The sequence below is a fragment of the Symphodus melops genome, assembly GCF_947650265.1.
Source record: "Symphodus melops genome assembly, chromosome: 9".
Taxonomy (NCBI): Eukaryota; Metazoa; Chordata; class Actinopteri; order Labriformes; family Labridae; genus Symphodus; species Symphodus melops.
In genome coordinates, this window is record NC_136699.1 from 7,004,677 (window position 1) to 7,129,157 (window position 124,481).

The window sequence follows — 124,481 nt, forward strand, 5'->3', positions numbered from 1 at the left end:
TATAGCCATGACATCAGTCGTCTCGGAAAATAAAAATAACCCACAGTTTGCAGGAAAGCGGCTTGATTCTCTCCTGGCTGACATCACACTCAGAAGTTTGTAAATGAAGGAATCCTTGAGTTATCGGAGCAGCTGTGAGGGAGATTAAGTTTTATTCTTTAACAGCTGGAAATGTTTGTTTTAACAGACAATTCATTCAACCGCCCAATATCTCCAACAGCTCTCATAAAAGTCAGCAGGGATAACACTCTTCTTATGAACTCAGACAGTCAGAACAAATATCCATCACTTTTGAGATTTTCGGCCTGTTTTACTTTGACGCTTTGGATTAATCCAGATCTACATTGTGCTAACAGAGACTGACTGATTGTCTGTGGATTTTTTTTTTTTTAAAGAAAGGAAGTGATGAAAGTTAAAAAAAAAAAAAGAAAAAGCAAACACAATTATGAAATTAAAGTAGATTGAAGGATATTTGCCAACAGGCTAACAGTTACAGATGTATCAGCAGGAAATGATGTGCAATGAAGCTGCCTCCTCATAAATGGAGTTCTTCTGCACATGAATGCGGCATTACAGCAAATTATCTATCTGTCATGATCAAGAGGTAGAGATGAAGCGTACGTGCTCTACAATCAATAATAAGCTACGTCATAACATAACTAAAGTAGACCAAAAGAAAAAGAAAGAAAGCTCTATTATTGAGTCAAACGTCCAGGAATTTAAAAAAAAGCTTTCAGGCAATATCATTAATCCAATCCAATAAGTAACAGGAAGCCATTGAAGAGAGGCAGACTCTGAATCAGTTTGCAGCCTTAATGAGTTTCTGGTCAGGTGTTTGTCAGATTGAAATATCTGTATATGAGTCACACAGCAGATGATAATCAGATCAATAGATGATTATCAGCAGAACCAACGTAATATTTTCTCCATGAATCGGAGACAAGAGGATCGAAGGCAGGAAACGTTTTACACATTAACGGAACAATTAAGTCCATAAAGAGAACGGGGTTATTTGTTCTATATGAAGCACTCCACCCCACAGGTGTGCACTCTGTTTCAAATCAAACACTTCCCTTACAGGACTGCTGAGTCTACAAATCTGCAAACTCTTATGAAAGCTAAAACTTTTCCATACTGCAACAAAACATGTAGAACGCCTCATCTGTTTTCAGTGTGAGATGTGCCACAAATGAAGCACCCCCTTTACACTGGGGAAGGGCTGCATTCAACTGAAGCATAAGAAATCATTTATTCAAAAGAAAAACAACGCAAAGGGCAATAACAATCCATATGGCATTTGTTGTGCTGGAAGGGAGTTTAGCTAAAGACAGCTTGAAAGGTCACAGTCTTTGATAAGGTTGAGAAAACATGTCCATCAAACTAAACATTTTTTCCCACTGGTGTGCACTACTTTTTACATTAAGCACCTCCCGTCTCAAGAAACTGATCATCTAAACCTTCAGATTCCGATTTCTCAGCTGAACTTTATGCAAACATTTTCACACTGCAACAAAACCTGAACACCACCCCTCGCACCTAGTATGTAATGTCTCACAAAACAAGCACCCCCTTCACTATGGATGTGCTAAATTCACAAAATCACTGCTTATTGGTTTACATCTGGCATGCCCCCCAATGATGGAAACATATCTTGAGGCCAGATTTTCTCAGTTCCACAAGTTCAGAAAATGAAGATAAAAAAACTAAAAACTGTTCTCAGATTGACTGCACCTGAACTCCTACCCACTGGTGTGTACTGCTGTTTATACTAAGCGCTCCCCTTTAAAAGATGCTGAGCCTCTTAACTTCAGAATCGGACGCTTTTAGCAAACACTTTCTTTAAACTAAACTTAAAAAAAAAAGCTCAGCAGAATGTCACTTAAGGTCTGTCTTTTTCATAATACACTAACAAGCAAAAGCATGTAGTGTTGATAAACGGAGATTTAACACTGACCATGTCAAAGTATTGAGCACCACCCACCCAGGAAAAGTCATGTCACAAACCAAACACTCCCCTTCCTCAGGAGCCGCCTTGTCACCACCTGCCCGCCAAAACACACCAAACACAGCAGACTGAAGCTCCATAACATCTGCTGCACAACAGCTGCACCCCGCTCCCCTACTGTGTGACAAATCACAGTGTGACGTCTTCAAATAGCTGCATAGCTCTGCTCAACAAGGACCTAACAAAAGTTAGAAAACACGACTTCTCCATTCTGTTATAACGTCTCTGCCCGGCTGTAAAGCTTTCTCAAGCCAAGAGCTCTCCTTTTATCTGGAGCTAACAGATAAGCCTGCAGTGCTGCTTTGTGCAAACACACTTGATTTTATTGCATCCAAACGTCACAAGCACACAACAAAACAACAACAATCAAACACACACAAAACAAACCGCTTCCACATCAGGCCTGTAGTGCCCCATAAATCAAGAGCTCCCTTATTCTCCTGAGGCCGCTGAAAGTGAAGCCTGCAGATAACATCTGAGTTAAGGTCTTAAAATGAGCAGTTTATGTTGTAGAGGTTAACACGCCTCAACGAAACATAAACTCAAAACCATCAACTTTTTTCCTCCCTCTTCAGGCCTGACATGGATCGTGAATGAAGCACACCCTTTTGCTCAAGAGCTGCTCCACCTCATTCGGAGTCCAAACACACACACAAGACTTTCCGAGAAATAAAAACAAATCTAAACAAAACTATTTCCTCTCCATCCTTCCTCCCACTGGCTCTGAATTAAATAAATCAAGCACTTCCATTCTCTCCTCTTTAATATCGGAGGACTGGAACCCTTAATACCCATAAAACCCATTCTTCCCCTTTCATCCTTCCACCCCTCTTTTATCAACAGCCCTCTCCTCTGGCATGTTATGCATCACAAATCAAACGCTCCCTTTACTTTCACAGCGATTTACAACTCGGTTTCAATCCAAACATCTTTGTGTTCTTCTTCAACAAACTGCAACAGCAAAACAATCCAAGATGCCCCTTCTGTTATCTTCTGTTATAATAATAATCAAGCGCTCTCTCTATCCCGCCTGGAGCTGCTGTCCCCGCTATCCCCACAATAGTCGATCTGACATTCATGCAAAAACATAATTACTTGATGCAAAAAGATTTCATGCTTCATGCACAAACCAAGCCCTCCTGTATTTCCTCATGACCTGGAGCTTCCTTCTTCATGCAAAAAAAGCCCCAGGTGAGTCTGCAACAAAAACCATGCACCCTGCTGCCTCTCCCTTACTCCCTTTAATATAACAAGCTGGCAAGCAGATCGTCACAAACCAACCACCAGAAGTGCTCCCTTTATCATGTCAGCACGTTCCCTGCACAGTTTTTTATGCAACAAAATCAAACTAGCCTAAAGTCTCCTTCTTTGGCATGTGGAGCCTCTGCTTATATGAAAAAATGCACCTGAACATTTTTTTTTTTTTAAATGACCAAATCTCATCCCCTTCCCCATTTTATCCATAGAGCCCCTCAGTATGATGCATCACACATAAAAACACCTCTTACTTCTTCTTTTTTCTCGAGATGACTAACACTTTCTCAACAGAATGAGACTGCAATAAAATCACTTCTCCAATTATCTATCTGTGGTGGTGCATCACAAATCAAGCACTCCCATAATTCCCTTAGGAGTTAAAGCTTCTCATGCACAAGCACCTCGTTCTTTTCTGTAATATGTGAATTGAATGAAAATCAAAACAACCGCCTCTTCGATGGCACATAGAGCAGCACAAATTGAGCGCTCCTATTGTTAGCTCACAGCTACAGATCTCTTCATGTGCCCAAGCTGCTACTGTCTTTTTCGTCAACAAAAAACACTTCTTCCATGTCCTTTCCAATATCACCCCTCTGTACAGGGGAGGTGAACCACAAAACTCATGATGCAAGATTTCCTTGGCAATTACAACACTCAGTTTCCCAGAAAAGGGAAAAAAAAAAAAAAAGTGAAAGAGCCCCTTCCTTAAGCTGTGCTGCATCACAAACCAAACCATACCTAAGGGGTTAAACTTTCAATGCACCTGAACCACAGTGACTGAATCAATCGATCAAACCAACCCTTTTCTCTTAGCCCATGTGTTGCATCACAAATCAAGCGCTTCCTTTATAACGTTAGAGCATACTGAATACTTCACCCGCACAGCCAGGTTTTTTTCTGCAACTCGATCAAAAAGAACGCACATTCTGCCACTTCAACTTGAACCCTCTCTCCTCAGCTTGCATTATAAGCGCTCATGAAGGGGAGCCTCTATTCAAATGAATACCATCCTTTTCTTTTTTTCTGCAGCATTTTCATCGAAGGACAATGATGAGGCAGCGACTAAGCCAAATTATCCCTCCTCTCTGACCAGGTCTATAAGGTCTCTCAAATCCACCGCAAATCACGCTTGCCCCCCTCATGCACGTGAATCTTGTGTTTTCTCTGCAACAAAATCCTCCTCCTATGAATAGCTCATGAAGTTAGGTTCCCAGCAATTACTATTTCTTTTACAAGTCATTGCTGGAACAAAATCAAAATCCCCCTCCATTCCCTTCAGCAATTATTTATGTCCTGTGTTGCTTAAGAAATCGAGTGCTCCATTTTTGGCCTCAGGTGTCGAAGCTTATCTTGCATCTTTTGTTTGACAATACAGCTTTGCTTTATTTTCCAACTCCAATCATCTCTGCCTCCATCTCCACCACTCCTTCAAACTAGCATGGGATGACAAATGTGATCACCAACCAAGCGCTCCCTTGATTCACCTCTCTACAATCAAAGCAAACATAGCCATCCTCTCTTGCCCCGCTCCATCTGCCATTTCAGCCTGGACACTGAAGGGATGTGAGGCATCTCATTTCAAGCGCTGCCTTCATTGCCACGCCGTTGGAGCTTCCCTCCTCATCACCTTGTGTTTTCTTTAACAAGCCTACCTCAAGAATTGAACTTTCCCTCAAATCAAACATGTTTTCCAGCAAAGCATTGATGCAACAAAATCAAAGTAACCCCAGTGTTCCTTCCAGGCAGCAACTACTTATCTCCTATATGGGGCATCACAAATCAAGCGCTCCCTTCTTGGTCTCAGGAGTTGAACCTCATAATGCATTATTTTGTTTCACATTCTAGTTTTGCTTTTATTACACCTTCTCTCTCCTCAGTCTATAACTCTCTTTTCAGCTGGCATGTGATGAATCACAAACCAAGCATCCCCTTTATTAACCTCAGAACCTTCTTACCTGCACAGGTTAAGCTACAATCAAAACAAACATCCCCCCCCACCACCCACTTATCTACCCCTTCAAACTGGACACTGGGATGGGATGTGATGCATCACAAATCAAGCGCTCCCTTCATTACCTCACTGCTGGAGCTCCCTTCCTCATGCTCAAGCACCTGTGTTGTCTCTGCAACAAAATCAACCGAACCCCCCTTCTCCCTTCCCCAATCCCTTCACTCCCTCTCCTTTCAGCTGAACTGTATGACAAAACAATCGCACCCATCTCTAGCCTCCAGCCGGAGGTCTCCTCTCATCATCAGCATCATGTGCTTTTTTTTTTCTTGGAAGACAAAGTCGAGCTGCAACAAAATCACCAAGGCCCTCCTCTTTTTACCCCTTCACTCTCCTGCATGTGGACCCTCTCATCTGGCATGTAACCAACCCCAAATCGAGCCGCCCCTCTTTACCTCCAGACCCTTTAATCTGCAGTCTTTCTTCACATCAACACCATCAGGTTCTTTTCTCTGCAACATCCAAAAACACAAAAGCCGAGCTGCAACCAAACAGACACTCCTCTGCAGCCCGCGGCGTGCGGAGCCGTGACACAAACACACACACTCACACCGGGTCCGGGTCTTACCTCTGGAGCTGCTGAAGGCTGTGTACCAGGACAGGGAGACCAGCCCGCACAGTCCGAACAACAAGACCGTCAGGAAGGAGACATTTCGGAGCCTCATCTCCGGAGCCCCGGGAGCATGTCCGTACCGAGAGGGGGAGGAGAGGGACAGACGGAGGGAGGGATGGAGGGAGGGAAGGGGGAGGCAGGTAGAGTGATAAGAGAGAGATAAAGAGAGAGACAGGTAGACGGAGACAGAGAGATAGTGAGATACGGTAAGGCGGGCGGAGCTGTTGCCGTCTGAGCAGCAGCAGCGAGACTGAGGAATGAGAGAGGGAGTGAGAGGGAAAGGGAGAGTAAGAGGGGGAGAGAGAGGGAGGGGGAGGAGACAAACACAGGTAGAGAGACCCAGGGAGAGTGGAAGAGGAGGCAGATAAATACATACTTATTTAATTACTGAATATACCGAGGGTTTTTTTTTTTTTTTTTTGTAGATGCAGGCTATGCATGAGATGTCTGGTTAAGAAAGATTTCCCCGTTTGTGTCACCAGCTGTTCCTTCCCCTGTCAAATAGCAACCTTGACAGCTGGATTAGAAACAAGTGGCAACCTTCAGTGTTGAAAAATGAAGCCAAAAAAACTGCAGCTCCTTGAGCGTCCACTCGAGGCTGGCTGCAGAAGCCCCAGAAATCCCACACTCAAACACTCACTTTCTTTTTACTGTTATCCTTTCTCTGAATGCTGAGAAGCAGTATTTGTAGCTACAGAGCGTATTTCAGTGTCATAATTTCAGACAGGTACAAGTAGTTGTAGATTTCCCTAGCCTGCAGTGAAGCAGGCTGAAATGTCTTCAACCTAGCCCTTAATGGCTCAAAGTGTGTTCTTCAAAAGTTTATTTTGATTTTATTTTTATCACTGGCAGTTTCAGATTGTTATCATAAGTGTCAATTGTTGTGTTTAAAGCTTGAGGGTTTTTTTTCTTTTTAATTCAGACAGAACTAAACCAGCTGAGACCTTTTCAAAGCAAAGGTCAAAGTTTTATTCATGTTTGGCTGTTTTACAGAGAACCCAGTCCTTTATTACACAGTCAGCAGCGCCATCTGTTGGTCAGGATGCCAATTTAGCAACAACTGAGAGATTGTGAGATTGTGACCTATTAAAGAATGGTTAAAACTGAAAGCTGAATTAAAAAAAACCTTGAAATCAGGATCAGAATATACTTCAGCACAGGCAGAGTTTCATTTGAAAGAATTCAAAACTTTAAACTGAGTGACAGGACGCTTTATGAAAATCAATGTTAATGTTTTTGATTTGAGATGAGAGAGAAAAAAATAAGAATCTGGTTGTTACCATCCTCCAGTCTTTATTGCACCTTTTTGTAACATTAATATAACTCAGTGATTAACATATTGTTTTCCAAAATGTGGGTCAGGACCCCAAAGAAGGTCCCACAACTGTCAAAAACACAGGCAAAAAAAAGACTCATTACTTCAACATATTTTTACTTTGTACAAAATCTCAGCATGAAATATTCATATTTTTCCAATCGTATTTTAAAACTTTCATCACAGTTAATTCAGTTTATCAAACATATATTACAGTGACCCAATGTGAGTTGACCCTAAATCAATATTATGTTTGCCCAATCAAAAATATCCATATTAAATTGAACCAATGCCATTTGTCTCTAATCTATGATCTCTAAAAAAAATGGATCAAATATGATTTGAAACTTGTTTCTTGAATGCATTTCTTTAAGGTTTGTTGCGTTCATTAATGTTTTCACCATAGCATATAACCTAAACCACTGTTGACTTAAACATTATTTGATAAAATGCCAACCCAAATGTCCTTTTGAGATATTTATTACAACTGTTTGAAGTGCAATTTTGACAACAGAAAAGATGTCTAAGAGCTAAAAATCCAGACAACGTCTTTGATGCAAGCAGTTGAAAGTTCTCTGCAGCCTGCCAGTTGCTGAACAGTAACATTTAAACGTGGATAAAAATGCTTTAAAAATGGAGAAAGGGACATTTTATATGAACAGGAAAACTGCATTGTAGTAATATCTGTTAAATTTGTGTTTGTTTTTAAAATCTCTTTTCCAACTCTAATCTGAGGATATACCACATTCTTGGAAAATATCTCTGTTTTGGAGTTCCCTCTGTTGTTGTGGAGAGCGCTTCACTGTCCCACACTGACATCTAGTGTTCATGAACAATAGGTACAACTCTGTGCTGTGACAAACAAAAACAATATTTGTTCATGTAGGATATATGTTGTACATGCTCATTTTACATAAGAACAGTACATATTAATGAACATAAACATGTCAATATGGCCACAGGCGATCTTCCGTCATAATCGGCTGGCATTTTATTGGTACACACACACACACACACACACATACACACATACACACAAGATGTACATAGACTCTCATAAACACATCGCTCAACAACAAACAAAACCAAACAACAAACTGTACAGCACTTCACAAAGACACACACTGTCTATGTGATTTTGTTCAAAACAAACCAGGGATAAAGTAATTATCAGAGTTAAAGTGCGTAAAGAGACAGGAGGCAAAGTGCTAAAGTGCTGGTGTTATTGCACATCGTCCTATTGCACAGACTTTGCAAAGATGTGTATGCACATAACCTATTGCACAGGGCCAGCTTACATACATTTGCTGGTGCATGCAATAATGAACTGGAGTTACACATATGCACACACAATGATGATAAAACATGGTCACAATTTTATTTTTATTTTTTTCTGAGCCAAACAACTTTCGATAACCCTTGAACGTTGCAAAAATGGAGAAAATATGAATTAGATTATTTACCAAACAGGATGTAAGGAATCTTTGGGTCCTTGAGATTTCAATGGCTACAATAAGCAAATTAAGAATAAAGAAAAAAAACAACAATGCACAGTTGGCAATAAAATGTGAATAGTATTTAGAAAATGCTGACAAAAATGTGCAGACTATTACACAAATAATACTGCAGACTTTTATATAAAAAAAATAGTGTAAAACCTTTGCAGTTGTGAGTGTCCATAAAAGGCAAAGTTTGTTTCATTCCTCTTGACATGAATGTTCAAATGAATTAAATCTGCTATATCAGAGGTTTACTCTTAATTTGAATAGGCTCATGTTGCAACCATTGAGGTCCTGAAGGACAGATCAAAAATCAACTAAACTTGAGCACTGGCATCCACAATCTATAGGCTATCATTATGCGATACTATTACAGTATATTGTATATAATCATTGTTCAAAATAAATTTAAATGATTGTATAATTGAATAGGGTCTGTGTGTTGATTTAATTGTGAGGGTTATAGTTTATTTTTAAGGTTATAGTTTGTGTGTAGGCTATCTGTTTTTGTGTGTCTGAGTTTCATATGAAACCACAATAATGACATGGTGACAAATGTGACAAATGTTTCATCAAAACACTGACTTTTTCATAAAAATGCTTGTCAGCTCTTGGTGTGAGAAAGAGATAAAACTAAAAATAACAACAATAGGTCTAAATAAGGAAGGAGAGAAGTACACAAAGAGGAAGGAAAGAACTACAAAGGAGAAACAAAGTGAGGAAGGAAAGGTGACAGAAAAAAAACCATATTGGCTGGGATTCATTCACTTATTTACAAGGCTACAGGGTAATTCAGGGATGGGGAATAAAGGGAGGAAGGAAAGGAAAGGAGGAGAGATGGGAGGGAGGGAGGAGGAGTAAATCACTGTTTGAGACTGACGCGGAAGAAGAATCAGCCTCGGAGGAGGAAGAAGAAACCTCAAAATGAAGCGGACCCCCTCCGTCTGATTTCACACTTGTTGAATAAGGTTTACAGCCAAACCTGAAAGCGGGTTCTGGACGATTTCACAGCCGGATTGTGCCGTGTTTCTCCCGGGCGTGGAGCTGCTGGATCATGCTGCACGGCTGACTAACAGACCGGCTGTTATTGTGACTGAAAATAAACCATTCATCCATTTTATAAAGCTGTGGACTGTCTCGGCATCCATCTCTAGCCTACTGGATCAATATTTCATTATTTATTCATCTGGACTTCGAAGCTTGAAGCTCCGGGAATCACGCCGAGCGTGGCGCACTCTCGTCCGCGCAGCGCCGCTGGGTGGCACCGCTGTCTCCGGGCGGAGGGACTCTGATCTCGGCGTGAACGGTCTCCTCACCGTGAGAAGACGAAGCTCGAAAGAAAACAAAGCCTCACTGCCTTCAAGGACCATCAACTATATTTTAAAGACGGCTGGATACACGATTAATATCTAACGACTTGGATATTAAGCAAACCTGTGAGGCGGTAAGCTCCGGGAGACACGCCGACCTCAGCGCCTCTCTGCCGGGCAGAACCGCTGGGTGGCACCGCTGGGTCTTGCCGGTGGGATGACTCTCCGCTGGTGGTTAGCGACGTCACCTTAGAAAACTAATCTTGTTTGGAGTACAAAGTCGTGACCTGGTTGCCTACTCTGTATTCTTGGACTGGATAATTCGCTTCTGAGGCGGGGACAGCTCCATTAAACACACCGAGCACGGCGCTCTGTCCCCGGGCTGTTGGAGCTGTGCTCGACCCGGTGGGATGTCTCTGGGCTTTTCTGCAGTGGAAGTTAATCCACACGTACTCTGTAGTGTCGCCCTTGTGTTTCTGTGTAGGCTTGTGTAGGAGGACATGGCGGAATCAGGTAGGGCCAGACCGGCGGACCCTGACGCCGCGGACAGCTGGACCGAAAGCCCTGTGGCTGGGAAGAAGAGGGCTCAGCACTCCCCAGGTCCCCGAACCAAGTACCAGAACTCCGCACATGGTCACTGCTTCAGGAAAGTCACCCTGACCAAACCCACCTTCTGCCACAGCTGCAGCGACTTCATTTGGGGGCTCATCGGCTTCCTGTGTGAAGGTAATCACCCACCTAAAGGTAGAAATCTGCACTGTAACTCCTGTATTATTTACAACAGCCTATAGATGCCCATATTTAATATTTATGAAAGGCTGAACTCATACCCATCACAAGTGCATCTTCTGGTTCTCCCAATCCCTGCTCTGCCTGTGCAGCTGCAGATGACCCTGAACCAAGTGTGTTTGTGTCTCTACTCTGTCAGAGGACAATCAGGACATTTGAACAAACCTCAAACCAAACTGTCATTTTGCCATTTTATTCAAAGAAGTCGTAGGCTATAGTATGTGAATGACACTGGATCTCTCCAGATATGGATGTGGATTTATTAAACTTGCAAAGGTAATGAAAGATGCAAGAGAGTTTCCCTGAGTGAGTGCACTGAAAGATGCATCGACTGCAGTAGAAATTAGCAACCAGGAAGGCATCCTGTCTTTTCCTGTCCTCCTTTTTCTGTCCATTCCCTTTCCGTCCCATCTTATCCTTTGCTTTGCTCTTTAGCTTTCCTTTTTTGACCTCTGTTTCTTTTTCTCGTTTATCTTTTCTACTCCGAACATTGTCCTATCATGTTATATTCTTTCATTTATTTACTCCTCTACCATCCTTCCATCCATATTGAGTGATTCCCTTCTTCATATTATCCTTTCCCCTTTTTTCTCTCCTAATTTAATCATTTGATTTGCTTTTATGCCCTCTCTCATCCTTTCCTTCCATCTTCTGCCTTTTCCTGCCCTCTCACATTATTTTCCTCTTTCCTTTGCTGGCCTCTTTTTCTTTTTTTAAACACCCTGTCATTTGTTTTTTCTTTATTGTCAATCCCTCCTTTAATTCTTTCCGTGTCATGTTGTTTTCTTTCCTCTCCTCCCTCTCACAAAGCCACAACTTCATCATGAATTCAACAGGCACTCTGTAGAAGCAGATCCAAGCCAACACTCACACAATAACAAACGCGCTCCTCTCTGCACAGTTACTCCGACTGGTTGTCCATGCCCTCCAATGTGTGTGTGTGTGTGTGTGCGTGCGTGTGTTTCTCGGGAGGTGTTAAGAGTCTGTTGCGCAATCACAGTTGTCAAGTCCTGATTTTTCTTTCCTCCGGTTGTCATGGAAACAGGCGGTGTGTGTATGTGCGTGAGTGGGAGCAGGCAGAGAAGTGACCATCATCATTATCCTCTTCATACACACAAACACTCATACAAAGGCGCGCGCACGCACAAACACACGCAGCTGCAGATGCATTAAAAGCTGCAACAACAACAACAACATCATTAACAAGGCTGCATGCATGCTGTCACAGCTGGGATGGATTATGTAACAACATCATTTGTCATCTTTAATCTGTCAGATGGATTAACGCAAACTGTGAGGCCATCAAAGTGCTTCATCTGCCTGTTCATATTTCCTGTGATCACACACCAAACCTCTTTTAACAAAACATCTACACATCATATGTTTGCTAAACAAACTGCAGTGCTTGCAGGATCCTTCAGGTTAGTGCAACTTGAGTCCATTTCAGTCCATTAGATCTTGGGAAGGTTGTGACAAACGAAAGGTCATAACCCTGGTATTTTTAAACCTGATCCTTTAAAACATGATTTTTGGATCTAAATGACTCAAAGTTACTATTCAGTGTGTGCAGTAAATTATTTCAGCCTGAAGAAGTGAAACAGGCTGTAATGTGCGTAAATATCTTCTGTGAGGTATATATATATATATATATGTGTGTGTGTGTGTGTGTGTGTGTGTATATAGTTTTTTTTTAGCGCCTTTGTTGTAGAGATAGGAAATTCGATTTGAGCTACAGATTTCAAACCTGGGACCGTTAGCTTGGAGGACAAAAGCCTCGACACATGTGTAGCGTGCACCAAACCATTACGCTACCAGCACCCCAAGATGTAGAAATCTATGCTGCAAAACACAAACTTTTAGCTTCTTCCGGTTTTGTCGACCCAAAATGTGTCAAAATAGGTGGACAGTAAGAAAGAAAAATCCAGAACAACCCTTTAAAGATGCCTTGTCTCTTTTTTCTTTAGACTGTTAAAGCCGGTAGCTCTAACTAAGAAGACTTTTTCATTCACACTAAGCATCATGTGTTCACACTTGCAAGGGACAGTTAGAACATCTCTTTTTATGAAACCTAGTTCAACCTTATAAACAAGCATTTTGTAAAAGAGGTTCTGACTGTAAGCAATCTGTACTGTAATCTCAAGAGGCAGCTGATTCTCTGCTGACTCTCTCTGGTATTGAATTAAAGTTATTATCAGATGAATGAGAGTTGTGTTGGAGCCTCGGGCAGGAACAACCTGGCTGATCTGTTTTTTTTACAGAACATGTTTGAAAGAGACAGGAGGGGTTGACCGTTGTTGAAGAGATCAGTGTGTGAAAGTTGGCCTGAGCGAACATGTGAGGTTCACCACACGTGACAGAATAGGCAGAGAAACACCACAAACTATTGTCAGTTCAGTTACACACACACAGGCAGAGCAGGCGAGGTGGAGACACAAAAACACACAGTTTAATTTGGCTCCTAAAAGCAACAGGTTTTTTTTGTTTTCATGAAAGTGTCTAAATTTAAGCATCACCCTGTTTCATGATATCACAGCACATTTTTGTTTGATAGAAAACTGTTCAAGTAGGATCCCTGACCTCGGAGATTCATCTGAAATCTGCAGTTTCTTCTTTTGTTGCTTTATGTGTAAAGATTCTCTTTTGTTAACAGCAGTGGGAAAAGAGTAAAAAGGGTCCTTTATGACTTAACAGTCTGAGTTTAAATGCACAATAAGACAGGCTCAACCTCTTGTTATTGTGTTTGACTATGCTGTCTCCTCCTCAGTGTGTAACTTCATGTGTCACGAGAAATGTCTGAAGACGCTGCGATCAGTTTGTACCTGCATGACTCCGTCTCTTGTGCGGGTGAGTATCAAACACACAAATGTGATGTTTATTGATTGGCTCAGCACCGATCAATGAGCCTCATTAACTGCTGCACTGTTTTATAAAGATGCAATAAACATCAGCGAGTAGTGACAGAGTGTTTGTTAAAGACAAAAAACTCAACCAGGTAGTTTGATTTCAGGTGATTCTCAGAGATGCAATTTCTGCATCATGTCTTTCATCTAAAAATAATCCCGCTTTCTTACTATTCGTCACTGATAGACGATCAGGCCTAATTCAGGATTTTTCTTAACCTACTTGGTAAAAATATCTAAAAGCAGCTTAACAAACTGTCTGGATTCATGCAAATGCTCCTCAATTGTCAGTAACATAGAAAACAAAATCCTTGTTAATTAGCCTTATTGAGTCAAATCTGTCATATTTCATAGACACATTTTTAAGATCTCTGCATTCTCAGAAAAACCTGATCTGCACTCTCTGTACAGGAGGGAATATCTTAGTGACTCATCCATTTCTATTTTATGAAGGATTAGCGTTCTTCACAATAAGGTGCATATCTGATCTGACTGACAGGCGGGTGCAGTGTAATGGACTCCGGAGGCGTAAAAAACCTGTCTCAGCTCCAGTTTTAGCTTGACGTTAGGTTGGCTAGATATTTGTTTGAAAGAGCATTTCGGTTATGCGGATCGCCATAAATATATTCAGTGTTTCAAAGAGGGATTTTGTCAGCAGAAAGACCAAATCAACATATATATATATATTTTTTTTTTGTAATGTAAAAATGTTGTTGCTGCCCCTTGCAGGTGCCGGTGGCTCACTGCTTCGGTCCGGCGGGTCATAAAAAACGTTTCTGCTGCGTCTGCAGAAAACAAACAGAAGTAAACACGGCCCTACGCTGTGAAGGTAGGAATAGTTCAACATCATCAGTTAAACCCGTTGAACCAGCAGCACCTGTGAAACACCCTGTCTGTATTTGAACATGTTTCAAACCTGATTTAAGTGTGACTGACTGTGAATCAGCACATATGCTCAGTGAGGCTCTGCTGTGTTTTCTGCTCAGACTGTTCAGTGTAGAGAGGTGCAGCTCACCTTTGACCTCTCACATTCCTGACATCAAATAACATGTGTGGTGTGTGTTTCAGTCTGTGAGCTGCATGTCCACGCTGACTGTGCCGTATTCAGCTGTGCAGACTGTCGCAGCAGTCACCTGGACGCCACTCTGCAGCAGGTAAGTTAGAATGCAGAGACAATACTGCACAGCCGGTCTGTGTACTGTTTGATACAATGACTAAGACTTTGGATGAAGAAGACCATTATGTATGAAGAGTTAGAAAGAGTGGCAGAGCAAGGAGCTGGACTAGAGTTAATGTTGGGCTTTTAACCATTGGTGAAAACTTCATGAAACGGGAGGCTGCAAGCTCGACATCAAGCTAGATCTGTTAATGTTGGATAGTTACAAACTGGTCGCACTATTGCCCAGCAAGTACGTATTCTGATCTGTCAGCTAATGAGAAAGCATCAATACAACAGCAGAGTGTGCATTACTGCAGATATTATTCATACCAGATTGTGATGTTAGGCCCCTTTTTTTGGAAAGACTTCAGGACTTCTGTTTTAGTTGGTGTGGTATCAAAACAGGCTGCAATATCATTTGATTTAATCGTGTCATATCTATGTTTAATTTTGGCACACACGCACACACTGTGCTGTTTAAACCATAAACAAATGCTACCGGCATGTTGGACAGCTAATTCTCTTTATGAACTCACACCTCTCATAGTCCTCTAAAATCTTACATGTACTATTATGATCTGGACAGTTACAAAAAAAAAAAAAAGACACTCAAGCAGAGCAGACTTTTTTTCTTCAGGAGTAAAAGTCTTTACTTGAAATGTTGTTAACCTTTATAGCAAGTGAGATGGAAACAAGATGTCATATTTTTACAGAATTTCCTTTATGACAAGGTTGGGAAAAATATCTAATAATATGTTTACAATTAATACAAATATAACAATACATATCAATTCCATTTTTAAATTTGAAGCAGTAAGATCAGGATAACTTGCAAAAGCACGTAAAAAAAAAAGGGAACTTGGAAATGACAGTGCTTATATGTTAAAGTGTTGACACATACACAAGTGTCTTCAGGGGTGTGTGTGTGGTTTCAGATGAATGGCAAACGTGAGTGTGTGTGTTATTGATCAGTCCACCACGAGTCTTCCTGTGAGACAGACGGAGCAGTAGATGAAGACTTCAGTACAGTGTGATTGATCGCTCACAGTCGCTGATTATCATCAATAAGATGAAGCTGAGAGACTCCTGCCGAGATACTCAGAGTGAAGAGCAGTTTACCACAAAAGAAACAAATGTAGTCAACCGTTTCTGTAAAACTGTAGACCTTTTCTCTTTGTTCACTGTGGATCTACTTTTTCACTCTGCAGGATACGTTCCACCACCACTGGAGGGAGGGGAACATGCCATCAGCATCCAGGTGTGAGGTGTGTCGGCGTTCCTGCGGGTCGTCTGATGTCATGGCGGGGATGAGGTGCGAGTGGTGCGGCATCACGGTGAGATAACCTTTAAACGCATCCCACCTGAAAATGTTCACTTACTCTACCACAGACGGCCACACGCGTCTGGAATTCACCCTGTGCCAACTGATAAAAGTCGTTATTGAGATTATTTTTTGTTGGAATTAACATCAATATCTTTTCAGCACAAATAAGCTCTGAAGTGAAATATAATCCTTTAGCAAAGAAAGTCAGCATGAGAGAAGAGAGGAGGTGATACAAATGTGCAGCCCATTGACGCATTTTGCTCTTTTTTTTTTTTTTAACCTTGTTTTCAAAGTAATAAATTCCACCAGCAGGAGTGAGAGGTGCAGAGAGTGCTCTTCAGTCCTGTTTGTCTCCGAGTTTTGCCTCGAAGGTTACGATAAACACAGAGTTGATTGTATTTTATTTTGCAGGAATGAAACACCTGAGGCTAAGACTGGGGAAAACAAAGTTGAATATCCCAGTTTATAAATGCTCATTTTGGATATTTTCAATCGTAATACTTGTGTTTAGTCATTTTTTCAGAAACCAACTGACTGTCTGAAATACTGGAAAGGTTGAGTCTAAAAATATGCGCTATATGCAGATCAACTGAAGGTTGTAAAAATCTCTGATAGTAATAGCTTGGACTCATATTGCGCTTTTCAAGAAACCCACGGACGCTCAACTGTAGTGAAAAGGGAGTCTACCATAGGAGAAAACAAAAAATAAATAAAACACAAACAAACATAAAATAAAAGGACACAAAACAAATGAAGGAAAGAAGAAGGGGGACTGTTAACTGAGACTAATAGCTTTGGTGAACAAGTGTGTTTGAGAGACGCAGCATTGCGGATTTTGTCAGGGAGAGAGCTCCAGAGAGGGGGAGGGGCCTGAGGCACTGAAGAGTCACAGTTTGGGGTTGGGGGGTGGAGAGCCGCAGTTTAACTTCCTTTATCAGGTCAACACTACAGAACACTAATAATTGCATGTTTTCATAACACTCAATTACTGTGAGTAGGCCGTTATACTGAGAGAAGTTTACTTTTCTGGATTTCCTGGACTGGTATCATTTCACAAGGATGCATGAACCATCAAAACATGGGTATTTATCTTCTTTCCCCCTTTTTATCAATCCCTCTCAGTTTCTGAAAGCTGTCTATCTAAAGCCGTTTTCACACATGCAATCCTAAAAGTTGCCAAAACATTTCAGGACAGGTTGCTCCTGAAATCCTCCTGAGCTGTTCTTTCACACATGACTCTCAAAGTCCTTTGGCCATGTTCTTTAAACATGAAAGAATGAAACATGTAAAGATCTTTTCTCTTGGTTTCACGAAATGCTTGGTATCCGTCTAAACTACTGGTTACTGCTTGCATAAAAAAACAAAACAATAACAAAGGAATTGTACCACCCTGAAGCCCCGTAGCTCAGTGAATAGATGTAAATCATGAAGACATCGTTGTGATGAAGATGAATGTCTCTATAAGACTTTAAGGAGCAAGAAGTGGAAGAAACGGACTGACTATGTTACAATGGAGGATGCTACCTTTTTTGACTCTTCATAAAGTGTAAGGATGAGGTAGCTAAGTTGTCCTCACAAAGTGCTCCTCTTGTCTGTGTTTATTGGTGGCGTTTGTGTCTTTACATGTTTAGAATGTTTGTTTAGATGGACTTACCCGTATTTAAAATCAAAAGAAATCATTTGCTGAAGAGAAAAGCATATTTCTACAGAGAACAGTAAGAATCCACCCTGAACACCCAGGATGCATGTGTAAGATGAAAGACAGTCACATAGAACGTATTAGTGGCCTGTTGCTCCAGCTTTGTGTAAGTTGTTTCTCAAGTTATGGTGTAAAGTCCACTCAAAACCCTGAGCTGAAACTACGTAAGTTCTAACTCTCTGCGTGTTTGTGCCGTTTCTCCGTCTGCAGAGTCATGCGGCTTGTTACCTCAGCGTTCCAGCAGAGTGCGCTCTGGGACGTCTGCGCTCCATGCTGCTGCACCCGGCCTGCGTCCGCCTCGACTCCAGAAACTTCAGCAAGATGCACTGCTACAGAATCACAGAGAGCTGCAACCAAGAACTGGGTACACGCACACGCACACGCACATGCACATGCACATGCACACACACACACACACACACATAGATAAACACCACATCCTCTGTGATGCTGCTCTGTGTGAACCACGAACACTTGACTCATTTCCTGACTGCACACCTCTGCTGCCTCTTTGAGCTGTAAACTAAAATCTTGATGTGAAAATAAGAAGTGTTTAAAATGTTGTTACAAATTAAAGGGTCAGTGCAAAAAAAACCATTGATCTATCGAAAACTAAACTTCATGGGCAGAAACTTGCAAAGAAAGTGAGGAAAGTTTTGATGTGATTTGTTGAGCTGACCTGTTATAGAGAGATTTTTCTGTTTAGTTCATGTACTTATGACCAGCCATAACTGTGCATGTTTGACTGTTCTGTTTAGGGTTTTGTAGTGAATTATTCTTGGACTAGTATTACTATTTTAGTGTTACTGATGTTCTCAAATTTTGTCAAGTGTAGCATTTGTTTCTGCAAATTTTAGTATGCAGGAGTTTACAATCGCTGATGAGTTATGAAAATTGTCAAATGAAAGCATTGTTAACAAAACTAAGATGAAGGAGGCAGTGGATTTATGTCGTTGGAGTCGCTGATCAGGGAGTTATTGTTTTGATATCTCTGTGTTTTTTTGAGCAGATAACTCCGATGAGGTTGATTCGCCTGCTGCTGCTGCGTCTAAAGACGCTCAGTCGGCCGCTCCAGAGTCGGGTTAGTTCACATCTTTATCCAACACCCAGATTTTGGGCATTCAAGAAGTTAAGAGAACAGCTTTTTGTTTTGACCCTCAGGTAAACAGTCCGTGAAGGTTTTTGATGGCGACGATGCCATTAAGCGCAGCTGCTTCCGATTGGTCTCCATCCCCCGAACCACAAGGAACGAGGAAGTGGTGGTGAGAGCTCCGCCCCTTCCTACGACAACCTTTATTTCGATCACTAAAACTACTATCAATACTTAAAGAGCCTATATACTGCAGGGGTTTAATTAATTGAAGGCTTTGTTGGCAACAATCCTGTACAGTGGCGTTTACAAAATCTTTTTCTCTTTATAATAATAATTAAATATTTACTGGTAGCTTACAAGAAAAGTGTTTGTGCAAGAAGAACTTATTTCAGTTTACACAGAATTATCTATTTTTCATTAACAATACAAAGCCTTCTTTTGTTGACTAAAACTACATTTTAGTTTGTATCAAGTTACTTTTGTATCTAATATAAAAAAATTATGAAAAACTGAAACATTGTCCCAATGGTTTTCATTAAAACCTTTTTTTTGTTACCTGTGTTGCCCCACAGGAGGCAGCACTGAGGGCTTTCTACCTCCCTGATGAACCTCAGGACTTTGAGCTGCATGAGTTTGGAGGGATGCAGCATCTCCATAGCAACGACATCCTCAACCGTAACGGCAGTGCAGACAACAGGAGCTCCCTGAAGGACGGAGGAGACACCTGGCTGCTGAGAGCCAAACCCCGAGACGCCGAGGTCATCCAGGTGCACGCAGGATGGCCCAGGTGAGGCGAGCTGTTTCAACAGGAAAGAATCCCTTAATATGGTGGAAACATAACGTTTATTCCAGTCTTGTTGTGCTTGTTCTTGTTTTGTGTTTCAGGTCAGGTGCGGCTTTTGTCTCTGTCTCCGTATCGAAGAGCAGCACGGCAGCTTCAGTCCTCTCTGAGGTCCTCAATCAGCTTGACAGAAAGGTAACTTCAAATCACAGTGAAAAACTATTTCATCAGAGGTTCCCTCGTCCACATTTAAAACAACCAACAAGTTGCTGTCTCAATTTATTTGGCAAAATAAAAGACCCCGGATAAAACTGAAAAGGCTTCTTTACTATTAGAGACATGTAGAGTTCTGTGGGGGCTTACCTTATGACTAAAAGATTTGCTGAATGTTTTTCCTGGAATTTAATCTCTGTAAGATAAAACAGCTGTCAGTGCGGATGAATGAATCTTTGTTTGTTAGATGTCAGAGCCTCTGTTGACGACTGTGTGTCGTTTCAGGGAGAAGATCTGTCCAATTTCAGCCTGATGGAGGTTTACATGAGCAGCAAACAAGGTGAGCAGTTTGTGAAATATTTAGGACACAAAAGAAGGAAAATGGAAAAAAAAAAAATCATAAAAGATATATCATATTGTATTGTAAAGTCATGTAAAAAAAAAAAAAAAAGCGTATTGTATCTTTACATAAAGTATCCCATTGTATCATATCATATACTTTGGTATCCTGTCTTATGTACCTGTATTGGGCCATATTGTATCTTATCGTACAGTATGATATCAAACTACTGTATATCATATCAGACCCTTGTGTATCAAATCATAAAGTAGTAAATTATAGTATTTTATGGTACCGTATTGTATCACATCACATCGTATTGTATCGTACTAAAAAGTATTGTATCCCAAACTATTGTATCATTATGATCATATCAGAAGGTTTTGTATCTTATCATATTGTGTCGGTATGTACTGTAGACCTTATTCCGTCCAACTCCTCATACTCAAATTAGCACATATTAGCAATTTAGAGTAGCTTTAACTAGTTGTTGGTGGCCGTTATTATTTGTGTTCCACCTCAGTTTCATTCCCCGGTCCTCTCATAACCATATGCACTGTATGTTCTGTTGTCCCCCATGTATGTTTGTCTGTCACTCCCTGTCGGTGCGCAGCCCTTAAACTGTACTGTTTTTCTCGTGAAAAAGAATTTCCCCTCGAGGACAATAAAGTATAAAGTCTAAAGTCTTTAACTCATAGTTTGTGCGCTAGAAACCGTTTCAGTTCCCGAGGATGATATTGATGACAAAAATGCAGTTTTGAAATGCTGACATAAGCAAGACGTCAAATCAGAACTGTCCTCTATTTCTGTCCTCCAGTGCAGAGACAGACTCTGAGCCCTCAGGAGAACATTCTGGAGAAGCTGCAGGAGATCAGAAAGGTAAGAGGGTAGCAGAAAGATAAGTGCTGCAACAACACATTTTATTTTTATTTCAACGTTTACAAAGATGTTTGAATGAGTTTTAATCTGCCCAGACAGGTAACATATCAGACCAACTGTGTTCCAAGTTTTAGATAAAATGTTTTATAACCCGGTTAAAAATCTCTCGCCTGAAGCACCTGCGCCAGCTCTTTTTAAAGCCAGTTGACTGTTTGAATTTCAGGGCTTAAAAGTCTGCTGTTGTGAGTGTGACAACATCTCCCCCTGTTTCGTATTGTGTTTTTCACTGTAGTTGTTATAGTTATTGTGTATTTATTTTCGTACATTTTTAAAAATCTATTTTCTTTTATATCCATCAAGTTTTCTATCTGATAAAATATCTGGAATCACAGCTTTATAGTTTTCCCTTCAGTGCTTCCATTCAATCACATTTTTCCATCTTGTGTGTGATTGTGTCTTTTGTTCTTGTCTTACTTTGATCAGATTTTTACAGGTGAAATAAAGCTGCTTTTGTTTCCCCTAGATGTCTGTTCGTCAGATGAATCAGACTCGTTTCTACGTTGTGGAGAACGTCAACCGAATGGTGCAGGTCAGCATTCTGATTGGAGGACTGCCCCCCCTGTTGGTCAAAGAGGAGTACGCCCAGCTGATCGAGGAACACCTGACCATCAAGAGTGAGTCTGAGCCTTTATATTTTCCAAAGAAGCGCTTCTGATGAACCTCCAGTCTTATTAAAAACAGCTCTCAGCAGCACGGATCATCTAACAGCTCCCCCTCCCTCTATGCGCTCTCTCTCTCTCTCTCTCTCTCTGTCTCTCTCTCTCTCTCTCTCTGTCTCTCTCTCTCTCTCTCTGAAGGTCACTTGGTCACCATCAGCCACATCTATGGCAGTCAGGGTGAGTAGGTTGATATGGAGACAACCTTGAAGTCCTTGGCACACTATTGGTGAATTATTTTTTTTCAAACGCTAAAATAAATGCAAACTCCTGCACACTCTCGTTTGTGTGTGTGTGTGTGTGTGTGTGTTTGTTTGTGTGTGTGTGTAGGTGCAGTGGCGTTGCAGATCTCATGTTTTTCTGAAGCGGAGAGGATCTACATGCTTGCTAAAGACACAACTGTCAACAACAAGACGCTAACATCACTCGTCATTCCAGAGATCCTGGTAACAATCAATTCATCACACAGCAAACAATTAAATGTGTTTGCATAATAACTTTGTTCTCAGAACTGTGTATGTTTAGATTTCATCTGGTGTAAATATTTTTTTAGGACACTGATGTAGGGGAATGGACCCTAATGCAAACAGACAGAAACATATCTTTTTAATGTTAAAAATGCAGGTGGGTTGAGGTTCTTGTGGTGGAGTACGAGGGTATGAGGGGCAGAGGACATGACTCCAGATATTACAGTAAAACACTTCATTGATAGAGGGGCAACAAAATTTAAAGTCAGCAGGTAAAAAAGAAGTCACCAAAAATCCAGGTTTATAGGAAGGGTGACGTAAAACGTGCAAAAAGGGAACGATAAAGGGAAATGAGCCAAATACAAATATTCAAGGCAGGAACAGTCACATAATAACACAACTGCAGTTAATCAAAACAGAAGAAGTGTAGAATCCATGGCTTTAATAATCGAACAATGAAAGATTCATGAGGCTCAAAGGCAAAACATCACGATGTTTATATTTTGGCAGTAGTAATGGAAATGTTGGCGGTAAAACAAACAACTTGAAACCTCACCGCACGAGCTCTGATCGTGAAGTTGTGATCTCTGTTGTTGTTGTTTTAGCACAACAAGCTGGGACACGGCGTCTGTCCTCTGCTGGTGTTTGTTAATCCAAAGAGCGGCGGTCTGAAGGGCAGAGAGCTTCTCTACGGCTTCCGGAAACTTCTCAACCCTCACCAGGTCTTTGATATCACCAATGGAGGGCCACTGGCTGGGTGAGGGACACCAACACAGCATGAAGAACCTGATTTATTTAAGAAAATACATCAATCCTAGAATACTGTCTGTTTTATTATATATTTCAGTTTTTAGAATATTTGTTATTAAAACATATATCATGTATTTTTATTGATAGTTATACAATATATTCCATAGTTGCTTGTCAGGCTGTGGCCGGTTGCTAAATCATCACGATGTTGAACTGAAATATTCCTTCTGTTCTCTGTTTGTCTTTTCCACAGCCTGCATACGTTCCGGGAGGTTCCCAGGTTCCGGGTGCTGGTCTGTGGAGGGGATGGGACGGTGGGCTGGGTGCTTGGAGTACTTGAGGCAGTCCGTCACAAACTGGTGTGTCGAGAGCCGCCCATCGGCATCGTCCCTCTGGGAACAGGTGAGAGGAGCACTTCCCTGTGTTCATTCAAAGTTTGATTCTAAAAACAGGTGAACAGGTGCTGATGCATGTCCGATGTCTTCAGGTAATGACTTGGCTCGTGTGCTGCGTTGGGGAACGGGTTACAGCGGCGAAGACACCCACCACATCCTGGTCTCTGTCGATGAGGCGGACGAGGTCCTGATGGACCGATGGACCATCCTGCTGGACGCTCGAGACATCTCTGAGGACGGGAAGGACAACGGCTTCCTGGAGCCTCCAAAGGTCCAGACTGACTATCTGAAACATTTTTACACTTGGTTAGACTTTAACACAGCTGTTCCTCCAGTCTCGTTTGTAATCTGAGCTGAAGAGATGAATGTGGCTGATATCAGAGAAATGTTTTATATATATATATATATATATATATATATATATAAAAACTCCTGGTTAAAAGATTATGAAAAGAAGCTTCTATTTCTTTATTCATAAATCCATCTGTATCTGTTTTTTTATATTAGTAGTTTATTTGTACTTTAGTATGTCTTCTAGTTTATTTGTACTTTATTATATATTAAAGTTTATTTGCAAATATGTTTATTGTGTACACCTTTCTTGCGTTGTGTGTATACTTTTACGTTAATAATTCATCTTTATAAAGTGTGTTGCATGAACTCTAGTAGTTTTTATGTACTTACAAATGAATCAGAGGATCTATGTAATCTATCTATGATGTATACCTGTAGTTAATCACCAATTTGGTATACAGCTTTGTGTTCATACCAGCAGTTTATTTGTACTTGATTATAACGTGCATTAATTTAAGTATATTTATAGTATATGGTGTTCACCTGTATTATGTACTTAAAAAAAAAAATCCTTAGTTTCCATTCTTAAATATTCTCTCTGGTGAAATGAGAAAAGTATCTTGTTTGTTATTGATTATATTGCCTCTTTCTCTTAGATTGTGCAAATGAACAACTACTTTGGTCTTGGCATCGACGCAGAACTCAGCCTGGACTTTCACCAGGCCCGAGAAGACGAACCTGATAAATTCACCAGCAGGTAACCCTTCTGTTGTCTTCAGGTTGTGCACACGTTTGAGATGCGTTTCCCTTAGAGTGTGACTCCTATTACCGCCAACGATGTCTCCTCCTCAACCTCCACAGGTTCCATAACAAAAGTGTGTACGTGAAGGTCGGCCTGCAAAAGATCAGCTACACCAGGAGTCTCCACAAAGAGCTGCAGCTGCAGGTGGACGCTCAGAACGTTCCACTGCCCAACATAGAGGGGCTGATCTTCTTAAATATACCCAGGTAAAAAAAAAGAAAGAAAAACACAGCCATGTTTCAATATAACCTGCTACCTAATTATGAAATGTTTTCTTGTGTTTGTAGTTGGGGTTCAGGTGCAGATCTCTGGGGGTCTGAGGCAGACGGTCACCATGGGAAACCAAGGATAGATGATGGCCTGCTGGAGGTGGTCGGTGTCACCGGGGTGGTCCACATGGTGAAAAGAAAAAAGCATTCACAGTATCACAGACTCAACTCAAGGTTCACCTACCAGGTTTTTCAGAACTCTCAACTTTGTGTGTGTGTGTGTGTGTGTGTGTGTGTTTGTGTGTGTGTGTGTGCAGGGCCAAGTACAGAGCGGCATGCGCTCAGGGATTCGTATTGCTCAAGGGAACTACATCAGGTTGACTGTGAGCAAACCCATACCTGTGCAGGTGGACGGAGAACCGTGGATCCAACCACCAGGACACATTATCATCTCTGCTGCTGGACCCAAGGTATACTTCTTTCTTTTTTTTTTTTAGATAAAAACAACAAAGTAACAAAACATGTATAAAACTAACAATTCAAAGACACATTTACAGGAAATCATTGTGGAGAAGATTCATGAGACCGGATAGATAATGATCAGACTGACTAGGCCTATTTAAAAAGAGATGAGATCTAAAACTGCAGGGAGAGTCAGTATTATGGGCGTGTGGTGGGAGGGAGTTCCAGAACGACTGGAGGCCCTGCTGCACCCCATGGTGGACAGTCGGGACAGTGGTGCAGTGAGATGAGTGGAAGAAGAAGACCTGGGAGTGTGGGTGGGTGTGTTGTGTTGTGCAGGAGTTCAGAGAAGTACAGAGGAGCGAGGTTATAGATGGCTTTAAAGGTGAGGAGCAGAATTATGAAATATATAACTGGGAGTCAACAAAGTTGCTGAATGACAGGAATTAACTGTGTCTCGTGTATAGCAGCAATGTATCTGTTTCACTGTACTTGGTGTGCATTATTTTATAACTGTAGTTCTATTTATTCATGTTGAGTTAAACTATGCTGTAATAGGTTGTTTGTTTACCCATAGTTCAACTGTTCTTTTACCCATAGTCCAAAGGTCCTTCACTGTATTGTGTTGGCTTACCCGTAGTTGTTTCTGTTCTTTACTGTATTTTATGTGTACCTGTGCTCCGTCTGCAGGTTCGGATGCTGAGAAAGTCCAAGCATAAGCAGAAGAAGTCGTCAGCCGGCGTGAAAGACGGACGTTCTGAGAGTCCTTCCTCCAGAGACGGAGGACACTGAACGCTGAAAACCCGAGTCCTGCCTTTTACCTGCTTCCCGTTGAACCTGGGAGGCCAATTTGGTGCCATCAGCCAGCTGTGATTTTACTCATGTAGCTTTGTTGCAACGCTGACGAGCCGCAGATCAACAATGAGACTGAAGGAGGTTTAATGTTTACTGCCTGAACACGAAGACAGAGGAAGTCCTGGATCAAACTAAGTCCACCTGCTGCTGACAAAACACTTACAGAATCACAATAACCACGGTAAATATTCAGTAATTTTTGAATGTTAACTTTAAAAAAAGAAACAAAAAAAGAAACACGTATAACAATAAATGAATAGACTGCTTATATGAAAATAGAGTTTATATTGAATTTTGACAATTTCTCAGTATGGATAAGCTTCAGAGTTGAACAAACAAAGTATTTAACAGAAGTTTAAAAATGTCTTAATGTATACAGTATGTGTAGCAGTAGTCTCAGTGTCAGCTGAAATAACTTTGTTAGTGCAGCTATAGAGGGATTTTGACCTCTTGTATAGTCTTGTATGTTTAACAGAGGGTATGAAGAAATATCAAAGCACTCCTAAGGAGAAGTTGTTTATAAATCGATAAATCTCATGGGAGGCTGAACTGGCTTTATTCTTCTTCTCTTGTAAAGTTGTTTGGTGATGTTGGTTTTAGAGGACATTTATGTTGTGGTGAAGCTTGCCAAAGCTAATGAGCGCACAAAATCCAACAAGAAAATCCCTGATTATCTGAAACCACAGTGCCCACTGGAACTGAAAGTTTAAGAGCCAAGAAAGTGATGAGAAAATTAAAGTTAGATCAATGCTGTAAAGAGATAAACTGCCTGAAGCACAGCAGCTGTGAATAACACGCCCTACTGACAAAGTTTGTTTTGCTACACATGATCTTGTTCAATAATAACTTCTGGAAAGATTTGTTTGAGCAGATCTTAATAGATTTTGTGCACAATATTGAAGAGAAAATAACTTTAGCTTCTTTGGAAGCTTTTTAGAAAACCATTAAAAAACCTTCTTAGGATCCGTTCAGACTGACAAAAGAAACAAAAGCTACATGAACAATGTCTGCTCTTAAATGGGGTTAACTGCTAGCATACAAGAAACGCATATTTGTAGTTTCTACAGTATACATCTTCCTTAAAAAAAATTATAAGAATATAGAATCAAAAAGAAGTGAATCTGTGTTTTTTAAAATTGTGCTAACAGTTTAAAATAGTGAATACATGGCTTACTCAGCTAATTTAATGACGAAGTTAGCATCATTAATAGACTTAAAATAGCTTTTAAAAACACACACAATGTGCTCAAAGGATATTTAGTTTATATGATTAGAGGATGTACCCGAAAATCCTATCAAAGTTTCTCATTGGAAATAACATTTTGGTGAGCTTAAAAAAACTAGACAACTTTACTAATGAAAAAAATGCTTTTCCACATCAAGTAATTTATAAAAAAAATGTGGTGCAAAATGTAGCATCGTTGTTTTGCTACTATTACATAGACAAGCTGGAAAACTAGCTAAATGAAGTTTTAAAAAAATCACTTTATTTTATTCTCAAGAGCTCAATTTACAGTATTTATTTCATTATCTTCTCATGGGGAAAGCAGCTACTGGTAGTTATCTTGAGATTACAAGATAAACAAATTGAGATCTCTAGAAAACAAATTAAATGTAGTCATTATCACAAGGGGAAAAAAAGTAGTTAAAAACTTTCCGTATAATCTGATGAGGAATTTTTTGTTTCCTGTTACCCACCTCATGCTCCAAATAAGTGAGATAAAGAAAAGGATTTCCTTACATAAAATTATTACCTAGACTATTTTTTAACATTAATCCCCTTGTACAGAGACCATTGTGTAATAATCCAACAATTTCAATGGTAGTTATAACATTTCAGTTATTTATCTCATCACTGATGCTGTTACTGTGTTCCAGGATCAAGTCAGTCGATGCCTGCATTAGCTCACTTTGCTGCCTCTTCATATCCAACAATCGCAATGAGATTAATCAAATATGGTGCAAGCTACTTTTTCAGACACAATTAAACATTACAAAAGAGACAAATCCAAAACTCATCTTCATAATGTCTCCTTTTTGTCGCTCTTCATGCATTAAGGAACAGGTTAGCTTCAGCTGCCAGCCGATTGTAAACAGCCTCTGACAGAGAGATGAAGGAGGATTTTATGAGCTTCGTCCACATTCCCAGAGATGAGAATACAAAGTAATATGTACAGACAAACTGGAATAGATAAGGGATTAAAATGCTGAAGGTCCCAGCTCTTAATGTAGCCCCAGCAGTATTGGATGACTGTACTTTGGTTGTGATATATTCATGATTTATTTTGTGATTTAAGTGTTTGGTGCTCGAAGTTAACAAAATGTTAAACTTCTTTGTTTGATGTGAAATTCAACAATCTCCGTTTCATTAATGGCCTGAAGCCAGACTGTAGACCTATTCTGGGAGTAACCCAGGTAGCTGCATTTAATCATTAAACTGATGATTTGAAGAATAGTTAAGGGTTTCTGGCCTTGAATGAAAAAAGCGGAGACTGATGTTAATACATCAGTTGGCATTCACTGTTAATCTTTGTTCACAATGGAGTAAACTAAGTTTCTTCAGTATGTAGTCAGAGTTGCTGACTCTGTGTGCTGACTGTAAATGTAGCTGTGAGTAGTTGCATACACATAAGAGATACTGTCACAGTGTTTTATTACATGCATGAAGTACTGTAGCTCTGAGGGTCATGTATTTATGGCAGTGTTTTGTTGCCTTTTCGCTCTGTCAGACTGTCATCGTCGCTCGTACAGATCAATAACTGTGAGGTTTTTCTTTTTTTTTTTATCTCAGACTGTATCTCATATGAAATTGTTCAAAGAAAAAAAAACAATTTCTTTGCATTAGAAAAGTCATCTTGCATCAGGCAGCAGTAAAATCGGCGTAAATGCACCAATAGTTTTTGTAGAAGTCTGTCTTCAACATTGCAAATCAACCTGTAACCCCATAACTTTAGTGCCATTTTAAACCAGACCATTTGTGTAATGGCTTTCATAATACCAGAATTTTACATTTCTATAAGAACTTGCAACCAATATTGAGGTCAGATACTGGGTGATTTCTTGTTAGCAATTTCATATGTTCTCGTTTTTTTTTTATTTTAGTTTTTTTTTAAATTTTTAAAACAAAACATTATAAAAAAAATATTTCCTTCTTCATCCCATAACTTTAAAACCCAAAAGACTAAATGTATTTTTCTTCCTTTGTTTGATGCCATAATCTTGTATTTTTGTCGCTGAATGTAAAAAAAAAATTGCTTTAAAGTGTTATTTCTGCTTCTCTGCGCCCGTCGTGCCTCATAGCGTCTGACTCACATGTCGTTGTTAAGCCCGCCTTCCTGACACCAGGGTGGTGATTGGTGTGCAGGTGGAGGTCTGCGTAGTGCCTCGTAGAAACGCTTTGATTCCCTCAGTGCGCTGATGTTTAACATGTGTGTTCAGTGGTGTTCTGAGCTAACGTGCCTCCAGATGTTATCTAGAATTTTTTTTTTCTTTTGCTGTACCTTTCGTTTGGTTTTTACCTGAAGTTTTATTAAATAGATATGTATATTTTTGCAGAAAGAAGCTGTTTTTTTATTTTATCTGTAAAGTTGTAACTGTAAATTGCACTAATTGTTTTACAGATGCTCTTAGATGTGACGTTCAGGTTATAATGAATGTTGAAAAGTTAAATATATAAACCCTATATATGTTTAAATGACTGAGTCTTACATGTGTTTCATCACAATAAACTAAAGACCATCTAAGAACTAAACACATTACTGTGTCAGTCATATTTTTCTTTGTGCAATAAAATCTTAGAGAGCTGAGACTTAGGGATCATAACAGTCCTCGCTCCGAGGACATGAAATGATGTGTCAGTTGACCTTCAGAGCCACCGTATTGTTCTCTTAAAGCTTCCATAGAGCAAAGCAGTCTTTGAACATACAGTATCTGAAGTCTGGTTTTATTTTAAATATTCTACTGCTGGCTAGCAACTACAATGTTCTACTAAACTACTGGCATCTGTAGCTTAGTTTAGTTTAATGTTTTCGTTAGCAAGGCAGTTAGCATGTTACAGTGCTGAAAGAAACGGCTTTAATGTTCGTTGTAAGATTTGACAACTGATGGTGCTTTTTGATTTTATTTATTGAGGAGAAACAAGAAACTTACTATTTGCCAGCTTGGGAAGCAATTTATTTAATTTTTCAAAAATTAGATCAATTTTAGGTGAGCAATAAAGTAATTCATGGGAATTTCATTTGTTACCGGGGAACAGAAAAATATAAAGCACATCATCCTTGTATTTTTTAAGGAATAGCACCAAATGCACAGAAATAGTCAATCTAATGATCCATTAAATCAAATATTGTGACACTGGTTATGTTGCGCCCATGCCCATTGGTTCCTGCTGGGGTCTGTGTTGAGAAAATTCAAAGTAACCAAACAGACTCCACTCATTTCAACACGATAAATTATATTTATACTAAAAAACGATCTTTGCCATTTGGAATAATTCTCATCAGATAAGCCTAATCTATGTCAATCATTCATACTGTACATTTATAGTGACATTCAGTGAGAACATCTGAGCTGTGTTTAGACTGTAAATATTAAAGTTTTGGCCAGCAGAGGGCAGAAAGTCAATGATTTACACCGCATCAAAGATTGTCTATGAGGAGGATTCACTCTGCTATTGTATTATGATATTTTTAATAACTGGCGTTCCTCGTGAACGTCTGCTTGTCATACCACTCTTTTTCAAGAATTGAAATATAAATAAGAACATTTAATAAAAAATATACAACAATACAACGTTTAGGACTAACTAATAAAAACTAATTCCACCCCAGGATTAGTATTTTTGAATGGAATTCGTAGAAGAGTATACTCTGCATTTTGCTTAAACTAAAACAAGGTGACAAAGTAGGTTATATCTTCCACCTCTGTTCCTACTGAAAATCCAAAGCAATTTAACTTCGGTAGACTGTGCTCTCTATGTACAATGTAAACATTAAATAATAACAACTAGCTAAAAATATAAACAAGTAATTAAAGACTAATATGTACAAGAAAAAAACAACAAACAATAATCCCATCCATACAGCCCTTTTCTGGTGTTCACTGTGTTTGTCAATTGTACGTCTTACTTTATTTTCATGGATTTAATTTTATTTATTTATTTATTACATTCATGGAATTAATTTCTTATAATTTCACATCATTGTTTTTTTTTTTTGATAAACGTGTCTGTTTATGTTGCTGGACATCAACGGTAGCCCCCCCCCCCCCCCCCCCCCCCCCCCCCCCCCCCAAATGAACACCTATTCAACATTTGGCCAAAATAGGGTAAGTATATGGAACCCATAACGATAATGACATGAATTTATAATATAATTTGAAATCATGTTAGAGTAGGACATCTTCATATTTCACCCCATCTCTTCATCACTATACGTCACAGGGAATTTCCAGAGGGGAAGGAAATCGAACTTCATGAACAACTGAGAGAAACTCGGACTCACCTGCCAGACTTAAACATCTGATTATTATATCGGTTTAAAATAAATATACATGCGTTAACTGTAATGACGCGGTCACATGGCGTCATGACGCACTGAATAAATCTGGTTGGTAAATGGATCCGCTGGTCCAGCATGAGAATGAAGAAGAGATAATGTGTAGAAGTGAAGTGGACTGAGGACTGTCACTCATAGTTCATACTTCAGACTTTTGAACTGACCTAGACAACCAGGTAAGATCATGTTCACTATCTGCTCCATTTATAGTTAACTAGATAACTGTGGATTTTGTATAAATTGCTTCATAACGGTGTTATGGCCTGTTACAACAGTTGGCAGCTTGCTTTGTTGTGCTTCTCACTTCCTGATTAGCCAGGTAACTTTGAGGACCACACACCAAACCCCATCCTTTAAATGCAGGATTAAACGTTTTATTTGTTAAGTAATAAATGTTGATGTTTTACATAAGCACGAAAGTTGTGGTGTGTAGTCTGACATCCACTGGTAAATCGGCTTACATAATCAAACATGATGTTCTTTTATTAAACTTGGAGGACTACATTTTCTCCCACTATCAACGCTGTCATGGCGACAGAAGTTTGCGCGTTAGATGGGGGGAAAAGTCAGGGGAAAAGCTTAAACTATTCAACTTTTTCGGACATGTATGTGGATTCAACATTTGCCGAAAGCATCACTTCATTCGTGTAACTCTCACATTAGTCAAAACATTTATTGTAAAGTGAGTTTTTGTGGGTTAAATGCAGTCGAATCGTTGAACTGACACATTTGTTAGCGGAGTTTTGTGCTGCGTTATCCGCATACGGAACCAGCCGACAGGGGCTAGTCCCGTGTTAGCAAGGACAGGTCGCGGTGGTCAGGTCATTCTAAAATTAATGAAACAGTCCTCCTCTGAATTACTATACTTGTTGGGGCAGTGTGAGCCTTTCATACTGGTTATTTGTTAAACGGTCTTTAAAACAAAATCACACGCTTAAACAAAATTGCTATTTGTTAGCCAGAGCGCTAGCACAAGCGCGTTCATGTGCAAACGGTGCGGGAACGCGCGATGCCAAAGAGCAACAAGTGCTAACAGAGATTCTTGTTATTGTTATTATGATCATACAAATACATTACAGGGATCGTAGTGAACGTTTTTATTCATATTAATTATCCAAGATTACCCCTGTACGATGTAGAATTAAATGCTGGGTTGAAACCTGAATGTCTAAATGACTTAAAGAAATAGAACTATACATGAGTAGTCTATTAAACAGTGTAAAGATCATCAGACACACGTTATTTACCTTATCACATTGTGATCATAACCAAATGTGGTTTTTAATATTGTGTTTGACCATTGCAGACACCATGGCTGGAGACGACCACTACCTTCATCCTTCAAACCAGGTAAACTCACCTGGAGATGTTCTTCTCTTTCTGCAGCAAACGAACAATGAAAGTAGCACATTATGACAGTGTTCTCATTTTATTTATTAAGTAAGGGATGTCTGATCCAGAAGGATGAAATGTGCTTTGGTCGTTGAAAATTAAACTCTGTGACAGAATCACTTCCTGTGCAGCTCAGAGGATCATTTTCTGTGGTCAGGAAGTAACAAGTCACGCGCAAAAAGCCACCCAACCTCTGAAGTGTTTCTTATTCAACTTTGTTAAACAAATATTAAAACAAGTGAATTGACTGTTGGAAATAAACTAATTCAAGCTCTTTAAGATTTCAGCAAAATCTTTGTCTTCAATTCATTTTTTCAAAACAGAAGAAGCACTGAGCATCAGAAGTCCTTATTTGGGCCTTTTTCTGTCACTGTGTTGTGTCTTCAATATACTGGAACACTTAACAGCTGTAGTAAAACATGAGAATACATCAATACTTACAGCTGTGTTCATATTGGATGTAATGTTTCTCCTGACTTTGTGTTTTATTTTCTCACCCAGATTTTTGAAAATTTAATGATCGATTCACCGTGGGAGTTTCCAAATTACCCAGTGATGTCTCAGAACACGTCACTGCGCACAGGTGAGTCTTACACCTTCAAACCATCATGAAGGTAGAGTCAGTAGCATTGTTTGTTGCAGCTTATAAACACAAGATTCAAACTGGGCCCCTCCTCTTGGCCTTACTGCCACTAGAAGTGCACACTCACTGCCAAATGTAGTGTGTACCTGAACTGCAAGCTGCCACATGCTAGCACAAGCTAACCACCGGTGTTCGATTCTAGCCAGTCTAAGGGTAATCCTTGTTTTTAAACAAACTATACATGTGGCGTTCACCTCACGAGGATTATATTTTCTCTTCTTTGCTGCTACATTCATGTCCATCCACTGTCCAAACAGAGGTTCTGCATTTCTGAGGATTTATTTTGGCTGTAGACTCAGAAAATGTACCATTCTTTATCAACGTTTGACTCCTTATGGTATCCACATCATTTATGAATAGTTATTACAATGACTTACGATATCTTTTGGTTTGGTAATAAATCATTACATCCAGTGACTTTATTTTATTACTAGAGATTGGGGGACTCATTCCAGCATGCTAGTGTGGTGATATTATATCGATTCATGGCTGCCAAGTTTTGAAACATATATTTTTTTTGGTAAGAATAGCAAATATGCTTGTTAATTTTTAATTGATTGTCAGAAAGTATTGCACATGTTCAGTCATTCGTACATGGACACAAACAGAGTGCCTTTGCTCCCAGTAATTTCTAAGATGCCAATTCTTGAAGACATATCAGTAGGAATCGGTTAAGGAAACGACATAGACTTTAAATAAAACACTGTAGCTTCAGTAGACGTGTCCTGCGGTGCTGAGCTTTCTGGGAGTTGTTGTCTTTCATCCACATGAGTTTTGCCTTTTCTCGGTCAAGAAGGCGCAAACATCAGGGGCGCTGGTGGTGCAGTGGCAGTGTGCGTGTCCTCGTGTATTGAGGCTATAGTCCTTGCGCGGGCGGCCCGAGTTCATGTCTGACCTGTGGATCCTTTCCCGCACGTCTATCCCCACTCTCTCTCTGTCCCTAGTTTCCGACCCTGTCCACAGTTAGGCTAAAAATGCCTAAATCTTTGGGGAAAAAAAGAAGGCACAAACATCAACAATGATTTCACATTTCTACTACATACACTATATGACCCAATGTCGATTCATGTTTCAGCAGGTGAATTATTCTCTAAACTCCAGCTGCCTTTAGTTAGCCCTCTCTATCATAGAACATCTTAACGCCACATCAAGCTACGGGCCTTTGATCAACCACACAGTCAGTTCTCTGACAGGAGCACGTTTGTCATAAAGACAATTTCAAAAATAATTGTAAGGCAGCTTCTGTATTAGTTTACTCACATCATCTCACTGATAAGTGTCGGTCTTCAATGAATGCACTATCACAAAGAACATACGTCACCTCGGGTCCAGCTTTAGGCGTCTTTCTTTACTCCGCCAGAGCGATGAAATTGTGATCACTGAAGCCTACAGATAACAGATACTACCTTTGAACATGTGGAAAAAAAGATGTATGCAAATTGACGAGGACATGCTTGAGCTCCTGATGTTATCTCTGGCTGGTACATTTGACAATCTGAGCTACAGTATAATACACACTCAGTACTAGATTTAGTTTTCAGTGTGAATGTTATTGAAAACGAGGCATTATTCAGGTCTCCTGCAAAATACATTTCTCCATCAGTTTGTGTCTTGTTGTAGCAATGTGCATATTTCCTAAAGGTACTGTGTATTTATGAGATCTAGCAGCAGCCTAGCTAGATGCTAGATGCACCTGGAACCACAGTACTTCCACACCAGCTGCAGATTCATCTGTTCTTCTTTTTGCAGGTACATGTTCCTGAATGTAAAAGGCTATATCACCTTCATGTTTGTTTCTGTTATGTCTGGATATGTGTTAGCCCGTATAGTCACCTCTGAGTCCTCTATAGATGCTTCTACATCTCTGTTATAGCATAACATGCACAGGTCGAGCTCCCCGAGCTTGTTTTTCTGGATACAGATATTCAGATGTGTGATTTTGTAGTTTGATAGACATGAGGTTTAAAGCATGTTTCAATGACTGTCTTGTGATTACTGGTCTCTTTCCATGTTCTTTAATGTTCTGAAGACGAACCGTCAGTGTAACATCCATGACATGTCTCTTTGTCACTTCGTCCCCCTGTTCCGCCTCCTCAACGTTCAGACTGAAGGTGAAACATCACATGATGTAAAGATAGCGGCTTGATACGGCACTCTGACTAGCGCTTGAGACTGTTCATATTGAGACTTCTGCAAATATAGAAAATCTAGTTTATTTTTGTATGCATCAATAATTACCCCCCACCAAATAACACATAAAAGTCCCACATGCATTATATCGACACATTTTACAGAACAAAAAGAGAGTTTAATTCATCATTTTCACGGTTTTTGTCTGATGATGTCACTAGTTGTTGATTCCTAAAAATAACCTGACCACGTTTTAGATGTTATCTCATGTTGAACCATGTTCTTGCACAATCAAAGAAGAAATTCTGTCAAAAAAAAAAAAAACACGCACAAATATTCAATTCAATGAAAACAGGAACAAATTCTAAACAGCATTGAGGTGTTTTATGAACACAGTGAGGTATTGTGGGTATGAAACAGCTGCAGTGGACAGAATAAATTCACAACAACTGAAACTGAACTTTCTCTTTAGAAATCGAATGTGTATGAAATGAAATCCCAACTGATGCACAGTGAAAGCTGACTTTCATGACACTCTGGTTTCTGAGCTTTGTGGTGAATGTGGGCGGAGTCTCTGTGTCTCGCTCACTTCCCTGTTTGTGTCCACAGAATGATCGTCTGAATAAAGATAGAACAGGAGGACGTTGTTTAGTGGAACGCCGTCCTGTGTTTTTCAGCGAGCTTGCTCCTTCATCCTGCTATCTAAGATGCACTTTATTACTCCCGCGAGGTGAAATTCAATTTTCCACTCGGTTTCTGAAGATGAAACACACACAGGCTGGAATGCACACAAATGCACAAACAGGATCCTGTGGACATGCACTAATGGAGAGATGTCAGAGGGAGGGGGCTGCCCACAGTCAGCCCTCTGAGCTGGTGGGAGTTCAGTGCCTTGCTCATCGGCTCCTCTGTTCAGGAAGTGAACTGACACCCCTATCAGATTACTTTCCGGACTTTTTTTAAAACAAACAAAACATCTGGATTATTTAAAAAAAAGTTTTTTAGAGCTTTCCTGTAATAATAAATAATAAATAAAAAAAAACAGGAAGAAACAGGCGAATCATTAATGCATACGTGTTTATTGTTGAACCTCCGCCAAAATGGTTTCCCCTAACCTTTACCATGTTGTCGTTTTATGCAGACTCTTTGATGCTAACCACATTTATGACATGAAGAAAACAGACACCACCCACTGCTGCTGTACGACACCCACAGGGTGCCAGTAATGGTTGCAAAGAGTTGTGCTAAAATGTTTGTCTTTTACAGCGTTTTTTGTTTTGGATCAAAACGTCATTTTTGAAAACAAATAAGTAAGTTTAGATAATGACCAGTTGGACTTATGAAGTATGCATGTCACAGTTGGAGCTTTAAGATAACAGAAAAATAACAGAAGGACAGAAGGGAAAAAAAGACAAAAGGTGAGAAGTGAAATAATCCATTGAAATAATCAACTGCTCACTCTCCTCCATTCATTCCAGTGCACTGCCCCCAAAAAGAATCAACCTCGAAGGTGTTGGTTGTGTTCAGAGAGTAGAAAATAAAATCTATCCAACAACTCCTGTTCTGTCTGCTTTCATGTTTGGTCTCCTTTCTAACACGAAACATCTTCCTGCTCCCCCGAGGAGAACACTGTGACGATAATAATGATCCTTTCATCAGCTGCTTCTCTGTTCAGCTCAGTGACTCTGTTCTGTATTTCCATAGTCTTGCTGATTAAACTCTGAAAATGTGACATCTGAATCTGTTTCTCTGGTTTCAGTGGATGGGCCGTCCCTGCAGATCGTGGAGCAGCCCAAACAGGTAAAACCAAATCAGACATTACTACACGATTAAGCTCGATGTGAAATACTTATAGATAGCTTGTACAACACATCAGAATACAGTTATTACGATAGATAACAGGCGGCTCACCTGATGTGTTGAAAGTTCAAATGTCCTGAAATATCTGACATGAGGTCCTTTTTATTAAGGCACGTCTGTGAAAGCTAAAACATGTTAACATTAGCTGTGGCACACACAGTTTATAGGACTCTTTTAAATACTTCAAAAAGAGTCCTCAGTCTACGCCTGTATGAAATGTTTGGGATATTTTTCAGAGCAAAAAAAAAAAAGCCAACATATTATTGATTGAGTATCTCAAGTAACACAGTAAAACAACCAGCTGATGATGGAGCTCCTTTAGAAGACACACTTGCTCATTAATGTGTCTTTGTGTTCCAGCGGGGCTTCAGGTTCAGGTACGGCTGTGAGGGTCCGTCTCACGGCGGTCTGCCCGGAGCCTCCAGTGAGAAGAACAGGAAGACCTACCCCACCGTCAAGGTAACACTCTCTCACCTGTCAGTATGCTCACACTTCCTGTCTGAACAGTCAAGTTCATCTCCATGAGGTTTTTTAAATTGCTCGACATTTAAATTGCTTGACATTCACAGCTAGTCGATTAGCCACTTCTGCTAGACGCACATTAATGCTGTTCGACTTCCGGTTCAATGCCTGGCACATACTTGGAACGCCGATAGGCCACAGCTTCTGTACAGGTGTGACGACTTTCAGATAAGCCTGTCGTCTCTGAAGAGAACCAACACATTCGATTCTCCAGCTGCAGAGCTGCAGGGTGTGTTGACCTGTTTGAGAAGCAGGGCTGATCGTAGCTGACATGTTAACTTAAGCATAGAAACAAGAGGCTTAAAAGGATGTCCAGGAAGTGACGACTATTTGATGTTGCAAAGAAAGAGAGAGAAAGCTGTGAACACAGAGTGCGGTCGACTTGCGGGAAACAGTGAGTGTTTCTGCAGAGTGAGAGCACTGACAGGACTTGTGTTATATCAACATTATCAATAATCAATATTAAAAGTTACCCATGGGTAAAACGTCCTCATTATTTGAGTTTATTTCATTGTTGTGGTTTGTCAATATGCTTGTAACCAGGGTGTAAAATACGGGGGGTCTTGGGGGGTCTGAGTCCCCTTGATTGACACTGAAACCCCCTAAAAACCTCAAAATCTCTTAACATATTTATTTTTTGATGAAGAGCAATGTCCGCTGTTTAGTCTTTGAACACAAAGCACACAACTACAAACGAGGTATTTTCACATTGTGTGCAGCTGCTTGCTGCAGATGTGATTCGGCACTCTTTTGGGTTTGCTGCATCTTGATAAGAAATCTCCCCACACACGGGTCTGGGATCGGAGCATTTTAAAACAGGAGTTCTGTTGTCTTGCACGAAGCCACCGGGGACACTCGGTGCGTTCACTGCAGTCGTCTAAACCACTAACAATGAATTCTTTACAGCGTGCTATCAGCGCTCAGTGTGTCTGCTGAAATGATCCCGACCTGAAACATTACAACTCTCCAGTCCACATGTTTATAGAAGTATTCAAATGAATGCATTGTTGTGTGAATAAATTGATGTATGGAAACTGATCAGAATGCAGGAAAATGAATGTTAGTTGTTCAAGATTTTGTGGGGGAGATCCAAAGAACCTCCATGACCTGTTTGTGAAAAACAGTAAACTGCTGCTGCCCCACCCCCTTCATGATTTTTTTTTTTTATGAAAAAAAAAATGTTTTTCTTTGCTTGAAAGTTTTCTTCATGTGATGCAAAAAGCGTCATATTTCATCACATGAAGAAAACTTCCAGGCAAAGAAAAACATATTTTTCTCGTCTCAGGGCAAAATGATGGCTGGACTCACAACCATTCAACACTGCTACCATGTTTCTAATGATACAAAGCTTCATGCAAATGGCTGAAGTATCCCTTTAAGCCCCATGTTGGAGGGGAGGCCCCGTGAAGACCACTGTTCAGACGAACATCAGCCCAATCTGGGTTAACGACTTCTCATTCTGACCGAAGGCCGAAGGGAGCTGCTGACTTTAAGACCTGAGATTGTAAAAGTTCAACTTGCACATTTAGAAACACTGTCAATTTATTAAAGTCTTTGCAAAGCCAACCAGATAACTATAGCCAATAGCAGTGAGCATCCATTCAAAAACACAACTTGACATGACAATGTAACCTCACGCTAATGTGGTCAAAAACCTTTTGACAACGCTATATGGCTCTCAAAGATATACTCATTGATTTGTTATACGCATGAAAGAACACATCACTTCCAGCCTGACTGCCTCTTCATCACTTAGCAGACCTTGACGGTGACTTTTTAGAATCTACATGTGAGCGAGACTCACAGTCAATACAAAAATTTAAATTTTCCTAATAAGAAACCTTATTGGGCTGTATACTGTATATATCATGATGAAATAACTCAACAGAAATCAGAATCTGCACTTCAAACAGGAGCTCAGCTTTAAGGTCTGTTCTGTTTTGCGGTTTATAGAGAAGAGAGGAAGCCGTCAGTATATTTTGAAACTATTTGACTTGGAGTCTGTATTGACCAACATACCATACTCATGTCTGTGACAGTCGTCCTCTTTTTTAGACTGTCACAGACAGGAGCTTTATTTCACGTTGTGTTGTTCCTGTTGATTGTACGTTTGGAGTCTTGAGCTCCCGCATGTTCCAACCAAACCAGAGGAGATGGGAAATCCCCAGATTCCTTCAGCAGTCTGAAGCTCTCTGACTGAAAAAACTATCAAATATGATTGAAGAGAATCCAGGCTTCAGACACGTCCTGACAGATGTAACATTTGATTCCCCTTAAAGCTAATTTTGAAATGTTGTTGGAAAAAAAAGTGTCTTTAAAGCAACAATATGGAAGTTTTACACTTTAAAATAGTAGTTTCCGATCTAATAGAACAATAATTTTAACAGAGAATGGCGTCCACAGAGTTCACCTCCTATTGCACGATGTAGCTTCGGCAGCAGGTGGCGGATCTCTCGTGGCTTTATAGCACTTGTTCACACGGCAGTCTTGAGCTCCAAAGCTGCCAGGTAGCTCGTCTCTGCACCGTTTAATTCAATGACTGTGGCTTAGAGACGGAGGAGAATGGTAACTGATGAGCTCAAGAAGAGATGAAGAAAGAGTGACCAAGCAAGAAGCCTGAAAATAATTGTCTATATTGTCTAAAAGCTTGGACACGTTGGTGTGAGCTTTGTGAAACAGTACGCTGCCAGCCTGACGGCGAGCTGGCTTTGTTACTGTCAGATGGTTGCAAACTGATTGCACTATAGTGAGGTATTCTGACCTCTCTCAAGGTTCATGGGGAAGCAACATTCGCATGCCGGAGTGTTCTTCCCTACTCATATTATTCATGAAAACTTGTGACGTCATGTTAGTCTGTATCGTCATCGATGTCGTTGTCTCACATTTAGTAGCTTTACTGGGTGCAGAAAGTCTCTAACCCCAGTTATGTATCAGCATTAAATACGAATAAATACCACATTTATAATTATTAAATAGCAAGCAAACAACTGTCGGACGCTTGCTGAGAGGTATTTACTCAAAAAGCGGTAATATGCTGAGCCAGTTGATACGGTTCTTTGGCTTCAAATTGTTGCTGTTAGTGTTTCAATATTTGCAGATATTTTCTGAATAGAGGAAGTTATTTTTCACACGCTGGACTTAATTTACACAATAAACCTTTGCACTCCTCTTGATTATGATAAAGCAGTTGGACTCTCCGTTTCATGTCAAACCTGATAAAGAATAATAACAAAGAAAGCAGAATTAAAATGATGCTTTTGGGCGAGATAGTAGCCGAGCAAGATGAGGTGTAATTGTCTAAAGCATCTGTTGGTATTTCGTTTCATGAAGTCATCGAGAAGTGTTCCTCTTGTGTCGCCGTTGCGTGACACGTGTGTGTTGTGTTGTTCTTGATATATCGTTGTGTTTGCATGTGGAGGCGGCAGGGCGGGAAAACCCCTCCTGTTGTTCTGCTGTGACCAGTGAGGAGGAGGATGAGGATTGTTCTTTCTTTCTGACTCACTGAGTCTCTCATGAGGTTCAGACTTGTTTGAAATATGTAATTTTTCTGAATCATTGAGAAAATAAACCTTAAACTCCAGATATTTGTATGCCTTGTGGTTTGTGTTCTTGTATTATCTCCTGTTTTAGTGTGTAACGTATTATTTACTAATGCATGTTTTTTCTCAATTTTTTTTTTTTTAAATTCTGGAACGTGGAACGAAATGTCAAAGAAAGTGTGTCTGCTATAAGTGTAGTTAAGTTAACACAGTAGTGATTAGGGTTGAATTGAAAGGGGACTTATAATGAAAAATCCACTTTGACAATGTTTTTCAACGTTTATTTGGGTCACCTGAGTGTCTGCCAACCCACACTGTTGTTAAAAAAAACCTATCCAGTCCTTTGTTTGTGGTCTGCATAAGTCTGACAGCAAAGAGAAACGTGCTCTGTTTGAAATGTTCTCAACTTGTGACATCACAGTGGGATTCTCCACCCATGGACTCCCCCACCGGCGTAAAGATGAACTTTTGTGCAGGTCCACTATTTTTATTCTCGCTACAAAGGAGGGATGTCTACTGGTAAAACTCGGGGGGGGGGGGGTCTTATTGTATTTAAAGAGACACACACACCAAAACGGAGCGTTCTGAGAGAGCTGGTGTCAACAGGATCACAAACCTCCTCTGGTGCTTGATTCATGTTATATTTGGACAAAAGCATAGGTGTTTCATTTAGACCACAGGGACTGTTTGAAAAGGTGGAAAAGGGGATATGATACTAGTAAAAATCAAACTATATTGTTTGATACCCCCAGCAACAAAGACTAGAGGCTCTATGCACCTTGTATTGGGTAAATAAACAAATATGTTTGTGCTGGAGTTCTTCTGAATTGATTCCTCTCCTATTCTTTCCTGCTAATTTAATCCTTTTTTTTGAAGCATCTTTACTTTTTTGAAACTATTGATCATTAAAATAACAGGTTGTTACATTTAAAGGCAGACTGGCGATATTTTACACATAAATACAGCAGAAATCAAGTTTATCCTTTGTCAGTATCTCTCTGAGTCATGACTGTCTAGAATGAGTAAGAAGTTTACGTCTCTCTTGTTCTGTTGTCGGGCCGTGTTTACGTCATGTTTACATGGACAGAAAGAACCTCCTTTTTTTTATTAAAGGACTAGAGAAAATGACTGCTTATTGGATGCCACGTAAGTGTCTTTATATCTGTCATTCTGTGTCAATTTATGTGCAATGGGAAGCTATGAGTCAAAGGGCAACATGATTATTGATCAGAAAAGATATTACAAACTGTATTCTCTATATGTTGAATTTGTATTTTTTCTGTAAACTATATACTCACTGAAAGACTTCTTAGGTTAAATTTAGAAGTTAAAGTTTTAGAGTCTGATATAAAAACACTGATTGGACATCAAGCAGAACGTGACAGTATCGGTTCATGATCAAGTCAGACTGGATTATATTCATACAGACAATCATATGGGACATTAAAGTTACACTGATAGAGAATTAAATACTTTATGTACTTCAAATTTGGCCAACGAAAAAACCCAGGATGACGAGAAATGTTTTTGGCAGACAGGCGCGCTCTAAAACAAGTCGATTTTCTGGAGTGAAATATCTCTTCTGTAGAAAAAGAGTCTCCTGCTGGCCTGGACCTGTCCAAGTTTATACTGTCACACACACACACGCACACGCGCGCACACACACACACACACCTTGGCTGTGTTTCATGTCTCTTGGGAATTTCCTCCATTGACACCCACATGTAATTATGAGGAAGTGGAGTTGCGTCACGTCCCTGGAGGTACAGTTTCGGCTCAGAGATTAAAAAAAAAAAAAAAAAAAAAGTTTTAAACATTCAGAGGTGTAAAATCTGTCCGAGCTCTGACAGTAGCTGCAAACGTTCACATGCTTTTATTAACCCTCTCATTGACCCACAGATTACTTCATGTAACACAGACTGTTGAGTGCTGCAGAGCTTAGAGGAAACAAGCGTTTACATTAGACGGCACACACAGCCGATTCAACAATAAATGCTTTTAAGGGCAGTTGTGGCTGCAGGGATCACGCTCACTGCACCTCTGGACTTTTACCCAGAACATATAAGAGGAGGACTCTTTGTGGGGCCTCATAAACTCCTTTAAGTTTGCAGAACACTGACAGACTTCTGTGGCTGTGATGTTTCATTTTGGTTTCTGGATTCATGATGACAACTATTTGTAGTTCTGTTTATTTACTACATTACCCAAAGTGCCCTTCAACAACAGGTGTAGAAATCAACCAGCTATGTTTGCAGAGAAAGTTCAACGGAACTTTTTACATCAGATTGAAGCTAATTCTATCATGGAGATGTTATGCTGATTAGATCCGTGAAGGCATTAGACTCCACAGTTGATATGAAGCATGTCATCATCAACAGACCTCTCTCTCAGTCTGTTTAGTCCTGGCTTTACAGATCCTGTAGCCGGCTGTGATTTAAAATGAAGTTGTCTGTATGGATGGAGTGGCTCCTCAGCGTTGGTGTGCTGAGCTAACATGAGCTGCTCTTGCGTCAACCAGGACACAAGACTCTTTGGCAACTAGTGAACTAAGTTCCCAGATTTAACCTCTAAAACATTTCATGTCTGCATCTGCAAACTCGATCCTGCCGACCTGTGGTATGTTGGACCCCCTTGAAAATGAGATGATGCATCTGAAGGATTTATCCTGTTAAATAAATTCAATGCACCTGCAGAAACTTGAAAGTTGACGTTTGGGTTTTTCTGAATCGATCACAGACTGACATCCTCTCTGCCGACTCCACCCGTTTGTTTCCACCTGCCTCAAGCACCAAACGCAGCAGAAATGTGATGTGAACACGTTCGAGTCAGGAAACCATTAAACAACGACTCTCGGTGTGTTTCTAGGAACTCAGCTTCTGTGCCAGAGCGCGCAGAAGCTGAGTAGCCGGCTGAACAAGGAAGAGGAAGTGGGCTCAAGTTCATTTACATCTGCAGTTGCACCGACAGTGCGAGCACACAGAGCAGGAACAGGAGGACAGTATTTCTTCAATCTGATTTCCTCCATGTTAAACAGTTTACACCAATGCAATATAATGAGGAGATAATATGAAAACCACTGTGGGAGACATTTCAGAGACAACAGGAGAAAAGGAATGAAAGAAGCACATCAGATAGATGCAACCAAGAACAGTTGACGTTTACATAAGATTAATAGTATCTCTGTGGAAGGATGTCAACATGTTTAATACTTCAAGACTTTTTAGATACGACGATGTTAAAATGATACAAACTCCGTTAGTTTAATAGTTTTGAAGATTACAAACTCCTTTTCATTTCTTAAAACAGGTGCCGAGGAGTGTCTGCAGCCAGTCATACTGAATCAGTTTTATTATTTCAGCTGCTACAATGAGGGGGATGATAGCTCACGCTAACACTTTCCCCTGAAGCTCTCTGATGTTTGGTGATGGCGTGATGGAGGGAAGCTGTGAGTCACCTGAGTCAGGACGGAGAAAGTTTTTCTAAAACCAGAACCTAGAAAAAAACAACAAAAAACGCTTTGAATCCCTTTTCTTTATTAGTCATCTTTGCAGCAATTTAACATTTGTGATTGAGACCGGATTTGAGTTCAGGCGTGGACATTACTTTGGACATTAGGTGTTTTCCCTCTCTAGAGTTGATAATAGTCAGACGACTGATGGAGGAATTGCTTATATTCTCATCATGGATCAATTTATTGATGGTTGTATATTTCGACCAATCAAACCAGTTAGATTATCACAACTTGAAAAAAATTCCAAAGAGACCTTTCCAGACGAATGGTTTTGTCCAAAGCTTTTTGTTTTTCTTAACCCACTGAGGATAATTAATGAGTGTGAATTCTTAATTCTACTGCTGTGGGAACTGATTAATTTCAACATTTTGTTTTTAGGTGAATTTTAGTTTTAGTTCGACTTTGCCTGTCTTTATTTCGGTTATACAGAACTGCTGCTGGAAGATATTATCTGTCATCCTAAACACTGCTGCCAAAGATAGTTTGCCTGTTTGAAACCTTACGCTCTCCTTAAAGACACATCTCGTGATATTATGGGAAGATTAGAATCATTTGAATGAAATCACATTTTGATGAGGGTTTACAGATTTTTTTGGGGGGGGACAGTGGGGATATTTTTAGGAGAGAGGGAGAACCATGTGGGGACGTCGTTGATGTTTTAGGAAAATGGGGACATCTTAAGAAAGTGTTTGTAATTTGTCAAAGCAGGAACATTCTTAGTCAAGTAAGGATGATTTGAGGAAGCGAATGTAGTGACATCCTGGAAAAGACAGATCATTTTGGCTCAGTGTAAACATTTTAGTGAGCATGTTTAGATTTTTAAAAACGTTGGGATGTTTCAGTAAAGCAGAGATATTTGAGTCATACTTGTGGAGAGCAAAGGGAAGACTTTGTAAAGTCTGACATGTTCAATGTTTTGTGTGTTTCAGATAAGCAACTACCAGGGTCCGGCCCGGGTGGTGGTACAGCTGGTGACGGCGTTGACCTCCCTCCCCCAGCTACACGCTCACAGTCTGGTGGGGAAACAGTGTGATAAAGGGATCTGCGTCGCCGATTTACAGCCCAAAGACTCAAACATCAGGTCTGCAGGACACACTCACACTTCAGGAAATCCAGCACAATTCAGCTGCCAGGGTGGAGATTTACAGCTGTTTATTGTTTTTGTTAGTTTTCCAAATCTAGGTATACTTCACGTGACGAAGAAGAACGTCGCAAAAACTCTGGAGGAGAGGATGATCGAGGCCTACAGGTTGGGACACAACTGTGGAGTCTCCATCCACCCTGAGATTGATGCCCTGCAGGGGGAAGTCCGAGTCCCCCGAGAGCTCAACGGTCCGTCCTGTGTGTGTGTGTGTGTGTGTGTGTGTGTGTGTGTGTGTGTGTTCCTGTTCTGGTATCTTTGTGAGGACCTTGGGAAGATTCAGACTGCAAGAGGACACGCTGCAAAGAGGGGAACATTGTTTAAAAATGAGCGCCATTTATGACACTGAGGATCATTTTGGACATTTCTTACTCTCGTATAAAGTCAGGGAGATTTTTCAATGGGAGGAATTTTCAAAAATGAAAAACATTTTGGAGTAATAAGAACTATTTGGATCATTTTTGAAAGTGAAGAGAGTTTCAGAAATGTAGGATGCCTTTTAAAATAGTTCATGTTTTTGCTAACTGTTAATCATTTTTGGATTTTTAAAAAAAAATGTAACATTATCTAGAAAGTAGAAGATATTTTAAAGCATGGGACATTTTTGGAGCGTAATGCTTTCTTTTAAATTACAATTTTGGGAAAGTTGGGACAATTTAAAAGGAAAAAAACGATTTGAAAAGTAAAAACTTCTGAGTAAATTGGGGACAGTTTAAGAAAGGTTTTATCTTACAGTTTATTTATAGTGAGATAACAATCTGTGTCAGTCTTCCTACCCAACAAACATGAACCTTTACTCATTTGTATGTCCTTTTCATACAACTCGTGTGTTATTGTTTGGCCTTAAGTTGTTTTATAAATGTGTTGTTCTCACATCCCTCTGCCTTCTCTGCAGATCACCAGCGCAGCATGATCAGCTCTGCTGCAGCTCTTCAGGCGAAGGAAATGGACCTGAGCGTCGTCCGGCTCATGTTCACGGCGTTCCTCCTCGACAGTGACGGAGGTTTCTCCAGACGACTGGAGCCCGTCGTATCTGAGCCGATCTACGACAGCAGTGAGTCCAAACACAGTGACACGTCCACACACTCTGCTCTCTGCAGTCATACCATTCCTAACAGTCCAGGCAGTTTGCATTGCAAAAGTGGGGAAAAAGTATGAAGATTCTTGAATTGAACTGTTGCCTCTCAGATCATCGTCTAAACAGTCTCAGGCCATCTCAGTGCTTCTTTACTGTATTTGTTCTGAGTTATACTGAGCAATGAGCACGTCCCTCTAAAGTGTTGAATCTAAATCTTGGGCTGATTTTCATCGTGAATTCGTGTCGGGTTGCCTGGTTTCATTTCCCTCTTCCTGCTCTGTTGATTTCCGTTCGCTGCAGCTTCCTCTCAGAGGACTGAAACCTGCTCGACGTTCGAGATCCTGCAGCACGTTCGTTTTAAACTCAGGCTGCACAGTTTCGTCTTGGTCGAAGTGATGGAGTGATGGTGTTTTTTTCTGTCCACTTGTCACCTGGAAGCTGCTCTAAGTCATTCCAGCAAAGTGTTGAACAGAATGTGTTATTTATCTATTCTTGACGTAAAAGCATTTCGTCCTGAGTGTAGCATTAGAAGAATCTTTTTTTTTTTTTTTAATTCACAAAGGCGAGTCTAGATAGTAGGATTTATATCACCAATTATTTTTTGATCATCAGATTAGAATTATTTAATTACAAGTTTCCCTCCTCACTTCCAGGAACATTTTTTTTTTTTTAAAACGTTCTAATTTTATGATTATTTGGGTTATTCCTGTCAATTATAACTCGTGAAACTTTGACCGATCTATAAGAAAGGTTCAAGAAGTCTTTATGGTCACTAACTCCATATTTAGTTAATCTCTTCTTTATGATTGATTGCTCACGTTACATTTTTCCTCGAAAAGAGACAAGAAATCTACATCTGTCAAGCGTTAAAAAAAACAAATACAAACAACAGGTCATATGTCTCATTCTCCTTTCTGCTGCAAAGCTACGCTAACAGAAATATTTAAACAGTGTGAAGCAGCATGGACTGTCTCGAGCAGTGCTCAGACTGCTCACTGTGTTTCTGTTTGCTCCCACAGAGGCTCCTAACGCCTCCAACCTGAAGATTGTGAGGATGGATCGAACTGCCGGCTGTGTGAGCGGAGGAGAGGAAGTCTACCTGCTTTGTGACAAAGTCCAGAAAGGTGAGACTCCATGGTCACTCATTTTAGAGAAACAATGACTGTACATAGCAAAAAGAAACTGACCTTTAACCTCTAGGTTTAGCTATTTGTTGAGACACTGATCTGATGATTTGAATGTTCAAAAAGCTTGACAGTTTGATGACATCATGAATGTTTGTTATTCATAAAAAACACTTTCAGTTTGTATCAGTTCACTTGTTAACAGTTCACCGCTTTCAAAATGTCCTGCTGATGTCATAAGAAAGTAAAGGAAGTCCAAATGTTTTTATTTCTCAACTGATATCTCCCCCTGCTGGACACTTTTTGAACCCATCTTCATGCAGATCTTTAAAGCAACACTTAGTGATGTTCTCTGCCGGTGTGATTGTACTCTTTGTAAACATTTTAAATTCCACCACCGCCTGAATGAGAAACCAAAGGGGCTTTTTCAGATCTCTTTTTTTGTTCCACTGGGACAAACTGGATCTGAAATAAAGTTAATAGAAAGGTTTTGATTCGGTTTGTCTGTGTTTCTTTAAAAGTCCAAATATTTGAACCAAGTCCACCTCGTAGGGAGTTTCATTCTCTAAAACACATTGGAAATGACATCAAAAAAAATGTACCGGTAGGTCTTTTTAATGATCAGTTGATCAAAAAGTTTGATAACTTTTTCGATGCCAAGTGTTTTAAAATGTATCGTCTCACGAGGAATGAATCAATCATTCTCCTACATTCTGTTTATAACACACTAATACGTTGGCAACTTTTCTGTATTGACCGTGGGCAGGAGAGGACTTGCATACATGTTTCCATGGTATCAAACAGGTATCCATACAGTTTGACTTTTACTAGAAACATGTTGACGTTAAAAATTGTAGCATCATGACAACCCTTAAATACTCGAAGCAGTTGTAAAGAAAACTGATTAAAAAAAAAAAAAAAAAAATTCTATCTCTTGTAATGTTTTCACTGACTGTTGATCATTACTGGACCCTAAGCTGCTTTTGAAGGTCTTATTTGAATGCAGTGAAGTGAATGCAGCAAGAGATTTGACTGAACGTTTTTTCCTGGTCAAAGTAGTTGTGGAGCTTTGTTCTGCTGGAGGAAGTCCAGCTTCAGGGGAATTCCCCTCTGATATGCAAATCCTGAAAGAAGACTAGATGATTAGTTTAAGGCTTCTGTAGGCTTATTTTTCTTCTTCTTTGTTTGTTTGTTTTTGGTTAGTTTGTTGTTGTTTTTGGAAAGGTTAATACTTAGGTCAGCTCAACAACAAACACCATCATCAGTTCACAGATCCCTGACAAATAAACAACAACAAAAATCCTCGAGAGCAAATGGGGAAAAAAGACCCCGATATCATATTCATGATAATGACTGTTAAATATTTATACTCTTTGTTGTTGTTTGTAGATGACATACAGGTACGGTTTTATGAAGAAGACGACTCTGGGATGACCTGGGAGGCTCTTGGAGATTTCTCCCCCACAGATGTTCACAGACAGGTCGGTATGATGAGTTAGCAGCCCGACTGTTTATACCAGTGTACATAAGGTCATTCAGTGTAGTAAGGAGAAATAAAACATGCTTAACAGAGAGCAAAAAGTCCAATCTAAGAAAGTGACAAAAGACAAAGGACAAAATACAATCTTCACAGAGGAACAACCAGTCATGATTATTAACTAAAGCTTACAGCAGCTCGCATCAAAATATAAGTGCAGAATCCACTCAATACAAGCAGCACACTGTTAGGTGTAATAATATTCAAAAGTGCACCTTATACCACAATCAAATACATATGAAGATCGGCCAAAATCAGAAAGTGACTGCAGACAATGTTGACAATGTTCCCAGCAGATACTGACCAAAGAGACACAGCAGAGGTCAGACTCACTCTGAAACACAGCATCAGTCAGTGTCACTGAGCAACACAAATCAAATGCCCTTTAAGGCATTGTCGCCTGCAAAATGTGAGGTGGACTATATTGCCTTATTGTATAAAATGGAAAAAGAAGACAATCACAGCCTCGCAATTCTTTCGATATGTCAGTCGCTGTAAAGTTGCTGATGTGTTCTTTGTTGTCAGTTTGCCATCGTCTTCAAGACTCCAAAGTATCGGGATCAGAATCTTCAGAAGCCAACGTCTGTGTTCGTCCAGCTGAAGAGAAAGTCTGACAACGAGACCAGCGAACCCAAACCCTTTACCTACCACCCACAGATCATAGGTGAGTCAGAAAGCCCCGCCCACATATTGAAGACGAGTCACAAAGCTCCACCCACAGATCATAGATGAGTTATTTACCTGGCCCGTAGTTCAGAGAAGCTGCACTAAGAGGTCAACATTGCCCCAAATTGAATCTTCTTGTCAGAAACCTGCTGAAAGGTCAGAGAGCAAACACTGGTGTGGTGACATGAGACTTTGCAAACGTGCATGTTTGTGCTTTTTTGGTGTGTATTTGTGTGTGCAGATAAGGAGGAGGTGCAGAGGAAGAGGCAGAAGACGTTACCAAACTTCCATGACTTCAGTGGTCATGGAGGGGGAGGAGGAGGAGGAGGAGGAGGAGGAAGTCTGTACAGAGGAGGAGGAGGAGGAGGTCCGGCAGCAGGAGGAGGACCAGGCTCTGCAGGAGGAGGTAAAATCAGCAGGGATTATTTTAGATCTGTAAAACAGAGAAAAATATTGACATCTTGGAAATTTGAGAAAAAAGGGTGACTATTAAAAACTTTCTGCCATGAGTCCATAAAAGCTAATGTTGTTTTGATTTGCCTCCAGGTTACTTTCATGGCTTCACCACCTACAACTATGGTGGAGGAGGAGGTGGAGGAGGAGGAGGAGGAGGAGGAGGAGGGGGAGGGGGAGGAGGTGGTTTCTCCACAGGATACTCAGCTGGGCTGGGAGGTGGAGGCGGAGGCATCAAACATGGTGAGATTGACAACTTTCATTTATTCACTCATTTAGTACCCAATTTTTTTTTTAGTTTTTTTTTTTAGTTCACATTTTGACATGTGACCTGTTTCAGACTCTTTTGAGATTCCAAATAACTCAAATTTGATTTGAAAATATCTGATTCCATGTGACTTGTGCTGTCAGGGAAAAGTCAGACCTGAGTCACATAGGAGCCAAAACGACCTAATTCAGTTACATTACAGTGTGAACGCAGCCTTAGAAAAGAGGACAGAGAAGGCAGGGCGAGAAGCCTGCTCAGGCTAGAGCTCATCCTGAGTCAGCCTATGAGGTTATGGATATGGTGTTGATTGTTAGTTTTTCACCAAAAAAAAGGAGAGAAATGTTAATCATGATTGAATTATGTGTTAATATTTATAATAAGGACAGGTATATGTAAGTCTTAATGAAGTGTTAATGTTGTGTTTAAGGCTCTCGGGGTGACTCAGCAGATGACAACAGTGACGACAGCGATCCAGACAATGACTCGAGGTCAGGGGCCGCTCCGAGACTTTCAGCCCAGACAGGAGGCCTGGAGGTGGGGGAGAGGACTGAGGAGGGAGGGGTCAGTGTGGAGCCAGACAGAGGTAGACAACAACTCCTTCAATCATAAAACCCAGAAGATCATCCAATACACATTTGTGATCGTAACTTTGAATTTTTGATTCGATGTAGTTTGTATTGTTTAAACCTCCCAAAAAAAGACATGCGTCGGTATTTTATCATTCCTCTGTTTCCAAGTGATAATGAGTATATTTCATTTGTGTCTCTTAACCTTGATTTATTGAGGTCATTATCTCAGGATGTGACTCGAGGAAAATAACATTTATGGAAGCATGTCCTTTATGGGCTTCTGTAGAAATCGTCTTCCACTCATAAATAGAAATTTAAAGGGCAACAGGTTGAAATTTGAGCAGTATTTTCACTTCAGTTTTCATGAACATTTTTAACCCCAGCAACACATACAGGCTGTTGTGTAACCTCTACCAATATTATCATTATATGGCACAGCTTCACTGAACTTTTAAGCATTTATGAACTATATTTTTATGCAGGATACATTTCTTTCAGTTAAAAATGTTTTTCATGAGTGTTTTTGTTGCAGAGGAGCGGCTGTTGCAGGAGACCAGCAGACAGCTGGAGGCTCTCTTTCAGTACTCAGTTACAGGAGATTCAGCGTACCTGCTGGCTCCACAGCGCCCCCTGATGGACACTCAGGACGAGGAGGGAGACACGTCAGTAAACAACTGAGATCTGAATAAACACGAATCTAAAGTCGTATTCCTTTGAGTATTACATTGAGCCTTTCTTTCATTTCACCTCTCAGTGGGCTCCATCTGGCAGTTCTCCACAGCCAGCAGGAGGCGCTCAAGAGTCTGACTCAGGTCGTCTCTGCGCTGCCTGGAGAGGAGGTGCTCAACATGAGGAACCACCTTTACCAGGTACCAAACATTCGAAATTCAAGTTTCAGGTGAAGAAGTAAACTCATCTAGGAAGGTTTTTAGTAGACTTATTTAAATATGGTAAATTTAGGGATCAAAACGTTGACGTTAAGAAAGAGGTGAGGAAGCGCCTGTCTTTCAGGCAGTAGGAGCGAGGAAATGACCTACTGAGGAAGCAAAAAGCAAATTATTTTGAGTAACAGTAAAAGACCATTTTTGACAAAATTGTCGATTTTAATGTGAGATGTGATGCAAAAACTGCATCGCTTTTTAAATCTAAAGGACAGAATTGTTGCTGGTGGGGTGGCATGGACAAGTACTTTAACTAGTTGGGGATCAAAGTGCTCTAGATAAATTATGGGAACAAAAAAAGAGTTGAGGCTGAAATCATTTCCCAAAAACCAAAGTAGATGAGTTCAAGCTGTGTGTCTGTAAGCCTGTAACCTCTATCTGCATGTATCCCAGACTCCTTTGCACCTGGCTGTGATCACTCAGCAGAGGGAGGCAGTAGAAGCACTGCTATTGGCCGGCGCTGACCCAACTCTGACAGATCGTCATGGCAACACGGTTCTCCACCTGGCATCCCAGCTGGAGGACGGAGGGATGGTCCGTTTTTTACTCCAGCACAGAGAGCTGAGAGGACTGCTGGAGCTCACCAACACAGCAGGTACACACACACACACACACACACACACACACACACACACACACACACACACACACACACACACACACACACACAGAGGTTGCTGAGTGTTTAACCTGTCTCTGTCTGTTTCTGTGGTTACAGGTCTGTGTGCAATCCACCTGGCCGTTCTGTCCAATCAGCTCTCTTCTCTTAGGGAGCTGCTAGAGGGCAGGGCTAACACAGAAGCTCAGGAGCATAGTTGTGGACGGACCGCCCTCCATCTTGCCACAGAGGCTGAGAATGTGTCTCTGGCTGGCTGCCTTCTGCTGGAGGTCAGACTAGGACCAATCAGAGCTCAGACTTACCTGTGACTGTTTAATTTAGGTTTTATACTTGTCAGGTTCAGGTTGTACCCAAAAATATCTGATGGTGTGTTTGTTGTCCTCAGGGTAACGCCAAGGTGGACTGCTGCACCTTTAATGGCTCCACCCCTCTCCACATTGCTGCCGGGCGGAGCTCCGTCAAGCTTACAGCTCTCCTAATGGCTGCAGGTAGAATGAGCTTCTAATTATCTTTATTCTTTTAGAGCTGGAGTTGGGATGTAGCCAGCTTAGCTTAGCTCAGCTTAGCTTAGCGTAAGCGCTGAAGGCAAACATGAGATATCGTGGAATTTCTTGTTTTTAATTTACTGAAGATAATACTGAGCTTTCAGGTAATGCTCATTAATGTTGAATTTATTTCTAATAGCAATTTCTGTGAAATTTGTATTTGTGTTTCAGGAGCAGACCCACTCAGGGAGAACTTTGAGCCGCTGTTTTTCAGGGAGGAGGACTGCTGTGAGGGGGAAATGGAGGAAGAGGGGGAAGATGAAGACGAAGGCTACATCCCAGGAACTACTCCGCTCAACATGACTGCCGACACACAGGTACAGCAGCCAACACGAGCTAAAGCTGCAGAGTTTCTGGTTTCAGCTGTTCAACATTTTGCCTGATAACTTCATGAGAAGTTTAGTCTCAATATTACATTTCCTTTTAGACCACTAGGTGTCACACAACTGGGATAAGATGAGATAAAACTTTATTGATCCCCAATGGGGAAATTTGGGCGTTGCAGAAGCAGCAGTATAGAATCAAAAAAAGTCAAAACCGAATAAAATAGTAACATAAGTACAATTCCAAAAATAGTAGAACAGGATATATACAGAGGACATAACAAGGGGTGAGCTCAGCAGGACAATGAAGAAGTGATTTGCATGAAGTGGCAGGTTAAAGTGACCAGTGAAGATTTAAAGTGACGTGTGTTTAGAAGCAGTGAGTTCTGTAAACTGCAGGTTGACAGTTATAAAGTATAATATAGTGCAATAGATATAATATTCTGTATTCTAACCCCAGACATGTTGTGTTTTTGTGTTTATTTTTGTGTGTGTTTTTGTGTGTTTACAGGTGTTGGAGCTTCTGAACGGTAAAGAGTACAAACCGAAAACTCATCAGAGAGAATTCGATCCTCCTCAAGGTGAGTTAACGGGAGCATATTCATTTACAAACCGAGGTTTGACGAGGCAGGGTGCATATGAAGCTGAGATACACATGAATCCATTTGATGCGCTTTTAAACGTAGTTCTGTTTTTACACATTTGATGTTCTATGCCTTTTTCACCCATGACACGCCGACACATTTCGAGAAAACAAGACATGACATTTTTAAGGAAAACAAGGAAATATACAAAAACAAACTACATGTAAGCAAATATGAGGCTTCATTGTGTCAGTTGTTTACTGGTCACTCTCTTTGTGTGTGAAGGGGACATGTCGAGCCTGGACGTGGAAGTGAAACTGGAAGTGTGTCGCTCCCTAGAGAGTGAAGGATGTTGGGAGAATGTGGCTCACAGTCTAGGTCTCGGGATTCTGAACACAGCCTTCAGACTGAGTCCCTCCCCCGCCAAAACACTGCTGGACAGCTACGAGGTACACACACACACACACACACACACACACACACACACACACACATGTTTTCTGAGCTGTCTGCTGTGATTGGAGAAGCTGATGACAGAATTTCACGTGTTTTTTTTTTTTCCGACAGGTGTCAGGGGGGACGGTACAGGACCTGCTGGCTGGTCTGAGGACAGTCGGGGAGAGCCGAGCTCTAAGCATCCTGGAGGAGGCGCTGGGTCACCATGATGACCAGGAGACAGCTGGGGCTGTGAGCGCTCAGGTTCAGGAACTGAAGGTGGACGTTCGGATCGACAGCGGGGTTTGTGACAGTGGGGTGGAGCTCTCTACAGCGTGATGACATCATCTATCTATATGACCGCTCTGCTCTCTGTAGGTTTTTTCAGGGCTAAGTTTCTCTTTCCAAACTTTTTAGCCTGTTTTAAATTAAACATGTCAAAGTTTGTCTTGTTTTTAAACCCAACGTGATTTTGTGTGAAAACTAAATGGGAGAATTGAAGGAGGACCTCTCCTGAAATCCTTCCAATCAGGTTGTTACACATCCACCTCACAGCGGGATACTATCCCTGTTGGACAGAAGGAGTGGGGCAGGGGGGGCACCTGAAGCAAGACATGACACAATATCAACAAAAGAGCGGCCTAAATCAAACTTGGGAACAGAAAACATTATGCAGCAGTTTCATTGTCTTACTGGTGAGTTCCCGTGATTATATCCTGCTGTGTTCTCACATCAACTCTCTCGGATTTCTTTGTAAAAAATACTAGAGGGCTGGCAGGAGAAGCTACGGATGAAGCCCAATCAACAAATGTGGCTGTTTCTGTTCACATAATAGCTCATCCTGAAAACTTTGAGGGGTTTTCAGAAATTCTGGGCAAGTGTAAAAAACCATTCGAAGAAAAAAATTAATTGGTTTAGTGTTTTTTATCCCACACTACACTCCAACAGTTCAATGAAAGATAATCAAATGATTTTAGAGCAACATTATGTAACGACAGCTGTTTCTAACTCATGACAATATGCCAGATCTTTAGATTTGAATATGGTTCAACTGAAATTCAAATGATATTGCTAACTTCTTGGATGGAGGGGGCGACCGTGGCTCAGTGGTAGTCAGTCGTTTCTTAAACGGAAGGTCAAGAGTTCCAGCTCCTGCAGTCAACACATGTCAAAGTGTCCTTTGGCAAGACATTCAAACTTAAATTGCAGCAGTGTGAATATGTATAAATGGACAAGTTAATGCTGATGGACACTTAACATAGCAGTCAGTGTGTGAATGTGGTGTGAATGGGTAAGTGTGATATAGGTGTGATGTAAAATGCACTTTGAGGAGTCAGAAGAAAGTGCTATCCAAGCTCAAATCCATTTACCATTTAGAAAAACAATCTCTGATGGTAAATTCCAGGAACTTCAAAGCATTTCTGCTGAAGAAAAAACAATCTGACCCACGTTGATGAAGTGGTACATAATGTCATCAATTTTGTATAGTTGCATTCAAAAATGTTGCATTTCTATTCATTTGCCTGTTTAACCGAATCTTGTCGAGGTGTTTCTAGATAACAAGCTGATGTTTCATTTCCTTCAAAAAGTTCCAGGAACTTTAACATCTTTGTTCATTAGGCTGCAATGCTGGAACCCTTCTGTAATCGTCTAACCACTGTCTGATATACTATATGTGCTTCTGGGAACCTATGTTGATTTGGCCGTAAATCTGTTGAAACTAGCGGTTAGGGTTGAATTACTTCCAGGCAAGACTTTACCTTGCAGCCTTCACATCTGTGACGTAAAGGCCATCAATTCTGTGCATCATCCCAGGGTAGTGCTCGATCATCTGTTGAGTCTCAGATCAGTTCACCAACAGAATTTAATCTAGATGTTGTTTAATGTTTAATCCAGAACAGATAAATCACAAGAATACCACCGATGAGAGCTGGTATGTTAATAGCACAGATAATGTTCCACCTGTCCACACAGACTGTTTCTCCTGTATACACCAAAGCCTGCTAATACCTAATGGGTCAATACAGCTCTGACTACAAATGTACTACAGACAGAAACCAGAGCAGTTCACATGCTGACAATCCAGACCCATATGTACAGATTCTAACTTTGTATGTAGAATCTGTAAATACAGATACATTAGGCTGAAATGCGCCTCAAAACCTTGAACTCTCTAGCTTGGAAGAATTGTGGAACGATTAAGGACATGGCTTTCTTTCTTCTCTCTTAAAGAAAGAAGAAAGTAAAGACTAAGTTGCATGACAAAGTTTATATCTAACTTGATTTTACGTTTTTGATTGTAAATTTGTCTCCGAAGCTATAATCACAAAACATATCCATTTTACGTAATGTTGCTTTAAACTAATTAAACCAACTGAACATAACACTTCAGTTAGGCACCACCTCTGAGAACAAATCACAAGGTAGAAAAAAGGGGTTTGGATGTTATTTCATTGATCGGTGGATCAGTTTGAATGTTTTTTTCTGTCGCAGATGTTTGATGTTTGGAGGGGGAAAGGTGCTATTAATAAGGAATGATTGTAATAGAGGCAGATACGGCATTGAGGATCATTTCCCATCCATCTATATGCAACTCTCAAATGTCTGTTAAAACCTATAATCATATGGAAATGCTATTATTGTGTTATGACTAAAAAGAATGTGAAACTGTCATTTTAAATCATGCATGTTTATTTTTTATTTGTTTAGTGTTTTCTAATTTTAAGGGCCATTATTTTCTGTTTCACTCCTCTGAAAACGTTTTAAACTTTGTCAGATAATCTTCATGAACTTCATTTAAAAATGTTTCTCTCTTCTTTTAAGTCGGGTAACATGAAGCCTAGGATCATATAAAAATAATTACATGAGGCATTGTGGGAAAAAAGTCCAGTGTAAAACAAAATTATCTGTGTGTCCAAAAGATGATATTTATATCTTTGCCCTGCACTGTACAGTTCAACACCAGCTTTTTAATGGTTGCATTGGTTTTTTTTAAATAAAGTGTTTTTTATATTTAACATCTTGTTTGTGTTCTCCTTTTTTTCTGTTTAAGCCAAATGAAGTAAATAATTTATTAGTCAAAGTTGCTAGTGCAGAAATATGTACAAGTAATAACAGATTTTCAAGATTGCAACTAAACAAAATGTCTTACATGGAGTTTTAACCACCTTAGAGGTTAATTGAGATTTTCCTATACAGTTCTAGGATTGTAACTTTTTCAAGGTGTTTGCTGTTTAAGCCATAATCTTTTAAAATGTTCACAAGTTACATTTGAAAAATTACACATTTATACTTAAAATTGTAAAATTGTATTTTCGTAAAAAATTGACATTTTCTTTTAGAATTATTTTATTATGCTCTGTAAAGTGCGTATTTAAATACAGAGACAAGTCATATTATAAGATGCAAAACATTCAAGTTAATATAGGAAATATATATATTTCAAATGCATTTTATGAGCCAAATTTGCGGTTTTATTCGTAGAAAAACATGTATAGATTTCAACTCTTTTTTTTAATAGTTGCAATATTTCAAAAGAAAAACGCTTTATATAGGCAACGTTTTTGTTGCATCAGTACTTTGTTTAAATAACGTTTTTTTTAACAATAATAATTTTCTTTATGTTTAAAATATATTCGGCAAAACAAACTTTCCCCTCGTTTTCATATTTAACTTTTCTTTTATTATCCCTGCACAGTGGAACTACAAGTCGGTCGTGTTTCCTGCCACCATGTTGTTTTGGGGTGTTACTTTTTTTTTGTGCTTTGAAATCGAAGAGGAGTGAGACCTCCTGCTGCCGGTCCTCTGACAGCTGCTCTCTGTGTAACGGAAGACATTTTAGAGCCGTTGCGGTCGGTCCCGTCCGTTATTCGAGTGTCAGCCTGAAGTCCGGGCTGACCTACCGAGAAGTCAGCCACCACACGGAGCTATAATCTACGAAAAGACTTGATTTAAGAAAAAAACGGTTGAAGTTTAACCGGCGTATGTGTTGCACAGCTAACTAGTTGAACGCCTCGAGCTCATCACAAAAGCTAGCAAAGTCCTAGATGCTAGTTAGTTAGCGTCACCTAGCTGGCCTGCCCTCCTCCTCCTCTTCCTCCTCCTCCTCCTTCTCCTCCTCCTCGACAGCCGGTCCCGTTACGCCGACACAATGGCTTTAAAACGAATCAGCAAGGTAACGAATCTCTATAATTTTTAAACATGTAATGACAACCGAAGTTTAAGGTTTTGTCGGTTATTATAACTAATGTTAGCCACAGCCTGACGACTAGCAGCGTTAGCTTCACAGTGAAGCAGCTGCTTCGGCTGACACAACGTTTGACACAAAATAACCTTTAAATATCCGTTGAGGTTTGATTTACAGGTTTAGTTTGGTTTGAAGGTAATAGCTGTGTTGCCTGTAAATGTTCAATTTCTGTCTTTCTGTCATGCTCCCCGTCCTCTCCCGTGTAGAGTCTGCACAATAAAACAATGGCTGAGTTTACTGACGTTAGCTTTAGCCTGTTTGTCAGGCCTTTAACCCAACTGTTGTGTAGTTTATTTATGACCTAGGCATCTTTAAATAACTCTGAGACCTGCAGTTTGTTTACCAACACATGTTCACTCCATGTTTTCACTCTCGGGTGTTTTCATCTCGAACTGTCTACTAGTTCACATTGATTTCCTTTTATTTCCATTAAATACTTAAGGTTCATTCAGTGTGATTTTACATTAGGGTCAAATACACAGGGTTTTTTGTTCCATTAAAATCAAACTGTTGTGATTCTGTCTGTAGTTTTATTCACTTAGATTTGTACATAAAAAACCCCAAAACATTTCTGCACATAACCTTTGTTGAGTTTGCTATAATTTTCCAGAGAACGTGTGTTTTAATAACATCTCATAGCAGAGGAGGTAAACACTCATTTCATTCAAGGAGAGATTTGATGGAAAAAGTAAATGTTCACATCTTTCTTTACATTTCACAATGAACACATTGATTTATCTGAAATATACCAAATATCTAAATACGTAACTTTAGTGTTTTGCACTTTTTTATAGGTTTAAAAAGGGGTTTTCATCGTCCAGATGACATTTTGAAAAAGTACGTTTGAAGAATAGTACTTATTAAGAATAATTAGTCACAATTATTTTTCTTGCCCATAATTTTAATAATACAATTATTTGTTTTGACATATATATATATATATATATATATATATATATATATATATATATATATTAATTTAATTAACAGGTAAGAGTTCAAAACAAGTAGCTGTCAGGTTTTTTTTTTTTTTTTAGATTGCCCTCCTATTTAAAAAAAACATATTATACAATCATTTTGATAAAAGAGCTGTACAGGTTGTGCAAAATTTTATCTAGAGAAATTGCAAAATAAGTAGTTCCCTTATTGATGTTTTGCCATCTTTCCAGTTTACAGAACCATTATCGAAGCATAAGAGTCTTTGTCAGATTTTGTTCACAAAGTTCATTGAAGTTTTGTGTTGCTAAAGTTATCTCTAGAATTCCATTTTATTTTATTTTTTATTTTTATAAATATTACAATGTAGCCTAGTGCAATGTCCAGAAACTACAATCCAGATGTACAAAAACTTGTTTGTTTTCTGACCACTTCAGAAGTTACATCATCATGGTTTTGATCAGATTATCAGCCGTAGCAACTATTGTGTTGGGGAAATAAAACTGTCCCCACTGATCGTGGTATAAATCATATTTTTATGAATAAGTTGAAAATAATTGTCTGTCCTCACCATGCAGCCTTTTAGTGAGTAATGTTCAAGGCTAATGACAACTACATTTAAAAAATTTAGTGATTTAACAAAAACATTGTGTTTTATTCAATGTATCCAGACAGCTGTTTGATATCCAGAGTAGTAGTAGGTTTTAAATTGACAAGCCAAAACTACATTACAAAACCCATTTTTACTAAGTTTCATTTACACTGTGGTTAATAGTTATGATGGGTAAAAAAAGAGGAAGCTGTAGATTTGAGTTTTCCAGGTTGTGTGTTAATTGTAACTGAAAATGATATTTAGTTAAATGTCACCAATAACAGCTGGGAGGTTAGTGTCTACCCCCCCCCCCCAGCTGCTTCTGTCACAGTCTCTCTCTGAATTCCTGCCTGTTTTCTCGCCTCCTAAACTCAGCCAAACCTGAAAGATGAGCCGTGCAGAGCCTGTATGTCACATGCCAACACACACACATACACGCACGCACACACTCGGCCCAGTTTGGCTGCAGGGAGACCTGCAACACAAACCTGTGGTTCTATAAGCAGCACTGCTATATCTTGATCTCTCTAACTCTGCTGTCCAGACTCAAAATAGATCTTTTGCTTACACATCAGTGCTGACTGTGTGTCTCATTCTGTTTCTGATGCTGCGTACAAGTCTCACCTACACAAAGGCTGGCCTCCAAAATGAAAGTCTGCTGACCATTTATTTTGAAGGCCAGCTTTTGTGTAGCTGAGATGTCTGTCTTTGGACTAATGTAGAAATTTGGTTTTATTAATAAAAATTATTTTTATTCTTAATCTCATAAATGTTAAAAAAAAAAAGGTGAGGCCTGAAATGTACAACATGCAGAATAAACACAATTCTTGATTCATAAGTGACTTGTGTAGTGACTTCCTCATTTTTCATCAACAGAGGTTGCCAATTGGTGACACCCCAAGGACACTGTACTGTTCTTTGAACAAATGTAGTGTTATCTCAGCAAAGACAGAAAACAATCTTGTTGTTGATCCTTGCTTGCTTGTCACATAGGAGGCTTCAGAGAGCAGGAAGCTGTCCATATAGAGCTTGAATCTAGCCTTAAACAAATTCAGTTTGACAGTCCTATTTCTGGTCACAGGTCAAAACAATGACTAGATTTAGAGTTAGCAGCCACTCAATTGTGAAATCTTTAACATAAACAGGATTACAAGATTACAACATTTCCCAGCAGCAGGACAAACCTACAAGTAAACAAGGTCAGGTTTACACATACTGTGTATTACTGATAAAAAACAGTACTCTAAGTCACCATCCGAACTTGGGCATGTCTCTTCGCGGCTAGATGAAAAAATGTACCCGCCAAACATATTTTTTACCAACCGAAAATTGTTTTTGTCGCACACAGATCTGTTAAAGGCCATTTAACTGAGAAGGCATTATGTCCTGTTCAGATTTAAGTCACAGCTGGAATAATTGTATCAGATCAGGACATTGAGAAATTTAAAAAACACATTTGCTTGTCTTTATCTTTTGAATAGGTAGTTCTCAAAGAGGACGTTGCTATCGTTATGTTAGCTGCAGACACGGTGAGACTGAGCAGAAAAAAAGTCGAATCCAGCGTTTGACCCAATGTGGCGCATAACCTTCTGAAATGTACTCACCAAATGGAAAATCTACCCGCATTTGGCGCTTGTTGGGTGTTAATTTTGGTCCCTGCTCTAAGGATTGTGTCTGAGCTGATCTGATGGGGACAAAGCCTTATTCAAAGTTTTGATTCAGTGCCTGCTAACGTGAAACCTGACCACATTGACCTCCTCAGTTAGTCGGTCGACTATTTTCAAGCTCGGACATGTTGGATAAAAACTGCATCATACATTCAGACTGCACAAAGGTCAGAGAGAGACATGGCTTTTTTTTTTTTTTTTTAAATAATAAAAGTACACAACCGCAATGAGATTAGTAAGATCTCTGTTTATTATTCTGAAGCTCTCTCAGAAATGAACACGTCTGGACTTCTCGGCCTGCAGTATTCAGCTCTTGTTGCGCGACTTTTATGTTGTTGCACAAACTACTTCTGTAAAATCCTCTCACTTCCACTTCTTTGTTTTGTCCCACATTCAGCAGCTCAAAAAGAACTTCATCATTCACATTTTTCACTATCATTTTTTGATGATATTTACTTCTAAACTCAAAACGTGAATGAGATGCACCTTTATTCATCACACAGTAGATTGTGCAAAGAGCACCCAGTGCACACTTAAATAAAACAAAGAAGTCAAAGAAGGAGAGGAGCCAAAAACCGAGCTGAAACATGTAGTGTGTAAATTCAGTTAGAAGAAAAGCTCATTCATGCACACAATGAACATGTTAGTGCTCTAAATAGGTTCCATACATGAATGCACCTAACATCAGTGGTAAATACCATAGTATGATTATTGCATGAGATTTGTTTAATGTTGACTGGACTTTCTGTGTAATAAGAAATCTGAGCAGCAGAATAAATGAAGAAATCCATGTAAAGAGCTTTAAAACAAACTACAGAGTTATTAGTCACTCTTTCCCATTGGACCTCGTTCTCTAGTTTTGTCTATATATTTTGGGCTGTTTATGTTCTATTCATGGTTTGTTAAGTTGTTCTGAGATCCAATTTGTTCATTGAGGAAATCTCTTGTTGAATGGTGTATACGCCTGTCTTCACACACCCCTCCCGACAAAAAAAAGTTTCAGGTATTTACAGCTGGAAAGAAATGTTGAGAGGAAATAGTGCACAGATTAAAAGTTCTATTTCAGAACTCCTTCATCCGATCCTAAACTCAGTGAAGTCTATCAGAGTCGACTGATGGTTAAAGATTAGCTCTGCATTTTGGGTAGTCTCGTCAGCTCTACCCATACAGATTCATCACGACTGACAACTGATCTTATTGTAAGCTTCACATCTTGAATACTTTCAGCAGGTGTTTGTGATCGTTAGAAGATCAACTATGTGGCTGTTTCAGTCGGTGGGGAAGTTTTCTTCAGATAGTTCACTTTGTTCAGAGCTGCTGAAGGAAGTAGCATAGTGTGTCACAAACAGGAAACAGACCAACGGAACAAAATGCAAAACACAACCACAGCTGACACACCTGATGCACATCACAAAGGATTTGTTAAGAGAAAAAAAACAAAGAAAAAATGTCGAGACAGGAAAAGACTCAAAATGATCTAAAAGTTGTGACGTAACTTCTTATTTTGCTGACTACTTGGAATTCAACTTTTTGAATGGGATGCTTATCACAACACATTTCCTTTTATTGATTGTCCTCATTTTTCTAATTGTGAGCCCCCTCTGTCTTCTTCGTGTGCTTTCAGGAATTAACCGACCTGTCCAGAGATCCTCCGGCTCAGTGCTCTGCCGGGCCTGTCGGTGAAGACAGTAAGAGGATTTATTTCATCCAGCAACATAAACAAAGACACAAACAGACTGTCACCCTGTTTGTCTGTTTATTTATTTAGAACTGACACAAATGAAGGAGGATTTATTAACAATCTGTGTTTTTTTTTAATTTTTTTTATAGTGTTTCATTGGCAAGCTACTATTATGGGGCCGGTAAGTATCAAACTGCTCTCACATTGATGTCATTAAAACACTCGCACATTCAGAAGATGAATCCAGCCTGAATAGAAACAACAACCACAGTGATTATGGTCACCTGTAATCACACTGTAAGAAAGTCAGGCAAAAGACATCTGCACGACTTTTATTGTTATTTTAAAAATCGCACCAAATTCCTATTGCCGTGATCCTCCCAACACAGATCCCTTTTCACACTGGGCGAGAGTGAACCTTGAATCACAGAGATCAGTGTTTCCACAGGATCGACATCTTATTGACATTCACAGGATTGAAACAGATTTACTGATGTGCGATATGTTGTGAACACACGTCAATATGTTTGATACTTTAAAATACCAGGTTTACGTTAGATAGTCTCAATGTCCTCCCTCGCTCGCCCTCTCTCTCGTTTGAAAATACAACTCATTACATACTAAGTCATAACAACCTAATTAATAAAGGAGAACTAGAATTTATTTATTTATTTTATTTTATTTGTTTATTTGAGCAGTTGTAATTCTGCTCAAAAGGAGTGGGCCGAAGCAGAAGCTTATAAGTGCCCACCCCCAAAATCATTACAAAAAGAGTTTACATCAAAACAAAACAAAAGAATGATCACCCTTCCAGCGTGTCTCAACAACTCTTACAAAGAGTCCAGAAAGAATAATTTCGAGCAGAGCTGTCGGACTGCACAGTCAGTGAGCATGAATGATGCAGACGACACCATGTGGCCACAAGCAGGAAAGCAGCTTTCTCAGGAAAAGCTCAAAGAAGTTTATTCAAACCATCATTCAAATGTCCCGTAGTGTCTTGTTCAGTTAAGACTAAAGCAGTTTGTGTGTTGTCAGGAGTGATAACTGTTTCTAACCCGGCTCCTCTCTGTGTGTTACTGCTGCAGCCTGACAGTCCCTATCAGGGCGGAGTTTTTTTCCTGACTATTCATTTCCCTACAGATTATCCCTTCAAACCACCCAAGGTCAGTACTGATGAATTAACCTGAATGTTGTTTGTATTTCTTTTAGGTTAAAATAATCTGTCTTGTGTTTCACTGTGCTCATTTCAGCTCTTAAATAAAGATCTCTATTTAATTCTAGCTCACAGAGATCTTTTTTGCTTCATAGATGCTTTTCTTCTTGCTTTAGTTCTTCGTAGATCTTTCCTCTTCTTCTATTCTTTGTTGCTGTTTAGTGATTTTGGTTTGCCTCCTCTCTGTTTCTCATGTTATTGTCCTCTGAGTTCTCTTCCTGTCTAGTGTTCCCCACATGTTGTCCCAGACTTCAGTCAGCCGTGTTCGAGTTCTGTTCTCTTACACATTCAGGATTTTTTGTTTTGTTAGTCAAACTTTAAATGCTGGCGTTTGAAGTGCTGTATAAATAAGCTCATTAATTTACTGTACTCTGTCTCCCATGACCTGATGGTCTGATAAACGTCATTCAAATGTTGTCTCCTATCCTCGGGTTCCAGATAGATTTAGTCTTTAAACTGTTGCACTGTTTTTGGAAGTAAAGTAAGAAGCTCTAACATGTTGCGTGAACTTTGCCATAAACCAGTCATACGTCAGTAAAGTAGAGTTGATTTTGTGTTTGTCTTCCATCAGGTCGCCTTTACAACAAGAATTTATCACCCAAATATTAACAGTAATGGCAGCATCTGCTTGGATATATTGAGATCACAGTGGTCTCCAGCATTAACTATCTCTAAAGGTAAGACATAAACTGTGTGGTGGAAAAGAGAATTCAGAACGTTTGTGAAAATAAAGCTTGATGTATGTTGGAGTTCTTTAACAGTGGACCTTTTGTTCTCTCCACAGTCCTTTTGTCCATTTGTTCTCTGTTATGTGACCCGAACCCTGACGACCCGCTAGTGCCAGAGATCGCCCGCATCTACAAAACAGATCCCTCCAAGTGAGTTTGTTTGTATAATATAAAAACTACAAAACCCATAAAAAACATCTACAAAACAGACTCCACCAAGTGAGTTTGTTTGTATAATATAAAAACTACAAAACCCATAAAAAACATTATCTACAAAACAGAATCCACCAAGTTCATTACTTTAAAATGATAACTATCATATATTACAGAGAGGGAAATCTCAAAATAATAACACACTTAAAGTTGAAATTGACTAAAACCAACAGCTTTGTACAGAAGACGATTAGGGCCACTGACATTTTATTTCTAAATTTACTTTCTCAGAATTCAGTAAGTGAAAAGTCCATATGGGGGAAAAAAAAAAAAAATAATTCAGTGGCCCTAGTCGTTTTCCGTAATTAAGCGATTTTATGTCTTAAAAATAAAAACAGAAATTGGATCTATAGAGAGATCCTGAAATAACCGGGCTTTTTTTCTCTGATCCAAACGGGGCCCAATCTTTCCTTCGCCAGTGTTGGATTTTACACAAAATGTTTCTCAGATTAAAAGAGGATGAAATACTGGACCATCTTAGTTTACAGGACGATGTATGACCTTATTCTTTCTCATTATTTTATTCTTCGGGCTCTTTTTTTTTTTTTTTTGCTTCACTCTTAAAATCGCCTATTCTATATTTTTCACACCTTCATCTTCCGTCTTCTTCTTGAATTATTTTCTTTTTATCTGCTCCCGTTTCCTTCTTATTCTCCCTCCTTATCCTTTTTGTCTCTTTAACTTTAAACCATAAATAGTTTCCCATCACGCCTGTGCGTGAGCTGTAATCAAGGTTTCTAACCTCTGTGAACTTGTCCTGCCGGTTGGTCTCAGGTATAGCAGACTAGCCAGGGAGTGGACAGAGAAATATGCCATGCTGTGAGGGTAAGAGCTCAGCTGCCTGCCGGATGTTTCTGTCAGCAACATGTGGAAATCAAACTGAAGCACGTTGATGCAAAGCATGGCTCCAAATATGAAGTCACAGTCTGAGCTCCTGTGAAGAACTGCTGCTAGTTGATGTTGTAGTGTTTGACTAAAATTTACTTTGACAATCCTGACTGCTGTTCTGCAAAAAAAAAGGCACCAAATAGAGACTGTCTTTTACTGTGACTCGTGGGTAAACGCGTTTCTGAAGAGTTAAAAAAGAACCTTCACTGGGTTGCAGCTGCTCTGTAATGTAAGTCGGTAAAAAAAGGTGATCAAGTTTGAACATGCTTTATTATTTAGGGCAGAGTTTGCACTCTACTAACGTTCAAGGTGTTGAACCAGATGAGATGGCTCCAAAGTAAACCTTAGGCCTAGCTCCCAGAGGATGCAATGTCCTCTGGAAATACAGTTGTCATGGTGCTGGTTTTGAAGATTGGGATAACTTGGAGGAAGAGGAGGAGCTGAGGGGTTTACCAGCTTCAGCAGTGTGTTCACCATGATAGATTACTTTCCTCAGAAATGTATGATGATTTTGATTTTACCCGTGCTTCAGTTTTCCATGAGTGGAGATCATTTCACCTGTCCCATAATGAAAACTGTTACATTTCCTTCGGTTGTAGTTGAACATTTCACCTTTAGATGTCTCTATTGTTATGTCTTTTTGGAAACTAGAAGACACACGAGTCAACACTATAACCAACACTGTATTGACACATGTTTTGTTTAATTTGGACGTAATGCTCTGCTACTAAAGATGAGCCTTTCGTTTCGAAGGTAACCAAACAATGACACAACTCATGTTACAAGTTAACTAGTTTACATGGAGAGTTTCGTGTTGGCTTCACAACACAACTTAGACACAGGACAGTGGAATTTTACCCATGGACTCTACTCAAGTTCAAATAGAATATACCGTTAGTTGACATTATTTTCATTTGATTTAATGTTGTAGTCCAGTTCAAGTCTGTGACGCGTATTCAAATCTGGCACACATTAATGTGATTGTATTCATGGAGAACCCGTCCAACTACAAAGTGAAAAATCAAACAAGCTGACCACAAACATTGTCTTAAGAAAATGCACATCAATCCATTCAAAGCAGCAGTGAACATTATAAATATGTTGAGGGTTTAATGAATAAAAATAATTTAGTCAGGCCAGAGGAGATCAGGGTTTGGTTTGGAGTTGGAGCTGGCAGCAGTGGTGAGATAACATATTTAAACATGTCTGAAATAATCAAATCAGTAAATAACTTTGAATTCAGAGGCAGAGAACAGGTTTAGTGTGATTCAATAAAGGACCAGCAGATGAACTGAAATGAACTACAAACAATCACAAGGCGATAATTAAGTTTAGATTTTATAACCTTGATTTATAAAGGGCGAGTTGACGGAACGCTTCATCGTAAGTTAAACAGCAAACTAAACTCACCACAGTGACGTCTGATTCCTGATTGTTAAATGAGTGTTTTCAGCACTCAGCGTGTGTGCGTGTGTTTTCAGGCATGGCATGGTCCTGCTCTCTGTTCACCTGCTGACCCAGCTGACTCACCCGTGTGTTTGTCTGTGCAGGTACAGCAGGACAGCTCAGGAATGGACTCAGAAATACGCCATGTGATGGTCCTCACTGCTGGAACAAACTCTTTGATTTTCTCCTCCTCCTCATCAGCCAATAACAGCAATTTGTTCATGTTTGTTTGTCCTCCTCCTCACCTTGAAATGCTTTTAAATTCTTTATTTGCCCTTTTCCTGCTTTCTCAAAAGATGATAAATTAAACAAAATGAGGACAGAGGACTCTGAGCTGTGAATGTGCCAACTGCAAAAACACAAAAGAAAAAAAAAAACAGAGTGGACTCAGTCAGACTGAGCGGACGGAGAACTGTTACAATAAATAATGAGAATAATTTAATGCATGTCAGTGATTGGTTCATGTGCTGCTGAGATCTGTCCACTTTTTAAAGAAATTAAAAGACGACAGCTTTTTGGTTTTATTCAGTTTTTGTTGTTGTTTTTTGTTTTTAGACGAGAGAGCCGTTAGTTCATCCATCATCCACACACTGTTCTCCTCTTTTTGCACTGAAGATGAAACTCAAAGCTCTCAATGGCTGATTGATCAACTAATAGCTCTGTGATGTTTTCTTTTCTCAATAAAGTTGAACAAATTGCAGTTTCCCCTGTTCTGTTTGGTTCTCTCTTTTTTTTAATTTATTATTGTTGCTTCTTTGTATTTTGGTTTTAAGACTAAAGATCTTTTAATGCAGTGGTTCTTTAAGTGGGGGTCAGGAGATTCTTGCCAAAAAAAGAATTTAAATGATTTAAAACGTTGCATTTTACTAACAAAAGTAGTTAAAATAGTGAATTCAAATAAAACCACATCAAGTGAAATGAACTTTGTATAAGTACTTGAGGTCGAAGTTGGCACATGAAAATGAAGGGGTTTGTTTAATTATGTCCACTTAGTACTAAGAACATGGACAGTACTTATCAGTGTATTATTACTTTTATCTTGATACTGTTTGTTACATTGGCTCAGACTGAAGAGGACAGATTTAAGAAGAGTAACTGAGAATGAAGCACAGTACACAGAACATCCTGAGTTTATCACCGGAAAGCTGACGCAGTGAGTGGATTTCATAGTTCTCACCTTCCTGGTTTTTTAGAGCGAATGAAGTAAACAAAACCTCACAGCAGTTAAGACTAAGACTAACTGTTTCATTGGGGAAAAAAGAGTTAGCCTTGGGTACTTAAAATGATTATCACATGAGGAAGCATCCATGTACTTTGTTTATCTTTTAAGTTGGATTACCGAAACCAACACTGTTTCAATAAATGCACAGGGAAATAAATTATATTGCAATTAGCAATTAACCTTTCTGTAGCCAAACATTAGCCAATGTTTGCCAAACTTGCTTTAAAACATATATTAGCTAATAGGTAGCAGAATGCGAGCAGAGCTAAACTGTAGCCATAAGCTACTTAACACTGTAGCACTGTAACACTTCACGCTTTCTTTGCAAATTTGCTCAGCTTAGAAAAAGTATATTTATGCTACCAAACAGTCCATGGTACAACATAACTCTTTAATTCTAACCCAGTCATATGTAGCTGTGTCATGGTCTATTATTGGTGCACATTACTTTTGTAGGCTACTGTACTAATGTACTGATGTTTTGTGCACGATTGATACATTTTTATTTTACGTTTGACTGTTTTCTAAACGTTTATTGTGTTCTCTACAAAGATGACCGGAGCAGCTGTTTTTAACAAGACTCAAAAGATCACTGACAGATCTCACCTGTACTCAAGTGTTCAGGTATTCACCATTCACAGACATAAACATGATTTTAACAAACTAAACCTAGTTTACATTCAGATTGTGTCGTAGACTGGATTAGTCATTAATTGTTTTCATTAAATGATTTGTAATTAATTAAAGGTCAGACAAAGAGGCTGTTTTACGTTGTGATACTGATGTGGACAGGTGTAAAGTGCAGCTTTGGCCAGTAGGTGGCGCGATTTACCTTTAGTTAAACATCATGATAAATATGTAGGGATAATTCTGTGAACTCTTATTTTATCCATGTTGGTACATACAGGTAGCATGTTACTTTTACTTATTACCAGCTGAGTGCCAATTCAATACAGTAGACTCTTAAGTGACTTCAATGTTTATGGTTAAAATGTTTTTTATTCTTAACGTTTAACATCATGTGCAAAGAAGATCACATTAAAATGGCCTCATCTTCTTTAGAATAGCTGCCTATTTCTATAAAATAGGAGCAGCTGTGGGTGACTTTGGGGCTGTTTAAAATAAATTCCTGTGGCAGCTTAAAGTATTCAGTCATGCATGATCATTGTGTAGTCTGTGTTTTGGTTCCACTATTTATTGCACAGTGTTGCATGAAACTGTTGCATGAAAGAGGATTTTGTTTTAGCTTTTGACATCCAGAGATGATTGCTGCTTTTATTTAGTTGCCTTTTTAGTGAAATACTTACAAACAAACAAACAAAAAATGCTGTGTGTAAATCCTGATAATTTCCTCCTGTAACTATCCTTTATACACATCCATGATTATACATTCTTTTAAGAAATAGATGTTATTAAAGTTTGATCTGATTTAACCTTCTATGGAAATATATTTGATGAACAGATTTGTGGATAATTTCCAGTTATTTCATATAAATGTAATATACTTATTCTTATGATAATGAAGAACTCAACCATTAAAATCCTTGTGTGGTGGCTGCTGTGTTTGGAAAGACTGAGACTGATTAGCGTTGAGTGTTTCGGCATGTTTGTGAAGGGGGTTAAATGACCCTCAAGGTGGAGTTGTGACACCCAGCAGGAGATCTGCGCTGAGCTTTCATTCAACATGAGAGGATAAGAAGACCCATCTGTTTGGATTTTCACTTTTCTAAAAAGTAGAACTGGCAGTGTTTGTTGAAGCTGATGTCGCTCCTGTTCTTTGAGACAGTTTGGAGGAGAGAGGATTTTGTTTCCAACCAAACCTTTCAAAGGCACAGAACGTTAAGTGTCTGCTTTTTTCTAACCACTTTGTCAGTGTTCATCAGCAGATATCTTTATTTACAGAAAACTCCTCTGTAATATGCAGAACATTTTCTGTCTCCATCTGCTTTGAATGAAACGTACTGCTCGAATTTATCAAGTCAATCACTTCGAGATTTGGTCTTTTGCTGTAGAAAATTGAGATTTTGAGATTTTAAGATTTCCCTTTGGTTTCTAGGAAGATTGGAACAATGTGGTTTTATCGTTTTTGCACATTTTTAAAGAAAATACATTTTTCTTTGAGATTTTTTCAAACTTGATATATTTGCTGCAGTCTTTAACTTCATGGTTTCACATAAAAAAAATTAAAATATAACCATCATGTACTATAACTTAATTTCATAGTTTACTTTCTTTTTTTAATTGATTTTATATCCCTCCTCTTTCTGAATCTTAATAACATTCAATAACTCACAGGGAGTTTTTTTTTTACATTTTTTAACTAAGAAACAATCAATTCTACATTCAACCTAAAACAATTTCGATTTTTAGACAAATAAAACGTGGTTTCTAAATGTCTTATTGTATTTAATCTTCGTAAATCTTAGTATTATTTATCTTACTAAACAATTACATAATACATGTTCCTTCGTGTTAGAATAAACTTAACTGTAGGGAAGCTGTATCATTTATCTCTCTCTATTTGATTTCTTAAAGTCACCTGCATCTGAGTCTGTGACACTCCACCCGTGGCACGGTGTACGAGCTGTGCAGTAGCGCTTGTTCTCCACTGTGTGGCGCCCTGCTCCTGTACACTGAGCGTGCTGTCTGCAGCTGTTAGCTGGTGGATTTATCCGCAGCAGCAGTGAAACAGAACAAAGTGCCATCTGTGTTTTTACACTCCACAGAGCCTGCTCTTCATCACCGAGCGCAAAATTAATAAAGTCATCGAGAAAAAAAAACACATTAAAAAGCAGGTTAATCCGGATTAAGAGCCTCCTTCAGGTGTTTCTGTCGAGCCCTGAATGTTCTCAGCACACCGATTAAAGAAAACTTCTTCTAAGCATTTGAGAACCACGATCATTTAAAAGCCAACATTTTGGATTTACAATTGTTGTGTTTTTGTTAAAGTGATTCCTGCTGAATTAAATCAAATGTGTTCCTTGAGGTTCCAGGATGTTTGAGGGTGTCTTAGGTTTACGTTCCAGGTTTATTTAAAGCACTTCCAGGTGTTTCTAGCAAGTTCCAATGCCAAATAAAATGCTCTGTTGATATTCAATACATTTCAACGGGATCTATATCTCATTCATGAATTACTCTTTTCACGTTAGTTTATGTTCCATAGGCATTGGAGAGTTTTCCAGGGTTTTTAAGGGATTTCAAGGCTTGTATTCAAGGTCCTGAAGGAGGCTCCCTTTTGGATTCTGGGGCTTTAGGGCGTCTTGTGGAGATTTAAGATGTATACATTTACAGTTTATAGATCTTTTTTAAGGCCTCAGGAGATTTTAAAAGGAAGTTCTAAAAAAGCTTCCAGAGGAAGTTTAAGAAGCTCTCTGGGTTCTGGAGCAGATTTTGTCAATCTTAAAGGATTTCGGGGTGTTTTCTTAAAGGGTGCTCAGTGTAGTTCCAGGACTTTTCGGCTGGTATTAAAGAGAACAATCGGATCTAGAAAAGGCGAACAGGGTTCTGAGGCTTATTTAAGGATCTGTAAGTGAATTCCATGAGCTTCCTGGAGGTCTTGAAGTCATTTCAAGGTGGCGTTATGTGATGCACATGGTGGTCCGGGTTGGTTTGCGGCTTTTATGGAAGGTTCCGCTAGTTTCAAAAAGGTATACGGACCTCTGAGGCTTCTTCAATGGTCTTAAGGAGTTTCCTTAAGCACTGGAGAGATTTCGAGAGTGACATTAAGGTGCTACAAGTGTTCCAGGATTACCTGGGATTGCTCCAGGTGTTTAAGGGACCTTTTGTTTCACTCTCAAGGTTCTCCAGGGGATCCAGGGGAGGTTAAATGTGCTCATAGATGCATATGTTAATCCAAAGGAAGAGACATAAAGTGCCAAATCTTTAATGGCTTAAAGGTTCCAGGTGCTGTTACAGATTTGTTCTAAACCTAAAGCCAAAAGTGAGAATCATGATATTTAAAAGGAATCAGCTAAATCAGATAAACGATGCGGAATTGTCTGTCGTTAAATGAATTGCTGAAATGTATTTGTTCTAATATTTGGTGTCACACCGTCGTAGTCTCCATGTATTTGTCGTAGTCATCCCTTATAAATGTAAATACACTTCAGTATTTACATTTATAAGGGAAGTCGTTACTTACTTTTATATTATTAGTATAATTAAAGACATAAGAAATAATATTAATAAAATCATAAAGTGTCATTAGCAGAGCGGGGAGCCTGTTGCCGTCTGGTTTCTAATCCGGACCTTCGTCATCCTCCTCCTCGTCCTCTTCATCTCCAACATGTTTGCAGCGTCTCATTGACTTTTTCTCTCCTCGCGCGCACATATTTTTCCAGGCTTTCCAGACGTTTCTATGTCCCCTGAGGAAGGCGGCGGGCTAAAGGAGGATAAATATTTAATCAGCACTGCTCGCGAGTTTGGGCTTAATTAGAGGAATTCTGCTCGTGCCACGGAACCTAAGCCCCCCCCCCACCCCCCAACATCAAATATTATTTTTATTATTATTATAATTGATTATTTTGAGGCCTTTCCTTTTTAATCCTAATCCAAACATTTAAAAAAAGTGTAATTAACATCAGTGTGAAATAAAACACTTGCACTAACTAAAACGCATCTTATTTGCAGCTTTCCCTCCTGATGTGAGTATGAATGTGAGTGTGAGAGCGCCATATGTCCGTGCGTAAAAAAGCGCAAATTGGTGCCAAATTTACGCGCCTCCCGTGTCAGTCAGCCTGAACGCGGGATGACAGAGGAGATTATTCCACATGAAACCAGTTAATCCCCCGAAATCTGCCGAAGTCTGTGAGGTTGGAGGGAGTGAATACAGATCGGTGTAACTGATGAGTTCAGTATTACAGTCTCGTATCCGGAGCAGGCCTGAGCGCAGAGGAAGGAGATTCTGTATCTGCTGCAGAATGTCAGCCTCCATGAAAGCGTTTAAATCTTTATAAAAACAGAAGTGACAGAATGTGCTCGGGGTGTGTTTGAGGGATGTCTGCAAAAACAAGACTCGGTGTTGTGCGTTCTGCGTGCAGAGAGGTAGTTTTAACCTCACCACATAAACAAATTCCTGCACACTGTGGGTTCAAAACTATCTGCACATTTAACAGAGCATCCTTCACCACCCTGCTGTTTAATATCACTTCAGTCTGTTTTGTTAAAATATTTAAAAAAACGTCCATCACGTGTTCACACCTCCAGCATCAGATCTGTTCATCTCGTTAACTCCTCCTGTTTTATCCACTTTACAACTTAAATTGACGCTTCATTTTTTACAGTGCACACAGCCGAACACGCGGAAACCCTTATTTGGAGTAGGTTTTGAAAAAACAATGACGAAACGTGTCGTTTTGCCCAATCAGGCGCCAGAGGTGTGACAAATATTCAAATGAGCTGTCCAAATTTGGTGCTGTCTCCGCCCCCTCCAGGTCCACGCCGGTCCCTGGGGAGCTCCAGAGCCTCGGACCCCGGGAGAAGGAGCTCTCCGCCGGGACAGAGGAGCCATAAAGAGCCGGGGAGGGAGGGGGATGAGATTTCTCGCTGCCCAATCCCCCTGTTCCCCCGGGAGCAGCAGCCTTCTTCGGTCCGTCCCTCCCTCTTGTTTGCTAATCATTTCATTTTACTCCTTTTGAAGCGCTCGCGTGTTTTTTTATCCCACTTTTCATTTCTCCACAATCCGCGGCTGCTCGCCTCCCTCTGATCCCCGGCTCTCCGCTCCGTTCTCCCGGCGTCAGGCTCTCCGGATCCCGGCTGATTGTCCCCTCTCTCTCCCGGCTCCTCAGAGATTGTCTCCCCGCTCCGCGCTGCTCTCTCCGCCCTCTTTTTAACTTCACACAGACGCAGACTGAAGCCCGGGCAGCTGAGCCGGTGCTGGGATCTAAAACAACCCCGGAGAAACCCAGAGGGATCCCGGGCTCTTCTCTGGATCAGGACCCGGTACTTTGGGGAAGCTCGCTCTGTGTCCCTCCTCCCCTCCTCCTCTCTCCTCCTCTTCATCGCTCCTCTTTTCTCCACCTTAATCCAGGTGGTCCTTTGGCTTTTTGAGTGGCTGCTACAGGGAGGATTACTCTTCTTCTTTCGTGTTTCTGGTGAAGACGAAGCTCCCAGAAGGACACTTTGATGTTCTCCATCCAGGACAGCCTCCCCAGGGGGGCCCTGACCATGAAGGAGGAGCCGCTCCCCACCGGCATGACCCCGGTCCGCTCCTGGATGCAGGGCGCAGGGATTTTGGACGCGAACACAGCGGCCCAGAGGTAAAAATATCACCGAAACATTTTAACTGTTCCTCTGTGAGCTTCGCTGTGCCAAGTGGCTGATTAATGCCACAGCAAGAAAACTCCAGCTTGAAGGTGAAAGTCCTGATCAGGTTCGAGTCCTGCAGGTCCGTTTTTACTCTGGACCTGCACGGAGATCCGAGTCAGTCTGCAGGAGAGCGATTAGTAACCATTTCAGTTAGAACCATAAAATCCACAGAGCTGCTGCAGCTGAGAAACAGTGAGGAAAAACCCAATCGATCCAGGTTGTACGCATTTTAAATAGTTAATACAAAGTTAAAAAACACAGAGGATGCGCAGCGCGCATGTGATCCACTTACAATCTTCAAAATAATATAAGAACTACACAGGGAAAACTATAAAAACTTTTACTTTTCGCCACAACAAAATCATCCTTTTGGGAAGGTTTTCACTCCCGATTTAAAACTTCAAAACTGATACGAAACTAAAAAAATTAGAACTCAGGAAAAGTCATATTTAATTTGTGAATAATCTCCAAATGAAGTCAGATGAGCCGTTCACGGTCTACAGTATATATATCGATCTCTTAAACCAGCTGTGATAATGGTTTCAGCCTGGATCCCTCCTCCTCTCCGGCGGGTTCAGGTTCACCAGCTGTCCGCTCGAGCTGCAGACACACGCCGAGTCACTCTCATACTTCCACTCTTGTTGAGTAACTACGACTCTAAACAAAATCTCCCCCGCGTTTCACACACTTACGCGTTTATCGTTAATTTAAACAAATTTGACACGCGGTTTGGTTTGTGCACACACGCTGCGCGCAGTGAGCGCGTGCAGCAGCCCGCGTGCAGTGAGCGCGTGTTCTCCCAGATTCTTTTACACATCCTTTTTAAGAAGAAAATTTAAAGAATAAATGTTACGTTGTTGAATTAAACGTAACAGATTTGATCTCATCCACAAATATTTACAAAGTTCACAGACTCTGGGGCGCTGAGTAGAATTTATGAAAGTGTTCTAAAGTTTATGTTTAATTCATCAAGCAGCTCGGGATGGAAATAAAGTTAAATTAAAGTGGGTCACAGGTTAAATTAAAGCATTCTGCAGAGTTTCGCATGCAGGGTAAAATAACTTTAACCTTAAAGATACAAACCCACGTATAGGTGCTGCTGAGAGGGTCAGTTTGAAATTAATTTATCCGTGATTTAATTATTTTTTAAAGCCCTACAATAATGACAAAAACCTTGTTCAATCATTTAAGCGCATTCAAATATCTGGAAATCTGAAACAGGCTACAGGAAATAAATGAAGTGTTCAGCGTCACTATTTCGAAGAAAATGTGAAATTTACGAATTTTTGAAAGGTAATGAAACTATTCTTCTAAAAACTCCGACGTTGATTTCTGGTGAATTGTGACATTATGAAGCAGAGTTTTGAAGGTTTAATCTGCTGTAGTGATATCTGAGGCTGGATTTAAATAAATCAATGCAGGTTGAAGCGCTGCTCCCGTTTGGAAATTACCTGCGCATATCAGCAGCTGAAGCTCTGAAGAAACTCCTCCAACACCATTAGATTTACGATTTATTGATTTATTTTATCATTCATTTTGATTTCACTTCAGTTTTTAGAAGGAATTAAAACAGAATTTTGCAAATGTACACCGTTTTAAACTTCAATTTCTGCAACAAGATTCAGGCAAAACTAAAATGAATTCAGTCAGTTTGAAGTGATTTATAGTTTTCTTTTACACATCCATCATTTTTTGTGTTTAGTTGAACTTCAACATATTGTTACATTCTGCAGTTCGAGCTAAAACCAGTTAGTGACTTGAAACACCTGTTTCACATCAGGGGACTTTTAAAACTGGAGTCAGGGAACATTAAAATCTGAACGACTTCAGTAAACTCTTATTTTTTTTCCTAAAATATGTTCATAGCAGATCTAAGGTTTGAAATGTTTTTAAAAACAACTTGGCAAACACTGAATTAAGAAGAGTTAACAGTGATTATCATTGGTGATTATTTCTTCAATAAACTGATTTAAAAAAAAGAGTCTACAAATAGTGAAAAAAAGTAATCAGATTTTCTGAATATTCAGATGTTCTGAATTTTTGTCTATTGACAATGCAATTATCCTTTCAATACTTTTATCCTTTAAATACTTTTGCTTAAAAAGAACAGTTCAGTTTATTTCCCTCTGATAGATGAGAGCATTCAGTCTGAACATGATTCATAGTGTGATTGGTCTGCTCATTGTGCAGCAGGGTGTAGATATGTAAAGCGCTTTATGGGGAACCACATTTACATATACACGTGCTGCTGTTGACATGCACTGACTTAAACCTTAATATAATAAAGCCTTTGATGAAGAGAATTAAAACCTAAGTCTCAGAGGAACAAACATAAAGCGTCAGGACTTTGAAAGACTGAGGAAACTGCTGAAACTGATCCATTATAAAGAAGACAGAACAAGGAAAAAAGCCAAAAATCAAACACTGCGTTAAAACATGAAGGGAGCCATATATTCAGGAGCAAATTCCTTCTACAAATCCTTAAATGTTTGAGAGTCGATAAGTTTGAATCTAATTGAAGAACTTTGCGTGTGAGCAGCGTCTCAGTTTCTCCTGCGTTACATTCATTAATGTGGAAGTGTCTTAAAGGCTTCACGACAGACATTTGAAAGTGTGAAGAGTTGCGCGGAGAGGAAGAGGTTGTTTCGGATATTTTCTGTCCCTCCTGTTTGTTGGAGTCGTCGTCTTTTTAATCATTTTTTTTCTGTTTGGAGGTGAACAAACAGAAGCTGCATATTTGTTGTGTTTGTGTGTTTCTAAAGCTTCGTTCAGAGGAAGCAGACTGAGAAACGCTGAGCGTCTCGGGTTACAGTGTGTGTGTGTGTGTGTGTGTGTGGTGCTTTGTGCTGGGATGCCTGCGTGTCTTCACAGTTAATTCAACGTTAGACATCTCTTTTACCACATTTTAGACGCCTCAAAACTACAGGAGAGAAGCTCGTACTCAAGATATCAGAACAGATGAAGAATCCTTTTTAATATTCGAGATACTAAAAGAGAAAACCAGCTGACCAAAATCTGACTTTAGGCAGATTCTAATCACAGGATTGAGACATTTCTGCATCAGGCTGTTTATGAACCTGCTGTGTGGTACAGGATGCTCTCACAAACAAAACGTTTGATCGCTTTTATTTAGAGAATCGAGAAAAAAGTCCAGTCAGACTCAAAGTCCTGCGATAAAATCGATCAGATCATGTATTGATGAGTGACCTGATCAGGATGAATACTTACATGTGTCGAGGAATTTATGATTTACAAACAACAAACAGGCGAGTCCCTTTTTTATCTTTTTAAAACCATCAGTATATTGGGTGATTTATTTTAAATTTTAAAGGACAGATTTCGGCAGCAAGGATGTCTTTGGCGGATTTTTTTGGGCTTATGGATGTAAAAAATCACAAAAGAATATGTTCTGGGAAGAAAGAACATTTATAACGGTGTCAGGTTCAGTTCAAAGCTGAAGTGCCACTTTCTCAATTTCAATTTTATTCACTGATGAGGGACAATGAAGACGTTATACCTGAACATCTACCAAACATTTAAAACCTGAAGCTTTAGCTCTCTGAAAGAATCCATGACGCTCCAAATCCATCTCATAATAACTGAACATTGTCCTTTTGACCTGCTTAATTTGATTGATTCACAGATATTGAACCTGAAATAGAAAAAGAGACATCTGATCTAAAGCCTGGACTCAGCAGTCTCACAGAAGCTGGATTATACAAATATAATGTAGAAAAGTTCAGATCTGGAAGAGTGCAAGATAAGTGTAATTATACACTCGCACTTTTTCAAGTGTTTAAAGCTGCTGCTAAACAAACGGATGCAGAGGTTGAAATCAGTTGAATCTTTTTTTGTGGCGATTTAATGAGGTTTGTAACTCCAGTAAAAATGAAGCGAGATCTGTCTGATGTTTGGTCTAAAAGTCGTCAGTGCTTGAAAGCCGCGTCTTTCCCAACCAAGACGATGAAATGGAGAGAGCCTCCAGAGCAGTGTGACGGGAAAGTGACACGAAGAAATCAAACAAAAAAACGATCAGAAGCAGGACGAGTCAAACGAAACATTTCTGAGCCCTTCAAAATGAGATTTGATTGTGTTCGTCTCTGATTCTCGGCTGTAAGAATCTCGAATCATTGAATCTAAAAAACATTCCATCATTCACAAACTTCCAAAAATCCTCTGAAACCTCCTCGAGGAACGTTTAGAGCTCACGTTCACTTCTCTCAGAGCGCTGCGGAGATGACGAGACTACATCTGTTAGTTTGATGTTTCTGTTTGCAGACGCTGCAGATTAGAGGGGATTAATAATCTGTACACACATTAGCCGTGTGTGTGTGTGTGTGTGTGTGTGTGTTGATGCTTTGTGCTGGTTGCAGTCCCTTGTGGGGAGATCTGTTTGAATCAATGCCGTTGTTTGCTGCTGTGTTACATGCAGAATATTTCAACATGCACGTTGTATTGCTCTTCTTTGTTAACGACGTGTTTTGTGTGTTTTTCACACTCTCACATTCATGGTGTTTGTTGCGTGGAGCTTTTGGTCCCAGAAGGTCTTTATTAGGAGGTTAATTTGTAAAAAAAATCACATGCATTATTATCATCATAAACACCTCTGCTGCAGAGATGAACTCAGAGTTATAGTCATGGAGATCGAAAATAAAGAAACATGCCGAGAAAAAGTAGCTCTCTGTCGTTGTTGATCTTTTGAATAGACAAAAAAAAAAAACCTTAAAGGAAAGGAAGAACACAAATAAGGATTAACATGTTCTAAAATCACTGAAGCGCTGCATAGTGTTGAATCTCATGTAATACAAAACAAATGCATTTGCAGCTGATTCCAAACAAAAGCTGAGGCGTACTTAACTGAATCTTTAGGGACAGTTCGATGAAGCCTTGGTGTCGGGGAGCAGGAACAGTTTTTTGTTTTTTTTAATGAAGTGAAATGAAATGTAGATTGTTACATGACAAAGAACAGATCCTATAAATCAAATCACCCAACAGTTCAGACTAATGGTGGCCAAGGCAGGCCATTCAAGCTGAACTTTAAAGTCGGTGATAAACATCAGAGCTGCGCTGTGTTTGTAGCTCTGTAGAGATCCATGCATTTAAGAAACATGGACAGAATCCTGATCTGCCTGCATGGACATGAAGGTAGCTGAAATAAAGAAAAGCAGCACTCTTTTCTAAAACAAAAAAAACAAAAACAAAAAAAACAGTTTTAGTCCCAGGTTGTTTCCAGTTTCTACAGGATGCTAAAAAGTGAAAGAATCTTTTTAGATTTGTTTCCAAACAGCCAAAAGTTGTAGCTGCATTTTTTAAAATCCTGCAGAGGTGGATTTAACGTCAAACACCTGAAGTCCTGCAGGGGGAACTCCATAAAGAGTGGCTGTGTGGAAGTTCAGTGGAGCTTTATTTTGAAACAAAAAAACATCCTGTCTCATCTTTTCTCTGTTTGTGCGTTGAGAAATGTTTCTGTCCCGAAAAGGAGGGATGAAGAACAATTTAAAACCTGACCTCCTCTGAATATCACAAACAATGATTACACACTTTATTTGTATGGCCTCTTTAAGACAAGCAAGCGAGGCATTATAATGTTATCATATGAGCGAAGGTGAAATATTCTGGTTAAAAAATAACATATAAAGTGAGTAAATCCAATATAATGAGATTTGTAATATTCAGAATATCTAAAGATAAAAACACACTCCCCTCGACCTTTGTTTCTGCTGACTTCTTATCATTTTTTGCACACATGTAATCTGTGAGAGGTAAAATGTTGTAACCATCTCCTTAAATAAATATAGCTTAACATTATTTTACAAACAAACAACACATTCAGTAAAAAAACAGCAGCATTTGGTGTCGATGAAATGTTCTAATCATTAAATGATGAAATCAGCTCGGCCCTATTTGTTTCCTCACACGCTGTTAAAGGTCACACCTGTTGGCACCTTCATGTGCAGTTTTTTAGATTTAAATCAGATCCTGTTTGGCTCTCAACCTGCAGGCTTGGAACTCGTGAACTAATGCACCATGTGTTGTAAGAATAACTTCTTTATCTACATACAACAAAAGGAATGTGACAAATATCAAACACTTGAGTCTGCCCCTCATGTTTAATCACATTGTTTTTTTCTTTAAGTAGGTTAACAATCCTTGTGCACCTGCTTTCTCTGCAGCACCTCTAACATTTGTCCTTTTCTAAAAGTAGGTGTGTTGTATTGTTGTGAGGAATGTTGAAATCAGACCACGAAGGAGCTTTTCCAAATGAACAAAAGAACAGAGAGACATCACTAATAACAGTTTGATGCGCGGGTGAATTTTAACAAATCATCAGGGAGCATGTAGAGGCCAAATTCCATATTCACTGTATGTCATGAAATTCTCCCAGTGTGTTCATTTCAGACCTCACTGAATGATGTCTACTCTGGGAAACGTTTGCCGGATGTCCAGAAACATTTTTAAACCTCTCGTTTCCAAACCTCGAAATGCAACTAATTCAAGAACCGTATTCTTCACCATTTATACGTAACTTTTAACGTAAAACAGGGGCAAGTCTGTGTATGAACGCCATATTGAATGTTTTCTAATGTTGTCAAATAGAAAATAAAGCAACCTCTTTCCGCTTCATGACTTTTCTGAAACGACACAGAAGCTCATTCAGGAAAAGTCGAATTGTAGTCGAAAATGTTTCTAAAAATCAAACCCGTGCAAAAGTTAAGATAAAACTTTTTTCTCTCAATAACAGGCAGAAATAATGTATTGCAGTGTGTGTGTGTGTGTGTGTGTGTGTGTGTGTGTGTGTGTGTTTGTGTGTGTGTGCGCGTGTGTGCGCGTGTCCGCGCGTGTGTGAGGAAGCGTCATGTGAACAGATTTCCCTCGACCCGCTGCAGACAGAGAAAAAAGAGGTCGAGAAAATAGTGAGCAGAGTGAGTGATCATGCCCTCCACGCCCTATCTTTATCCTGTGGGGTTAAAGGGAGGCTGTGTATTGTGGGGGGGGGGGGATGAGGGGGTTATTAAGTACATGTTCCCAGGCTCGTTGGGGGAGGCGGGGATGTTCAGGTAGGGTTTGGAGGAGGTGAATAATTGTCGATGGGGGGATTCCCCACCTCGGCGGCAGCACCATTCGTCATCCGCTCAATCATTCGGTGTTCCCCAGTGGCGGGCGGACAGGTGGAGGGGGGGGGGGCAGGTCTGTGGAGTCTGGCAGTGATGGATGTGAGCACAGAGAGACTTTTTATCAGAGAGCCGTAACTCACAGCGACGGTCAGCGGAGGCCTCGGCCGATCACTTTCTGTTTTTATCTCTCCCTCTTAACATCTTGTTCCCCTAACTGGGCGAGAATAAAATGCACTTCCTACCACATTTGGATTTCTCAACATCCTCTGCCCCCCCCCCCCCCCCCCCCATCTTCAAGTTCACACAATTAAGCTCTCCTGAAAGTAGATTTAAAATCATGTCATATGGTTAAATAGTAGGTGCCGTGTTACTGTAAATTCTCACCCTCCTCCTCCGTCTCCTCATCACCACGGCGATGGAAGTGAAGTTGACTCGTGTAAATAAAAGCGTCCACTCTCAAGCTTGTCTCCTCATGGCCTCTGCTGAACGTCTGCGGCCGCTCGGCTAATCAGAAGCAGCCACGCATCGAAAAAAAAAAAAGAAGCTGCAAACAATTAACCCTGAGCTGCGTCTGAGAGGTGCAGGTGACCACAGTAATGGGCTCAGCATGTGTGTGTGAGAGAGAGTGGGACAGGCAGCATGTGGGTAAAGGATGTGTTCTGCAGGAAACAGCTGAGTAGAGAAAACGTGCAGCTGCATGAGTCTGGCTCTCCATCCATCCTGAGAGCAGAGGAGTAAAGTATTAAAACATCACAACAAAACCTCAAAAAATAAATCTGACGCGAGTGTGAAGCCAAAATGGGCCCGAAAACATGCGGAAACTCAGATTTACTAGGCCCTGAATGCACCACAGAGACCAGAGTTTGATGAATTAATAAGGGGAGATGTAGTATTTTTTTTTAAAGACACTACTGCTTTCACCGACACCTCTTTACACCAAATTCCATTTGACAAATCCTCTTTTTTACAACTCGATGAAGACATTCACTGTTTTTCTTTTCTCAGTTTTTAAACTTTGTCTCAATATGTCAGAGAGTATAACCTCTGGAGAATGTCTGAAAGTAAGCAGGTAACATTCCTGGACCCCAAAACTCAGATTTACTGAACCCTGAATGCACCACAGGGACCAGCGTGAGCTGAACTGATGGGAAAAAAGACTGAGGACTTGACAGTTTTACGCACCAAACTCCATTTAAAAAAGCATATTTTACATCTCTCGCTGAAAGACCTGCAAATGAGTCTCCAACACTTTTTTCTTTTCTCAAGCTCTTATAATTTTCAAATATTAAATGATTAGATTAAAGTCAATGACAGAAGCCTGATTTTAAAATATTTAACTGAAAACAAAGTGACTCAAATGTCACTCCTATGAGTTTTAATATGACCAAATTCCATTCAGAAATCTGCTACTTTACATGTTTGAACAAAACCCTAAGAGATTGAATCTGTCCAAATAAGTCAAACTTGGCACAAGTAAGTTTGATGAATTCAGGCAAACAAGTGTGAATGACCTAAATGATGACAACATGCAGCTGGTCAATCAGCAGTTTTCTTTTTAAATGCTAAAAGCATTCACAGGCGTTTATGTGTTTTTATTGTTCTTCCTGTGAAGTAAAACATAAAGCAGAATAAACAGTTTGTGATGCATTTTAAACACGTCAAAGAACGTACTAAACACACACACACACACACACACAGTCTCAGCAGTGTGTGTGTAAGTGCAGAAGCCCCTCAGTCTGAAGACTAATTTGTTGGTAATTGCAGCATGACAGGAGCAGCCATTCCAGCATCGAGCCCCCAGTTTCCCCGAGCCAGTCGCCCTAATTAGGAATGACACACACTATTAAGGTGCACAAATGGAAATCAGTAAGCGGGCGTTTTCTCCCCGTCGGCACCGTCACCGCCGGGACACCGAACCAGAAACCTCCCACAATGCATCTGTGAGGGAGCAAGTTCTTTAATCTGGTAACTTTAACAAACTCTCTTTACTTTGTTTTATGTTTTAAACAAAGTAAAACTGTGGACAGAGATCGAATTCATGCCTGTAAAACAAGATGTAAAACAGAATGTTTTTTAGATGGAGTTTGGTTTGGTGCTGATTAATCTATCGTCAGTTATCAAAGAAAAGAGGAGAGAGGCAATGTGCAGGAAGTTTTAGCCAATGACACACAGACACACACACACAGACACACACACACACACACACACTCACTTAGCCTGCTGTCTTCTCACCGTGTTTCAGCCTGCAGTCATTAGTTCGCATTACAAGGCTAATAAGAGCTAACCAAACAGGTGAGTGTGTGTGTGTGTGTGTGTGTGTGTGTGTGTGTGTGTGTGTGTGTGTGTGTGTGTGTGTGTGTGTGTGTGTGTGTGTGTGTGTGTGTGTGTGTGTGTGTGTGTGTGTGTGTGTGTGCGTGCGTGTGTGGGGGGGAGGCAATGTATTTCTGGGTAATTGTGCAGCCTTGCATAAATCAACACATAGACACATGGTACTGTACATGAACAATATGTGCATATTTTAACCGTCCAAACTTCCATAGCAATTAGAGAGGAAGTCCTTATGGTGTGTGTGTGTGTGTGTGTGTGTGTATGTGTGTGTGTGTGTGTGTGTGTGTGTGTTCTGCAGGACACATTTACATCATTGGTGAACATTGAAAGCAACAAAGCCTTCTAACGTGTGTACTGATTGGTGAACCTGGTCGGGCTGCGTTTTACAGTCGCAATAAACATTTTGTGAGTTTTAGCTAATGTGCACACTTTTATCATGTGTTTTTTTTTATCACTATATATTATTATTAAAATGTTGAACTATGGACCCAAATATTATGCATTTTGACATTTCTAGTTTCTAGTTTGACATTTCTAAATTCTAGTCTATTTTCCGTATTTTCTTAATTTTATATATATATATATATAATTTTTTTTTTTCGAACAGCAAAAAAAAAAAATGTTGCAATGTTAGTTTTTTCCAATGTTGTGCAGCCATGGAAACTGGGCCCCTTTTTTAAAAACATACCTTTGGGTGTAAAGGGGTCCAAAAAGCTGTGCAGTGATTTTTTAACCACGCACAGCTGCTACATCGCTCTCTTCAAAGATACCAGACTACATTGACAAAAACTGAGTTTAACCCCACAGAGCAGGAGCTGCTGATCTACTGCTGCTTTGATTGATCATTTTCTCTGCTATTGTTTGCTGCTCAAATATAACAGCCCGTCTGTGTGTGTGTGTGTGTGTGTGTGTGTGTGTGTGTGTGTGTGTGTGTGTGCGCGTGCATGTGTGGTGTCAATCTGTTTGCTCTGAGTTTGTTTCCGATGAATCAGATTTAAACATTTAGTTTGTTTGATTCACATCATGGCAGTCAGCCAGTCACTATTAGAGTATGTGAGTGTGTATGTGTGTGTGTTTGAGTTTAAGTGTGTGTATAGTATCGCTCATTAGGTTGGTGTGTGTGTCTGTGTTTTATTTATGTGCTTGTGTGTCAGTCGGCAGGCCACGCTGGTTAAAGACTCAAACAGCGGTCACACTCCATCTCCTGTTTGATTAATGTCGTGTTGTGTGTGTGTGTGTGTGTGTGTGTGTGTGTGTGTAGGTGTGTGTGTGTGTGTAAACGAACATCCAGCACACTACAGTCAGTACTAAAGGATATTTAAGGAACATTTTCATTATTTCAGCACTTTACATTTAAAAATAAATGTATAACATGAAGGTTGAAAAGTTAACTTCTGTTCATGTTGGATTCATGGATTTGATTTATATACAAAAATAAATAAAAGTGTTGGCTATCTAGGACTTCTATTTTTGTTGACATGATGTTTTGGCAACAAAACGTACCAATACTGGGTGATTTGGTACTTTTAATTACCAAATAATGGAGACAAACTCCTGCACACTGTCTGAACTAGATGAAAACATTGGCCATGTTTCGACGTGTCGGTGGCAGGAGTTTGGGTTCATTATCTGTCTTCTGAAGTAGATGTGTTTTTTTTTAAGTTGATGTCCTCTTAGATACTGTGAAATTACAACAGAGACTGAATGGATTAAAAACAGTGTTAAGGTATGAACTACATTTGGACCACCTTAAATCAGTGTTTAAAGATGTCTGTTTCAGGCTCCTTGTTCTTTGGGTGAGTTTGGAGCCCTGAACTTTGATTAAGTGCGAGTTTGACGTCTTCATCTAAAGAAGGATTGAGTTGTAGCTGGTTGTTTCAGGTCTGGTCAGCCAGAAAGAGATTTTCCCACTAGATGTCTGCACATCCCACAGTGTGTAGTAAGTGGTTTTAAGCTCCTGTATGTTTACTCTTCGCTGGTCGGCTCTGGCTCTTCACACACTGCTGTACTTTTGAATTAAATACACAAACTAGTGCTGCTGCTCCTGCTGCAGAGAAAGTCCAATGTCAATTTCTCCAGTTTTTCCTTCTGTGCAGTCGCTCTTCTCACACAGAAATCCCACCACGACGCCATAAAGAAGTTCTGTCGTTACACATGCTTTTTTTTTTCACTTAAGCAAACAATTCGATGCATATCGCCGCTCAACTGTCTTTAAAACAGCATGCTGTGTTTTTAGCTGCTAATCTTCTCGGTTGCACACGTTAAACTTCCTTGATTCGTAACAGTTCATCTTATCCTGCTGGCTCGTCCATTTCCCACATGTTGACCTGCTTCTGCCACTACTATCTCTACCAGCTTTAAAGGCAGAAAATGTTGCTGCCTCATTCTGTCTTTGTACCTTGTATGTACCAGAATGGAGAGGAAGAAGAAAAGCAACTTTTCACTTTCTCTATGGCTGCAAAAGTCCAGCAAACAGAAATATTTGACTGCATCATTATGCACAAACTTCAGCCCAACACATTTGGTGTATAAGAAAACCTTGAGAGCTCTGCCAAAATGTTCAATCAAGTTCTGTTGGTTTGAAAGAAAGTCTGGAAGCAGCAGGAGTTTAAAGGAGGTGCAGCAGGTGCAGAACCAGTTCATGACGTTCTTAACTGGGATCACTGGGTGTCTGCTTTTTAATCTGAGAGACCAAAAGCTCAACCAAATATTCAGTAAATGTATTCATTGTGTGTGCGTGTGTCTTTGTGTGTGTGATGTGAACTGACAGCAGCGGCTTCTCGCTCAGTAATTGTTTGCAGAGTTCTCGACACGACTCCCGCTGACCTTTAATTTCAGGCTTTGTGATGAAACGTGCACATCGCCGAACCTCGTTTGTCTCCCTGTTTGTTCTGATTGAATGTGTGTTTGTGTGTATGCGCGCGCGTCTGTGTGTGTGCGTGCGTGCGCGCGCGTGTGTTATTTTCCTCCTCTCTGCCTGTTGGCGTGTGATTTACACTCCGGGCATGTTCGAGCGCGCCGTGTGCCATCGATACTGTTTTTATTACACCTTGTGCCAAGTGCTAACAGCCGGATACGAGGCGCAGCGACGAGTGGCTGCAGCACAATTAGCATAATTGAAATAATAATAATGCTAACGAGCTTTCTGAGTGGAGGCAGAGCAGAGACGAGAGGCTGAGCCGGCCGATGGGCTGTCTGGATAGCGGTGTGTGTAATTGGGATAATGGGCTGGATTTAGTGGTGGAAGTGATGCTTCTGATGAAACAGGTGCCAAATTCAGCGAATCACTCACCTCTCTGTTTGTTTTATCGTTCAAACCAGCGTTTGTGTCAGCTCTTTGTCTACAGCAGGATTTATTAACAAAGTGAAAAAAAAAGATACAACTAAAAATTGTAGAATTAAAGAAACACCATGATGCTGGTATTAAAGGACGTTCTGCACGTTTCTTTTAATAATGAATGACTCTTTCACCTACTGTATGTCTCTGTCGTTTTATTTATGTTTTTACCACACTGCACTGTAAAAGTTTTCACGTTTATTTCTTTAGTGTCATCTTTACAACTGTACCACAGGGAAGAAGACATGTTCAATGTTCACACTCCTAAAAATGAAATGAAACAAGTAATAAAATATGGAGAAAAGACTTGAGGAGACGCTTAACAAAGACTTCCTCAGCGCCATCTTTTCTCCTTTCTGTCCGGACTCTTGTTTTTGTATTTGAGTGATCAAAGTCATATATTCTCAGGAGAGATAGGAAGGAAGAATTATTTACAAACTTTACTGAAGAATTTTCAGTTTTCTTAATCAGGACCTCTAAAAGCCAAATCTTTGGTGTGCAAAGATTAGATAAATCATAAGCAAATTTGGTAATTTAGCTTTTTTTAATCCCACACATTGTGACTGAAACAAACATTAAAGAAAATTAAAGGTTAGCAGATTAAACCGTAACTCAACTTTTAAATCAACAAGTTGTTTTGCAGTTTGTCAAAACTACTTGTTATGACGTGATATTGTGTTACTGTAATGGGTTAAAAGACACTGGACAGAACAGCCTAAAGTTAGCTTCTCCAGCATCTGCCACAGAAAACTGATGCTTCGACAACATAAACAGGCATCACGATGACAGTACGTCACAAAAATACCCACCGTGTGTATGTTTGATGTGGTCCGATCCTTTTGCTGATGATGTGCTGATTTACTTGACTAAATCTCTCCTTGTTTTACCCGTGTGTTGTTGTTGAAGGCTGTTTCCTCCTGTACACTCAGCTCTGTGTTTCAAAATAGCATCGTGGCTGAAAACAGATGCTTGTGGATGTGTTTTTTTTCTCTCACAGGAAGTCATTGAAAATATCTAGTGGTGAAAGTGTTGAAGGCTGTCGCGCTGTGATTCCTCTCGCTGTTATTTTCTGTTTTAACACTGTTGTGTTTTCTGACACTTTACTCCCAGCGAGCCTCCTTTAAAACCGTCTCCAACACACCTGAGCTACTCTCCTCCTCCTCCTCCTCCTGCACGCTCTCTACGCTGCCGTCCGTTCACCCAGTCGGAAGAATTAGCTTCCAACAAACCGGCCTACAAATGAGGCATTAAGCATTGGTAATGGAGGTGCAGAAAGGTCACGGCTGTATTAATCTGCCGTCTGGGGAATACACCCCTGAGCCGGGAAACACACACACCGAGAGAGAGCAGGCGAGTTTCCAAAAACAAACCCAGAGCATGAATAAATATTTATCTGCGCCCGGGCCATCATATTGATCATAAAGTGTTTTAGGAAACAAAACGAGCGGGAAAATGAGATTGATGTAAAAATATTCGGCTGTTGCTTTGAGCGTTTCCCCCTCAGACTCTGCGAGCGTCTCTGGGATGAGAGCAGAGGTCGCTTCCTGCTGGAGCATCGATTTTATTTCAGGATTAGCCAAGATTTCCATCTACTGCTCCTTAAATCAACAGCTGAAAATTAAGTCGCTGCTGTTTTACCATTTACACACTCAGTTAAAGTCTTTTTTAACTCAGAAAAATGATGCTGAAGCACTATGTGTATTTTGTGCACATTTTTTTAAGTTGTTTTTTGGGGTATTTTTGTCTTTTTCGGTTTGGACACCTGAATAAGGACAGGAAAGAGTTGAGGACGACATGCTGCCAAGGTCCGAGGTCGGACTCAAACCCATGGCTGCTGGATTTCAGACTTTTCCCCCTTATAGGGGGTGCACGTCATAATTGCTTGGCTATTGCACCCTACAATCCCATCACTTTTAATCATAGTACATTCACACATGACCTCTAACCAGTTATCATTGGAAGCTAGGTTGTGACACAGTAATTTTTTCCTCTCGTCTTAAAAATGACAAACATTTGATTTGTAGTCCTTGCGCGTCACGAAGATCTCTCCATCCTGGAAATGCTAAACCAATATCTGCCCTCATTTTACTGCTCCATTTCTTGACCCAGAGGCTTGTTGGTCGTTTGGTTTTCTGATATCCAGTCTGGAGTGTTGGTTGATATCAAGCAAAGTGTATTGTGTCATGTAGTATCGTATCGTATAGTTTTATATGCTCACACGGCATAAGATAAACTTGCTGCTGTGCATGCCATGATAAATTAAAGTAAAATGGTAGTACTGTATGATGCGGCATGCACATGAACAGTAAGGGCCAGTGCAGTGGCAGAGGAGATTTGACGGCATCAACACAGCAACGTTGGTCCTCATATATCCGTTCATTGTAACTGCACAGAGACAAACATGTCAGGCAAAATTATCTGTAATACAGTACATCCGTGCAGGGAGGCAAATGATGGAGAAACCAAGTCTAGTTCTATTATTGTAACAACCATACATATGTTTGATTTATGTAATACAATGTTGTGTGTCTCTCTGTGTTCCAGCGGTGTGGGTTTAGCTCGAGCACACTTTGAGAAGCAGCCGCCGTCCAACCTGAGGAAGTCAAACTTCTTCCACTTTGTTCTGGCGCTGTACGACCGGCAGGGTCAGCCGGTCGAGATTGAGAGGACTTCATACATCGACTTTGTGGAGAAAGACAAGGTATCACTCTTTTTTTCTCACATTAAACATACGTACATGAACTCCCTGCAGCTACCTCCACAGTTAAAAAAGGAAGCCAATGCGGAAGTGCAGAATCCTGCAGTTCGTTGAGTGTCCACTTGAGGCTTGCTGCAGACTCACCAGATGTCACAAACACACCCATTTGTTTACAGCATGGTTCAAAAACAGGAAATAGATCGGCACCCTGCAGGAACATGTGGGTGATGACTAAAGCCTGTGACCTGCGGAACTCCCAAAAAACAACGAATCCAATCTTTGGGTTGATTGGTTCCTCTAGATGAAATACAAATAGTATTAACAGTACTTCTAATAGTTCTGATAATGATGATAATAGTAGTAGTAACAGTGATAATCTTCAGACAGGTTGTGAGAGTTTCTGTCGTTTGATCAGCTGCCAGCTGGCACCACTTCTTCCCCTCCGATCCACCCACTCACTCGCTCACCTCACCTCGGCTTTGACCTCTAGTCTCTCGCCCTGACATCCCCTGACACACACACACACACACACACACACACACACACACACACACACACACACACACACACACAGAAGCACTGGGACTGAGCCAACACTCCCGGGCACAGTTGGCACGGAGCGGCCGGCTGACAGAGACTGAAAGCAGAGAGAGATAAAACAGAGGGAAAACGGCTGTAAAGAGAAAAATAGAAGAGGAAGAAGAAAGAGAGGAAACACAATTTGGAGGAAGAGGGTGTCATGTCAAGACAGAGAAATGAGAGATAAAGGAGAGATGGTGATACCAGAAACAAAGGAAAGACGTTTAGACAGTCCAGGAGTGGGTTTGCATCTCGATAGCCAAGTGATTTTAAAAACATCTCTGTTGTCTCTGAACATTCTTAGATAAATAGAAATGTTCACTCCCTTTGAAAAATGGACACTAATTCAATTATTGTATGAAAAATGAGCAACATTCAGATTCAAACCAAAGAAAAATACAGACAAATGTGTTTTCCAAGTTTTGGTGACAATTAAAAATCCCGGAGTCATTTACTGCAGCTTAAACCACAAAGATACAACGATGAACTTTCGTTTCTTTCATGAACCAAATATGTTTGAAGTTTTAGTCGTTGACAAAAATAGCAAGGGCATTATATCAGTAATCTTATCACAGATTATGTTTCAATAAACTTCACTGAAAACCTTATTTTTTCATTCTTGGAATTAAGCACGACGGGAGAAATTGAAGGAGCATCAAAATAAAGATATATTTCTGTGGTTTTATGGAACTGACTTATTAGAGTTGTCAAAATGTCTGATACTTTTACGACACTGCTTTCACCCTTTGTCTGATCCTAAACTTGAAGTTTCCTTCAGTTAGACAATTCTTTTTTTTTTTTTGTGCCAGGAATATTCCCACTGAGACATAAAATTTATTTTTAAGGTTTATTTTGAGCCTTTTTATGCCTTCCTAGAGACAGGACAGTGGACAGAGTCAGAAATCAAGAGCAGAGAGAGTGGTAGACAATACGGGAAAAGGAGCCACAGGTCCGAGTTGAACTTGGGCCGCCTGCCTGGAGATTATACAGGTTATCAAGTCCTAATCAAAAGAAGAATACAAAGTTTGATATGAATAACAAAAATTGATAAAAACAGACAATAATGACATTAAACTACAAATACAGAAAAAATACATCCTTAAATATTTCCTATTCTGTGATCTGAAGTCTTTAAAGATAATTAATTAATTGCAGGCAGTTTAAGGTGACCTTTCAGCTTAGACCCTGAGAGAGAGAGAGAGCAAAATCATCAATACACTAAATAATAGAGGTTTGTTATTTATTAACTTTTACCAGAACGAGAGTCAACATGTTGAGTTTTGGAGCCAAAAGAAAGATGATCTGACTTTTATAGTCAGTCCCTCAAATCTCAAACTGGACTTCATTTGAAGGTGGGGACTCGGGTTCATTGTGTGCAGTATTTGAACAGAATTTGTGCACATGTTTGACTTTGACAGCAGCAGCTTTAACTGTGAGCTCTGACGCCTCCCGCTAAGTTTCCATCCTCACACGAACACTCAGTCTGAACATGTTTGATCTCACCTTCATCACACTGATGTGTAATGTGTAACGTGCCTGTTTGTGTGTGACAGGAGTACAACGGAGAGAAGACCAACAACGGGATCCACTACAGGCTACAGCTCCTCTACAGCAACGGTGAGTCTGCAGGACGTTTACCAGACGTTATTAGTTTACCTCACAGAACACAGGAGTTCCTCTTCTACCAGCTGCCTGAATTCTTTGACTTTTCTTTTCTAGTATTAATAGTTAGTTTGGAAGAGATACAGAAACAGAACTGAATGAGCTAGCTTAGTAGATTTTCATGTTAGGGACAAACTGCGACTATAAACAGACCTCTTAGACTGACTGACAGAATGATATTAAAACCAAATTGAACCTTTTCTAAATGGCAGTCGTGCAGGTCAGGTGAGTCTTTATGTGAACTGGTTTCAGGTTTGCTCAGCTGATTGATGGAGTTGATTTAATGGCCGCTTGCTCCCATAGGTGAAACTAACTGTGTGTGTGTTTGCTGCTGAACTTTGCTGCATGAATTAGAGTTCAGGATTTGTGGAGAAGGAATTTATATTAAAGGTCACCTCAGTGGAAAACTTTTTTATTATCAGCAAAGAGAGACAGAAAGGAAAAGAGCGAGCGAGCAAGAGAGAGAGAGAGAGCGAAAGCATGAACGCATCTGGAGTATTGGACAGCTAACTAAACCTGAACTCTGGTTTGTCTATGGGGGGGGCGGAGAGGAGGGGAACATAGACTTGTCTCCGTGCTGGCTCTGCTCCAGCCCTGCACTCAGACCCCTGCAGGAGTTGCAGATAAAGTGAGACATAAAGGAGTGTTTTCTTCCAAAGGGGGATAAATCACTCTAATATGAGGCGGTATCGTCGGATTAGCATCGTACGGAGGTAATTGACCTCATCTGCAAGCGGAACGGATAGCCGCCATTTATGCCGCTGACTGCTCACACTCGGCGTCTGAGCGAGGAGTGAATCATGTCAATTAGAAAGCCCAGGAAGCTGCGAGGAAACGGCCCGACAAACAAGAAGAAGAAAAAAAACCCCAAGCCACAGAATACAATTAGATCTGCTGCGCCCGCTAACAGGTGTTCCCTGCAATTTGCTTCCTCCACCCCATGTCGTGTTTGTGTCACATTTACGCTCGGATGCATAGCTAATAAAAGACAAGCAATCCTGATTGATATTTAATTTGTGTGAGAATGAGGATTTCTTGTTATCCTTGAGGAAAAAGGCAGCGGGGGGGGGGGGGGTGGGGGGGACGTGGGGGGGACATGGGGGGGGGGGCTCGGCAGTTAAAGGCGTGTTTGGCCTATAAATAATAAACAGCTCTGGAGCAGCGCTAATGTTTGTTTTTGCTGAGGGGGGTGTTAGCGTAGCCGGGACGAGACGACAAGAAGAGCTACACAAACATAAACACACAACCGGGACATAAATAATAAGAGAATTCATTTACTGAACATTATTACGAATCAATGCTTTTGTTTTTTTTTTCTGCAAACTGAGATCAAATTAGCATTTCAGGCTAATGCATGAATGTATGTTGTGTGTAAGTGTGTCGTCAGTCTCACATTCACACAATTCTGACTGAACATTGTGTGTGTGTGTGTGTGTGTGTGTGTGTGTGTGTGTTCAGCTAATTAGTATCTCTGTGCTCTTGTGTTTTGCAGGTATCAGGACAGAACAGGATCTTTACGTTCGACTCATCGACTCCATGACCAAACAGGTGAGAAAATAAAGCCACATTTTTACTGACACTGAGACCACCAGTGAAGAAACAGTGAATATCAGATACAGTATGTTTAATACGTACTATACAGCCTCCTGTTGTGTGGGGGGAATCTCGATCACGCACAAAAAGATAACCAATCAGGAGGCTAGCTGACTAAAGAAGGAAGCACAACAACCACAAATCATTTTTTCTTACCTCCAGCTCGCTCTGTAAAATGTAGCGCACATGTACACATACAACATGTACCATGTTATCCGTAGTTTAAATTCCTTCTTTGTGAATTTTCAGCTGAAAGAAGTGAAAACTGTTGGAGGTCTGTACTCTGGATGTTGGAGAATTAAGAGTGAGTGAGTGTGTGGAGAGCGATCATGTGGTCAAAACAGCCCACCACACACTCTTTTCACATTTCTCCTGCATTTTTCGAACAGATAAGCGAAACATGCTTCTGCTTCTATCGCCTCCTTGCATTCAGTATTTACATGTTTGTTTGGCTCATGTTTCTACAGTGGTGTCGACAGGAGTTTTCACTGCTCGTAGTGGAGAGCTCCAAAAGTGAGGGAAAGTTTCAGTGAGCTGAAAATAAGGAGATAATGATGGAGTGGTTTGGAACCAATGTCAGGATTTCCATAATAATAGGGTTAGTTTTTAGCATTAGTAGTTTTTTTGACAGAACTACTTTCTTACAAACATTAATAATTGAAAATAATGTGTCACTTTGCAGACGTCAAACCAGGGAAGTGTAATTTTTTTTGTCAATTACACACCAGGCCATAACAGTTAGCATCATAGCATGTTCACATTAGCACAGTTACGCTGTGTTACTCCTAATAATGTCGAGACAATTTCTGGGCAACTTCCCCGAAAAGTCATCCTGATCTGGTTGTTTACGTGTGCACCTGGCAGCGAGGGGAACACTTCTATTCCAAGAGTTTTTTGCAAGTGTGAAAGCTGCTTTAGTGTTTACTTAACATACTCATATTGATTTCCTAAAACAGACAGCAAATATACCATATTTGTATTTTGAATTATTTTGAGCTCAGGTCCTGGTAAGCTTTGCAATAAGACTGGATGCAGGGGAAAACTGATTGCTTTCAGTACAGAGGCCCTAAGCATCCATATATTAAGTTAATTCCTTAAGGTCTCAAGGTTGAAATTAACCAGGTGACACAAGAAAACATGTTTTTATTTGACCTAGATAACGAGCTCAATAAGTCGAAATGTAGAGACAGTGAGAAATGTACTCGTTATGAGGGAAAAACTGAGTTGGATAAATGCAGTAATGCAGGTTGACTTTGGGCTTTCATATTTTAAGATGTTTTGCACCCTGGAAATATTTCTTGACACTGAGTTCTTTTGCAGAAGCTTAGCTGGTTTCCACCTATGAAAGCCAACTCATACCACTAATTTACTCTGACCCACTGTGACTCTAGAAACCTGCCCTCACCTTACACAAGCCCAATTATTAAACATCAAATAAAACACACCTTTCCTCTTTACAGCCCCAGACTCTTTCCTTACATACTGTAACTTCACCTAACCTTTAGAAACTTCTCTGTTTACAAGAAAAGGTCTCCTCTGAACCTGTCCTCCTCCTGCTCTCCTCCTTTCTGAAACTCTTGCAGCTCTGATTTGTTTTCCTTTCCAGCCGTGCAGCTCGTTCTTTAGCTGACTCCAGATCCTCCGGTTCCTCCCACTTTTCCGGTTTTCACTCACTCAGAACCCCTGTGTGGGATCTGAACCTGTGAAAGCTTCCTCTGCCAAGAAAAAAAAAACAAAAAAACAAATATTTTCATATTTCAGTCCGTCCTGCCAGTCGACCCTCTCGCTTCATTCCCGCAGTTCACTGAGCTCCAGGAATAACTGCTTCTTTTTTTTGCCCATTACTGCACATTTACTGACAATAATCACACTTAAACTTGCAGCTAGACAGCTACCTCCGTGAGCCATAGTTATTAGAGATGGGTGGATGGATAGATGTACAAATAGATGGGTGGATAGATCAATAGGACAGTGAAACTGGATCTTTGTTGTTTGGGGAAAAACTGTTTTTTTTTTATCCCTCAAATACATCAAATAAACTCTGCACATATGAAACACTGGTATAACCCCCCCCCCCCCCTCCCCCCCCAGCTACACCTCCTCCTTATAACCCCCTTCCTTCAATCTTATAACCACCCCCTCCCCCTTCTGGTTCGAGCCTGTCGGCATGTCACCGATCGATGTACCGAGCGGCTCCTCAACAAAGCGTCAGCCGTGGAAACCGATCAATACGCTCTAATGTGGCACAGCGACGGCACACAGGAGACAATAATCCTGACACCTCCTCCTCTGTGACACACACACACACACCTTCACCTCCCACGACATGACACTCCATTGGTCGGCAGTCAGAGCTGACAGACGGGTCAACTGGAGTCCCCACAGATCGATAAGACCCCGTCAAGGGCCGTCACAGTCCCAGAGTCAGAGCAAGCCAGAGGTGCATTAATGCAGATGAAACTGTGGAGAGACCCTCACCTCACACAAGGACCCCAACTCGACCTTTATACAGTCTAACAGTCCGAGGGTCTCAGTGTGACTGCTGCTGTCATAGCTGTCGTTGAATTTTCTGTAAAAGAGGAAGTCAAACCATCCTCACACTTCACAAAATATCTTCCATACAAACACAAATATGTAATATAATATACTTCACTTCACACAAGTCCATGCTGTCCCCTAAAATTGTCTGTTCTTTCTAAACATGCTTACCTCTTAAAAAGGATTCGTTATCTACCACGTTATCTCTTCGTCACAAATGGGTTTTGTTCACCAGTTTCTTCCAAACCTTGTATCAATTTTGTAAAACGTCTTGATTTCATACAAACTATCCACATTTTTTTAACAGTATCTTCAACGGCTTTTTTCAAATAGTTATACAAGGTCCAAAGTTTACTAGAAAGTTCCTCATTTCTAAAGAATAGTTTACCAATTTTACAAAAAGTTCCCAATTCTCCAATAAATAGTCTAAAACATCCCCATTGTCTTTAAATGTTCGGACTTCTGTCACAACCTGGCTCAACAGTATGTCACACTTAAGAAAAGTTGCTCGAGGACATCAAACACCTTTCTTACTTTGCATAACATCTCTACTTTCTAAAATAGTTTCCTCACGCGTTGGTCCTCACAGTGCAGGTGCTATGCTGCTGCTGGTCCTCACAGAGATAGAAATAAAAAGTCCAGGCTCATTGCAGAATGTGGACACAGAAACAGTCATAAAAGTAGACTTACAATCACACACTGGTGGATTATTGCATCAGGAATGATGTATAAATATTGACCAAATCTACACACAGTGTGTGTTTGTGTACAGTATATGTGTGTGTGTGTGTGTGTGTGTGTGTGTGTGTGTGTGTTATTGTTGAGTAATAGGTGTGTCTGATGCAATCCCTGCTGGTCAAACTGGAGCATTTTAATCCAGAGGAACAGAGCCAGGACCGGGATCAATAATGCAGGAGAGGTCGTTATCCTAAAAGTATTGTCCCCCAGGGTGTGTGTGTGTGTGTGTGTGTGTGTGTGTGTGTGTGTGTGGGAGGGCGGGTGTGTGTGTGTGTGTAGGTGTGTGTGTGTGTGTGTAGGTGTGTGTGTGTGGGAGGGCGGGTGTGTGTGTGTGTGTGTGTGTGTGTGTGTGTGTGTGTGTGTGTGGGAGGGCGGGTGTGTGTGTGTAGGTGTGTGTGCAGGGCAGAGGTCTGTTTTCACTATAAAGGTGGATGAGGTAGTGGTAGGTCATTGTAGGAACAGAGGGAAGATGCACGCATGCATGCACGCACACACGTACGTACACGCACATATGCGCGCGCGCACACACACACACACACACACACACTTACACACACTTATTGGAGTTCATTTGCAACCACCAGGACATTACAAAAAGAAACACACACACACACTCAGCGGTCATCCGTCATCCGGACGCTGACATGACAGCTCTGTGGGGGTGAGGAGGGGGGCTTCATCCTGGGGCGCCGGCCGCCATCTGGCAGGGAATTCTGGGAAGGCCAGAGGAGGCTGAGACCACCGAGAGGGATGGGAGTCGGGTTAGTGGTTGGTGGCCATCTTTGGCTTTGTTTTTAGGGAACAAAATAAAAGGAAATACAAGCAATCAGATCTGAGCTCAGATTCATTGACACTCTGAACTCGTCCCACCTCTTCTAAACTGGGTCATCTTTGTCTTCATTTATATAATAAAGACTTAAATATGTGAAAAAAAAAAATCTGGTGTCCTCTATCGTATCGAGCCGGAGAGAAAGTCTCTTCACTCAGAGAACCATGGTTACACCTTGTAACCTAAGTTTAAACTGGTTAATGTAAGCACAGAAGCAGCTTCAAACGCTGTTACTCTACACTATTTATCTGTTTTATCTGTGATGTACGATGGTTTAGTTATAAAGTAAGCAGCTTTTTATGGTCATTTCCAAGCAGGACCCACCGGCGTTAGAACAATTCGGCCAACTAGGAGGTGCAAAAAACTGCAGTTCTTCGAGTGTCCCCTTGAGGCTGCAAAAGCCACAAAAGTTTCATACACACCCATTTTAAACCATTTTAAGCAGTAATAAACATGTTGACAGCCCTTTTAAAAAAAAAGTACGCTGAGTAAATGGACTTGAAATGTGTGATTAATTGGTTTCTCTTTACATCTGTTTATACAATAGTTTCAATGCAAAGTAAAGCTGTATGAAAAAAGTACTTTGCTGAACTCTTGATTGAAAACATCCAATCATAAGTGGTTAACATGGATTCTGTGCACTGGTTCATATTTTGTCTGGCCTGTATGTCTCTGTCTCCTCAGCCCATCCTGTATGAAGGTCAGGACAAGAACCCAGAGATGTGTCGTGTCCTCCTCACCCACGAGATCATGTGCAGGTAAGACACTGGCCTTCATAAATCCTGAGTATGGCCTCGCAGGAGCTTCTCAGCCGTGTGGCAGGACACCTGACTGCAGTCGAGCTGGGAACTTTTGAATGTTAATTTCCAGGTGATCTGAATATCCAGAAACATCCAAAGAATTAAATAAGAGCAGTGTGCTACTAGTGCCCCACTGTATGTGTTGTTAGGGGTTGGTTTGGTTTTGTAGATGCATGTACAGGAGTGTGTGTGTGTGTGTGTGTGTGTAGGGTGTTAATTATGCTGCACAGGAAGTGTCTGTCTGTGCGTTAACAGTGTAGCTGTCAGTGCTAGCAGGTAAAGAAAACATGCATTAGTGTTACATGGTGCGATAAGTACTGTCATTCTACCTTTTACACACCTTCCTGGAGCCTTTACGATGAAGTGAGTTCAACATACCCAGGGTGTCAATGTGACAGCTGGCTTCACTAACCCTGACCTGAGAGATCCGTCTTAACGATCACACAAACCTGATCGATCAACGCAACTTTCATCAATGTAGGCTGATGTATTTATTAAATCATACGGGACGCACTGAGCGTTCTCTCTCCCTCTCACGATCGTCTCACAGAGCTACGCCATCAAGAGATCTGATTGGTCAGGAGGCGGAGTTTCAGGTTGAGCTCTTAATCGGTCCCTAACCTGCACAAGAGCACGCTAGGTGTTCATCATTAGTTGCCATGGTGATCTACCCCGTGAAGAAGTGAACCACATTCTCAGTACTAAAAATCCTCACCGTAGGGATCCTTTCTGTTATGTCATTCAGCGGTGAAAACAACAATCTGAGCCTGTCAGCGACACTTTCAGCGGACACACTTTGATCCAAAGATTATTTTTGCAGAAACGACAGCGTGTTTGACGGCTGCAGGATGAGATGTGACAGGAGTAATCCCCCAAAAATACCTCCCTGAGGTTGTAGTTAGCGGTGAATAAGTCCATCATCTGTGTTTAATGTAAAATATTCATCTGAAAAAGTGAGTAAATTCTTCAGAGATAAATGCTGCATCAATATTTACATGACAGCACAGTTTATTCATGTTCCGAATACATACAAAAAAGTGAATAGAGCCTTCAGTCATATCTGCAGATATTCTGCACTGACAGAAGCTATCGTGACGACACCTGTGTGTTTTCGGAGAGCCTGAATGTGTGGAGTGTGTTTGTGTCGTGTGTATCTGTAGGAGGAAAAAAAAAAAAAAAAAAAGAGCAGCTGTTGGTTTGTCATCGTTCATCACAGCAATCAACACGTTCCCTGCCCTGCGTGTCTCTGCTGCTGTGTGAGAGTTCATGCTTTTACTGCTCAGACAGGAGTGAAGAGGAGGAGGATAAATATAACACACACACACACACACACACACACACACACACACACAGCTTGTGGTTAGTGGAGTGAATCTAAATGGGATCTTCACTGGGATATAAATGTTTGTAAATATGAACTAAACAGGTGAAAGGCAGACATGTTGGAGGTCGTCGAGTCTTTTTTCTAACAGTGAGAATTGTCGTTGACTTCTTGATTAAAGTTGTTGCACAGATTTCGAGGAGCTGTGGATGTAACCGTCTGGGCTCCTCACTCACTCGTGCGTCTTCACGGTACCTTCACTCTCTGACTTCTATCAGGGAGTTTCAGTCCTCTTCCCTCTATAAGACATCCTTTGATAAAATGTTCAAAACGCCGTGTTTCTGTCGTCGTGTGTTTCTGAGCTTCAGTCGTGATTAAGGCAGATTATTAGCGGCTCTCCCTGATGGATGCTGTGTTTCCATTCCTTAATGAGACACAGATCACTCTTTCCGTCCCTGTCTGTCTCAGTCCATCCCAGGTGAGCTCGTCTTTATGGGCGTCCCTGTTGGTTTGTCTGCCTGGATCGATCACACTTACTGTAGCAAGCTGCAGCCTTCAGGTGTGACACCTTCGTCAGAGAGCGCAGGTGAAGGAACACCTCAGCCTGTTCTGTTTCACTGTCTGCACCTATAAAAGGTTATGTGCTTGATAAAAAGATAACAGATAACCCAATCTCATCATGTTTATGAGCACATGGAGCTCATGGTGCCTTAGAAGAGACCTTAAGACATGTACGGTAAGAAAGAAAGAAATTAGATGCTAATCGATACTTAAGAAATCGAACCATGGGTAAGATGAAAGGAAAACAGTTGCGGAGACCGCATGCTTAACACATGCCAGAAAGAAGGAGAAACTAAGAAGTACTTTAACATCACACAGAACAGAAAGAAAACAAGGAAACACATTGTCAAGGGTTCCTTAAGATCAGCTGACCACATGCAAATTATAAAAGTTGTCGCACAAAGGGTTCCCTCAAAACCTTCTCTGTTTCAGAAACAGAAGAAGCAACAAAACAAAACGGACACTTTAGTGTTTCCTCCAGACCGTCTGAACCATTTTCTGAATGGGAAGAAAACGGCCTCTCGAGTGTTTACAAAATGACAGATGTTAAATGGTAACTTGTCATGACCTCACGGGGTCAGAAAGCAGAAAAAAACCCAACAACACTCAGCGTAGCTTGAAAAGGAAAGTAGTAGCCAAAGGTTACCTTGACACAGACGCTACTTTGTTTGTCTCAAAAATGGCTTAACAAACCATCAGCCACATTAGTTGAATTAGGAATGAAAAACGTGCACGACGCTTCAATAAAATAGAATAAATCCATCTCCGAGAGGGAGAATGTTGTACTTTTCACTTTTTAATATCAATCAATCTTTATTTGTATCGCATCAATTCACATGTTCAGGTGTTATCTCGAGACACTTTACAAAAAGCAGGTAAAGGAAATTACTTATTTATGTGACCGCTGAAGTTTATGAGAAGATTCACTTTCCATGAACAGTCGGACATGAATCTGGCTGTTTTCCTGCAAAAATTGCCAAAAACAATCCGCTCCTCTGTGTGTGTTTGTGTGTGTCAGCATGTGTGTGTGTGTGTGTGTGTCAGCTGTGACCTCTCCATCTTGCGATTGCCGCACATTAACCATTCTTAAACGGTACTGTGCTGCTTTCCAAAACTACCAATCACAAACCAGTGAGCAGGCGCGGCGGTGGCAGCCAGGTTGGCACACTGGCGGCGCCAGCGGGCTCCCAGAGGCTCGCCAGCTCTAGGCCGCTTTCCTCGCCTTGCCTCGCCGACACCTCGCTCCCTTGCTGGCTGCCAGGCTCGAGGCAATGCTGAGAAAAACCTGCTGCCACGCTCACCGAGAGGAAAGCGTGGTCCCGGCCAGGCAGTGCTGGCTCGCCGGCTGCTGGCAAGGCAGAGCGAATCATCGAGCCTGGCTGCCGGAACGTTCCAGGCCTTGGGGTAATTACAACACTTGCCCTTTGAAAGTGAGCCCTGTGCTGTCGGTCCGGTTATCTGGACGCTGTGATCCGAGTGCCGGCCTCAGACGCCGCGCTGCATGGCCCTCTGGGAGCCTTTGAAGGGCTGGCTCAATGTTGTTTTTTTTATTGTGAGTGTGTGATAGTGCGGCATAGACAAACCTTCTCTTTGTGCTTTAAGTAGATTCCACTTGTGGAGACGTCTGAAGTGGCCGTGGAGGGGCAGCCAGCGGTAATGATGCCTGTGTGGCCTGGCTGAGCCTCGTCGGCCAAACTGGCTCCTGTGGCTGAATTATTTTAAGGCCTTAAGTGTGTGTGTGTGTGTGTGTGTGTGTGTGTGTGTGTGTGTGTGTGTGTGTGTGTGTGTGTGTGTGTGTGTGTGTGTGTGGATGCATGTGTGTGGGTGTGATGTGGATGCACTGCGACCTGAGAAGCTTCAAGCCTCTGTAGCGCCGATGAGAAATCTCTGCGCTAAAATGAGTGACAGCACCAAAAACAACACAAACACACAGTGTTTGTTTTATTTTTTACAGTTTTTTTAACCTCACACACACACACACACACACACACACACACACACACACACTTGGAGCTTCACACTCCTCTCAGGTCTGTGTGTTGTTCCTCTCAGTCATTAGCCGGCCGTGGTGTTAGCCTGTTTGCGGCCCGGGGGGAAACGTCATTAAGGCGATATTGTGGACGCTCAGCCAAGGTTTGTTTTCGTCTTTGGAAAGGGGCCCCGGGTCCCTGGAGGGGCCCCGGCAGTGCTCCTGGGGTCCGGTTTGTTTATAACACTTCTTTGGCAGTTTGGAGGAGGTTGTCACCACAGCAGCACCAGTGGGTTTCCAATGCTAATTGGTCTCCTGGAACTTTCACTAATGGTTCCAAGTAGCTGGGGGAATAAATTATTGTGGCGCGTTCTATGGCAACAGTCACACACAAACACGCACACATACTCACACGCAATAACACACATCCATTCAGACACAAACACAGTGCTTAGTTTCAGATTTTTCTCTACTTAGAGATCAAACGGCGCGATAAATGATTCATAACGCGTCTCATTTGGCATTCGCAGCCTCGATCTGACGCTTGTTTGTCAAATGGCAATTTGATTCAGGCCAGCGTGGGGCCGACGCAGGAGCGTAATTGGACGTCGCGGGTCAGATGCAATATGATTAATTTTTAAGAATTACCGGAAGATATGTTAATGACCCTCTCAGCCATGAGAGGAGACGTGGATTGATGGTGCAGAGCATCTTGTCAGGTTATCGTGTCCGGATAGTTTATTGGTTATTAACGATGGATTCCGTCAAATCCTCACATTTACATTTCAGAAAGCTCCGCGCAGTGATCACTGATGTTTAGTGTTATGAATGAATTTTGACACACTTTGGACATTGCTGTCTCATTGGAGGTTAAAAAATGTGAAAGTTTCCATCAAATCTCTCTAATAAAAAAACAGCTTATAACTCCTGCTCTTAAATGACTCTCTGGTAATCTAAATTTGGTCATCGGTAGATTCTGTAGATAGGCGCTTTGTTCCTGTTTGTCTTTCAAACAACTGGGATAAAAAAATAATGTGATCCTGAATGGAAAAAGACCGCAAAAAAAACCTGGATCATTTATATTTGTATACAATATTTTGCATAGTCTGGTCCTGGTTTGGGCTTTAAAAGGAGAATATTTAGGTTTCTAAATATTCACAGGCAGCCTCCGGCCGTCGGACACTAAACGCAGCACATTTAAACACCTCATCAGTCAGACCATACAGCAGGTCTGCGTGATAGATATTAATGTACTGGACTCGATCATCTGCTGTTAAACATGGCTCACTGACCCCGCCCACCACAGGCCTGTTTTAGCTCCACCTGCCCCCTGCAGAGCTGAGATATAAACCCAGCGCTCCCTCCCTGTGGACGCCTCCACAGACAGAGGAGCAGCTCCTGTTTGGTCCAGTTTCATGTTGGACTCAATGAAACGCTCGGTGGTCAGTTTGCCCTCTGGCTACCTGGACGGCAGTTTGGCGAGCAGCTGTCCGGTTGGCTGGCTGGTTGTCAGGGGCAACGGTGCCGCGGGTCAGGTGGGGGATGAGGCGGGGTCCACAGTGATGCCTCCATCGCTGGTCGTCGTCCAACTGTTAGTGACCTTGGCTTGGACTCCACCCAGCTGGACAGAGAGAGAGTGTTTGTGTGAAGACATAACAGGACGTCTTCTCTTAAAATTAAAGTTGGCATTTTAAAGATACCCTCTTGTAACATCTTTATTTAGTGGGTTTGTAATTTTTCTTGAATATTTCCAGGACAGAATTTCAATGTTGATGCTTGTGGCGTCGATGTTCCTGAAAGAACAGCTACAGGCCTTTAAGTTTTAAAGTTGTTTTTTTATTGATTTGAAAACTTGCTTTTAAGTCTTAGTTGTGTTACTTTTTGTTTCAACCAAAGATGCATGCCTTTGGATCATTGGTCCCCTCTGGGGCGACTGCGGTCCAGTGGTAGAGTCGGTCATCTCTCAATCAGAAGGTCTGGCGTTCGATCCTCAGCTCCTGAAGCCACATGTCTGACGTGTCCTTGGGCTCCGCTGCTTTCCCGGCGGTGTGTGAATGTGTATGAATGGCGTTATTACTGATGGACGGAGATGTGCTTCAGTCAGATTACTTACACATTCAAAAATGACTTTACTGGATGAACAGTTAGGCAGAACTGTCTACTGTCTGAGTATCACTTCTAAAAAAAGTCAGTTCAAGTTGTTGAAGCAGATCGTCAAGTTAGCCCTCTCTGTGTGTTTGTCTCTTTGTGTTGCTGTTTTGATTGTCCTGTATTATTGTAACGCTGTCACTTATGTGATGAGGTTACATGTTTGTTTTTATGACAAACTCTCTGAACTCTCCTGACGTGTCGTTCTGTCTTTCAGCCGGTGTTGTGACAAGAAGAGCTGTGGAAACCGCAACGAGACGCCCTCTGACCCCGTCATCATCGACAGGTAGGACCTCCCTTTTCATGGCTTGTCTCTGTCTCTTGCTGTACATGCTGAGTGTCTGCTTACTTATGCTGAACACACACACACTCACCAAAACCCAGTTTCATTCGGGACTTATTCATGTTTTGGTTTTTTTATGGCTCAGTTCAGGACGTTCGTTTTACATCAGGAGCTCAAATTGTGAAAGGTTTATTTTCAAAGCTGTCAACTTTGTAAGAAAAGCGTCTGGGTGTGACTGCCTTTCATGTTTGAGATCTTTCCCTCTGTGATTTGTTCTCAGTTGAGTTATTTTCTCTCTGCAGACGAGTTTTGTTGCTGGATTTTTTTTGTATCACGTTGTCTTGAGGTTCATCTTCTTTTCTCTGCATCAGCTGATCAGGATCTTTCTCTTCTACTGCTTTAAATAAACGTGATCAACGCCGAGTCGCTTGAAGGAAACTGTCCTATCCTGAATTCTTAGATGAAGATTCTGACACTGAGGTGTGATGAGCGATGGCGGATATATCACGCTGAAAAGAGAGTGAGATTTTGGGCTTCGACTGTGGAAGTCTCTGTTTTCGGGTTTCTCTCATATTCACTCCAGAAAATTCTGAGAACATTTCCTAAAATCCATGCTTGCATGTTGCTCTTTCACACAACAGAGTCCGACTGTAGATTGACAATTTTTGCCTTCCGATGCCACGTGCAATGAAATGTTTTCACAATAGGATAAAAGAGTGGAGTAAAAAGCAGGGTATGAAGCTGCTTTAGTGCGTGCGTGCTTGCACAGCGGTCGCTCACTGGCTGTGTGATGTGAACGTCATCATCCCAGCTTGACCCGTGTGGCAGGCTGTTAGATTGTGGGTCGTTGGGGTGAAAGCCCTGTCTGTTTTCTTTCACAGACGCAACTCTCCCCAAAATATATCAGGACGTTCTCCTTAGTGTGGCGCATGTGTCACCTCTGAAAACCAAATGTTAAAGGCCGTTTGAACTAACTTTCATAGAAAAACATGATCATTGTAGACTGTGTCACTTCTGCCACAGACTTCTGAAACAAACTGCTGCTCTGACTTCGTCTGATTGAATGTCATTTTCATCCAAGACCACATGAAACCTTTCGAAAGTGAACATGAACTATGTTAGCCAATCAGACGGCTCCAAACTTCAGCATTATTCTCCTTTATTAACGCCGTGCTCGTCCTCACCATCTAATCCTTCTGCCCCTGTGTCCTTGGAGTCAGCGTCTCTCTGTCACAGCGCCCGGCCACGATTGGTCAGTGACAGCGGGGGACACTGATGACCTCAGAGGAGGTCAGGAGTAGAGGGGGTTCAGTACCAACTCCATGTTGGCTCGTTAGAGAGGCTTTGGGCTACGGCCAGGAAACACACAAACAGGTGATACACAACAATATACACACACAATCTCACAAGCACCTAGAGCATACCTGTATAAGACTCAATGCATACTGTGCACACATGTTGGCACACGCCAGAATAGAGATTTCATCCACACCATGATGTATATACCAGGTACACACCTACACACACACACACACACACACACACACACACACACACACACACACACCTAAACACAGTACACACACACACACACAGTTTGAGGTGAAAGGACAGAGGGTGTGTGTGTGTACTGTGTTCATTTGTGTCTAGGTGTGTGTGTGTGTGTGTGTGTGTTTTGTGTACGTGTGTGTCTGGGTGTTTTTTAGAGGTTTTGTCACCTCTCTGTGTGTCCTCTCACACATGAGATGGATTCTATACATCCAACTCTAACACTCCCCTCCCCCTCCACCTCCACCGACATGTACAGACGCAAAGCATTGTGGGTACAAAGAAGACTGCCTTGTGTTTCATCGAAAAAGAAAAAACAAACTGGAGTTTTTTTTACAGGAGTTTTATTTCCACATCATCTCAAGCTGGAAATAGTTCCGATTTTCTGTAGTCTAAATAAAGTGATAGTGTTAGTGGTTGGAAAGTTGTACGTTGTAGCTAGCTGGGAAAGAATGAACAAATAAACGGCCCCGCACCTGATCCCTTCAGTTTGATCTCTTACACAGAGTGCTGTGGTTTACTGCAGCAGTGTATTTCTCTGTGTTATCTGCGTTGTAACATCAGGTCGTGTGGCGTTCAGGAGAAACTTTGCTGCTGTTGAAACTGTCTGGAATCATTTTCTGTCTCCATCCCTTGTTTCTGAGCTGCTTTAATTAGGACAAGAACAGGACACTGACACCAGTCCGCTAACCCAGGGAATACACACAGACACCCAGTTATTGCGTGCATATTAAAGCACACACACATATATGTGCAGACACACACACTGTGTCAGTCTGTGTGTGTGATTTACTGCAGCTCTGCTTGTTTCCCCGCATTTTAGAGCCTGTTAAGAAATGCAGGATTTATTACTGTGACCCCCCCTTTGATACACACACACACACACACACACACACACACACACACACACACACACACACACACACACACTAAACTTGGGGGCTGGAGGGGGGGTTTAGTGTGTTTAGTGACCCATCATGCAAATGATGTCGCTCTGCAGCTACAGTAAAACAGTTTAATGTTGTGAATTCTCGTCTCAGATAGGTAAATCAAAGTGACACACACACACACACACACACACACACACATACACACACACACACACACACACACACACACACACACACACACACACTCTCCTTCATTGACATTCAAGCTTTTAAGTGAAAATGTGATCTTTGTATTTCCATGCTGATATTCACTGACTGACTGTTTAAGCAGTGTCTTCTCTTTGTCATATTTCAAGTCTTTACTATGCAAAAACTGTTAAACTTCTTATCTCTTTTTTCTAAAGTCATTCATCGGTACCGATGTTATTATGTAATCAAAGTTTCTTCTGTGTTTTATTATACACAGGACACTGTCACTTCTCTCAGACTACACTTTAAGGGCACACTCAAACTGAGCAATCTCTAACATGCACGAGCACGTTTGAGCCTCAAAGTGTGACTAATGTAAGCGATCTGCACAAGCACGGCACACCTGGTTGGCCCCGGCAGGGTTAAAGAGATGTGCTTCGGTCAGCCAGTATAGTTGCAGTCAAAGCTTTAGTCAGACTAGAGAGAACTCACCCTGCAACTGTCGTTCAGTCGCCGCTATTTGGCAGCTATCAAAAATGTAACGGTGGATTATTTTCTTTTATGTTACTCAGTGCATCAGTTGACATTTTGAATCAATCAAGCTTAAATGTCTAAATGATGTGTGACCATCGGGTTTGTTTTTAATCTCTCTCTTGCAAAACATGCACTTAAGTGATGATCGGATCTTAAAACACTCAAAAAAGTGTGATCGGATGCTAACATGTGAAAGGGATCTGGATATCCTGGTCATTCAGGTGACCCTTAAACTCCCTTTAAGCACTAGAATCTGCAACTGAAGCTCAGATGAAGAGGCGCTGTTGGTCACTAACAGGCCTCTGTGTGTGTGTGTGTGTGTGTGTGTGTGTGTGTGTGTGTGTGTGTGTGAATATAAATGTGCACTGATGCTCCTCTCAGAGGTCGCTTTGTTTCCTGCTTGCTCCCGTTAATGGCTGAAATCCTGCCGAGGCAGCAGAACGCGGCGCTGACGGATCGCCGTAACTCGGCCGTTATTACACGCTAATATTGCAATTAGATGGGTGGACAAGTCGCCCGAGCGGGGGCAATAAATCCCCCTACAGTGTCAGAGCGTACGAGGGGGCCGAGCTCTAATTACCCAGAACACACCTCCCTTCCCATCTCCTCCCCCCTCCCCAGCTGTCTGACCATCACCCTCCTCTTTTAATGGCCGAGCCTTACATGGAGGTCAGGACCCCCCACCCCCCACCCCCTTAGATCAACACTTGTTCTCTAACACCATTTACAGCTTTGATGTCACCTGCAGAAAGGTGAGTTAGAGTGATGGAGGGTGACCTTTAACCTTTAACCATTACACTACAAATAAGAGGCAGGACCTGAACAGCTGGTGTCATCTTACATGTATCCTTATAAAAATAAAGAAGCTTTCTAAACCGACTCCATATGATTCTTCACTTAAAAACTACATTTCCCATCTGCCCCCTCTGTGGACAATACACACATTGCAGGTGATTTAACTGCCTTTCTTTTTCTGCCACCTGAACCAATTTAAGAGGAAAATCAAGGCTGACCGTGTGATCTTATTTTATTTAAATTGTTTCTTGTTTTGAGAATAAATCATCATTTGCAGAAACAGAATCCTGCATGCTGTCTCTGTCCCCCGTTAAACTGTTTAATCGTCTCGAGGGAGCCGAGAAGCTGCAGAGCGAGCGTCAGCAGAGCGAGAGGAAGGTCTGATTTAAAGAGACGATTCAGAAGGAAACAACAATGAAACCTCCTCACAGGTTTCTGCTCCTACTGTAGGGACGTGAAGTACTTGATTTATCTGAAAGTCCAGCCTGCCTCAACTTCACCTCTCAGGCTGATCGAAAGTTACGTTGAGAAAGCATGTTTAATATGGTGACTTCCATTGATGGGCTTCAGTATTTCCCTTCAGATACCAAAATATGACGTCACTGAAACAACGTCCATGTTTTATATAGTCTGGATCAAAAACATTCAGAAAACTGACCAACAGCATTTGATGGCCATCTATCTTTTGAGCATTAACAGGCATTTCATTTTTCTCACATAGGCTGACCTGAGAGGAATTTCTCTGTTTTAAAGTCCATGTTGCATCATCACAACAATGAATAAGAAACTGAGTAAAAGAATAATATAAAAGTAAATCTATGAAAAGTTCATGGACATTCAAACAAGAATGAAGTCTTTGAAACTTTGAAAATATTTTTTTTGGGGGGTGAAATATCTCTGAGGAGATCTCGACCTCATCGTGTTTGAATTAATTCATGTCTCAGTGTAAGTTTGTGTGTTGGAATCTATGGAGGTTTAGGTCCACGGGGGGTGGTTGTTTGAGGTGGTGGGGGTGATGGTGGAGGGTTATCTGCCCCTGTGGACCCTTCCCAGCAATCGTAGCTCATCGATCGGGTGAGCGAGGCCCATTGGAGCCGGCCAGATTAAGAGTATAGATTTACAATAAAAGCAGGACATTACTGAGCAGGAGAAGCTCAAATTGAAAGGAGAGAAATGGGGAAGGGTGGTGAGGATGAGGGTGAGGAGAGCCAGAGGGGGAGGAAGACCTGGAGGTCGCTGCAGGGGTTTCTGGGTAATTTGAGTGGAAGATGTTGGTGACGGTGAGAACACGCAGGTCAGCGAATCGACAAAGTTTCAGGTTTATTGAAGGACGTTGATGTGACGACAGTGTGTTGATGTGGTTTTATGGGGACCTGCAGGAACAATGCATCATGGGTAAAGTGATATCTGATTGTAATAGAGAGGGTTTTTTAAAATTATATTCTGAGAGGCTCTGCTGATAGATTAGATTTGTACCTATGTTCAAGAACACCAATTGTTTGGCACATAATGTTAATCACTTCATCAGTCTTTTAAACTTCACCTATGTACTTTTGTGACAGTGCAACTTAATGATCATTCATGATAAATGTGTAGACATCACTTTAAAGTGTCACATGTTTAAATTACTGGTTTGATGATATGAAATAAAAACGGTTGAAACATCTGAACGTGTAGACAAAGAAAACCTGTAAAAATCGGTTATCAGATTGATCTTGACAGGGAGCCTTCTGTGAAAGATGTAATTCAGGTGCATGATGGGATATGCAGGATTAAGTGTTTTGGATTTAAGGTCAGATTATGTCACCTCTGCTGCAATCAAAGTGTGATCACTTCTCTCCCATTTTAGTTGGCAGTATATCACAACACTCTAATTTCATGGAGTTTAAAAGGGTGAATAGAGGTCGTGACTTTTTAGATGTATGTGTCTTGTTTAAAAAACCTATACTATGATAAGTTGTGTACATTTGTTATAAAATGTAATTAGTCTGTACATTCATCAGATAGTTCTGTCTAGTTGGACCTCAGATGTGTATTTCAAAAAGAGGGACACACACCTCCACTGACCTCCAGCTGAATTTAACTTTGTGTGTTTGTTTGCAGAGGATGTTGGGCTGTGAAATATAAATGGACGCTGGAGGCTGCAGCAGGTGGCCTGATGTACACACTGAATTATTCACAAACACAATCACACAGAGAAAGGACTTTGACTTGATACAAACATGACGACACACCTAAATTACATCTCCCATCTGAGGATCAACATTTCAGTGATTTTTTTTTCTTTCTGCCGTTACCGATAGCTTCATGCAGACCAACTATTACAACCTTTGTTTTGTATGGTAAAGATTAGGGTTGTGCGTGTTTAGTCTACGAAGGCTGTTCATTATGAACCTGGTTTGGCCAAAGATTTCTGCTTCTAAAAGTTTATCCTTGCCACTGTAACTTTTTCTAAATGTTGCTTAGTGCTGTGCTCATCATGGATTTTTTTTGTAATAAAGCAACAAGAAAGGTCTTTTACCTGCGTTTTGTGAAGTGTTCTGAGATAACACCTGTTATGAATTAGTGCTATACAAAAAAAGATTGATTGATTGACTAAACGGTTAAATGCCATCCCCCTCGCTCGTCAATACTTAAATTACTCGTCATCAAACAAATTATCATATCTGGGCCATCGATGCCGGTCAAATGTTGTGCTCAAACTGAAACACAGCCATCATGGCTTCATAGCCGTTTAGCAGGCAGAGGCTTGGTTAAAAAAAAGGACGTTTAGTACGGTACAAGATTCTTTTGCAACATTTTTCAGATTCAGTTAAATTTTGGCAGAAAAAGGAAAAGAGGGAAGAAGGTCAAGAATCTGTTCTTTTTTTAGTGTCCTGTTTACTTTGTGTGATTTTACTTACTGGAGTAGTTGTGTGTTTGTGTGTGCATGTAACACTGTGATCAGATCTTATTATGGACTTTGACCCTGTTTTCCAGAAGTTAGTCCTCTGTTTACATCCAGGAGAAACAGACGAGAGACAGGCTCCTCTTCTTGTCCTGTACAGTCAGAGTCTGAGAGTTAAGACTAGTGTCACACGTGTGTGTGTGTGTGTGTGTGTGTGTGTGTGTGTGTGTGTGTGTGTGTGTGTGTGTGTGTGTGAGTGTGTGAGTGTGTCTGTGTGTGTGTGTGTGTGTGTGTGTGTGTGAGTGTGTCTGTGTGTGTGTGTGTGTGTGTGTGTGTGTGTGTGTGTGAGTGTGAGAGTGAGAGTGTTAGTTTGGGACTGGAAAGGTAGCAGGAGTTGTGTGTGTAGACGTAACCTGTCTGGGTGTCTCCATTAGACCCCGGTGGAGTCTGGGGCCTGCGGGGCCCTCGGGGCTCGCTGAAGTTTGATGTGATCCATGGAGAAATGTTCAGTGGCCCGGGGAGTCCAGTGCCATTTACCACAGGGGAGGGGGGAGGAGGGGGGGGGATGCTGAAGTTGAACTCTCCTGCTGTGCCAGAGATGGGGGCATCCACCTGAAGTCCAGACCAGATGCTACTCATAAGACATGGACATCACCTCTTGGTTTCAAAGGGGAAGCCAATGCAGAAGTTTCTTAAACCCACATTCTTTCTAATGGCCAGCAGGGGGCGACACCACTGGGTTAAGAAGTCTGAGAAAATATCATATTTCAAACATATCTGGTCCTATTTGTCAGTTGATTTATAATAATAATAATAATAATTTACACTTTATTAATCCCACGAGGGGAAATTCAGTTTTTACACTCTGTCTAACACACACATAGGCCGAGATACACACTCATGCACAAACAGGGTTCTAGTGACATGCATTAATGGAGAGGTCTCAGAGTGAGGGGGCTGCCCACAGCGAGCGCTCCAGAGCAGTTTTGGGGTTCGGTGCCTTGCTCAGGGGCACCTCGGCAGTGCTCAAGAAATGGACTGGCACCTCTCCAGTTACCAGACCAGTTTCCGGACTTGGTCCGTGCCGGGACTTGAACCGGCGACCCTCCGGTTCCCAACCCAAGTCCCTACAGACTGAGCTACTGCCGCCCCACAGTGAATGTTTTCCTATTGAGTTCATCATCTCCATCTGTAGTTTCAAGTCTTTTCAATACAACATGATGCTCATTTAATAAACTGAAGATAGTTAATAGAAAGTAATTTTTTTACGACTAGATAGAGCCATTGTCTCTTCTGGTTCCATAAAAATCTGTGAAGACAAAAATGTAAAATATGTACGTGTATACAAAACTGATGTGATGATGTCGACTATGAAGGTGTTTTAATCAGAGATAATCTGAGCATTGTTTTTATCTGAGTGGACTTTGTAATGGATTTAGACACAGAGACTTATTTACCATTAGAATATTTTCAGAATCAGATTTCTATTTAGTTATTCTTTTTGTTTAGTCAATAAGGAATCACAAATATCTAAAAAAAACTCCCTCCAAAATGACAGACTTTTCTCAGTTTTTCTGAAAGCCTTGAAGGCATCACAGTCCGAGAACTCGTCCCGATATGCTCCATCAGCTGGTTCCCACTTCCTGTTGACTCTTAATTGGATTGATGAATTAAGTCTGAATGTGATTACATCACCGCCTGCAGCTTCGTTAGCCGCCTCACTGTCAACATCCAGCGGTGCTCGGCTGGAAACCCCTTCCCTCACCTACCCTCCACCTAGACCCAGGGCGGAGCGCTCCCCAGGATATCATGGGAACTTTGGGAAGCACCCCTCTAACCCTTCTTCCTTCTTCCTCTCACTAAATCCCCCTCCCAGCATGCACCTCAACCCCTCAAGGCAAATCATCTTGTTAATCTCAGTGCATACACGTGCAGACACACACACATGGTTGCAGGTATTAACAACATTTCTCCCACCAACAAGTGATCTCATTGCTCTCTTTTGTTTATTTGAATCCTAAAACTAACATTGTCACATTTTAAGCTCCTCTGCTCTCATCGGCATTTTAGCGTCTTTATTAAATGCGATAAGGACATGAGTTATGTCAGTATTTGCCAACCTGTGAATCTGACTGGACAACCACGGCTGTCTTTTCGAGGTTGTAGATGTTAAGACTGAAAACCATTACTCAAGTTAAGCTTCATATGGGACTTAAGTATAAATTGCCTTGTATTTCTATTAAAATAAATAATAAATAAATCTATAAACGGGCTGCAGCTCGTAGATGCGTTGGTTCCATTGCCAAGCCACAAAGTGGACGATCACATCTGTTGCTGTTTGTGTTTCTGCATAAATGTGTTCTGTCGGTCTACCGCAGGGGCCTTCAAGCCTTCAGCTCTACAGTAGAAACAACAAAGTGATGAGTTTTTAGTTTTGTTGGTCAGAACTGTTCGTATCTCCTCTCTCTCTATATTTCTGCAACTCATTCTCGTTCTTGATCGCCCGCTCCTTCCTGGTAATCACTCAAGTGTTTTCCCAATTAAGAATGCACTGATAACCTTCCATCTCTCTCTGTCTATCACACACACACACACACACACACACACACACATACACACACACGGTTTAATCAGGAATATGAGAGCGGTGTGGCTAATTAAGGACGACCATCCGTGTGCTCCTGCCTCGCCAGCAGATGTGGGGGAGGGGAAGTGTCTGTGGGTTTGTGTGTGTTTGCATGTGTTTTTGTGTGTGTTCTCCATCCAGCATGTTAGTTAGTTAGATATCTATTTAGCTCTTATACCTCCTGCCATTGGACGGGGAGATCGCTGGTCATTGGTTTGTGGTTACAGAGGGTTAAGGCAAAACATGCTGCCATCTTGGAAAACAGCTTTTGACTCCCTTTTTTGCTTTCTGTTGATATGAATTTGGATATTTTCAGGAGGAAATGTTTCTATAAATTCTGATATTGATGATTAAAATGTATATATTTGGGTTTTGCATGTTATGTCAAACTAGAGTCATCAAACTTTGTTAAACTTTGTTGACATTTTTTGAGAGAGAACAAAAAGTCAATACATGAGGAATTGTTGGGGAGATATTTCAATCATGAAGACAATAATTATTGCAATAAGTAATTGCAGAAATATTGATGTAGCATAAAGAAAAGCATAAAGAAAAAACTTTACTGACAGGCGGTAAAAAATATTGTATTCTTCTTACATCCCGGCTTAAATTCTCCAACTGATAAAGATGAATCCTGGAGAAGCGTCTTCAAAAGTGAAAAAACATTGGAAAACCCTTTTAAAATACATCATTTGGTTCCATTATGATAAAAAAAAAACAGCCCAAAACAAAATATTTAATACTCTGCTGTTTTTGCAACTTGTTTAACCTCAGAAAACAGAACAACACATCCTGAGGCAGAGAGAGAAGACTTCTTTTGTGTAGATAAAATAATAAATAATCTTTGTGTGTGTGTGTGTGTGTGTGTGTGTGTGTGTGTGTGTGTGTGTGTGTGTGTGTGTGTGTGTGTTTGCGGTGTGAAGAGTGAAATGTGAGGCGGGCGAGTCCAGACACGACGACAGCAGGAAGAGAGATGGAGAGACGGGTGAGGGGTTGGAGGGGTGAGGTGTAGATGGAAAGGTGGGGGGGTGAGAATGAGACAGTTGGGGGAGAGAGAAAGTGAGGAGGTACTGTAGGAGGGGCAGATTAAGGAGGTATTGATTTCTATATAAAGACGGAGGGATGGGATATGAGGGAGGTGGAGGGGGGAGTGGCAGGAGGAGAGGAGGTCACAGGGGAGGAGAGACGAGGGTTTAGGTTACATAACGACCACAACACCCGTCTGTCTGTCAGAGCCTGTCTATCCTGTGACATTGCGTCAAAAATTGTCAAACCCAACCCCATTGGAAACAACAAACAATTTGAAAGTTGTCCCTCGTCTCTTCTTGTAGTCAGATAAAAAAAAACCAAACAAACAGAATTCATACTTTTGTTTTTACAAACTCTCATCATGGTATAGTCATTTAAACAGCTTGTTTATTGGTATCAAATCACAAAAGGGTTTTTTAGGGTACAGTATGAAACAATGGGATCAGACTCGGGTTGCATGCTGTTAGGATTATGCGTTACAGTACAAGTAGCATTATCTTAGTAAGAAAAGCTGCAAAGTAGTTACCGTAGAGCTCCCTTCATTTAAAGGAGGCTTTCTTTGGGGGCTTCTTAAAAGTGTGGCCTCCTGTGATTGCCTATGTTGTCCCTTGAAAACATGGTGTACTGCTTCCAACTCTCAAACTGAGTCTGCAGGGGGCTCAACATGCTGTTTACACACATTTTATAATTATACATACTGAAGTAGAGTAATGACATCACACACACACACACACACACACACTCTCAGCAGCAGCTCTGGAGCATGACAGAGTGTGTATCTACCTGCGGTATGGAGCCGTGTAATCCCTTCGCACCACGACGGGAGTCCATCAGCTTCACCTCACCGGTGTGTGTGTGTGTGTGTGTGTGATGGTACATTATGGGTGTGAACACAACATAGCAGGGGGGGGCAGGCAGCGTCATCCATATTCCATGGCACTCCTAAAACAGAAACACACAAGCTGACCTGCAGACATGAAACTACGCATTTTGAAAACTCATCGGCAATTAAAAACATTTTTTTTTCAAAGTAAAAAGAATGAAATTCTTTTTCCACCATACCATTCACATAGCGGCCTTACGTTGATATCTTGTTGTCACGATTGTGTTTTACAGATTTGTAAATCCTTTACGTGAGAAGAAACTTGTTTGTGCTCATGAGAAAGTTTTCAGTGCTCATAGGCTATCTCCATGAATGCACAAATAGAATTGCAATAAAATAGCAAGATCCTCACAGTTAACATTAGCATGACAGCTAACATTAGCATTCAAACAACCCCAAGCTAACAACAGTGTTTATAAGCTAACATTAGCATTAGCTCAAAAGTTGAGCCTTTCCTATGGATATATTAAACCCGACCGACCAAGTGTTAGCTAGGAAAAAATGAAGTTAAAGGCTCATGTTTGGATCATTTTAGCTAACGGAAAGTTTATTTATGGCTAGATGGTTCATTGAATGTCCTGAGCCATTACCTCTTGAGGCGTTCATAAGTGGTCAAATGATAGTATATGTACAGTACATGTGTATGGCTACTAACATTTTACAGGATTGATTGTTATACAGCCCGATAATAAAAGATTCTGAGCTTCACATATTAGCCTTAACTGTGTGTCTGCAAGCACGAACAGAAGTACACAGACATTCGAACAAATCTGAACGCCTCCTGACCACGTTTGAGAAGAAGATGCAGAATTAAAAAGGAATTTAACACTAACATTCAGAGGAACGAAAGTTTGGTCTGAATACATACCATTACCACACATACAAAGGTACATACAGGATGTGCACATCCGAGAAACGCACACACACAAACACACACTTTCACCTTCTCAGTTTTTTTTTCTCCAGCATTACAAACTGTTGCCAAACAAGCAGCTCCACATTTTTTTCTGTGAAAGCGTGAAAACAATCGAGCAGCTGAGCTGCATCCTGCTGCTGCACATGCACACACACACACACACACACACACACACACACACACACACACACACACACACATTCAGCTCACTCACCCACAACACAAATCAATACCAATTTATAATTCAGGATTGCTGGAGTTTGGGTTTTAGGGCAGCCTGGCTTCCAGCCTTCATAAATATTACAGTGTTATTGACTTGATCTCAATGAATTGGAGATTTTCTTCTTCTGCCTTTTTTTCCTTCATTGCACCCCCCTCCTCCCTCCTTTTCTTTCGGGTGTTTCTGAGGGATAAAGTCTTCTTTATTTATTCTCTTTGAGTTGGAGATGAGACGACTAACGAGAGATAACGTGGTGGCTAATAGCTGATGGAAGGGCCAAGACCCCCCTGAACCTCAGTCTCTCTCACAGACACACACAGACACACACAGCGTGTGGCTGTTTATTTCTTGGATAAAGCTGAGAGGATTTGTTGACCTCAAATCTGAACAAAGCCATTGTCATGTCTGCCAATGATCACCAGGATCTTACGCACCCAAAACAGACTTACCGGTACTCAAAAACATACTGAGACAAACAGACTCCCACAGACTCGAACAACAACACAAGCAAAACACACATACAAATTCAGAAAAGTGATGACATATTTTTAGCTTCTCGACATAATTTGAAGACAGATTTTACCCAGAATCCTCTCTTCCTCCTTCTAGTCTTCATCTACTACCTCCTTACTCCTCCTCCACCTTCCATACAGTAAAGGGGGAGGTATTGATTTCCATCCTGACCACAGCACAGCTTTTTTATTTTTGTCTCATCTGATCCAACTGCTGACAGACACTAATGACAGACAGTGTGTGAGTGTGTGTGTGTGTGTGTGTGTGCGCGCGTGTGTGTGTGTGTGCGCATGTGTGTGTGTGTGTGTGTGTGTGTAGGTGTGTGTGTGTGTGTGTGTGTGTGTGTGTATGTGTGTGTGTGCCTGTCCATTGTCAGGGTTGCAAATAAAGTGATATAGTTTAGCAGTGTCATGGTCCCAAAGTTAGATTCATTGTGATTTAAGACAGGATATGCAGATCAATATGAAAGGATACAGTGCAGGGTTGAATATATGTTAAAACATTCAATCATGGGATAGAATGATACAATATAATACAATACATGAGGGGAAATTGGATACTAAAACAGTAAACTATACATAGAATTTGATAGAATAAATGTGTCTCTACAGTACATTACAGGAGAAGTGAAAAGACAAAAGATTTATAATTCAAGGTGTTTCATTATTGAAAACAATGATGTAATATAATATATAGTAACAATGGGACGTTAATTGGTGGTGGGGGATTCTTATTGATGGACCAGAATGTACATCTCTGTTAGCTTGATGCTAACACCTAATGGGCTTTCTCATCAGCGAGCTAACAGCATGTGACGCGAGTGAGCGATGGCTACAAAAACTGTTCCCTCACCTGTCCTGTCACTGAATATTTGTGAATGAATGAATCTCAATGAACAGAATGAACCAGCAGGTTGAGGCTGCAAGATTTAGTTTAGATTTTTTGGTCATGACAGCGGCGTGCTGCTCCTCAGCCCTGCCCTTTTGGATCATCTGCTGCCGATAATCATGGCTGAAATATTGAAGCTGCCGCGTTTTGGAGGCACTGAAATTTGGCACTTGGCAGAGTGATGGAGGGAGGAGGGGGAGGCGTGAGTTCATCCTCTGCCTGCCTGCAGTCGTCTTCCTTCAGCCCCGCAGTAAAACCCTCTTAGTGGGTAGAGCCATCTGGACGGGCCCCTGGCGGAGGCGTAACGGCGCCCAAAAAACTCGGGGTCGCGATGCTTTACTGCCCAAGCCTGCCGCCTGCAGATGGCAGCGGGCGTGCCGCTGGAAAACGCCAAGGTCGCTGCAGCATGTGGTGCGGTGGAAGGGAGAGCTAAATGGCAGCAGGGACTGGGTGAGGGGGGGGGAGCATGGTGGGTAGAGAGGGGGAGGCACCACTGGAGCCATAGCAACATCAGGGCCATGCTATGCTACATTAAAGAGCAGCGCTAGCTCGCCATATGGGAGGGCTACTGCTATCAAAGCTAATAGCTATGTTAGCTTAATGCACACACACACATACACACACACACACACACACACACAGTGAGGTGGCAGCTGGTGGAGTGAAAAGCCTCCCAGTACAAAGGAATTTAATAAGAGAACAGCTGAATGAGACACACACATACATGCACACACACACACACACACACACACACACACACACACACACACACACACGCAGACCGCCATACCTGTCTGTCCATCTCACTTTGAATTTAAATAAGTTTTATCTTCACTTCTGTGTGTTCCTAATAAAAAATGAAGAAACAAGAAAAACCTTTATATTTCAGTTATCAAAAACAAAATGTTGCACATTTCACATCAAAATTTTAAAGACACGTGCAGATTCTCGTAACTTGTAAATTATATTTTACCAAAATATTTGAAGGAACTACTGTATGCAGTTGAAGCATCACTTGTATAATTTAGAGTAGTTTCTTTATAAGACTTAAACAAACATTAGTTACTAAAAATGAAAATAAATAAATAAATAAAAAGTATTCTTACATGATAAATCACAGTTTTTATATATAATGATGCTACATGTAATTCTGTGATACCGAACAACAAAATGAAAAAAAAAAAAAAAACGTCCGTCATTACCCCCTCCTCGTTTCTGCGGATTCTCCTGAATATTTCTCACTGTGTTCTCACATCAGCTCTACCATACTTCACAGACATATCACAGCGGGGTTTGCTGGGCAACGTCCGCATAAAATCGGGGTAAAAATGTTCACACCTGCCGCTCACTATGAAAGTGTCTGGAAGTTTCAGGAGTCTGGTACATGTGTGAAAACATTTACCATTTAAACAATTCACGTTTTGTTTGAAGTTTTTTCAGTCACTTTCCAAAGGTCAAAGTCGTCCTTGAAATCCAGACATCTACTTTATTTAGACTCCTTCACAGAAGTCATGTTTAACAAACAAGCTGTAAAGATGTTCTCGTCTGGTTACAGGATGTCTTACACACACCTGTTTTGTTGCCATCTGTGGCGCTTCAACAAAGAGAGATAGTTTGTTTTCATATACTGTATGTATTTATTTATAAACTCTGCACAGGTGTATTCTCCTTTCTTTTCTCTTCTTCTCCTCTTTTGTTCTGTTCATCCCTTTGTCTCTCACTCTCTCTCTCTCTCTCTCTCTCTCTCTCTCTCTCTCTCTCTCTGCCTGCAGCTGAAGATGAGTCTGAAAATTAATTTGGGGGGTTTCATTAGATTCACTTTTTGGCCCATTTCCCCGGGTTTGGTCCCTGAGCTCTCTCTCTCTCACACACACTCTTACATACACAAACACACACCTAACTACACTCATACACACACTTAAGGACACACTCACTCTATCCAGTGTGTGTGTGTGTGTGTGTGTGTGTGTGTGATGCTGTACTGTATTTTAATGATCAGAAGCAGGGTGCCCTCAGGAGTCATCAATACTTCTGTCTCCTGATGAAGTTCTTACACACATACATGAACACACACACACACACAGTGTTTTTTTTTTCAAAAGCCGACATGTTCTCATGCCGAGCTAAAAATCATAACCTATCACTCTGCACTAAATGTTACGTTTGAGTTCAGTCAGGATGCAAGCTATGGACATATTTCAACATGATATCAAATAAACTGTTTGATTGTTCAAATTGATAATTATGTCATAGTGCAACCAATCAGCAACACATTAACTAAGGCTGCAGGTTTAAGAGCCATTACCTTTATTTTATTTGTCTGCCTTTAGTTTTTTAGATCTCTAATCAAAAAGCTGTTCAGTTAAACACCATGTCAGAGGAACTTTGTCTTCGTTAGAACAACAGAACGTGAACAGATTTCTGTTCCTGCTTCAGGTTTTGTTTTGTGACCTTCCTCTTCTCGCTCAGATCTTTTTGTTCTCTTTTTGTTACAAACACTCGACGTTGTCTCGGTCCAATCTCAGCGCTGTCACAGCACCAGCTGCTCTCTGCTGCTTCAAACAAATTCATTTTTTCACAAATCTTCGGCTTGTTCGTGGCTCGCTTTTCTCGCCGTCTCTCGGACTCTCACCTCCTCAGGTAGATTGAGTTTTCAAGGTGAACGTCCCATTACGGGAGAAGGTTGACAAATTAATTTGGTGTGCGCCTTGTTGCAGTGTGGGTAGCGATAGTGACCGGCCTGTCAATTTGAGAAATGAGGTGTAGCTCAGTCGGCCAGATGGGAGAGAAATTGAACAGCACATTAGCTAATTACTTATGCAAATCAGCGCCAGTCGCTGCACCTTAACTTAAGCAGGCTGCGGGATGACACTCAGGGAGGAGAGTTTTAGCTAATGCTAATCCAGACGTACCCCTCCAGCCCCCCCTCCCTAAACAGCCCCCCCCCCTTCCCCCCTCAGCCCCTCACCTGCTGCAGGAGCAGAAATCCTGCAGCCGAGCAGAAAACAGATCACAGCATGTGAAGCAAATATTGTCTCACCTCTGAGAGGAGACAGACGCAGAAAGTTGAAAGTTTCAAAAGTGTACAGAGTTCATTTTTAAAGCAGCTTCGCAGAGCAGGAAGTACGAATACATGTGCTGTTCACCTGCATTCACGGCAGAGAAGGTTGTACCAGGTGCATGATGGGGAATGATCTCAAAAGGAGTTTAGTTCTAGTCTTGGGACTGAAAACTCTGTAGATGCAAGACAGTGTCAGTCACCAAGGTGTTGGAATTGAAGCTGCGAAATGTTGGGCATTCGTTGGATTATCACTGAGAAGTGAGCGTGACGTTGATGAGTTAGAACAGGACACGTCA

General features: G+C 40.8%; 5 protein-coding genes across 8 annotated transcripts in view; 4 read left to right on the top strand and 1 right to left on the bottom strand.

Annotated features, from left to right (window-relative positions):
- The window catches only part of mgat4b (alpha-1,3-mannosyl-glycoprotein 4-beta-N-acetylglucosaminyltransferase B), an 80,306-nt gene extending 74,236 nt beyond the window's left edge, over positions 1-6,070 (bottom strand). The window contains exon 1 of the mRNA XM_079351755.1: positions 5,839-6,070. Coding sequence (XP_079207881.1) covers positions 5,839-5,935 — 97 coding nt within the window. The 5' untranslated portion in view covers positions 5,936-6,070. The remainder of the gene's footprint in view (positions 1-5,838) is intronic.
- Positions 6,071-9,213: 3,143 nt separating this feature from the next.
- Positions 9,214-29,889, top strand: dgkq (diacylglycerol kinase theta). Its single transcript, XM_079352318.1, has 23 exons — positions 9,214-10,733; positions 13,561-13,640; positions 14,426-14,525; positions 14,765-14,850; positions 16,064-16,189; positions 18,089-18,242; positions 18,888-18,959; positions 19,040-19,140; positions 19,544-19,758; positions 19,857-19,947; positions 20,251-20,305; positions 21,123-21,184; positions 21,708-21,858; positions 22,042-22,080; positions 22,231-22,346; positions 22,973-23,124; positions 23,371-23,519; positions 23,605-23,783; positions 24,463-24,563; positions 24,668-24,814; positions 24,896-25,007; positions 25,135-25,287; positions 25,970-29,889. Exons 1-23 carry the CDS (start codon positions 10,508-10,510, stop codon positions 26,069-26,071), a joined length of 2,769 nt encoding a protein of 922 aa, XP_079208444.1. The 5' UTR covers positions 9,214-10,507; the 3' UTR covers positions 26,072-29,889.
- A 1,680-nt stretch (positions 29,890-31,569) lies between these two features.
- Positions 31,570-56,016, top strand: nfkb1 (nuclear factor of kappa light polypeptide gene enhancer in B-cells 1). The gene is made up of 23 exons (XM_079352163.1): positions 31,570-31,865; positions 32,996-33,039; positions 33,583-33,664; positions 37,614-37,654; positions 38,075-38,173; positions 46,216-46,367; positions 46,455-46,618; positions 47,323-47,481; positions 48,525-48,629; positions 50,019-50,110; positions 50,692-50,830; positions 51,074-51,238; positions 51,379-51,528; positions 51,981-52,136; positions 52,655-52,784; positions 52,877-52,991; positions 53,457-53,658; positions 53,782-53,951; positions 54,068-54,170; positions 54,399-54,544; positions 55,062-55,131; positions 55,420-55,583; positions 55,702-56,016. The coding sequence occupies exons 2-23, from the start codon at positions 33,001-33,003 to the stop codon at positions 55,906-55,908; spliced, it is 2,850 nt and encodes a 949-aa protein (XP_079208289.1). The 5' UTR covers positions 31,570-31,865; positions 32,996-33,000; the 3' UTR covers positions 55,909-56,016.
- A 3,312-nt stretch (positions 56,017-59,328) lies between these two features.
- On the top strand, positions 59,329-69,879 carry ube2d2l (ubiquitin-conjugating enzyme E2D 2, like). Of its 2 annotated transcripts, XM_079353097.1 has the most exons (8): positions 59,329-59,743; positions 64,635-64,698; positions 64,841-64,872; positions 65,777-65,854; positions 66,476-66,581; positions 66,689-66,782; positions 67,620-67,670; positions 69,284-69,879. In XM_079353097.1, the coding sequence occupies exons 1-7, from the start codon at positions 59,720-59,722 to the stop codon at positions 67,666-67,668; spliced, it is 447 nt and encodes a 148-aa protein (XP_079209223.1). In that variant the 5' UTR covers positions 59,329-59,719; the 3' UTR covers positions 67,669-67,670; positions 69,284-69,879. The 2 variants fall into 2 exon arrangements, with proteins under 2 accessions (XP_079209223.1, XP_079209224.1); XM_079353098.1 differs by lacking the exon at positions 67,620-67,670 and having other exon boundaries at positions 59,334-59,743.
- A 5,884-nt stretch (positions 69,880-75,763) lies between these two features.
- The window catches only part of LOC306829065 (transcription factor COE3), a 121,368-nt gene continuing 72,650 nt past the window's right edge, over positions 75,764-124,481 (top strand). For 2 of the 3 annotated variants that reach the window (XM_079351910.1, XM_079351909.1), the window contains exons 1-6: positions 76,037-76,658; positions 92,032-92,188; positions 94,318-94,381; positions 95,919-95,974; positions 100,809-100,882; positions 107,141-107,209. In XM_079351910.1, the coding sequence (XP_079208036.1) occupies positions 76,525-76,658; positions 92,032-92,188; positions 94,318-94,381; positions 95,919-95,974; positions 100,809-100,882; positions 107,141-107,209 (554 nt within the window). In that variant the 5' untranslated portion in view covers positions 76,037-76,524. Of the gene's footprint in view, positions 76,011-76,036; positions 76,659-92,031; positions 92,189-94,317; positions 94,382-95,918; positions 95,975-100,808; positions 100,883-107,140; positions 107,210-124,481 lie in introns of those variants that run through there. The other variant, XM_079351911.1, reaches the window with a different exon arrangement.

Coding starts and splice junctions, on each gene's coding strand:
- ube2d2l (XM_079353097.1), top strand. CDS start 59,720: ATGGCTTTAAAACGAATCAGCAAG. Junction 65,855..66,475: donor ATCCCTTCAAACCACCCAAG/GTCAGTACTGAT, acceptor GTCTTCCATCAG/GTCGCCTTTACAACAAGAAT. Junction 66,783..67,619: donor TACAAAACAGATCCCTCCAA/GTGAGTTTGTTT, acceptor GGTTGGTCTCAG/GTATAGCAGACTAGCCAGGG.
- dgkq (XM_079352318.1), top strand. CDS start 10,508: ATGGCGGAATCAGGTAGGGCCAGACCGGCGGACCCTGACGCCGCGGAC. Junction 19,141..19,543: donor CAAGGAACGAGGAAGTGGTG/GTGAGAGCTCCG, acceptor GTTGCCCCACAG/GAGGCAGCACTGAGGGCTTT. Junction 20,306..21,122: donor TTACATGAGCAGCAAACAAG/GTGAGCAGTTTG, acceptor TCTGTCCTCCAG/TGCAGAGACAGACTCTGAGC.
- nfkb1 (XM_079352163.1), top strand. CDS start 33,001: ATGGCTGGAGACGACCACTACCTTCATCCTTCAAACCAG. Junction 33,665..37,613: donor GAACACGTCACTGCGCACAG/GTGAGTCTTACA, acceptor CTCTGGTTTCAG/TGGATGGGCCGTCCCTGCAG. Junction 52,992..53,456: donor TGAGGAACCACCTTTACCAG/GTACCAAACATT, acceptor CATGTATCCCAG/ACTCCTTTGCACCTGGCTGT.